The sequence below is a fragment of the Anguilla anguilla genome, chromosome 5 (genome assembly GCF_013347855.1).
Source record: "Anguilla anguilla isolate fAngAng1 chromosome 5, fAngAng1.pri, whole genome shotgun sequence".
NCBI classification, from domain to species: Eukaryota; Metazoa; Chordata; class Actinopteri; order Anguilliformes; family Anguillidae; genus Anguilla; species Anguilla anguilla.
In genome coordinates, this window is record NC_049205.1 from 65,505,833 (window position 1) to 65,647,040 (window position 141,208).

General features: G+C 45.1%; 10 protein-coding genes across 23 annotated transcripts; 8 read left to right on the top strand and 2 right to left on the bottom strand.

Moving 5' to 3' along the window:
• Positions 1-5,987: 5,987 nt before the first annotated feature.
• si:ch73-109d9.2 (uncharacterized protein LOC565042 homolog) lies at positions 5,988-10,122 on the top strand. Its single transcript, XM_035418916.1, has 4 exons — positions 5,988-6,750; positions 7,283-7,440; positions 8,297-8,402; positions 8,701-10,122. The coding sequence occupies exons 1-4, from the start codon at positions 6,471-6,473 to the stop codon at positions 9,726-9,728; spliced, it is 1,572 nt and encodes a 523-aa protein (XP_035274807.1). The 5' UTR covers positions 5,988-6,470; the 3' UTR covers positions 9,729-10,122.
• An 895-nt stretch (positions 10,123-11,017) lies between these two features.
• LOC118227890 (zinc finger protein 696-like) lies at positions 11,018-15,302 on the top strand. The gene is made up of 5 exons (XM_035418907.1): positions 11,018-11,150; positions 12,484-12,814; positions 13,196-13,350; positions 13,539-13,668; positions 13,875-15,302. Exons 1-5 carry the CDS (start codon positions 11,130-11,132, stop codon positions 15,047-15,049), a joined length of 1,812 nt encoding a protein of 603 aa, XP_035274798.1. The 5' UTR covers positions 11,018-11,129; the 3' UTR covers positions 15,050-15,302.
• On the top strand, positions 11,150-37,004 carry si:ch73-109d9.1. Of its 10 annotated transcripts, none has more exons than XM_035418909.1 (10): positions 16,292-16,447; positions 17,794-18,091; positions 18,155-18,191; positions 29,301-29,578; positions 29,888-30,582; positions 33,218-33,295; positions 33,457-33,546; positions 34,681-34,785; positions 36,147-36,213; positions 36,602-37,004. In XM_035418909.1, coding segments are annotated over exons 3-10 (1,449 nt in total). In that variant the 5' UTR covers positions 16,292-16,447; positions 17,794-18,091; positions 18,155-18,189; the 3' UTR covers positions 36,736-37,004. The 10 variants fall into 10 exon arrangements, 7 of the variants coding, with proteins under 7 accessions (XP_035274800.1, XP_035274801.1, XP_035274803.1 ...); XM_035418910.1 differs by having other exon boundaries at positions 17,794-18,049; XM_035418912.1 differs by having other exon boundaries at positions 17,794-18,191; positions 36,400-37,004.
• Positions 37,005-37,485: 481 nt separating this feature from the next.
• LOC118227893 (zinc finger protein 628-like) lies at positions 37,486-42,995 on the top strand. 2 transcript variants are annotated; one of them, XM_035418917.1, is made up of 3 exons: positions 37,486-37,556; positions 38,609-39,018; positions 40,055-42,995. In XM_035418917.1, the coding sequence occupies exons 2-3, from the start codon at positions 38,739-38,741 to the stop codon at positions 41,119-41,121; spliced, it is 1,347 nt and encodes a 448-aa protein (XP_035274808.1). In that variant the 5' UTR covers positions 37,486-37,556; positions 38,609-38,738; the 3' UTR covers positions 41,122-42,995. The 2 variants fall into 2 exon arrangements, with proteins under 2 accessions (XP_035274808.1, XP_035274809.1); XM_035418918.1 differs by lacking the exon at positions 37,486-37,556 and adding an exon at positions 37,573-37,899.
• A 5,052-nt stretch (positions 42,996-48,047) lies between these two features.
• On the bottom strand, positions 48,048-50,172 carry LOC118228230 (G-protein coupled receptor 15-like). The gene is made up of 3 exons (XM_035419578.1): positions 50,014-50,172; positions 49,822-49,892; positions 48,048-49,603 (listed from the first exon to the last, which is right to left on the bottom strand). The coding sequence occupies exons 1-3, from the start codon at positions 50,170-50,172 to the stop codon at positions 48,862-48,864; spliced, it is 972 nt and encodes a 323-aa protein (XP_035275469.1). The 3' UTR covers positions 48,048-48,861.
• An 8,721-nt stretch (positions 50,173-58,893) lies between these two features.
• Positions 58,894-64,635, top strand: LOC118228395 (docking protein 1-like). The gene is made up of 5 exons (XM_035419882.1): positions 58,894-59,184; positions 61,003-61,287; positions 61,630-61,699; positions 62,778-62,950; positions 63,536-64,635. The coding sequence occupies exons 1-5, from the start codon at positions 59,128-59,130 to the stop codon at positions 64,130-64,132; spliced, it is 1,182 nt and encodes a 393-aa protein (XP_035275773.1). The 5' UTR covers positions 58,894-59,127; the 3' UTR covers positions 64,133-64,635.
• Positions 64,636-65,370: 735 nt separating this feature from the next.
• On the top strand, positions 65,371-83,210 carry LOC118228394 (semaphorin-4F-like). 2 transcript variants are annotated; one of them, XM_035419880.1, is made up of 15 exons: positions 65,371-65,583; positions 65,834-65,943; positions 69,899-70,038; positions 70,317-70,376; positions 70,842-70,940; positions 76,465-76,576; positions 76,946-77,059; positions 77,383-77,534; positions 78,574-78,755; positions 79,516-79,648; positions 79,974-80,187; positions 80,299-80,402; positions 80,511-80,656; positions 82,177-82,232; positions 82,338-83,210. In XM_035419880.1, the coding sequence occupies exons 2-15, from the start codon at positions 65,850-65,852 to the stop codon at positions 82,763-82,765; spliced, it is 2,034 nt and encodes a 677-aa protein (XP_035275771.1). In that variant the 5' UTR covers positions 65,371-65,583; positions 65,834-65,849; the 3' UTR covers positions 82,766-83,210. The 2 variants fall into 2 exon arrangements, with proteins under 2 accessions (XP_035275771.1, XP_035275772.1); XM_035419881.1 differs by lacking the exon at positions 69,899-70,038.
• A 20,792-nt stretch (positions 83,211-104,002) lies between these two features.
• On the top strand, positions 104,003-116,857 carry LOC118227092 (E3 ubiquitin-protein ligase TRIM39-like). Of its 2 annotated transcripts, XM_035417220.1 has the most exons (8): positions 104,003-104,115; positions 107,263-108,397; positions 109,381-109,476; positions 110,294-110,527; positions 111,641-111,788; positions 114,968-115,012; positions 115,208-115,234; positions 115,761-116,857. In XM_035417220.1, exons 2-8 carry the CDS (start codon positions 107,273-107,275, stop codon positions 116,303-116,305), a joined length of 2,220 nt encoding a protein of 739 aa, XP_035273111.1. In that variant the 5' UTR covers positions 104,003-104,115; positions 107,263-107,272; the 3' UTR covers positions 116,306-116,857. The 2 variants fall into 2 exon arrangements, with proteins under 2 accessions (XP_035273111.1, XP_035273110.1); XM_035417219.1 differs by lacking the exon at positions 104,003-104,115 and having other exon boundaries at positions 107,092-108,397.
• A 2,297-nt stretch (positions 116,858-119,154) lies between these two features.
• Positions 119,155-126,824, top strand: tex261 (testis expressed 261). 2 transcript variants are annotated; one of them, XM_035419877.1, is made up of 6 exons: positions 119,155-119,351; positions 120,357-120,436; positions 120,681-120,834; positions 122,143-122,210; positions 124,541-124,643; positions 125,438-126,824. In XM_035419877.1, the coding sequence occupies exons 1-6, from the start codon at positions 119,282-119,284 to the stop codon at positions 125,551-125,553; spliced, it is 591 nt and encodes a 196-aa protein (XP_035275768.1). In that variant the 5' UTR covers positions 119,155-119,281; the 3' UTR covers positions 125,554-126,824. The 2 variants fall into 2 exon arrangements, with proteins under 2 accessions (XP_035275768.1, XP_035275766.1); XM_035419875.1 differs by lacking the exon at positions 119,155-119,351 and adding an exon at positions 120,023-120,166.
• A 6,670-nt stretch (positions 126,825-133,494) lies between these two features.
• Positions 133,495-136,794, bottom strand: LOC118228393. Its single transcript, XM_035419879.1, has 2 exons — positions 134,419-136,794; positions 133,495-134,195 (listed from the first exon to the last, which is right to left on the bottom strand). The coding sequence occupies exon 1, from the start codon at positions 136,785-136,787 to the stop codon at positions 134,424-134,426; it is 2,364 nt and encodes a 787-aa protein (XP_035275770.1). The 5' UTR covers positions 136,788-136,794; the 3' UTR covers positions 133,495-134,195; positions 134,419-134,423.
• Between the last annotated feature and the right edge of the window lie 4,414 nt (positions 136,795-141,208).

Consider the following 141,208-nt stretch of genomic DNA (forward strand, 5'->3'; position numbering starts at 1 on the left):
GTCTTTTAAATTCAGAAAAGGGATTTTTAAAATAAACTACAACTACTACGAGAATCTTCAGGTTGAGTTCTGTTCGTAGAACGAGGGGACATAAATGGAAAGTAGCAGAAGGTAAATTTCGCAGAGACATCAGGAAGCATTTTTTCATGCAGAGCATAATCACTGTGTGGAATAGCCTGCCATGCCATGTAGTAGTGGCCTTATATGGTTTTAGGTACTATCTAGCCTGTAGGTAATCAGAGCACTGGGCACAAATTAGTCAGGAAAATGGTGAGCATTGTTGGGCTGAATGGCCTATTCCATCATTATGTTATGCTATGTTACTGTGTTACAACACCGTCTGTGACACAGTGGTTATATTTGTTCGTACTGTGATGTGTGTGGTTATATTTGTCCGTACTCTGATGTGTATGGTAGTTTTTGTGTGTGGTAGTTTTTGTGTGTACTGTGATGTGTGTGGTTGTATTTGTCTGTAGTCTGATGTGTGTGGTAGTCTTTGTGTGTACTGTGATGTGTGGTAGTTTTTGTGTGTACTGTGATGTGTGTGGTAGTTTTTGTGTGTACTGTGATGTGTGTGGTAGTTTTTGAGTGTACTGTGATGTGTGTGGTAGTTTTTGTGTGTACTGTGATGTGTGTGGTAGTTTTTGTGTGTACTGTGATGTGTGTGGTAGTTTTTGTGTGCACTGTGATGTGTGTGGTAGTTTTTGTGTGTACTGTGATGTGTGTGGTAGTTTTTGTATGTACTCTGATGTGTGTGGTAGTTTTTGTGTGTACTCTGATGTGTGTGGTAGTTTTTGTGTGTACTGTGATGTGTGTGGTAGTTTTTGTGTGCACTGTGATGTGTGTGGTAGTTTTTGTGTGTACTGTGATGTGTGTGGTAGTCTTTGTGTGTACTGTGATGTGTGTGGTAGTTTTTGTGTGTACTGTGATGTGTGTGGTAGTTTTTGTGTGCACTGTGATGTGTGTGGTAGTTTTTGTGTGTACTGTGATGTGTGTGGTAGTCTTTGTGTGTACTGTGATGTGTGGTAGTTTTTGTGTGTACTCTGATGTGTGTGGTAGTTTTTGTGTGTACTGTGATGTGTGTGGTAGTTTTTGTGTGTACTGTGATGTGTGTGGTAGTTTTTGTGTGTACTGTGATGTGTGTGGTAGTTTTTGTGTGTACTGTGATGTGTGTGGTAGTTTTTGTGTGTACTGTGATGTGTGTGGTAGTTTTTGTGTGTACTGTGATATATTTCAGCCGAGCAACAACTTGCGGTGCCAAAGGACCCAGTGCACAGAGAGGAGAGTATCAGTCGCCCACATTTGCTCTGAGCCTGATTTTATAATGAGGGTACGGTACGGGATGACTACTCAGGAACATTGATGTTAAGTCAGTTTTAATACCATTGAAAGCATCTGCTTTCTAAAAATAAAGTACTGCATTAACCCGCTTTCAAAAGCATCTCTCATCCTGAAAACAAGCCCCCCCCCCCCCACATCTCTCTCTCTTTATCCCCCCCCCCCCACCTTTGCATATCATGTGTATATGCTTTCTCTGTCCCAGTGTTCTATCTCTTTCTTTTTATTTGATATTCAGGAGTGATGTATGACATTATATTAATAGAACACTGTCAAAACCATATTATCAAATCACAGTTTTTTGTATTCTGTATTAAAGACATTGTATTTCAGTGATAAATATCAATATTACAGTGGCCTTTTATACCATATTGAGCAGTGTCATACCTAAATGTGCACTATTATCCCATAATGGTCAGTATTATACTCTAATGTACAGTGTTATACCCTAATGTCTAGTGTTATACCCTAATGGGCAGTATTATACTCTAATGTACAGTGTTATACTCTAATGTACAGTATTATACTCTAATGTACAGTGTTATACTCTAATGTACAGTATTATACTCTAATGTACAGTGTTATACCCTAATGTATAGTGTTATACTCTAATGTACAGTGTTATACCCTAACGGGCAGTATTATACTCTAATGGCCAGTATTATACTCTAATGTACAGTGTTATACTCTAATGTACAGTATTATACTCTAATGTATAGTGTTATACTCTAATGTACAGTGTTATACCCTAACGGGCAGTATTATACTCTAATGTCTAGTGTTATACTCTAATGTACAGTATTATACTCTAATGTACAGTGTTATACCCTAACGGTCAGTATTATACTCTAATGTCTAGTGTTATACTCTAATGTACAGTATTATACTCTAATGTACAGTGTTATACCCTAACGGGCAGTATTATACTCTAATGTACAGTATTATACTCTAATGTATAGTGTTATACCCTAATGTACGGTATTATACTCTAATGTACAGTATTATACTCTAATGTACAGTGTTATACTCTAATGTATAGTGTTATACTCTAATGTACAGTGTTATACTCTAATGTACAGTGTTATACCCTAACGGGCAGTATTATACTCTAACGTACAGTACGGCTCCATGTTTACATCCATGTCACCCAACTCCCTCTGCCAGATGGGCAGAAGATTAACCAGCTGAACGAGTGAAGGAATAAAACAGAGAGCAGATGAGCGTGTTTAAGTTTGAAAGGATGGAGATGATGACAGAGAGATTGAGCTGTAAGAGGAGAGAGAAAGTCAGAAGTACTCAAATAGAAACCTGCCTTAGCTGCTGACAGATCATTTCTCTCCAAAAAATACACTTCCAGACATCATGTTCATCTGCAGATTTGACCCTAAGACCTAAATCATCATTGTCACCCCATGTGTACCCTTTTGGATGCTGGTGTCTCATTCAGCCACAAACATTCTAATATTTACTGTCATTTCATATTTTATCCAAATTTTTCTTCGCTAGTGCTGGGTCAGATTTGTACTTGATGCAATTTTCTTGCTGCTAGTAAAATTTTAAAGCACTTCTGAAGATTGATGATAATTTTCAATGAAACACTTTAACCAAAATATCCAATTATATGCTAGAGCTTTGATTACTTTCTGAACATTAGTGAATACAGATGTTTCTGTAAAATTGTCTGTAACCTGCAGGAATGACACTTGTGTCTAAAGGGTTGTTGTAGCAGATAATGGATCTGACCCAGGAGTACTCTTCATACAACCAAGCAATTTAACCACTGGACCACGTTTCAGTGTTTTATTTTTATGTCAGTCATTAGTGACCCTGAACACACTCTCTGTAACACCCCCCCCCCCCCCCCCCACCTTGCCCCCCACTCAGAACATGAACTAACAACACCCCAATACTCCAGCCTTGTGAGGGCCGTATGAGTCTGGCAGTCTTGTGAGGGCTGTATGAGTCTGGCAGTCTTGTGAGGGCCGTATGAGTCTGGCAGTCTTGTGAGGGCCGTATGAGTCTGGCAGCCTTGTGAGGGCCGTATGAGTCTGGCAGTCTTGTGAGGGCCGTATGAGTCTGGCAGTCTTGTGAGGGCCGTATGAGTCTGGCAGTCTTGTGAGGGCCGTATGAGTCTGGCAGTCTTGTGAGGGCCGTATGAGTCTGGTCACCAGCCTTGTGAGGGCCGTATGAGTCTGGCAGTCTTGTGAGGGCCGTATGAGTCTGGTCACCAGCCTTGTGAGGGCCGTATGAGTCTGGCAGTCTTGTGAGGGCCGTATGAGTCTGGCAGCCTTGTGAGGGCCGTATGAGTCTGGCCACCAGCCTTGTGAGGGCCGTATGAGTCTGGTCACCAGCCTTGTGAGGGCCGTATGAGTCTGGCAGTCTTGTGAGGGCCGTATGAGTCTGGCAGTCTTGTGAGGGCCGTATGAGTCTGGCAGTCTTGTGAGGGCCGTATGAGTCTGGCAGTCTTGTGAGGGCTGTATGAGTCTGGCAGTCTTGTGAGGGCCGTATGAGTCTGGTCACCAGCCTTGTGAGGGCTGTATGAGCCTGGCAGCCTTGTGAGGGCTGTATGAGTCTGGCAGTCTTGTGAGGGCCGTATGAGTCTGGTCACCAGTCTTGTGAGGGCTGTATGAGTCTGGCAGCCTTGTGAGGGCTGTATGAGTCTGGTCACCAGTCTTGTGAGGGCTGTATGAGCCTGGCAGCCTTGTGAGGGCCGTATGAGTCTGGCAGTCTTGTGAGGGCCGTATGAGTCTGGCAGTCTTGTGTTGTGAATGTAACGTCACACTCAGCTCAGAACATTCCAGCACAACCTTTCTTATTACTTAATCTTTCCTTCATGTGTTCATGCATCATGTACATTAAAGTAATATACCACATTTCTAATGCATAAAGGGCCTGCTAATTGGTTGGGCTGCTCAATAAATAGAAACCATTTAAAAAATAAACACCCTACATACCCCCTCTCCACCCCACCCCCCACCCCATTCTAACTAACACCCCTTCCCTTACATTTTGCCCCCGGCCCAGTTTCCCGGGCGACCCTGGATGCTGGTGGGCTGGTTAATCCCCTCAACGTGAGAGAATTGGGCAGCTACATCAGGTCGGGATCTGACAGGGATTAGAGCTTTTTCTGCTTCTTTAGTCTTTAATATTCGCAAAATTACAACCTCAACACTAATCCTGCGTGCTACTGCCTCGACCATACCTCACTGAGAGAGAGAGAGAGAGAGAGAGGGCACAGCAGAGTGAACAGTAACATTGAATTTCGAGGGGTGGAGGGGGGTAAAATTGTACAGCAGGGAGACTCAGATTGGGTCGTAGAGGCCAGTAGTGCTGCTGGTTCTCATTCTTCCTCTCTAATCAGGGACTGGTTTACACATAAGACACCAGGTGAGTGGAGTGTCTGGCCAAAACGGTAATCAATCACTCAATTAGCCCTGGTCCTGGAGAGCCAGGTGGCTGCTTTTTATTTTCACCCTAAAGTCAGCAACCAATCCAGACCCAGGAAACCGGGAGAGGTGAGTTGCCTGTGTAATTATCTGCTTTGATCAAATAACTGCTTTGTAAGAAAAACTCCAAGCAGACCCAGCAGCTTCCTCTGTAGTATATCATTTTTGCTGTGAAGACTGGTGGTGCTCTGTCACCCCCTTGTGGAAAAATAGAGAACTACAGGCCTTGAGCACCACATGCAAGCACTCTATGCAAGCACCCCAGTACTGTGCCAATCACAGATAATTTAGGTTTATGCATGGAATTTACCAGTTGCCCTGAATGATTAAGGACAGTTTCTTACGAACTGATGCATATCGTGTGTGAACCACACAATACCATGGACAGAGACATGGCGATGCATTGTGGCATTAAGTAAAATTGTGCTAAAAATTAACTCGTGTTCAGTTTGCCTCCAGGTTCTCAATCAGACAACAATTAAATTTCGTATTTTTATTTATGTAGTCATGTGAACCTGACATGGATGAGTGGAGACATGAATTGTAACTCAGATTATCTTTGGAAAATTGTGTGAAAAAAGCTGTGTCAGGTGTGTGGAAGGGGATGTAAAACACGTGACATCGATCCTGTAATACTCCTGATAAATTATTCATATAAAATTTGTGGACAAACTTGACAGCAGACTGGGGGAGAAGACCCCACGCTGAGCAAAGGGGAGGACTCTGTGAGGTATGAATATCCCAACAGGCTCTCTACCGACTGCTTGGCCCTCTGATATTCCCCAATATGGCAATGTGTAGATATACCTCAGCTACCTATTCAGAGTTGTGAGTGGCAGTACAGATCAAAATAATGCAGTGCAATAATAATGCATTAAATAAACGTGGGGTATGTATTTAAAATAGGCTATCTAGGCTCTCATAAGTGACTGCAGGAATTTAACTACAACATTGCCTATGTAGACATTATTCATTTATAAGTGCAATGCAAATTTACACTGAATCCTTAACTTCAACCCACATCGGCCAGGATATCAATATCATGGAAAGCCCTTTATTTAATTCTTATTTCATCTACACCTTTCTTTGTAATGCTTTGTAATGGGTCCGTGTTCTTAATAGCACATTTGGTGAAATGGAAAAACAGCCACCCTGTCCCTGCCGTTCCGTTTGTCCTTTATGGGCATCTGTAGCTAGTCAGTCTGGAAGTTCGAAGGTGAGTTCCTGCAGAACTGCTTTTGTGTTTACGGTAGCACTCGCTGTCTGTTGGTGTTTTGATGGAAAATTCCGCTTTCGGTCGTCGTAGACAAGTCACAACGCTCCACAAACTGTTCCGTTTCAAGGGTACCTAAAATGATTTTATTTCCGGTAATACTCACATTATACTCAGTTGAATCGTCGGCAGATCTGTGATCTACCCCGGAAGAAAGCTTGGTCTCTGCCACACATCTGTTTTGCTTGGGTTTTTTTCAGACCTCCAGTTAGACATACCGGTATGTTGAGCGTTTCTGTCACTGATCAAACGTTATCCAGCAGCGCTTGGGATGGTCCCTTATTTTTAGGAACTTGCTGAACACAAACATATCAGACCATTTAGCAAGTTACGTGCTGATCATTGACTCCTTTGGAGTAAACAGGAGTGCCGTCAGAACACACGGTGGAGCCTTTGCCCAAAAAGATCACGAGATGTCGGACGCAATCCGTACTTTTCAGTCCCAGCTGTCCGGTGTCATGGAGACCGTGTTCAAAGCAGCCATGTATGAGATCACCCGGCTGGTGGAGGACAGCTTCCTGGAGGAGGTATCGCGGAGCAGAGAGCAAGTAGAGTCGCTGAAGCAGCGGCTGCAGTGGTCGGAGAACCGGCGCAGAGAGCGAGAGAGCGGCGGGCGGACGAGGTGCGTCGACTGCGGCAGATTCGGGGTTTCCAGCGAGGAGACAGAGGTCCGACCCTCAGGAACACTGTCCGGTTAGAAACGTCCTTCTTATTTGCATAAACTGGCTGTTTCAGCATTAACCCGTGCAGCTGCATCACCTGTTGCTGTCTCGGTAGAACAATCACACGCTGCGCTGCCGATCATTTGTAGGATTGAAAAACGCACGGGCGTGTGACCCGTTTCTGGAAGTGTACCCGACAAACTGCGTGGTAATAAAAGGTATTAAATTGTGCAAAAATGGCAGGTGAACTCAACCCTGACCTGAAATTGGAATGAGTCTGTACTAGTTGATTTGTTTAAGGAAGACTGTTCGGTCTTTTTGTGAAAATGAAGGGTGTTGCATGTTCTGTCCCAGTTATTATGCCATTTGTACAGACAAAGTTTACTTTTAGATGATTCGATATGATGAAATAAACCAACGTGCTTTATGGCAATCTCGCGAGAGAGTGTCCGACTTGGCTTTTTAGCGCGGAATCGGCTAATTGGGCTGAAAGGCCAAGGCTGGCCGTGGCTGCGCTGCGCGCCCTGACGGTCTCGTTCTGTGCTGTCATTCTGTCCATCCAGATGTTGACGAGGGGCGTGGTCTGAAGCAGGAGAAGGTTCCGGAAGGGAGCTGGAGCAGCTGTCCGGGGGAAGGGTCGAACCCTGGACCTCCACATGCCCAGGAGGCGGTGGCCACGCCCAGCCCCATCGCAGCACCATCAGGGTGCACCCCAACGGCGGTAACCATCGGTTACGATCATGCTTATTCTCAGGGCGGCAATTGATTGGCCATAACGCCACCCAGGGATGGACAGATTTTACCTGGAGTGCCTCCATCACTCCCAGCCATTCCCACTGGCTCGCTGATCTCTGACTCAGTGCTTATGATCTCTGACTCAGTGCTCATTGTCTCTGACTCAGTGCTTATGATCTCTGACTCAGTGCTCATTGTCTGTGACTCAGTGCTTATTGTTTCTGACTCAGTGCTTATGATCCCTGACTCAGTGCGTATGATCTCTGACTCAGTGCTCATTGTCTCTGACTCAATGTGTATGATCTCTGACTCAGTGCTCATTGTCTCTGACTCAGTGCTCATTGTCTCTGACTCAGTGCTCATGATCTCTGACTCAGTGCTCATTGTCTCTGACTCAGTGCTTATGATCTCTGACTCAGTGCTCATGATCTCTGACTCAGTGCTTATGATCTCTGACTCAGTGCTCATTGTCTCTGACTCAGTGCTTATGATCTCTGACTCAGTGCTCATGATCTCTGACTCAGTGTGCATTCTCTCTGACTCAGTGTGTGTGTTCACTGACTCTATGTGTGTTCTCTGTGTCAGTGTATGTGTTCTGTTACTGTGTGTGTGTTATTTGACTTTGTGTGTGTTCTGACTCGGTGTTTACCTGGTGGTGCTGAGTGGAGAAACATCAGGTCACATCCTGTGTGTGCTTACCTGCACTCTCACTCTGACTCTCACTCTGTAATTAGAGTTTTCTGAAAGGTAGATTTCCTGTTTGCGTGTGCTAGCCAGTGAGCTTTACCAGTGTGGCTGAGAGGGCACTGAGGGAACTGGCTCTCTGCTCTCTCTGGTGGCAGAGCGATTTGGACGGAGACGGGCTGGACGCCATGCTGAAGGAGGAGGCCCTGCAGACAGCGCCCCCTGCTGGTGGCCTGCAGGAGAGATGGGCGGTGTGCTTGGAGGGTGAGTGTGCAGTCTCGGGTGATTTAAAGCAGCAGGCTGCGCTCTAAGAGCTGCGTTTAGCCGAGCTGTGTGCTGTGTTTTATATCTCTCGACAGAACGGCCTGAGAGGGTTACACTGAGCATGTTACACTGAACGAGTTACATTGAGTCTGTCCCATTTGTGTCTCCCTGTTCTGTGAGGGACAGTGCATGTAGCCCCTGGACTGAGCCCAAACTCTGTCCTGTTTGTGTCTCACAGCCCAAACTCTGTCCTGTTTGTGTCTCACAACCCAAACTCTGTCCCGTTTGTGTCTCACAGGGCAGGAGGGCCCCGAGGGGGGTGAGCAGGACGGGGATTTTGGGGCGCAGCGGCTGCATATGTGCGAGGAGGAGTGGGGATCGGAGGCGGGGCCGGAAGCGGGGCCTGGGCGCGAGGGAGGCGGGGAGGAGCTAGCCCACGCGTACGAGGCCCGGTACGGCATGGAGGAGGAGCTGGGCGTGGCGCTGGAGGCGGAGTCTAAGGGAGAGTACATGGCGGCGATGCTGGGTGACCGTGGCCTGGAGGACACGTTGGCCTTCCCCCCCGAGCTGGATCCCGCTAACGGCCCCGCCCACCCCCTCGTGCCGCGGGCGAGGAGGGCGGGGTTCCCCCTGCCGGTGGACGGCGACGCGGGCGAGCTGGACTGCCTCCTCATTAACGAGGACGGCTTCCTGCAGGACGCGGACAGGCGCCAGCGCGGAGCCAGGCGGGGGCGGGGCAGGAGCCGGGCGGAGCTGCCTGTGCCGGACATCGCCCAAGACCGCCACCGGGGGGAGCCCTTCGCCCTGCTGCCCCCCGCAGGGGCTGAGAGGCCGCACGGCTGCTCGCTCTGCCCAATGAGCTTCCCCGAGCCGGCGGCGCTGAAGGCGCACCTGCAGGCCCACGGGGGGGCGCCCTACACCTGCACGCAGTGTGGAAAGGGCTTCACGCAGGCCTGCAACCTGAAGGTGCACCAGCGCGTCCACTCCGGCCAGGGCCTGCACCTGTGCAGCCACTGCGGCAAGGCCTTCGGCTCCTTCGCCGACCTCAAGCGCCACAAGTGCAGCCACGGCAGCGAGAAGCCGTACTGCTGCAGCCTGTGCGGGAACCGCTTCAGCCGCCTGTGGAACCTGAAGCTGCACCGGCGCATCCACACGCAGGAGAAACCACACCGCTGCGCGCAGTGCGGCAAGAGCTTCACCCGCGCCGACATCCTCAAAGTGCACCAGCGCACTCACACGGGAGAGAGACCGTACTGCTGCGCCGTCTGCGGGCTGAGCTTCAAGCGCCTGGACCACCTGAAGTCTCACCAGCGCAAGCACAGCTAGCAGCTTTAGCCTTCCTGCTGGTCCCTCACCCGCACCAGCTCACAGAAAAGTGTTTTATCAGTGAAGAGCAATGGTGCCCGTATTGAGTACTGACTCAAAACTTACCTTTTTATTTTACTGTTATACCACAAGGAATGAGTGTTGATATACTTTATCATGACATTTGTGTTTTTTCTCTTAAATGCCAACATGCTTTTCCTTTGCTCTCATCTTAGAAGTACTGTTTACTCTTCCTTTTATATAAAACAATAACTGTTACTTTTCAATAAAACAGTAGTTTCATAATTGTTTTTTTTCCCCCAGGTGCATTCTTCTTACTTTAATATTTAATGGGATATTCATGAAATTTGCGTTCCATTAGTCTCCTGATTAAAAAACATTGTCTTCAACCTGAGTGTGAACTTTCTGAGGTATTCCTTATGCCTTTATTGAGTTCTTTTAAAATGGAAAAGTAGGAAATGTTATAACGGTTAAACAGCGTGATTGACTTGTGTAGCAGGCAAATTAATCCAGTCTGTTTACCTGGGCTAGTGGGGTACAGTAGATATTTAATCCCCTGCTCAGGTTATTACTGTTACTACTGCAAAATGTACTTATTCAGCTGAGCCATCTTGAGCCATCTGTTTTGATAAAACTGTCAGTATACCCAGCTGTGTGACTAGAGTTGGCTGCAGGTAAAGATGTAATCTGTGTGAGGTACTCTGGGTGTGTCTGCCCGCTAAATTTTATTTCTTTATTTATCCTTTATTATACCAGATGAGTCGGTCTGAGATTTTCATTTCTTTTTAGAGGGAGTCCTGTGTAAGAGAAGCAACAAGCAGTCAGTTTACATATAAAACATGGAAATGAAAGGAACATCAGTAAAAGGCCAGATTATGCATTATACGTGCAGAAGTGTAATGCAGTGAAACGGTTCTGAGCCGTTAACGGTCGTCCTAGCGACACGCGCAGCAGGAATCTCTGAAAAGCCACCGGTGTCTGCCTCAGCGAAGCAGACACCTGTATGGCTGCAGGGACTCACCTGCCTTCTCCTTTATAACTGCATTTGGGTTAAACTATAACCCAAAACTTTAACTAACCAAATGTAACTATATTTTAATTTGACCGTATAGCGCAGCAAAACGAGAAATGATCAGTGGGAGGACGAAACCGTTCTGAAGGCACGATTTATGAATCAGCCCATGGGAGCCCCGACCGGTTAGTTTTTTCCGAACGCTTTTTCTTTCTCGGGTGTTTAGAACCTATGAGGCCACCGTGATGTGTTCCTGAAATCTCCTGTTGTCCGAGCTAGCATGCTTAGCTAGCGCTAACTAATTTGGGTGACTTTGGCCACAATATTGGGGAAAGGCTCATGGATCTCATATAGTGTAGCTATTTTTTTTTAACCGGTACTCTGGACGAATGTCCCGTCAACACTTAAAGGTAATAGGTAGCAAGCACGCGTGATATAAACACAGCTTGTCCTCTGAACAGCCGTATTGGGGATTACTGTAAACTGTTAGCAGTGTGCACAGTTGGCTAAGGTTAGCTTGTTTTGTTTAGCTAGTCTGACTGGTTTTTACAGAAATTACCGTTAGCCTCTAAAACCTTACTTGATCAGCTTTGCCTATTCAGCAATCCGACCAGCAATCCGACCAGTGACCACTTCAAATACTAACTATTAGCAAGCTGTCGCAGCTAGCTAAGCTTATTGTGACAGAAAATTTATGGGACTCTTCCAGCAGGAAAAATGGCAGATACGAAATGACGAATAACCAGCTAAACTGAACATGGCCGAAGAGCTGACGGGTCAATCGGGTGGGCTATAAACACTGTGTTTTGTGCGAGATTACGCTAGCCAGTCAGGCAATGTATGATGGGGAGATAGCTAAAGAAATTATCTAGCTAATTTACTAGCCAAATGTCACGCTCATCTCTGTGAAGGGTCGAGGTTGTGCTAGTCTACAGCTTTGCGTCCGAAGTCCATTGACGGGCAGTATACCTTTTAAAAACCTTTAAAAACCTATGTTTATTTTCTATATTACATTACATTACATATATTTGGCTGACGCTTTTATCCAAAGCGACGTGCAATAAGTGCATATCAAAGGTCATTGGAACAACTACAAACACAGGTCCGATAAGGTACAAATAAACGTTTTGACCTTAATTTATAAATTAAGATCAAAATATTCATCGTACATAGCTTGCTTAACTGTTGAAGCGAGTTTGTTGCTTGACGACGTGAACGGGTTAGGGTAAGCAATGACGGATGATGACTGATCTAAAGCGTTACAGTGCAGGATAGAATCGTGCGCAGTGCACTTCACTGTGTTATAAATAAAAAAATGAATCTCACGTTATGATTTCCGATACACCCCGCACCAATGAAAGCGCGGGCGTTGGCTACATTATTTCAAGAATACAATAATTTCCTGACGTCGTTTTAAATTCATACAAATTCCTGTTCTAGCTAAACTCGGACAGGGCTGGATGAACTAGAATATTATTTACTTCAAAACATACTCCAGATCAAAGCACTAACATTTCCCCATGGAAACTACCGGAATGTCACCTCAGTACACCTTCAGTATCCTGTAGAAGATTAAATGCATTCCTGATACTTGGTGGTTTTTGGCACTGGGCTAATGGTGTGTGGCCCATGATAGTTTTTTCTTCCTTGGGCTCATAGGGTTGAATGTGTTGTAGCTCTGTGTACTCAGCAGGTAGTTTGCGGTTGGTTGAGTGATACATCTATATCACTCTATATTGCTAGGCCGAAACACTGCAGAGAGGAAGTAGAGACGGCGCTCAAACGCTTGCCAACATGTCGGACGCCATCCTCACTTTCCAAGTCCAGCTCTCTGCTGTCATGGAAACGGTGCTCAAGTCGGCCATGTATGAGATCACCCGGCTGGTGGAGGACAGCTTCCTGGAGGAAGTGGCTCGGAGCAAACAGGAAGTGGAGGCCCTGAGGCAGCGGCTGCAGTGGTCGGAGAGTCGGCACAGAGAGCGAGAGAGCGGTGGGCGAGCGAGGTGCCTGGACTGCGGCAGAGTCGGAGTTTCCAGCGAGGAGTCAGAGGACCCACCCTCAGGAACACTGTCCGGTTAGAAACCCCCTTCTCATTCTGAAACCCATCATTCTGTTACTTCAGAGTGTGAAAACCCATTGTTTTATGTGTGTGTGTTTGTGGATGTGTGTGTGTGTATTATTATGTGTGTGTGTGTGTGTGTGTGTGTGTGAGGATCGACCCTCAGGAACACTGTCTGGTGAGCAGGTCTTATGTGTGCTGCTATTTTTTGTGCTCATCATACATGGATATATGCAGTAAGACAGATTATGATAGATTGTGTACTCTGATGTATGTAGAGATTCATACAGGTGTACAGACAGTGTATCACAGTTCATGCAATGTGAAAGAAGTGCAAATGGCATTCTCACTATATCTGTTACCTGTTTACCTTTTGCTTTCATTCTCTCCATTCAGGTGTTGAGGAGGGGCGTGGTCTGAAGCAGGAGAAGGCTCTGGAAGGGAGCTGGAGCAGCTGCTCGGTGGGAGGGTCGAACCCTGGACCCCTGAGTGCCCTGGAAGAGGAGGCCACACCCAGCCCCGTCCGAGAGCTGGACACAAGTAGTACAGCGGTAAATTCACTGTGTCACTGCATCTCACTGCATCACTGCATCTCACTGTGTCACTGGAGCTCACTGCATCTCACTGTGTCACTGGAGCTGACTGCATCACTGCATCTCACTGTGTCACTGGACACGGAGATTCAGAGACATGGAGGGGTTTTTATTTGTTTGAAATGTGAGATGTTCTTCTGTCACAGCCCTCAGATTTGGACAGAGACCGGCCAGACTCCCTCCTGAAGGAGGAGGTGGAGGAGCTGCATGACATAACAGGCGGGGATGATATCCAGGGAACATGGCTGCCGTGTGCCGAGGGAGAGGGCCTTTTAGGTAGGTGGAACATGGCTGCTGTGTTTGGTAGGTGGAACATGGCTGCTGTGTTAGGTAGGTGTAAACTGCTTGCATTACTCTGTCCCCTTGCTTTGGATTCTGTGGGTACTCTGTGTGTGAGTGACATGCACAGGATCACCCGTCCTGTTTGATGTTATTTCTCTGAGATGCCCGAGCTCTGCTCTTGTGTGTCTGTGTTGATGCAGGAGCTGAAGCAGACCCTCCTCCTCCTCTCAGTAAGGGCTGTGCTGAGCCGGAGTGGAGCCCCGCTGTGGGACAGGACACAGCGCCCTCTTCAGGCAGCCTCCTGCCAGAGCGGCAGAGCAGCAGGCCGCGCGGCGGGGAGGCCTGCGGGGCGTACGAGTCGGAGGCGGGACAGGAAGCCGCCGCCCGCAGACTCGGTCTGGCTGGGCCTCAGCGCTGCGGGCCACGCCGCAGTGACCCCGACTCGCAGCGCGTCACCTGGACCACCTTTAAATTAGGGGACAGCCACGCTGAGGCGGAGGGGCGGGGACTGTGTGAGAGAGTCCTCCAGGCGGGGGCTGATTTCCCTCAGGAGAAGAGCCAATCGGATGCTCTGGCCAATCACACGCTGCAGCCTGCCAATGATGGCCCGCCCACCGCCAGGTCCCTCAGCGCCCAACCCCCGAGCGCATTTTCGGACGCCGCGCCTGTGAAGCAGGAGGTGGAGGCGCAGCCTGGGTGGGGCGAGCGGGCGGGGGGGGGCATTTACCCGCAGCCCAGGCGACAGGGAGCGGAATCGCGGGCCCAAACAGGCAGAGACCCGCCCACCCTCCAGAACAGGGTGCGCCACCATGAGCAGTTCCCTCAGACTGTGACATCACAGCCCAAACCTCAGGGGTGTGGCCCGTCAGGAAGACACACCCAGACCAGAGTGACTGACAGGACAGCAGCTGTCACTCACAGTTCTGCTGCTGCAGACAGAGGCGTGTGCAGCTCGTACAGCAAGGCTTTCGTGGCCTCTAAGAACGCGCAGACGCACGCGAGGACCTTCGCGGGGGAACGGAGGCTGGGGCCCGTACATTTTGGGAAGAGCGGCAGTCCGCTCATCGGTGTGCGGTCCCACCTGAGGCCCAACATGGAGAGGACAGTGCACAGCTGCACGCAGTGTGGGAAGACCTTCTCCCATTTCTCTCACCTGAAGGCACACCAGCAGACTCACACGGGCGAGCGGCCATTTTGCTGCACGCTGTGTGGGCGGAGCTTCACCAAGCTGAGCAACCTGAAAGCACACCGCAGGGTTCACACCGGAGAGAGGCCCTATAACTGCACGGACTGCGGGAAAAGGTTCACACAGAAGTGCAACCTGAAACGGCACCAGAGAATTCACACTGCTGAGAGGCTGTTCAGCTGCAAGTAGCAGCTTCTGTCTCACCACACACGTGCAGTCGGGCACGTTAGGGTACTTCTCAGAAATTCTGTAATCCTTCTTCTAAATAGCATTTGGACTCATATTTCTGTCTCTGAGAAATGTATTGCAAGGTTGTATTTCTCTGATATTTTCAAAGGCAGCAAATCAGTCCAATGATTCAAGTGTTAATTGTGTTGAGACTAGATTTTCCTTCCTCAGGCAAAAGAAAAGATACACGTGAATAAAAATATCAAAAACTAAATGGCTAACTTGAGCTTTTTAATAATGTCACAGTCCTGACTATATGGTAATGCAGGTCATTCTTCAAAATGGTTTGTTTTGCAGGTAAATCCACTTTAAATGGTTTTAAATGGTTGCTCCTTTCCTAATGTTGGCAGTAATTTTATTGTTATTAATTGCATCATCAGTGATGTTAACATCGCATTTGACAAATGTATTGTGGCCTTGGGTTCTAAAACTGAAAGTTTTATTCCAGTTTGTGGTTCAACACTAGATAAACTTGGTTTAAACTTGGTGTTTTTTTCATTTCATGGGATGGCCAAAAAATGGTGAATTAAATTAATTAAAACCTTTGTAGGACTTATCTGTGTAGACCTATTGCACAGTCTGAACACCGCTTTGAGAAGGAAAACTGCAGAAAACTGAGAAAATAAGACTTGTGCATATTTATATTTTCACTAGTTTGAGTACCAGCTTTAAGAAACAGTTTAACTGTAAAAACACATACCTTGGACACCATGTCTAAATCAGTTCCCTCTTCCATTGAGGTGCACCACACAGATTTCATGTATCCAAAAACCAGAAGTAGGCTTCTTGCTGAAACTATTGATTTGAGGTTTTACAATGTTTTCAAATATAACTGCAAGCTAAATTTATCTATAGGAGACCCATTTAGACCCACAGAATTGAATGTGAATGTTAAAAAACTGAACAAATTACAATATACATGTTACAGAGTAACCTTTTTGGTGTGGCCAAATGTGCTTAAACGAAAAACCCTGTACAGTATTTCACAACAGAAATTGCATTTGCATTTGTCTTCTGCTTTGAAATGTTCTCAGCATGTGCAGAGTGATGATTTTGTTTACACAATTTGCATTTGATTAAATATCTTTTGTAAGCGTTTATAAGCGTTTATAAACATGAATGCCATCCGTCACAACATTAAGACGTTCCACTCTATTTGCTGCGTTGCCCTGTGAGACCTCCCAGCCAGAAGATGGCGCGATTTCGTGATAGTGCATGTCCTGTGATCTAATCCTCCTAGACTACAACAACAACTCCACAGGGCACAGGGTGTTTACAGGGTTCTTAGTTTCTCTTTATCTGCAAATTGGCAGAAAACGGCAGGAAATCAGAAGATTGTAGTGAAAATACACCACAGTGGTGAGTCTTGCAAACATGTTCTTAGAGATTGCGAGACGATTCCACGTCAAGAAAGGCCGAGATGCGGTGCATAGATGTAGTGCAGATCCAGCCAGCTATACATTCTGTACAGCAAGTTATTCAACAGCCTTTGATTACAATTTCTTTATTTGATGCTCGGTATTTAAATAGCTGTGTGTATTTGAGCGTATCTGATAACTTAAAATAAAAAAGCGTCTGCCAAATAACTGAGCAATAACCGTAAAAATACATTGGGCAACTTTTTTCGCCTGAAATGAATTTGGAGGCCTAACTAAATGATTATACAATGGTTGCATAAATGAATATATCACGAATTTAGACGTATATCTTATAACTTGCGTAAAATAAGATAAAACCATCATAATGAGAAAGCACGTACGAAGGCAGACGTCTCCTTTCGTGGCAGTGTTATCGTACATAACGCAGTTATAGCAGCTAAATTTCCTTCTCCTATCGTCTTCATCGGGTCCTGTGTCTGACACTTCCTCAGTAGCTCAATGCATTTCTATCGCGCTTCAGATAACGTTGCTAGACGTATGTGCCTTTGCCTTGCGTATGAGATCGAAAACCCCATGTCCACACTTCGGTTGGTGGGTGGTACAGAAATTAAAGCCTGGTTATGTAATCATGCCTCATGTTGATTGTAGATACGTATTTTAATTTTAAGAAATAAATCCAAACAATCATTATAGGCTCAACGTGTATAAGGGCGAATTAAATTAGCAAAGTGATACAGAATGTTTTGCATAGGGAGTCCGGAGACTCTGGAGCATCCTTTACGCACTGAGTGGGACACGATAACACCAGGCGCGTGGTTAGGGTTCTGATGTAAAATGCCAGGCTTCCAAGTTGAAGTAATGACGTGCATCACTTTAAAATACAAGGGGCGACATAGCTCAGGAGGTAAGACCGATTGTCTGGCAGTCGGAGGGTTGCCGGTTCAAACCCCGCCCTGGGCATGTCGAAGTGTCCTTGAGCAAGACGCCTAACCCCTAACCCCTAACTGCTCTGGCGAATGAGAGGCATCAATTGTAAAGCGCTTTGGATGAAAGCGCTATATAAATGCAGTCCATTTACCATTTACCATTTAAAATCCATGCAGGCCATTATGCAAATTAATTCAAAAGTAATCATAATTTGTAGTTTTCTTCTTCTAGTCCGAAGACTTAATTTCTGTTTGAAAGGCTGCTGTTAGCATTTGTTTTGAATAATAATAATAATAATAATAATAGACATTAAAAAATCCAGAACATGCATCTTTTGTAAAAAAATGTTTCAAAGATTGGAGACTGTCCTGAAGGAATACTTGTCCCGTTTCGTTTTAGGTAACCCAAGAAGCCGTTAAATACAAGTGGAATACTCCGTTTAGCCAGGCTGAGGGGGACAAGAAGGGAGACGCCACCTTAACGAGGATACGGTTAAGTGGAAGTAGAGACACTGAACCAGGAAGTAAAGACACTGAACCAGGAAGTAAAGATATTGAACCAGGAAGTAGAGACCCTGAACCAGAAAGTAGAGACACTGAACCAGGAAGTTGAGACCCTGAACCTGGAAGTAGAGACACTGAACCAGGAAGTAGAGGCCCTGAACCTGGAAGTAGAGACACTGAACCAGGAAGTAGAGGCCCTGAACCAGGAAGTTGAGACCCTGAACCTGGAAGTAGAGACACTGAACCAGGAAGTAGAGGCCCTGGGACATAACGTGCTCAAACGCTCGCCAACATGTCAGACGCCATCCTCACTTTCCAAGTCCAGCTCTCTGCTGTCATGGAAACGGTGCTCAAGTCAGCCATGTATGAGATCACCCGGCTGGTGGAGGACAGCTTCTTAGAGGAAGTGGCTCAGAGCAAACAGGAAGTGGAGGCCCTGAGGCAGCGGCTGCAGTGGTCGGAGAACCGGCGCAGAGAGCGAGAGAGCGGCAGGCGAGCGAGGTGCCTGGACTGCGGCAGAGTCGGAGTTTCCAGCGAGGAGTCAGAGGACCCACCCTCAGGAACACTGTCCGGTTAGAAACCACCTTTTCATTCTGAAACCCATCAAGTGTGTATGATGTGTGTGTATTATGACGTGTGTGTGTATGTATAAGTGTGTGTGTGTATGTGTAAGTGTGTATGTGTGTGTATATTATGACGTGTGTGTGTATGTGTAAGTGTGTATGATGTGTGTATATTATGAAGTGTGTATGTGTGTGTGTGTGCTATGGCGTGTGTAGCAGCTGTTGAAAGGGGCGTTTGTGTGTCTGTGTTGATGCAGGAGCTGAAGCAGACCCTCCTCCTCCTCTCAGTAAGGGCTGTGCTGAGCCGGAGTGGAGCCCCGCTGTGGGACAGGACACAGCGCCCTCTTCAGGCAGCCTCCTGCCAGAGCGGCAGAGCAGCAGGCCGCGCGGCGGGGAGGCCTGCGGGGCGTACGAGTCGGAGGCGGGACAGGAAGCCGCCGCCCGCAGACTCGGTCTGGCTGGGCCTCAGCGCTGCGGGCCACGCCGCAGTGACCCCGACTCGCAGCGCGTCACCTGGACCACCTTTAAATTAGGGGACAGCCACGCTGAGGCGGAGGGGCTGGACCCCCCGTACGCTGCAGCGGCAGAGCCAGCCAGTCCGCAGGCTCACAGGGACCCGCAGCCCCGCCCCGCTGAGGAGGGGGCGGGGAACAGCGCCTCCCCTCTGCAGTACCTTAATGTGAAATCGGAGGCGCTGCTCATTAAAGAGGAGGCGGAGGTGCAGCCCGTGTGCAGTGAGGAGCTCAGATGGGACGTAGCTCACAGGGAGTCCTGGGACAGAGGAGACCTGCAGGTAGAGCACACGGCCCACTCGCCCCCCCCACAGGGCGCAGTGACATCACTGCAGTGCTTTCCAGAGAAGCTGGAGAGCCTGGCTCTGCACTTCCCTCCCCAGCAGCAGGAGGCAGCAGAAACCAGCTCTGAAGTGGATCTGAGACAGATCAGCGCACAGGTGCATTTAGAGGCTGTAGACAGGAGCAGAGGTGCATCATGGGATTGTGACTCATTAATGGTGTCAAAAAATATTCAAGGCCGTCAGAGGGGTTTCACGGGGGATAAAGCATTCAGTTGTGTTGAGTGTGGGAAGAGTTTCACCCAGTTAAAGAACCTCCAAGCTCACCTGAAATACCATGCAGGAGAGAGACCGCACAGATGCAGCCAGTGTGGGAAAAGCTTCCTCTATCAGAGTCGGCTTAAGGTTCATCTGCTGAGCCACACTGGGGAGAGGCCATTTAGCTGCACTTACTGTGAAAAAAGCTTCCTGTCTCTCTATGACCTCAAAGTGCATCAGCGCAACCACACGGGAGAGAAACCGTACCGCTGCTCGCAGTGTGGGAAAGGTTTCACGCGGCTGAGCATCCTTAAGGAACACGGGATCATTCACTCCAAAGAGAAATCGTTCGGCTGCACGCTGTGTGGGAAGAGGTTCACTCGGCCCAGTAATCTTAAGGCTCACTTGAGACGCCACGTAGTGGAGAAACAGCACAGCTGCACACTGTGCGGAAAGAGCTTTCTCTATTTGTGCCGCCTTAAAAAGCACCTTAAAAAAGTCCACTGGACAGACACTACTACTAGCATGTAGTGTGGTAAGAGATTCATGCAGTAATTTTGGCTGTTCTACAGTTATTATATCTATGCTGGTAATCAAGTTAAAACTTAAATTCAGCCAGTGGTGCCTCTTGACTGATATGAGTACTGTAGGCAGCAGTTTTTTGGATGCGTCGTCATAATTGTCCGTTTTGACAATATGGCTGAAACTTATTCATTGCTTATTTTTTAAGCCTGCAGTTGTACATGGCGAGGGCGTTTTTGTAAGTGAACATTTACAGGTGTATATATTTTCACAATCTAAGTCCTCTGTCTTCAGCAGAAAAATAGGCCTCATCCATAGCTTTGTGCTTTTGAGTTGTATTTATCTGACTGGGTGAAACAAGGCTTTCAGAAACCGGGAATTGTGGGCCGTTTTTCAGTTTCTGTGCAGTAAATACCCCAGATAGTGTTCAGTGTTAGCTGATTTGAGTCAGTGGGAATATGAAGTACAGAGGACCGCTTTCATGCAGATTGGTTTGACTTAATATCATAAGAAACACATAATAGCATAAATAGACATACATTTAAACATAAATATGTAGCAACATAAATGTATAATCAGTTAAATATTAGTATTGTTGAAGGTTGTGAGTGCACACCAGCAGTAGTGTGAGCCAAACACTTCAGGAAACACCACTCCTGCATTCAGTGTGTGAGCAGTGTTCTGTGGGTGTGTGAGCAGTGTTCAGCGAGTGTGTGAGCAGTGTTCAGTGGGTGTGTGAGCAGTGTTCAGTGAGTGTGTGAGCAGTGTTCAGTGAGTGTATGTGCAGTGTTCAGTGAGTGTGTGTGTGAGTAGTGTTCAATGAGTGAATGTGTGAGCAGTGTTCAGTGAGTGGGTGTGTGAGCAGTGTACAGTGAGTGTGTGAGCAGTGTTCAGTGAGTGTGTGAGCAGTGTTCAGTGAGTTAGTGAGCAGTGTTCAGTGAGTGTGTGAGCAGTGTTCAGTGAGTGGGTGTGTGAGCGGTGTTCAGTGAGTGTGTGAGCAGTGTTCCGTGAGTGAGTGAGTGGGTGTGTGAGCAGTGTTCAGTGAATGAGTGTGTGAGCAGTGTTCAGTGAGTGTGTGAGCAGTGTTCAGTGACTGGGTGTGTGAGCAATGTTCAGTGAGTGTGTGTGCAGTGTTCAGTGAGTGTATGTACAGTGTTCATTGAGTGAGTGTGTGAGCAGTGTTCAGTGAGAGTGTGTGAGCAGTGTACAGTGAGTGTATGTACAGTGTTCAGTGAGTGAGTGTGTGAGCAGTGTTCAGTGAGTGGATGTGTGAGCAGTGTTCAGTGAGTGTGTGTGCAGTGTTCAGTGAGTGTGTGAGCAGTGTTCAGTGAGTGGATGTGTGAGCAGTGTTCAGTGAGTGTGTGTGCAGTGTTCAGTGAGTGTGTGAGCAGTGTTCAGTGAGTGTATGTGCAGTGTTCAGTGAGTGTGTGTGTGAGCAGTGTTCAGTGAGTAATTTGTGTGAGCAGTGTACAGTGAGTGTGTGTGTGAGCAGTGTTCAGTGAGTGAGTGTGTGAGCAGTGTTCAGTGAGTGTGTGTGCAGTGTTCAGTGAGTGTGTGAGCAGTGTTCAGTGAGTGTATGTGCAGTGTTCAGTGAGTGTGTGTGTGAGCAGTGTTCAGTGAGTGAGTGAGTGGGTGTGTGAGCAGTGTTCAGTGAGTGAGTGAGTGAGTGTGTGAGCAGTGTTCAGTGAGTGTGTGTGCAGTGTACAGTGAGTGTATGTGCAGTGTTCAGTGAGTGTGTGTGTGAGCAGTGTTCAGTGAGTGAGTGAGTGGGTGTGTGAGCAGTGTTCAGTGAGTGGGTGTGTGAGCAGTGTTCAGTGAGTGAGTGAGTGAGTGTGTGAGCAGTGTTCAGTGAGTGAGTGAGTGAGTGTGTGAGCAGTGTTCAGTGAGTGAGTGAGTGGGTGTGTGAGCAGTGTTCAGTGAGTGGGTGTGTGAGTAGTGTTCAGTGAGTGAGTGAGTGAGTGTGTGAGCAGTGTTCAGTGAGTGAGTGAGTGGGTGTGTGAGCAGTGTTCAGTGAGTGGGTGTGTGAGCAGTGTTCAGTGAGTGAGTGAGTGAGTGTGTGAGCAGTGTTCAGTGAGTGAGTGAGTGAGTGTGTGAGCGGTGTTCAGTCAGGCTGTACTGCATGTGCAGTGGTCCTGTACAGCACAGCTGCTCTGTGGTCCCGTGTCCCCTTTCCTCAGTGTTATCACGAGTGTTTTCTGTGGTGTTTGGGGGCAGATCTGCAGCAGCTGCACTGTTAGCGAAGCAGAGCTGTCAGTCGGGTGCTTCTGATGTCTGTAATGAGCATGCTACTAACACGTGTGTGGAAAAGTGAATTCACTCTGAGAATGTGACCCTAAGATGCTTTCCATTTGTCATTAATTAAAGTGACTAAAATCTCAAGTGTTCAGTAACGTGCTTCTTGGAGTGTTTATTTGGCCCCATAAAAACAGAACATGGGGAGGACATTTTTAGGGGTCTCGCTGAGGGTCAATACGGGGAGGTCATCGGCTTTTAGAAGTTTGTGCATGGGACAGCATACACAAATTGTGTATGTTGTCCATGTCATTGTCATGTGACTCTACTCACAATGAAGAGCAGCTTGTAATTTATCAGTGTGCTCAAACACTCAAACTTCTCATTGCGTGCCGGTGGTTGCCTTTATGAAAGGTTTGTGCAAATACATGGTTATTTTCCCAGGGAACTTTTGGGAAACGGCCAGTTTCCTTAAAGATCTTTCGCGTGCCATTACAGGACGTCACTAACTACAGACGGCAGAATCGCAGATCTGTCCTCTCACACCAGACGCCCAGCAGAAATCCTGCTTCTGTCAGTTCCCATCAGAGGGATTTGGCTGAAGCAGCAGCAGCTGTGTGCACATCACTCCTTTGACTCAATCAGCTGTGAAAAAAATTGTATCTTTTCAAACACAGTTGGGTCATTCGGTTTAAAAACCCACAACCTGGCAACATCAAAATCTGGCAACCACATTGTCCAGACCGCACACTCATCCCAGTTTGTATGACTTTATTAAGCCTTCCCAAATCCACCTCAGTGGGGAGTCTCAAGCACCAGGCCTTCAGGAGGTCTTATTACCATGACAACAAAAGAACCCTGCATGTGTGTGGAGTCTGAATGAGGTGTGAGTAACAGCTAGAACTTCTGTTATCATCACATACAGTCCCTAACAGCCACTCAGGCTTCACAAACTCTACAACCAATCATATAACTTCACACTCAACAAAATAAGCACTATGATTAGTTCAGGTCACTCAGTCAGTCATGAAATGTGCTAGCTTTGTCCATCTGGGGGGGTTTGTGATGGCCTGCTGTCCTGTCACTCGCTGACTGACAGACAGGTGGCGCTGTGTAGTGAATCCCCTTTTTATCCTTTGCAGGTGCATCAGTTAACAGCCACAAACTTACGAGCAAAAAGAGGAAAAACCAAGTCGACGGACGGGCAGAGAGAGTTCAGTGTAAGCCTCCGCAAATCGTGCTCTTGTGATTATAAAACATCACATTGCCATTAACTGTTCTTGTGTGTATACATTTATATATAGTGTATAGTGTTCAGTAATGCCTGTAATATACCGTATGACCATTCATTTAAACGTGTCTTATGTGTCTCTCTTTAGAATGTGGCCAGAAAGGTACTTACACAGTTCCAGGTTTGGCAGAACCCCTGCTACAGCAAAAATATTGACTGGAACCCACTAACAGCCAAGGTACAACTGCACTGTTCCTTCCATAGCAGTAATGGAGTGAGATCTGTGTTGAACACTGGGGCACACTCCGTGCTGTGACAATGGATGACAGGTGATGAATGAATAAGCATGCAGTTTCAATCTCATTATGGAGACATTGCTTTACCTTGCCAGTGGTGTCCACCCAATGTATGATCTTTATCGTATCAAGCGCTATGACCTTTAAACACACAGGGCCTCTAGTGTATGGATCTCTCCCCAGATCATTTCTGCGTTACCCCAGCTACGCGGTCGGGAAACGGAGGTGGTCGACCGCTGCACCAAGATGCTTAAGAACCGCAGGGAATATCTGCGCAGGACTGGCCAGGTACCAAACATCAAAAACCAATCAATCAATCAATCAATCAGTTAATCAGTCACTCAATCAATCAGTCAATCAATCATGCTGCAAACCATTTGTCCTCACCAAATTTGGTATGTAAGTGCAGTATTTAATTCTGAGCATGCATGAGATCTTTGGCACCTCCCTGCCAATAGATGGCACTATACCTAGCACATAATTTTAAAATGGTCAACTCTTCAACTCTTCAACCGTTTGATCAATCAAGTTGAAATCTGGTGTCCTCCATCTTCGTGCAGTTCTCCAACAGTGAGTCCAAAGACCAAAAGACATCTTAAAAAACATGGCTGCCATCATCCAATCGGATATCAGCAGCCATTCGACAGGCTTAGCCATGGCCAATGATCATGAAACTTGGTGAATATGTTGAACTCTCGACTTATTACTACCATGTAAATTTTTGGATCAGTTGGCCTTCAGGGGGCTTTATAGAAAATGTGCATCTTTACAAAGAATGCATCTTTGGCAATGGTAAATGGAAAATCATATAATTTGCATCAGTAGATCTTACTCCTTGAGCTAAACAACTTTGCCTCAAGACACACCATTAGTAACCATTTTGATTTTCCACCATTTAGAATTTTTTTAAAGGATAATTTTATTTAAAGGATATTTTTTGTCTTCTACACAGTTGATCCAATCTTTGCCCAATTTGACATGCCTGGTGTAACCAGAAAAAATGTACCACTTTTTTGATGTGCAAACCATTTGTCTGTGACATGTCAATCAGTTATTGTGGGTGTAGCCATTTTTACTAAAACAGCTGTAACTGACGAACACTATGTCCAATCCTCACCAAATTTGGTAACCAATCGCAGTACATGATTCTGAGGATGCACACACGTTTGTACGCCTCTCGACCAATAGGTGGCGCTATAACAAATAAGTATAAATGCCTACAACTCTTCAACTGTTTGAAGAATCTGGTTATAAATTGGTATCTTCCATCTCTCTGTAAGTTCCCAATGGGGGGTCCAAATCTAAAAAGATTTCTTTAAAATATGGCCGCCATCAGCCAATCAGATATCAACAGACATACAACAAGCTTAGCACTGACCAATCCTCATGAAACTTGGTGAATAAGTTGACAAGTTGATGTCTTCACTTGGTACTATGATGTAAATTTTTAGATCATTTGGCCTGGAAGCGTGCTATAGTTAATGTCCAGATTGATTTTCCACCATTTTGAATTTCTGACAAGACCTACTTTTGCAAACTAGTCCAAGGCCATTTGGCTTCCTGTTACCAAATTAGGCTTGAAAGAATCTGTGGAGTCTGTAATTGAATATTCATCAAAAATGTTGGAAGTTTCAAATCAGTATGTCTGTAGCATGCAAATCAATTATTATGGGCATGGCTGTTGTGACTGAAACAGCTGTAACTTGTGAATGCTTTGTCTGATCATCATGAAACTTGGCATACATATGCAATGGTTGTCTCTGATGCAGGTAATTTTGTGGCCTTTTGGCAAGAGGTGATGCTGGAATAAGAAAATACATAAAAATGCCTATCTTAAAAATTCATAATTACTCCATTCTGCTTGGACCCTATTAATTACCGCTTGCGGTTATATTTATTATTTGTTACTGCTAGCTCGCTAGCCAGCGATATATCTCTCTCTCAGTAGCCAGCAAGCTGCCTAGCAATCTCTCTATCTGTCCGTTATCTAGCCAGCAATCCCTCACTCTCTCTCTCTCTCTCTCTCTCTATATATATATATATATATATATATATATATATATATATATATCACTAGTTACCTAGCTAGCTCGCAATCTCTCAACATCTCTCTCACAAGCTCGCTAGCTATCTCTGAATAGCTAACATTATCTAGCTAGTGAGAGAGATAGAAATAGCCATGGGCAACTTTTCTCTGGCAACTTTTGTCGTTCAGTTCCAGACTTCTGTCTACTTTGCTGACCGAATCACTTGCTGTGTGGGTGACATTTGTGAGTTTGAGTTTGAATGAGAGGAATTTCCTGCGTGAGACTGACCCTCTTCTTCCTGCTTCTCAGGTCACCCCTCCGAAACACCTAATCGCTGGAGCCCCGCCTCCAAAAGCAGCCCCCAATCACATGCTGAGTTCACGGTGAGAGATACCAAGACCATCTGTCCTTCAGTGTGGCTAGTAAAAATGTTTCAGTATGTTTACATAGAATGTAATGTGTTATTCCCCATGAAAACAATGACAGTATTATTCTACAAATGCCAAAAGTATAGTTCAATATATAAACTTATTGTATTGTAAATATTGGTTAATATTTAATTTACTGTTTAATTTAATATTCAGATATTCCCAGTACGTGGTATTTTTCCCAGTATTCCCAGTGACCACATTGACCACAGAACCCAATGCATGCAAAAAGCATGCTATATTTCTGGCCATAATAGCTTCTGTGTGTGGATGGGCCCCACGGTCTGGTATCTGTTAAGGCTCTGTTCCAGTGTGTGGATGGGCCCCATGGTCTGGTATCTGTTAAGGCTCTGTTCCAGTGTGTGGATGGGCCCCACGGTCTGGTATCTGTTAAGGCTCTGTTCCAGTGTGTGGATGGGCCCCATGGTCTGGTATCTGTTAAGGCTCTGTTCCAGTGTGTGGATGGGCCCCATGGTCTGGTATCTGTTAAGGCTCTGTTCCAGTGTGCGTATTAGCCGAACCTAACACATTTATGACAGTAAGGACTGATTGTGTACATAGTTTCATGGCACATCTGAGCAAACACAAAATGTTCTCACAATGTTCCTGGAATGTTTTGTCATCACACTTGCTATGTCATGGCAGCAGCATTGTGAGAAGGTTTTGCATGAGCTGGGATCATAAGTATCTGAATAAGAGGTCAGATACGTTTAGGAGAGTCTGCCGCATGTCCTCCTTGTAACCATGGGCCGACTGATTTTGCAGGACCCGGTGATGGGAGGGAGGGGGGCAGTGCTGTCCCTGTTCTGCAGAACGAACCGAAGTGCCCCTGCCAGGGACTCGACTTTTAGACCCTTCATGTCTGAGACGCCTGAGAGCCGGAGCAACTCAGGGTGATGAGAAGACTCGCTATCGACACCAGACAGGAAAATGTCTTTGTGTTAACATTACGTCTTTTTATACCCAGTAATAAATCATTGTGCTACATGATATTGGCCGACTGGGTTATTGGCAGCTACACTACACCTTTGTCTCAGTGCGCTAACACAAACAGGTCTAAACAGGGTTAAAGAGTCTATTTCACACACACACACACACACACACAGGTCATATGTACAGGTAAAACAGAAACATGGAAAGGCCAGTTTAAAGTCATGAATACGGGACTGAGCCACTACCATGGCACAGAGTCGCTCAGAGTATGGAATCCTGCAGGAGGAACACAATACCACTGTTCCGCAAAAAACACAATCCACTCACGCTTAGCTGACGCAAGTGTAAAACACGAGGTGACATTGCAGAATATATATCATAGATGCTGGATGAGGTTCTGATCTGGTCACTGATGCCATGACACTTGGCTGACATCAGTGTAATTCCACTCAAACCACTGGGTGGCGCTCCTGCTCTGTGGATGGTGGGGCTGTAATGTTAACATTATGTAAAATATATAAAACCCAAGGTGCGTGTGTGTGGCATTGGAATGGCAGGTGTTTCTCCAGGCTGGCATGTCGCTTTCCTATACAGTGCCGAGAGCTGCTGCTTTATTCTCTTCCAGAGCTGTGCAGCTCCACATTTAAACAACTCGCCTGTTTTCTCCATTCTCCATATATATATATATATATACAACAATTGCAGAAGCAATTCCAGCCTTGCTCTTTTAATCTCATTTTCAAAAGTTGTTTTTAACAGCCTTTTCTCAATGAAATGTTCTCTCATTCACCGTGCCGCAAATTCAGTATGATGTACATACGAAATAATAATCCCCAAGTTGAGCTAAAATACAATTTACTTATCATTTCCGCTCGAGGCCAGTTGGGGATAATTATGACTAAAATAGTTTCGATGTGAATAGGTAGTTTTTCCAACGCTTTATTTTCAGGTATGGTCCTCTGAGGCCACCGTAGTCGTCGTTAATGGAGAACTACATGTACAGCTTTGTGTGACTACAAACGTGAAATGTACACATACTACAACACTGGAATAACTTCACGTCGCCACTGGTATTAAAAATAACTCAAATATAATTTTCCGCTTACTAGTAAAGAGCATTCCCCAGTGACGCATAGCTACCGCTGATAGCCAGCTAGCTGACCAGTGCTACCTCGCTATTGTTGACATATAGCTAGCTGGCTAAGTAGCTAGCTGCCTATGCAAAAACTGTAGTAGCATGATATAACGTTTCCTAATTATGCTCAATAATGCTATTGTTTGCTTGTTTTTTTCTTCTAGCGTTTAAAAGCATAAATTAAGTTTTTCATGTTCGGTTAACACGCTATCTTCATTATCTTGCAAACTATCAATATGGTAGCCCCGGTGTTGATTACAGTGTGCTAAAAGCTTAGCCACCCAACACATTAGCCCCAGCGTAAATTTAATTATCGAACTGTGAGTTTTTGCAACAAAACAAGACACCATATCACTGTCATCGGCTCTGGGTTTTCAGCTGAGTGGTCTGAACTTATTTGACACTGACTTATATTTTAAACCAAAGCCAACTGGTATTTTGACATGTCCCATTCTGAAACAATGTCGACATAAATTTACAAAAATAAAGACGTTTATGTTTGCAAAGGTACGGCCGATTCGTTCCTGAGCAGATAAAGCTCTCCTTGTTTCTTGATGGTGATTGAGAAACCATTTGTTAACTAGTTTTGTCTGTTTTCTTGGCTTGGTTGAGTTTTTGAAGACTGTGATAAATTTGCATCCTTTGGCAGACAGATTATACCTTTATGGTCAGCCCGGCAACCCTGGCTACTGGTGCGCTCAGATTGTAGTAGCAGGGAATTAAGAAATTTAAAGTGCTCAGGAAGTTTGAATTTGCCCAATATTTCAACAGTTCACCAGTGTCTGTGAGCACAAGTCTGGTTCAGTTTCAGGGTAATTTGTGGTGAATCTTTTTCATTCTTGGGCACTAAGGTAAGAAGAGGGCACAAGAAACTGGGGGTCAGTGGAGGGACCGGACTGCTACGGAGAGGAAGTGGAGACCTTGGGACAGGAAGTAGAGACCCTGGGACGTGCCGTGGAGTCGGCGCTCAAACGCTCGCCAACATGTCAGACGCCATCCTCACTTTCCAAGTCCAGCTCTCCACTGTTATGGAAACGGTGCTCAAGTCGGCCATGTATGAGATCACCCGGCTGGTGGAGGACAGCTTCCTGGAGGAAGTGGCTCGGAGCAAACAGGAAGTGGAGGCCCTGAGGCAGCGGCTGCAGTGGTCAGAGAGCCGGCGCAGAGAGCGAGAGAGCGGTGGGCGAGCGAGGTGCCTGGACTGCGGCAGAGTCGGAGTTTCCAGCGAGGAGTCAGAGGACCCACCCTCAGAAACACTGTCCGGTTAGAAACCACCTTCTCATTCTGAAACCCATCAAGTGTGTATGATGTGTGTGTATTATGACGTGTGTGTATGTATAAGTGTGTATGTATGTGTATATTATGACGTGTGTGTGTATGTGTAAGTGTGTATGTGTATGTATAAGTGTGTATGATGTGTGTGTATTATGACGTGTGTGTGTATGTGTAAGTGTGTATGATGTGTGTGTATTATGACGTGTGTGTGTATGTGTAGTGTGTATGATGTGTGTGTGTGTTATGGCGTGTGTAGCAGCTGTTGAAAGGGGCGTTTGTGTGTCTGTGTTGATGCAGGAGCTGAAGCAGACCCTCCTCCTCCTCTCAGTAAGGGCTGTGCTGAGCCGGAGTGGAGCCCCGCTGTGGGACAGGACACAGCGCCCTCTTCAGGCAGCCTCCTGCCAGAGCGGCAGAGCAGCAGGCCGCGCGGCGGGGAGGCCTGCGGGGCGTACGAGTCGGAGGCGGGACAGGAAGCCGCCGCCCGCAGACTCGGTCTGGCTGGGCCTCAGCGCTGCGGGCCACGCCGCAGTGACCCCGACTCGCAGCGCGTCACCTGGACCACCTTTAAATTAGGGGACAGCCACGCTGAGGCGGAGGGGCTGGACCCCCCGTACGCTGCAGCGGCAGAGCCAGCCAGTCCGCAGGCTCACAGGGACCCGCAGCCCCGCCCCGCTGAGGAGGGGGCGGGGAACAGCGCCTCCCCTCTGCAGTACCTTAATGTGAAATCGGAGGCGCTGCTCATTAAAGAGGAGGCGGAGGTGCAGCCCGTGTGCAGTGAGGAGCTCAGATGGGACGTAGCTCACAGGGAGTCCTGGGACAGAGGAGACCTGCAGGTAGAGCACACGGCCCACTCGCCCCCCCCACAGGGCGCAGTGACATCACTGCAGTGCTTTCCAGAGAAGCTGGAGAGCCTGGCTCTGCGCTTCCCTCCCCAGCAGCAGGGGGCAGCAAAGACCAGCTCTGAAGTGGATCTGAGACAGACCAGAGCACAGGTGCATTTAGAGTCTGTAGACAGGAGCAGAGGTGCATCATGGGATTGTGACTCATTAATGGTGTCAATAAATATTCAAGGCCGTCAGAGGGGCTTCACGGGGGATAAAGCATTCAGTTGTGTTGAGTGTGGGAAGAGTTTCACCCAGTTAAAGAACCTCCAAGCTCACCTGAAATACCATGCAGGAGAGAGACCGCACAGATGCAGCCAGTGTGGGAAAAGCTTCCTCTATCAGAGTCGGCTTAAGGTTCATCTGCTGAGCCACACTGGGGAGAGGCCGTTCTATGACCTCAAAGTGCATCAGCGCAACCACACGGGAGAGAAACCGTACCGCTGCTCGCAGTGTGGGAAAGGTTTCACGCGGCTGAGCATCCTTAAGGAACACGGGATCATTCACTCCAAAGAGAAATCGTTCGGCTGCACGCTGTGTGGGAAGAGGTTCACTCGGCCCAGTAATCTTAAGGCTCACTTGAGACGCCACGTAGTGGAGAAACAGCACAGCTGCACACTGTGCGGAAAGAGCTTTCTCTATTTGTGCCGCCTTAAAAAGCACCTTAAAAAAGTCCACTGGACAGACACTACTGCTAGCATGTAGTGTGGTAAGAGATTCATGCAGTAATTTTGGCTGTTCTACAGTTATTATATCTATGCTGGTAATCAAGTTAAAACTTAAATTCAGCCAGTGATGCCTCTTGACTGATATGAGAACTGTAGGCAGCACTTTCTTGGACGTTGGTTCAGTGAGCATGTGAACAGTGTTCAGTGAGTGGGTGTGTGAGCAGTGTTCAGTGAGTGGATGTGTGAGCAGTGTTCAGTGAGTGGATGTGTGAGCAGTGTACACTGAGTGTGTGTGTGAGCAGTGTTCAGTGAATGAGTGTGTGAGCAGTGTACACTGAGTGTGTGTGAGCAGTGTTCAGTGAGTGGGTGTGTGAGCAGTGTTCAGTGAGTGGGTGTGTGAGCAGTGTTCAGTGAGTGGATGTGTGAGCAGTGTTCAGTGAGTGTGTGTGTGAGCAGTGTTCAGTGAGTGGATGTGTGAGCAGTGTTCAGTGAGTGGGTGTGTGAGCAGTGTTCAGTGAGTGAGTGAGTGAGTGGGTGTATAAGCAGTGTTCAGTGAATGAGTGTGTGAGCAGTGTTCAGTGAGTGTGTGAGCAGTGTTCAGTGAGTGGGTGTGTGAGCAGTGTTCAGTGAGTGAGTGAGTGAGTGTGTGAGCAGTGTTCCGTGAATGTGTGAGCAGTGTTCAGTGAGTGGGTGTGTGAGCAGTGTTCAGTGAGTGAGTGAGTGGGTGTGTTCAGTGAGTGTGTGAGCAGTGTTCAATGAGTGGGTGTGTGAGCAGTGTTCAGTGAGTGAGTGAGTGAGTGTGTGAGCAGTGTTCCGTGAATGTGTGAGCAGTGTTCAGTGAGTGGGTGTGTGAGCAGTGTTCAGTGAGTGAGTGAGTGGGTGTGTGAGCAGTGTTCAGTGAATGAGTGTGTGAGCAGTGTTCAGTGAGTGTGTGAGCAGTGTTCAGTGACTGGGTGTGTGAGCAGTGTTCAGTGAGTGGGTGTGTGAGCAGTGTTCAGTGAGTGAGTGAGTGGGTGTGTGAGCAGTGTTCAGTGAGTGAGTGAGTGAGTGGGTGTGTGAGCAGTGTTCAGTGAGTGAGTGAGTGAGCGGTGTTCAGTGAGTGTGTGAACAGTGTTCAGTGAGTGAGTGAGTGGGTGTGTGAGCAGTGTTCAGTGAATGAGTGTGTGAGCAGTGTTCAGTGAGTGTGTGAGCAGTGTTCAGTGACTGGGTGTGTGAGCAGTGTTCAGTGACTGGGTGTGTGAGCAGTGTTCAGTGAGTGGGTGTGTGAGCAGTGTTCAGTGAGTGAGTGAGTGGGTGTGTGAGCAGTGTTCAGTGAGTGAGTGAGTGAGTGAGTGTGTGAGCAGTGTTCAGTCAGGCTGTACTGCATGTGCAGTGGTCCTGTACAGCACAGCTGCTCTGTGGTCCCGTGTCCCCGTTCCTCAGTGTGATCACGAGTGTTTTCTGTGGTGTTTGGGGGCAGATCTGCAGCAGCTGCACTGTTAGCGAAGCAGAGCTGTCAGTCGGGTGCTTCTGATGTCTGTAATTTCCATTTGTCATTAATTAAAGTGACTAAAATCTAGTTCAGTATCGTGCTTCTTGGCATATTTATTTGGCCCCATAAAAACAGGACATGCGGAGGACATTTTTAGGGGTCTCGCTGAGGGTCAGTATGGGGAGGTCATCGGCTTTTAGAGGACCAGACCGCAGACTGATCCCAGTTTGTATGACTTTATTAAGCCTTCCCAAATCCACCTCAGTGGGGAGTCTCAAGCACCAGGCCTTCAGGAGGTCTTATTACCATGACAACAAAAGAACCCTGCATGTGTGTGGAGTCTGAATGAGGTGTGAGTAACAGCTAGAACTTCTGTTATCATCACATACAGTCCCTAACAGCCACTCAGGCTTCACAAACTCTACAACCAATCATATAACTTCACACTCAACAAAATAAGCACTATGATTAGTTCAGGTCACTCAGTCAGTCATGAAATGTGCTAGCTCCACCCATTTGGGGGGTTTGTGATGGCCTGCTGTCCTGTCACTCGCTGACTGACAGACAGGTGGCGCTGTGTAGTGAATACCCTTTTTATCCTTTGCAGGTGCATCAGTTAACAGCCACAAACTTACGAGCAAAAAGAGGAAAAACCAAGTCGACGGACGGGCAGAGAGAGTTCAGTGTAAGCCTCCGCAAATCGTGCTCTTGTGATTATAAAACATCACATTGCCATTAACTGTTCTTGTGTGTATACATTTATATATAGTGTATAGTGTTCAGTAATGCCTGTAATATACCTTATGACCATTCATTTAAACATGTGTCTTATGTGTCTCTCTTTAGAATGTGGCCAGACAGGTACTTACACAGTTCCAGGTTTGGCAGAACGCCTGCTACAGCAAAAATATTGACTGGAACCCAGTAACAGCCAAGGTACAACTGCACTGTTCCTTCCATAGCAGTAATGCAGTGAGATCTGTGTTGAACACTGCCTATGTTCCCGCCTCACTAAATGCTAATTTTGTACTATGGCCAAAGAAATAGTTTCATGAGGCACACTCCGTGCTGTGACAATGGATGACGGATGGCAGGAACATGAATAATCGTGAAATTTCACTCTCATGGAGACATTGCTTTACCTTGCCAATGGTGTCCACACAATGTATGCTCTTTATCATATCAAGCGCTATGACATTTAAACACAGGGCCTCTAGCGTATGGAGCACTATGGCTCGCTGGTGGAATGACCTCCCTGTGGCGGTCAGAACAGCAGAGAATCTGACTACCTTCAAACGCAGACTAAAGACTCATCTCTTCAGGCTGCACCTGTCCCCACCCCTCCCTAGCCTATAGTTTAGCTCAATGTACCTAGGTAGGCTAATACGATCACGTTAGTTTTTATTTGGCAGGATTGTTTTTGTCTGATTCTGATTAGGCAAATGTGATTTCACTGCTAGTTTGTACTTGGCAGGATTGTTTGTTTGTTTGCTGAACAGGTTACCCTACAGGGTTGGAGTCCTGATCTATGTGGTCACTTCTGGCACTACGATCTTTACTACACTCTAGTGTGTTTCTTTTGCACCTCTGCACCTTGAACTAATGCACTTGTTGTACGTCGCTCTGGATAAGAGCGTCTGCTAAATGCCTGTAATGTAATGTAATGTAATGGCATTTAAACACACAGGGCCTCTAGTGTATGGAGCGCTATGAGCACTATGGCCTTTAAACACACAGGGCCTCTAGTGTATGGAGCACTATGACCTTTAAACACACTGGGCCTCTAGTGTATGGAGCACTATGACCTTTAAACACACAGGGCCTCTAGTGTATGGAGCACTATGAGCACTATGGCCTTTAAACACACAGGGCCTCTAGTGTATGGAGCACTATGACCTTTAAACACACGGGGCCTCTAGTGTATGGAGCACTATGAGCACTATGGCCTTTAAACACACAGGGCCTCTAGTGTATGGAGCACTATGACCTTTAAACACACAGGGCCTCTAGTTTATGGAGCGCTATGACCTTTAAACACACAGGGCCTCTAGTGTATGGATCTCTCCCCAGATCATTTCTGCGTTACCCCAGCTACGCGGTCGGGAAACGGAGGTGGTCGACCGCTGCACCAAGATGCTTCAGAACCGCAGGGAATATCTGCGCAGGACTGGCCAGGTACCAAACATCAAAAACCAATCAATCAATCAATCAATCAGTCAATCAATCAAACAAACAGTCAACAAATCAGTCAATCAATTATTCATTCAAACAATCAATCAACCAAAGAATTTAATAATCAGCCAACTACTCAGACAACAAAGAAATCATTCAAACCAAACAGTCAACCAATGTATCTATCAACCAACCTATCGGTCAATCAGTCAATTGATCTCTCATTCATAAAAACAACATAAATCGATCAATAAATTCAATTCAATTCAATTCAATTCACTTTCTTTGTCCCCGAGGGGCAATTGGAGAGGCACATAGAGTAGTACGATTAACAAGTAACACAATACAGGAGAAAAATAAAAAATAAAAAACACACATAACATACAGTGCAACAATGCTGATTTTGAGGCAAAATAGATAAAAAAAATTGGGCAATCACTCAGTTAACCAAAGACTCGTTCAGTCTCACAGGCATTTTTGAGTGTGAGTGTGAATGAGAGTGTGTGTGTGTGTGTGTGAGTGTGATTGAGAGTGAGAGTGTGTGTGTGTGTGTGTGAGTGTGAGTGTGAATGAGAGTGAGAGAATGTGTGTGTGAGTGTGAATGAGAGTGAGAGAATGTGTGTGTGAGTGTGAATGAGAGAGAGAGAATATGTGTGTGAGTGTGAGTGAGAGAATGTGTGTGTGAGTGTGAATGAGAGAGAGAGAATATGTGTGTGAGTGTGAATGAGAGTGTGAGTGTGAGTGTGAATGAGAGTGTGAGTGTGAGTGTGAATGAGAGTGTGAGTGTGAGTGTGAATGAGAGTGTGAGTGTGAGTGTGAATGAGAGTGTGAGTGTGAATGAGAGTGTGAGTGTGAGTGTGAATGAGAGTGTGAGTGTGAGTGTGAATGAGAGTGTGAGTGTGAGTGTGAATGAGAGTGTGAGTGTGAGTGTGATTGAGAGTGAGAGTGTGTGTGTGTGTGTGTGTGTGAGTGTGAGTGTGAATGAGAGTGAGAGAATGTGTGTGTGAGTGTGAATGAGAGAGAGAGAATATGTGTGTGAGTGTGAATGAGAGTGTGAGTGTGAGTGTGAATGAGAGTGTGAGTGAGTGTGAATGAGAGAGAGAGAGTATGTGTGTGAGTGTGAATGAGAGTGTGAGTGTGAGTGTGAATGAGAGTGTGAGTGTGAGTGTGAATGAGAGTGTGAGTGTGAGTGTGAATGAGAGTGTGAGTGTGAGTGTGAATGAGAGTGTGAGTGTGAGTGTGAGTGTGAATGAGAGTGTGAGTGTGAATGAGAGTGTGAGTGTGAGTGTGAATGAGAGTGTGAGTGTGAGTTTGAATGAGAGGAATTTCCTGTGTGAGACTGATCCTCTTCTTCCTGCTTTCAGGTCACCCCTCCGAAATACCTCATCTCTGGAGCCCCACCTCCAGAAACAGTCCCCAATCACATGCTGAGTTGAGAGACAGACTCCAAGAGCATCAGCCTTTCACTATGGCCATTAATTTTCCTAAGATTTTATAGATTTTCTGTGTATTCAGTATGTTTACATGGAATGTAATGTTGTGTTTTCCTCCATGAAAATAATGACGGTATTATTCTACAAATACAAAAAGGTTTTTTTTTGTTTGTTTTTTTGCTAGAACACCATTACAGAACCAACAAAACCCTTCAGTGCTAGAACAGCATTACAGAACCACCAGAACCTTTAGTGCTAGAACACCATTACAGAACCAACAGAACCCTTCGGTGCTAGAACAGCATTACAGAACCAACAGAACCCTTCAGTGCTAGAACAGCATTACAGAACCAACAGAACCCTTCTCTCTTGGAACACCATTACAGGACCACCAGAACCCTTCAGTGCTACAGGAGTAAGAGATGACTGCAGCACAACTAGGAATGCTCAGGCTGGTCTGCCCAAGGCCCCGCCCATCCATCTACAAGAGGCCCCGCCCACCTGCCCTCCAATGAACTGAGATCGAAAGGCAGTACATATCTAAATAAAGTATGGATATAAAAATGTGACATTTTTCTAAAATATTGTCCTTTGCGGGTGCATTTTGTTCTAAAAATATGCATTCTCTTGCTGAGCAAATAACAGGCTGAGGGGATGTGGGATGAAGTGAGCAAGATTAAAAATGTACATTTTGCTAGGAAACCAGGAACTGATGTACGATTACATTCCAATACTCTACTCCATCGGACCGTTTAAATAACATTTCAAATAAAATATATAAAACCCAAAGTGCATGTGTGTGGCATTGGAATGGCAGGTGTTTCTCCAGGCTGGCATATAGCTTTCCTATACAGTGCCGAGAGCTCTTTTCAGTGCAGCTCTACATTTAAACAACTTGCTTGTTTTTTCCAGGCTTTGCTGTAGCAGCAGTAGCTTTAGATCAGAGCTAAAATAACCAAGCTCGGTGAGGGGGAGGGGGCAGTGGAACGCAGGCAAAATATACATACAATAATGCCAGAAGCAATTCTAGCCTTGCTCTCTTAATCTCATTTCCAAACCTTATTTTTTAACAGATTTTTCTCAATTAAATGTTCTCTCATTCACCCTGCCACAAAGTAAATATGAATGTATATATGTGGCAAGATCATCCAAACGTTGAGCTAAAATATAATTTCCCTATTATTGAAGTTCGAGGCCAAATTTGGGATAATTATGATAAAAATATTTTTTTCTTTATGAATCGGTTGGTGACGTTTTACAAACGCTTTATTTTCACGTGTTTCGGTCCTCTGAGGCCACCGTAAGGATTGCTGAAATATCCTTAATGGAGAACTATATCCGGTGAGTACACCTACAGCATTGTCTGACTACAAACGTGAAATGTACACGTACTACAATACTTGAATAACTTCACCTCATCGTTGAAAACAAAACAAAAATAATAATTCAAATATCTTTGTTTGCTTACTCGTAAAGTCCATTCCCCAGTGATTCTTAGCTATCACTGATAGCTGGCTAGCGTGTGCTACCTCGGTATTGTTGACGTTTAGCTAGCTAAGTAGCTAGCTGTAGCTACATGCAAAACTATTACTAGGAACCTGATGTAACATTACCTAATTCATTGCTTGTTTTTCATAGCGCTTAAAGGTTGTCTAAAATAAGTTTTACAAGTTCGTTTGACAAGGTAACTTAATTAGCTTTCTAACTATCATCGTCCGTGTGTTCATTCGTATGTGCTAACACAAATTTAGCCACCCAACTAACCTTAAATTTAAATCCCTGCGAATCCTAAGCACGTGATGAATTGCGAGTTTTTATCAAAGACAAATTACAAAACAAGACTGCACGCACCATATCACTTTAATCAGCTGTGGCTTTCAGATGAGCATACTATAATTATTTTACACCGACGACTTCTGCTTTCAACTAAAACCAACTGGTATTTAGACATTTCCCGCTCTGAAATTGTCTCCGCATTGTAAAAATACAAACGTTGGTTTTAAAAGGCGCAGATGATTCATTCCTGAGTAGATACACCTCTTTTTGAGTGAAACCTTTTGATAGTTTGGTCAATTTTCTTGGTTTGGTTGTTTTTGAAGACACTGCTCTGCATTTGGCTGTGTTCTGTGATGGTTTTGGGTCCTCTGACAGACAGATTATACCTTTGTGGTTTGAGATGTAGAAATGAGTTTGCCAACCCTCTGCCCTGGCTACTGGTGCACTCATATTGGCGTAGAAGGGAATTAAGGATCTTAAAGTGCTCAGGAAGTGTGAAGTAGCCCAATATTTCAACAGGACACAAGTACAGGATACCCTTATTTTGTTATTTTGCTTTACTTGTACAAAAAACATTATTTAATTTGTGGTGAATCTTTTCATTCTTGGGCACCAAGGTAAGAAGAGGGCACGAAGTTGGGGGTCAGTGGAGGGACCGGACTGCTACGGAGAGGAAGTGGAGACCTTGGGACAGGAAGTAGAGACCCTGGAGTGTGCCGTGGGGTCGGCGCTCAAACGCTCGCCAACATGTCAGACGCCATCCTCACTTTCCAAGTCCAGCTCTCTGCTGTCATGGAAACGGTGCTCAAGTCGGCCATGTATGAGATCACCCGGCTGGTGGAGGACAGCTTCCTGGAGGAAGTGGCTCGGAGCAAACAGGAAGTGGAGGCCCTGAGGCAGCGGCTGCAGTGGTCGGAGAGCCGGCGCAGAGAGCGAGAGAGCGGTGGGCGAGCGAGGTGCCTGGACTGCGGCAGAGTCGGAGTTTCCAGCGAGGAGTCAGAGGACCCACCCTCAGGAACACTGTCCGGTTAGAAACCACCTTCTCATTCTGAAACCCATCATTCTGTTACTTTAGAGTGTGAAAACCCATTGTTTTATGTGTGTGTTTGTGGATGTGTGTGTGTGTGTATTATGACGTGTGTATGTGTATAACTCTGTATGATGTGTGTATATCATGACGTGTGTGTGTGTATGTATGATGTGTGTATATTATGATGTGTGTGTATGTATATGTGTGTGTGATTTGTGTATATTATGACGTGTGTGTGTATGTATAAGTGTGTATGTGTGTATAAGTGTGTATTATGTGTGTATATTATAACGTGTGTGTGTAAGTGTGTATGATGTGTGTGTATTATGACGTGTGTGTGTATGTGTAAGTGTGTATGATGTGTGTGTGTTATGACGTGTGTGTGTGTGTAAGTGTGTATGTGTGTGTATATTATGACGTGTGTGTGTATGTATAAGTGTGTATGTGTGTATAAGTGTGTATTATGTGTGTATATTATAACGTGTGTGTGTAAGTGTGTATGATGTGTGTGTATTATGACGTGTGTGTGTATGTGTAAGTGTGTATGATGTGTGTGTGTTGACGTGTGTGTGTGTGTAAGTGTGTATGTGTGTGTATATTATGACGTGTGTGTGTATGTATAAGTGTGTATGTGTGTATAAGTGTGTATTATGTGTGTATATTATAATGTGTGTGTGTAAGTGTGTATGATGTGTGTGTATGTATGTGTAAGTGTGTATGTGTGTGTATATTATGACGTGTGTGTGTATGTGTAAGTGTGTATGATGTGTGTGTGTTATGACGTGTGTGTATATGTGTAAGTGTGTATGTGTGTGTATATTATGACGTGTGTGTATGTGTAAGTGTGTATGTGTGTGTATATTATGACGTGTGTGTATGTATGTGTAAGTGTGTATGATGTGTGTGTATTATGATGTGTGTGTGTATATTATGACGTGTGTGTGTATGTGTAAGTGTGTATGATGTGTGTGTTTGTGTTATGGCGTGTGTAGCAGCTGTTGAAAGGGGCGTTTGTGTGTCTGTGTTGATGCAGGAGCTGAAGCAGACCCTCCTCCTCCTCTCAGTAAGGGCTGTGCTGAGCCGGAGTGGAGCCCCGCTGTGGGACAGGACACAGCGCCCTCTTCAGGCAGCCTCCTGCCAGAGCGGCAGAGCAGCAGGCCGCGCGGCGGGGAGGCCTGCGGGGCGTACGAGTCGGAGGCGGGACAGGAAGCCGCCGCCCGCAGACTCGGTCTGGCTGGGCCTCAGCGCTGCGGGCCACGCCGCAGTGACCCCGACTCGCAGCGCGTCACCTGGACCACCTTTAAATTAGGGGACAGCCACGCTGAGGCGGAGGGGCTGGACCCCCCGTACGCTGCAGCGGCAGAGCCAGCCAGTCCGCAGGCTCACAGGGACCCGCAGCCCCGCCCCGCTGAGGAGGGGGCGGGGAACAGCGCCTCCCCTCTGCAGTACCTTAATGTGAAATCGGAGGCGCTGCTCATTAAAGAGGAGGCGGAGGTGCAGCCCGTGTGCAGTGAGGAGCTCAGATGGGACGTAGCTCACAGGGAGTCCTGGGACAGAGGAGACCTGCAGGTAGAGCACACGGCCCACTCGCCCCCCCCACAGGGCGCAGTGACATCACTGCAGTGCTTTCCAGAGAAGCTGGAGAGCCTGGCTCTGCGCTTCCCTCCCCAGCAGCAGGGGCTGGTCCTCCCTCAGTCTCTCAGAGCCGCCCCGAGCAGCACGGGGGTGCGGGCGGACCCCCCCGACACGGCTGGCTGCACCGTACACCTCAGGGGTTTCACTCAGTCAAAAACCACCCAGCTGCACCACAGAGATCCCGCGGTAGAGAGACCGTTCTGTTGCACGCGTTGTGGGAAGAGCTTTTCCCGCTTGCCGTACCTTAAAGAGCACCTGAAAACACACACGGGGGAAAAACCGTTCAGCTGCATTCAGTGTGGGAGGGGTTTCACCAAGCTGAGCAACCTGAAAGCTCACCGCAGGGTTCACACAGGAGAGAGACCCTACATTTGTACCAACTGTGGGAAGAGGTTTACTCTGAAAAGCAACTTGAAACGGCACCAGAGAATTCACACGGGGGACAGATTGTTCAGCTGTAAATAGCAGCTTCCCATTGCTAAGTTCAGTGTAGGGAACAGTTTTCTGCTTTTTGAAAAATTCTTTGAACCTTTGATAATCTAATTAAGATATTGTTCTTCTTAACCCTTAATGTATTTCTTCATTGCCTTATGTGCTCGGTATTTATTTATTTAAAAACCCTTTTGGTCTGCTACAAATAGGAAAAACATGCCCTTGTGTAACAGGGGAAGTGATATTTTTTTACATAAGTTTTACACCTTTTAATGAAGTTACCAGACCCCTCTGTATTAGAACACCTGATTCTCTTTGTACCTGCGCCCCAGTCCTTGATCTAACCACAGTTGGTTTTATCCTTTTGAATTAGTAACACGTTTTATTAATATTACTTTTCAAGTGGCCAGTGATATCAGTGAAAATGATTACATGTGAGAAATGAAAAGGTTAAAAAAATCTTATTTCAGGTGCATTGCAGTTATGGTTGAATCTGCGCCTGAGTGTGTGAATATTAAGTTGTCTCTTGAAGACAGAATACTTTGCAGAGGACTCCTCACTCTGCACAAGTAAGCTAAATTGGTCAGGAGAGAGAAACCTGGCAGTTGGTTTAACAGAAGTTATTTGGTTAAAGAGGAATTCCACCACAAAACAACATTTAGCTCATTTAACTGATCAAGACGTAATTAATTAACTCTGTGTGGCTGGCCAAAGCAGTCTCTGTGCAGAGATGTCTTGGTGGAGTTATACGTCACAGTGACTGTACTGCAGCACATTAGCAGGGCAGGCCAGAGACTGCGGTCAAAAAAAGGCAGCCAAACCCAGCCCTAGACACATCAACACTACAAAATAAAAATACATTTCTCCCTGCCTGGCTTAACTCCTCCATCTCCTCTCCCCCATTCTCTCCCACCACCGGTATTTTATAATAAAATATGCCGGATACGTTATAACAACCAAATATTGCACAAGTCGTGACTGTGTCTGAAATAGCTTGTTATGAGTCAGCTGCATAAATAATTTATTCATATTGTAGTAACGTTAAATCCATGCAGTTTGGCCGACTGAATTGCCATTTTCTTTTTAATACAACTTAACCCTAATGCTAACTTAAGCAGTAAAGTGAACTGAAGACATTTTCTTTCCAGATTTTGTTTCTGCGGTGGCTAGCCTGCTAGCGTGTAGCGCTACCCTCTCTCCAGCCCAGTCGTAATGCCCAGCCCCTGCGTTTGTGCTCATTTGGAGTGGCAACCTGTGACTGGCATTGCCTGATGCCCGCCCATGGCCTGTGAGTGCCCGCTCTGTGGCCTGTGAGTGCCCGCTCCATGGCCTGTGAGTGCCCGCTCCGTGGCCTGTGAGTGCCCGCTCCGTGGCCTGTGAGTGCCCGCTCCATGGCCTGTGAGTGCCCGCTCCATGGCCTGTGAGTGCCCGCCCATGGCCTGTGAGTGCTCGCTCTGTGGTGGTCCACAGTAAAGCAGGTACCTGGAGCATGCGCTGTAGTTTGGGGCTGTGTCTGCACTCACTCCTGTTCTGCTTGAGAGCGCAGTTTAATCAGGACAGCTGCTCTTCTACAGGGAAGCGTTCATTTTGTGGTGGAATTCCCCTTCGAGAGAGAAACCAGGCAGTTGGGTGTAAACAGACGCTGGTTGCTTGGCAGCTGAGCAGCGTTTGGGGTCTGCTGGAGGTTCGTTTCAGGGGTTGGCCATGACCCTGTCTGTCAGGCAGTGTGCACAGCTGGTCTGGGGGTCAGCTCCAGTCCTCCTTACATGCTCTTGTCTACATGGTCATACTCACACTAATGGGGTGTTTGCCCAGTACCAGCGTATATACGTATATAAAACACAGAAAAATGTTCAAAACCTGTATTTTAAGTTGAAATGAAAATAAAAAAAATTGAGTCAAAAATATCCAAATGTGTCAGGATCTCTGTTTGCAGTGCTACACCACCGTGTCGTTAGCGGCATTAGCGCTAACGGTGTTATCGGCCTCTCACCCCAGGTCAAAGCGGTAGAGCGCCCCACCGTGTAACTAGACACAACCGGCAGATTGTTAGGCTTCCTGCAGGAGGACTGTTCAATCGGTGCAATGCAATTTCCTCCTCTATATTAGAGGAGAAAAACTTTATCGACTGGACCTTAATGTCATTTTCAGACAGTATCTCTGACTGTAGAATGGTTGCAAAGTAGAGGGAAGTGTAGAATTTATATATGCTTTTATACCCATATGTGGGAGTCTTCACAAATAATGGTGTGTTGCTACTGAGAGGCTAAATGCTGCTGTATCAGTCTAATAATGATGATGTCAGAGAGTGAAGGCTGCTGTATCAGTCTAATGTTGATGTCAGAGACTGAAGGCTGCTGTAGTTTAGAGTGCTACAGTTTGTAGTCCTAAAACCGGGAAGTAAGGTTTGCGTTTCGAGCCATGGGTTCCCTCGTCTGAATTCCAATGCTGTTTTCCCTGTAGGGATTTTGTTTTCCGCCGGAAATCAGGTCTTCGGTTAAAGTATGCCTGAGAGAGTTTCACGTTTTGATCTACGAGACAAGTTACACCCATTGATATCTCAGCCGTAGATTTCAAAGCTGTTAAGTGCTTTTATAAAGTAAGTTGCTAACAGGTTGCTGTGTTGAAACGACAATGGCTGTTGCGTGCAGGTGGGCTAGCATGGAAACTTGAGCGGTGGTTTCCTGAAATCCGACTGTTGTTGTAGTTTCAATATTGCAAATTGTTGAGTAACTGACCCCAGCTGCTGGTACAGACATTTCCAATATTATTATTTTTTTCTTTCTGTGTTGCAGGTGGAGGGTTTGGTCCGGATGGGGCTGCAGGGGGGTGGGCCCAGGAAGAGCCACGCGCAGAGACAGCGGGAGTACCGCGCGCGGGTGAAACAGGACCCCAGCAGGTACCTGGAGCGGCGGGCGTCGGAGACGATGCGGGTCAGAATGTTCCGGCAGCGGCGCAGCATGGAGGCGGTGGCGCGCGACCGAGAGATGGCCCGGCTCAGGATGAGGGAGTACCGCTGGAGGAAGAAGCAGACCAGGGGTGTGGCCTCAGAGGACACCGCCAGGGGGGGCGTGGCCATGGGGGCGTGGCCACGGGTCAAGGCCGGGGGGGGTGTGGGGGGGCTGGTCACAGAGGGGCTGAACCATGGGGGTGTGGTCACTGAGGTGTGGTCACGGGGGCATGACCAGGGGGTGTGGCCATGGGGGGCAGGGTCAGCGGGTGTGGTCGTGGGGGGCGTGGCCACAGGAGGCAGGGATATTGCGGTTGCTAAATAAGGCAGTAACCCTGCCCTGTGGTCAGCCCAGCTGCTTCTATCAACACCTCGACCCCATCGCCATGGTAACCTTGCCCCACCCCCAGTATCAGTCTGGCCTGGTGGTTAACCTTCCTCTAAGTACCTACCACAAGATAAGCCTGCTCTCAGACATCTGTCATTCTAATTATTATTCATGAAACTGAGCAGGGGATTTGACTCTTTTCATTCCTTTCTGTTTTTTTAACCCAACAAGCTGTGATTAAGCGCAAATGACAGGGTTTCTCGTATGAAAAGAGAAACTTCTCATCACAGACATGAAGAGACAAGGCCTCATTATCACTACAGACTTAAAATACTCAGGTTTTCATAGATGGACTTAAGTCAGAATTCTGTAATGAAATGCTGGGAAATGCTGGGCAGGAAATGCAGTATGTGTGACTAGTGTGAGCAGGAAATGCAGTAAATGTGATTCTAGTGTGAGCACAAAGTGCAGTAAGTGACTGGAGTGCAAACAGGAAGTGCAGTGTATGTGACTTTATTGTGAGGAGGAAGTGCAGTAAGTGTGATTAGTATGAGCAGGAAGTGCAGTAAGTGTGACTAGTGTGAGAACTAAGTGCAGTAAATGTGACTCTAGTGTGAGCAAGAAGTGCAGTAAGTGTGACTAGTCGTGTGAGAACTAAGTGCAGTAAGTGTGACTAGTGTGAGCAAGAAGAGCAGTAAGTGTGATTAGTGTGAGAACTAAGTGCAGTAAGTGTGACTTTAGTGTGAACAGGAAGTGCAGTATGTATGAGTGTAGTGTGAGCAGGAAGTACAGTAAATGTGATTCTAGTGTGAGCAGGAACTGCAGTAAGTGACTGGAGTGCAAACAGGAAGTGCAGCGGTGTGTGTGAAGTGCAGAAAGTGTGACTAATCTGAGCAGAAAGTGCAGTAAGTGTGACTAGTGTGAGCAAGAAGTGCAGTAAGTATGACTAGTGTAAGCAGGAAGCGCAGTAAATGTGACTAGTGTGAGAACTAAGTGCAGTAAGTGTGACTAGTGTGAACAGGAAGTGCAGTAAGTGTGCTTTGAGTGTGAGCAGGAAGTGCAGTAAGTGTGACTAGTGTGAACAGCAAGTGCCGTAAATGATTTGAGTGTGAACAGGAAGTGCAGTATGTGGCAGTGAATCAGGGACATAGAGTGTACATAGGAAATGGAGTGGGTAGGAAGTACCAGGCGGTGAAGCCTAGGAAGTAACGGGAAACAGCCTGTACTGCACATGCTTGAGGGCAAATTAACTTGCTGCCCAGTTGAATTCAATGTAGAAATTCAAAGTGATTTAACAACTGAAGAAAACCTCATTGGTCCATTTTTTAAAATCATAAATTTTATTATGTGCAGCAGTTTCTGAAACAATGGTTGTTTTGGTCCAGAAGTCTTGGGAAAATATTTATCAAAACGTCCATACTTTATTTCATAAAGCATATTTTTCAATGTGCTTTTCATATGAACGGTCGTCAGTCGAGTTTCAAAATACCAGCGAGGACATTTTGTTTTGCCTTCAAAAGTCTGATATTCCCCATTCATTTTAATGGGAGCTCCAGTGTTTTGCCCTCACATGCACAGTACAGGCTTACTTCCGGGACTTCACAAGCTTAAGTTGGCTGAGGGCGTGCTCACCTGCCTAGTTAAAGATGCCTGTCTATGATCAGGGAGGACAACGGCTTCTGTGCTCTGTGAGAATCAGGCCTGAGACTGACTGTATTTTTGATTATTCAAATTCACGGGTGTTAAATAAATATTTATTCTACTTAAATGCCTGAGACTCTTGGTTCATGTGCACTTTAAATGTGAGTTCAGGTGCAGTGAGCACAGCAACAGTTCTACATTAAAACACACTGTCATTGGGGAGGGTCTCACTTCTATTATGTACATTTTCAGAAGGGGAGTCTGTTCGCACAACAGATGTGTGCCCACAGCCCTACAGAGGGGCAGTCCGTCTGAGTATTTATAGCATTTACCTTTAGCACTAGCATATCATCACTTGTCACATGAACTGGTCCCCTAAACAAGGTCAATAAGGATAGATTGATTACTTCTGAGAGGAAGCTTGGGCAGAACACCCCCACCCCCGGTCCAGGCCCTCTCCCATCTGAACTACAGAGTTATTCATTATCACTGCATAATATTGATTTTTATACTATCTGACCCCTACACTACAGCTACCATGCCCTTCAACACAACAACAGATGTCTCCACTGACACCAGATAACCCCCTTCACCCAGTGCCTTCCTGCTGCCCCTTACCTCCCTGGAACCCTAACCCTAACCCTAACCCCCTACCCCCAGTGACTTCCTGCTGCCCCTTACCTCCCTGGAACCCTAACCCTAACCCTAACCCCCTATCCCCAGTGACTTCCTGCTACCCCTTACCTCCCTGGAACCCTAACCCTAACCCCAACCCCCTATCCCCAGTGACTTCCTGCTGCCCCTTACCTCCCTGGAACCAGACACCTGCACCAGGGCCCCCCCGTGACTGTGGGTGAACCCCACGCCCCACCGCCTGCCCTCCCCCCCACAGCAGCCAGGTGGCGCCCCCACCGTGGGACCGTGAGACTCAAACAGGAAGTCAGGTGCTGATCATCTCATTGGGTGCTGACAGTGAAGACCTGGGTCATGTGAAAAACAGAAAAGGGACATATTAATCACTGATCATGAGATGCTTCTTTTAAAAAATGAATGACAGATTTTTATGATCCCTCTCCCACAGACCTTGTTTTGCCAGTGCATTTATAAGTGCATCTTATATATTAAAATATTATTTATACCACTAGTGTCTATGAAGCCACTCGTGGGGGTCATACTGACCCATGCAGGTCCTGCAGATGTTTCAGTGGCACATTCATGCTGCAAACCTCTTGTTCCACCTCATCCCAAAGGTGCTTTGTGGGGATCTGCGGACGATGCAGGCCACTGGAGTAAACTGGAGCAGCTCGTAGGGGATGTGATGTCACTGCTTGTGGAAGCAGCTCATGAGGGATGTGATGTCGCTGCTTGTGGATGCAGCTCATAGGGGATGTGATGTCGCTGCTTGTGGAAGCAGCTTGTAAGGGATGTGCTGTCGTTGCTTGTGGAAGCAGCTCGTAGGGGCTGTGATGTCGCTGCTTGTGGAAGCAGCTCATAGGGGATGTGATGTCGCTGCTTGTGGAAGCAGCTCGTAGGGGCTGTGATGTCAGCAGTGTTGGCACGCACACAGTGTCATAACAAGAGAGCGAGCGCAGGCAGGATGTGGTGCAGACGCTGATTCTGTGGTTGATGTTGTGTGAGATTAAGATGCCAGGCAGCCAGGCAGCTCTTCAGTGGTACGGCTCCACCTGGCAGAGACTCAAAGTGAAACCAGGCTGGCATGACCCGCTTATTCACCCACCCACTCACCGTTAACCCCTCACCCACTCCCTCACCTCAGTCTGAGTTGTTATGTTCCCTGTCCAAAATAAATGCTGTGCCTACAAAACACCAAGCCAGTTGAGGCAGGTAGTGGGGGAGGTTACAGTAATGAGAAATAATGGGTCATATTTTGATAATGCTCTGCTGAGGTCATGACTCCTTATGGAACCCATAACATCCCACCACCACTCTCTCCGAAGAGTCAGGTTTATATTAAATCATACTGGATCACTGAGTTAACTTTCATTTATTAACTAGTAGGAACACAGACATTAGGACAAAGAAACAAAGAAAAAAACAAAATCAGCTGTCTTAACAGTATTCATTAGATAAAGGAATGAAACACACAAAATATTCACAGAAAATATAATCACATAAAATAACAAACAACTGGACCAGACACCAAGAGCTCTCTGAACTCATCTAATGGAGAATGTAGAACTAATGTCTCTGTCTGACATTTGTGTTTAAAAAATGAATGCCCAATGTAATGCAATAGATTTGTTTCAATATTTATGAAAATGTCAGTGTTATGGGACATTATTAATTCCCTTCATGTCTCAAAGCTGCATTATCTGCTGATACCAACAACAAAATAAAATGAGACCGGTTGGCAAACTGACTTAACTGAGATAGAGAAGGAGTGAGAGAGCGAGGGAGCGGAGAGATGGGAGGAGGGGGTGAAAAGAACACCTGAATTCAATCACCATTTGCTCTTGACTTTGACAAAAAAATACAAGTGATGATTTTTCCCCTTTGAGAAACAGTTTTTGATTTCAGTTCATTTGGAGAGATGCTGAACTGGCATTTCTTTAGCGAGTCAGAGTTCAGAGCCCACACAGACACACAGAGCTGAACTCTGCACAGGCATGGCTTTGACTGGCGGCTGCTCGTCTCCGACAGAGAGGGGTGAACTCTGCACAGGCATGGCTTTGACTGGCGGCTGCTCGTCTCCGACAGAGAGGGGTGAACTCTGCACAGGTGTGGCTTTGACTGGCGGCTGTACCCTTTCTTACACTCCCCTTTGTCTATTGTCCTTCCTCCTCCTCTTATTTCCATCCTTCCTGTTTTCTTCATCCTTCTCTTCACTCCTCCTTCACCTCTGTCTCCCATCTCTCCCTGCGCTCTCCCTATCTCCGCCCCCCTCCCCCCAGCTTGTGGTCAGAGAGCTGGCCCCTCCCCTGGCTCCGCCCATGGGGCCATCCTTCCTGCAGCAGCAGGGCCAGGGCGCCCCCTGCTGGATGCGGCGCCGCAGCGAGCGGTCGGCGGCAGCGTAGGCCAGCGGGTTCAGGCAGCTGTGGGCGAACCCCAGGGGGGCGGCCCAGTCAATGCCGGTTCGGGCCAGGCGGCGCAGGGCGCAGCGAGTGGGCGGGGCCAGGCAGAGCAGGCCGCAGTGAGGGGGCGGGGCCAGGCAGCGCTCCAACAGTCCCAGCAGCTTGAAGCTGTTGAAGGGCAGCCAGCAGAGCAGGAAGGCTCCGGCCACCAGCAGCACCATGCGCAGGGCGCGGTGCAGAGAGGCGGGGCTGCCGGAGGCCAAGCCCACTGCCCCGCCCCGCACGTGTCGGCGCAGCGCCCGCGCCAGTGAACAGTAGCAGGAGAGGATGAGGAGCAGCGGGAGGAAGAAGGTGAGGAGGTGCAGCGTGAGGGCGAGCTCGGGGGGGTAGGGTGGCTCCTCGCTCTCCCCGCAGCGCGGAGCCCCGCCCCGCTGCAGCTCTCGCACCCGCAGCACCGGCAGGGCCAGCAGGGCGGAGCCAAGCCATGACATCACGCAGCTGCCCGTCGCCCAGCACTGCTTCCTCACCCGCCGATACACTCCAGGGCGCACCACCGCCATGTACCTGCAGGGGGAGACAGAGTTCAATCCTACATTCTATAGGTTACACACATGCACACACGCACATACACACACACTCACAACTGCACACACACACATGCACACACACATACACATCTACACACACACACACACACACACACACATTCACAGCTGCACATACACACATGCACACACACCTACATATCTACACACACACATACACACACACTCTTAGCTTACCTGTCAATGCTCATAACAGTCAGCAGTAACACTCCAACATGCATGGTCAAAGCCGTTACATAGGGGGCCAGCTGCAGGGCACACAATATCACACACTTCAGACCTCCGTCAGCCTCTATCTCTATCCCTCTCCCCCCCCCCCCCCCCCCACCGCTCCCCCACTCCCCCTTCCCCCCCGCCTCTCTCGCTCACCTTGCAGGTGGTCTCTCCTCCAGCCCACGCTCCTGCGTTTGCTTCGCTGTGGATCCACAGTGGCAGAGCCCCCAGGAACAGCAGGTCAGAGACGGCCAGGTTTGTCGCCAGGATCTCGCTGGTCCTCCAGCTCCGCCTCCTCCTTGGCCCCGCCCCCATGCCGGTACCCCACCCCCACAGCACCCTCAGCAGGGTGATGTTCCCGGCCACGCCCACCACCAGCACTGTACAGTACAGCACTGCCTTCAAGATACCAAACCCCCCCCACCCCGTTCCCACCCCCACACACTTCTCCCCAGCATGGTCTGACACGTTGTAGTCGTAGTCATAGTCATAGTAACCGCTGCCCCAGTCCTGGCTGAGGTTCAGGTCCAGGCCCGAGGCAGTGTGCCTCGCTCCAGCTGATCCAAACTCACGTCCTGGCTCCATTCCTGACCCTGCCGTGGCGCTCAAACCTGGGGGGGGGGGTTAGCTGATCAGCTGATTGCTGTTCCCAGATCATCAGCTGTTCAAAAAGAGAATGTGCTGTTCTCATTAGGTGCTTTGCTCTTTAAAATGACATTCATGATCTGCTTGGTTTTGTGAAAAAGTGCAAAATAGCACAATCACGTCACCACAACCCAGACAATGATTGATGGATACTTCCTGGCTTAATTCTGAGAGGCATATTTTTCATCAAAGGACTGTAGCCAGAAGGTATCTACCAATTACCACTTGATTTGTTCATCTTTTTAACCAACATAGTTGATTGGCATAGAGAGCTCTTTGGATTTTAAGAGGAAAGTGATGATGCCAACATCTTGTCCTATTTTATTATCCCCAAGTGCAGAGGCCATAATGTATTAAATTATTTATTTTGTGAGACTGCTTTCATTAATAACTTTGAATTCACTTCACTTCAGCCAAAATATAGGCTACTGTAAAACTGCAGAAATATCTGGGTATTACATTTCCTACCAATGACATTTCATGAATCACAAGGTAACTGTCCGCAGTTGTGAACAATCATACGGAGAAACAGCGAATCAATTTTCTGATGTATTCAGTTTCTTAAGTTTCTCAAATTGACGCATTATAATAAATTCTAATTAATTATTTTTTACAGCGCCAGAGATGCTGAGAAATCAATCACCCGGGTTCACACTGACCGTATTTTTTTAAAACACACGTTGCATATAGTCACTTGTCTTGTGAGACCGTCACCCGCATATTTTCTGCATGACACAGACAATGAAATGCCTGGAAATTTATAAAAACACCTACGGCTTTTCACCTTACGGTGACCTTCACAAATGCGTCGTTCGCACGGTTCATAGAAAAACTACGTAAAAATACATTTCGCACGCACATCAGACGAGTGGATAATACAGGTTCTTTTACAATTAAATGATGTAGGCTACTGTGAGCTCAGGAAAGACGAAGGTAATTAGCTTTTATATTATATTATATTATATTATATTATATTATATTATATTATATTATATTATATTATATTATATTATATATTTTCGCGATTGGGCTTATTAAATGTAACTGTTAAATAGATATTGCTAATTAATTGTTAGAATTTTGATATTACTGCCATTTCTGTTAAATTATATATTTATCGTTCTGTCGGTATAACTACTGAACGCCCCTTAGGATTTATTTCCACCACCAAGTTAGTGGTTATTACACTGCGCATTGTATATTGAAATCACGGTTGCATAGGCTACACGTACGTTGCGCGATTTGTTGCCTATGTATTCTGTATTCGTCTTTACACTGAAATGACACTATAGTTTATTCGGGAGCCAGTAGTTTATAAATAAAATTTACTCCTATAAACAAAAGCCAGTAAACCATACGTTCGTGCGGTTTCTTTTCACAATATACATAGATTAAACTTCCAACTGTTGTATTCTGTTCATTTGTTTTATGATGGCCTTTATTCAGATCTGTCACTAGCATAATTTGCCAATGGATTGCAAGAACAATTATTATAGTCTATAATTGTAATATTTCATTTCAGCTCGTGCTTGGGGTCAAAAGTTTACCATGCACATTATTCGTATTATCACGGGGTATGGAAAGATTAGTCAGAAACTGAGTGCTACACGCCCCGGCTGTCTGCTTTTTGCTCATTACTGACTGCGAGAGCTCTGATTCATGAGAATTTATATCTTCATATGCTGATAAATTCCTGGGCCACAACTTCAACGTTTGATCCTATCTGAAAACTAGCCGTTTAAGCTACAATTCAATACAATACAATGAAGATACAATTCATAAATTAGAACAATAACTGAAAAACAATTATCATTAAATAAACATTATGGTAAACTATACTTGTGAAATCTGATCTTGTTGTAATCTGTGCATTACAATTCGTCTAATTTCAGATCTGCCAATATTCTGGAGAATGCACAGGCCTCCCGCGCATTACTTTACGGAAATATTCTGATAAATTGTGTTTCAGATTATAGGGTGTAGGTTATGCATTAAAATGGTTGCGTTCAAAAAGTATAAATACAGTTAAATCGATGTTAACACATGTATGGTTATGGATTATTTTTAAAATCTCGATTATAGCTGTAGTTAAAGAAGCAAGAACGAGAGTATTTTCATTATTATTATTATTATTATTATTATTATTATTATTAGTAGTAGTAGTAGTAGTAAAGCAGCAATACAATTTGCAATTTGACCTGTCGTAACAACAATGAAAGGGATCACACTGACACCTTAACACAAAGATAAATCATCACAAACTGTACTGTAGGTTATGCATTAAAATGGATGCGTTCAAAAAGTATAAATACAGTTAAATCGATGTTAACACATGTATGGTTATGGATTATTTTTAAAATCTCGATTGTAGCTGAAGTTAAAGAAGCAAGAACGAGAGTATTTTCATTATTATTATTATTATTATTATTATTATTATTATTATTAGTAGTAGTAGTAGTAAAGCAGCAATACGATTTGCAATTTGACCTGTCGTAACAACAATGAAAGGGATCACACTGACACCTTAACACAAAGATAAATCATCACAAACTGTACATTTTCAATTGTATGATACTTCAGAAATAAACGAAAATAAAGAATTAGTGATGATGGTTAAATATATGATTGAAAGACCTACCGTACAGTTTCCCCCCAAAATTTCTTTTCTCAAAGATTATACGAATTTTTATTCTTTTTTCCCGCTCCTATAACGTTGGTTTGACTCCTGTGCCAGTGCTTGCGCCCGCGGGTGAACGAGTGTGTGGTTTGCGCGCGGTGCCTAAAAGATGTTCATACAACAGCATGTTGATATATTTTTTTTCAGCAGTCTCAGAAAACGCTGAGGCACCGTTTAAATTGCATGTAACTGGATCCCCCAAAATCCAATATGATTAGAAAATTATCAGGTCTCAGTCAGCATGTAACCTATTTTTAAAAGCAGTATTAGGGCTGTCAAGTTTACGCGTTAAGGCAAACTATTAGGAAAAATTGATGAAGGCGTTAAAAATTAACGCACATTCACGCATTTATCGTGCAACCCAGATTCTGCCATAAGGCTGTTTTCACAGGCAGGTCCCATTATACAGGAAAAAAGATCGTCATGGTCATTTGAAAATGTCAATGAACTAGACTGTCTCTGTCTAAGCGGCGTGGAGTGATACAGAAGAGAGGTAATTACTTGAAGGTTGTGTTTTCAGTTGCCCAATGTCTCACTGAAATACCTGCCTACAAAACCACTGTGAAACAAACGACATTTCATAGGTTTCCTCTCATTTCTATCAAAAAGAGGCCTTTCAGTTAAAGATGGTTAGATGGTTTCCGTGGGTTACATTTCCATACTACTCTTTACAGGTTAATTCTGAGCTTTTTTGGAGTCATGGTCTCGCAGTTCAATCCTGTTCATGAAGTAATTAGATTTTATAAAATGAATCATTTGACACCACTAGTACACACACCACATTGCTGCATAGTCCACTGCAAATAAATAGATTAAAAACTGTAATTTAATAAAATAAACAATACTAATAGTTGCTTCTTGCATTGGCTTAAGAACAATATGTAATTAAAAAAAAAATGTTGGTATAATATTATTGGGTTGGCACTGTAAAAATGATAACTAGGTTTTATTCAGTTTATTGATATTTCTAAGACAATAAAACATTGAAACATGACTTTCTTTATCTTCATTAATGACAAATGTTAGACCAGCAAATTTCCTTCTTAATTCCTTGAACAACACTTCATACTAGCCAACTAGCTGAGCTACACCAGCTACACTTGGTCAGCTGAGCAAGAATAGGCTGCTTAAGAATATGAGCATTTGGTGAACAAATGTGAGTTGTCTTAACCAGCAGATTGTAGTTGAACTTCAAAGGAGCAGAGCAAACTCAGAAAACCTCTCGCAGCATGTTGTCATGATAGCTTGAGTTCACAGTTTTTTGCTTTTTACAGTGAGTTCAGTAATGGTAAAGTTTACTCACCGATATCTTGGTCCAGGTCTTATATGTAATGAAAGTTTCTACTTTAGATGAAGTGCACTGTAAAAATCCACAGCCCTCTTCAGTCACGCCCACCTGCTTATTCTCTTTAACGTAATGTCACATGACACATTTTATTATATCAAATTTGAACTCAAAATCACTCATTGAATTGACTATATGAAAATTTTCAATAGTCAATGTCCATTCAACTCAATTTTGTGAGTAATCTGCTAAATCCAGAGTGTGGACTGCCCAGTGTTCCACAGTTCTCTGCGATGCAGGAAGCGTGAGATTGAGATAGCAAATAAATACAGCAAATAAATGCTGAATTACACTTAGTTGTGTTACAGTAGTGCCTCGTGTTTAGCAGTAGCCTTCATGTACATAGTTATTCAGCTATGTGTGAATGGGCACCATGGGAGAGTTTGCTATGTGTGGAAATGACCCCCCCCCCCCCCCCCCCCCCCCCACCCTTGCCATTGAACTTCATAAAGGTACTGCTTTTTAAAGACACTGCTTTTGTTCAGGGCTGGGCAACCCTCTAGGAACGTCAAGGTCTACCAAAAGACGTCAGTGGACCTGGTCACTCTCAAGACGCTGTTTTGGCGGACATGAGTAAAAAATATTCCTGGCACTCTGTGACTGGATCAGCCTTCCGTTCCTGTTTTTTTTCTTTTTCCTTGTGGTCTCATGGGAGGGTGGATTGGTGTTCATGATTTGGAGTATAGACCCATTCTGAAGTTCTTATGGAGTCTACTAAGGAAATTTAAAAAAGATATAATGATATATAATAATCCAGACGGGGGCAGTATAAATCATAGGAGGGTATACTGATCTGATGTTGTCTGTCAGATCACAGAACGTCACTTCTGAGCACCACACAGCAAGCGTTACAGAAATGATAGAGAAGGGCAACTAAATGTGTTCATAGCATGTGCAAATCGCACAACTTACGTTTTTCTCTTATGGGTAGTGTAAAGAGATTAGGGGACGATTTCACTGATTTTTTAATTCATTTGTTAAATTTATTAAAACAAGAGGGGATTTACAAAAAGGTGGGAGAGTTGCATGTTCTCCCAGAGCTGTCAGTGTGTGTAGCGTGGTCCTGTAGAAGCAGAGACTGGATAAGACCCAAAGTCACACACAGTGTGCAAATGCATGCACTGCTCTGTCCTCTGGGACTGAACTCACAACTGCTGCATCATTAGCCAAATGCTCTATGGGGCTGTAGGGGGGGCTGTGGGGCTCTATGGCTGGGCGGGGCAGTGGGCGGACTGTGAGGCTCTATCGCTGGGCGGGGCAGTGGGCGGGGCTGTGGGCGGGGCAGGGCGGAGTGCTTCTCTCCACCTGGCCGGGGTGCAGCTGCGTGGCTTTGTCGAACCGCGCCGGGCGAACTTGTGTGGTTTTATCCACACGACCTGAGAGCACCTGCACCAATGCCCTGCTGTGCTCCGCCCCCTCCGCCCAAACCGTCTGGGGCAGGGCCACCTTCACCCCTCGAGGGCGGGGCTTCACAGGCTTCTTTTTCAGATTGGGGCGGGCCCTGTGTAACAAAGGGGGGGGGGGGGGGGGGGGGGGGGGGGGGGGGGGGGGGGGGGGGGGGGGGGACATCAAACATCCCACCCCAGAGTGTGAGTATTACTCACTCCATTACTGTGACTCACTTCACTGCAGCATAACTCTCATGCACTTGCACAGTGAGGAGACCAGATCTGCTGCTCGTATGTGACCAGAGACAGTATGTAACACATAAAGTAACAGGCAGAGTGTCACAGGCAGAGTGTCACAGACAGAGGCGATGTGTGGCAGATGGGAGGAGGGCGTGGAACGCGCTGTACCCGCTGGGCGAAGGGCGAGGGCGCGGGCACCAGCTGTGGCAGGGGAGGAATCATGGGCGAGGCGGAGCTCTGAGCCCTCAGGCGGCTGGGTTGCCGTGGTCGCGGGGTCTGCTCCTCAGGGCTCCTGTAGTCCCAGGTGTAGGTGGTCAGATACTCACCTGCACACCTGGGCCCCGGGGCCTGGGGACACACACAACACTGCAGAGGTCAACCTCACCCTCGCCTAAATGGGCGTAGTCAGTCCGGCTGGACTTCTCTGCTCCAAACATGGCACACATACACAGATATGCTCTGCCTTACATGTTTCACATGCCCCGGTGTACTTACACACACACACACACACTGTAAACACTGTGAAGGTGCAATCTAGTAACATTTGATCAATTAATTATTATTATTTAATAATATGATTAATGGTCAATCCTGACTGGCTTGCTCATCAGAAGAGCAAGCCAGAATCTAAAAGAAACAAATGCGTAAGAGCCACTAAACAGCACAGATTATCAGGTTAAAAATAGGTTGGTGGTTTTGATTAATAAACAGGTCGCAGCTGTTTTATGTTTTGTGGAAAACTGAGGTTTCCCTTATTTTGTCCACACCCCTGTATGCTCTTGTATTGATAGGGATGAGTCACGATAATTGGATTTTTATGCTAAAGAATTGTTTATTGATGCTGTAAAACTAATAATGAAAGTACTGTTTCAAGATTACGGCTTAGTTAGTGGTGCAGTGAACGGTGCTGTTGCCTCACAGCCGGAGGTAGTATGTTCAGATCCCTGCCCTTAATTTTTTATGCACAAAGCACTTACCCCTTGTGGTTCTGACATCAATATTCTCCTGTCCGTGGATCTTGTTTTTATTCAGCCTGGCAATGTATTGAATCAGTGGTTTTCACGGAGATGGTCCAAGTGTACGAAGCGGTTTTTCGTGCATGTCGTTTTAAATCGGGAATGACTGCTACATTTCGCGATCTTCCCTGACATAAAGGGATGTTCGGTGGGTCGGGGGTACTGAGTCCACTTGTGACGCCACACAGCCAATGGCGTCACAAAGCTTCTCTCAAAAGCCCGTTCTATTCGGGTCCGTTTTAAAAATGCACGATTCGTGGTCAATAAATATTTTGGTGAATATCGAAAGTCTCCGCAGCCGGAGAGTGAGGTACCTGAGGACTATTTTATATGTCCGCTCTGTCCGCGAATTTCCAATAAGCTATGTAGGCTGCTGAACTCTCGACTTTAGTCCCCTTTATCATTTATTAGCGTGCCCAGATGTCACATTGTAATTATGACTTGTCAAAGTGCATTTGTAGATATCTAAAATGTAATCATGGTTAGTCAAGCGAAACTATTAAATGTTAAAAGGGCTTGCTATAATTTTGACAAGTTAAAACAGAATTACATCTCCAATGATCATTCGTAAGTGTGACGAGTCGAATGACGAAATCTATGACAACATTATTAATCAACATAAAATATTTTTTAACGAGTCAAAATGTATTTGCAGATATCTTTAATTGTCATTCTTCCTAGTGAAAATACATTTGTAGATGTATAATGTAATTACGGATCGTCTAGTGAAAATATTAAATGTTAAAAGGGCCTTCAATCGTTTCTTCACAAATAAGATTCGTTTGTTGAAGGTCGAACTGTTCGTTCCTCTGGCGTACAGGCACCCCTGAGACGAGTTGCGTCGTGACCGGGCAAACTCCTCCACAGACCTGCTTGCCTTGTAGTTGCACAGAGAGCTTCTTTCAGTCAGACTGATGTGCATCTCGTCGGATGAGTGTTTTAAGGGGTGAAATTATCGTGAACATACTGACGGAATGCGTGTGCCACCTCAACATTAGTGCATCTAGGAAAGCAACACCAACGGAAATACAACTGTAAACCTGCTGCTGTTTCTGATAAAGGATTATCCGATGTTCTTGTTTAAACTTCATACGTTCCTCCTATCCACGTCTGTTGTGTCCACACATCCAAACGATGAGAATAACCCATAAGAGTGAGCCGCACGCCCGAAGTCCAAAGTCCGGTTCTCTAACCTCTTCCCACTTCACCAGCTTACACCCGTGTTTCATTCAAACTCTTAGAGAATGATCGCATCCTCTTAGCGCACACGGGACTTCAACTATTATCTAAAAATAAGTGAGACCTAGAGAGAGAGAGAGAGATGTATTAATTCAATTTACGTATTAATCATCAATATGCCTACTTGTTTAAGTTAATTTAACTTTTTTATTTTTATTTTTATTTATGTTGCAAATGAATGCTTTGATAGTATACTAGTGTGTGGTCATAGGCTACTGGTAAAGCACCTTATTTTTTTTAATAGAGGAGAGGGGGGTACAGAGAAAGAGAGACTGGGAGGCCAGAACGTTTAAAAATGTATAACATATGTTATATTTTCATTGACATCTGTGGCAGAAGGACGAAACAAGTTAAAAAAGAATTATCAATGAAAGAGCGAAAAGGAGGAGGAGACAGGAGAGAGAGAGAGATGAGGAGAGAGAGAGAGAGAGAGAGAGAGAGAGAGAGTATGTTCGTAAAGTGCATGTCACACGCTGTGGAGAGGGGTATTGGCGTCAGACATATAGCCAAACTCCTGGGTGAACAAACCTTCGAGGAGGTTGCTTCTATGGTGATTCACTGACCGCGAAATCGGAAATTAAGAGCTGAGAGTTTTCTAGAAAACTTTTCACGTGCCGCTAATCTTTGTCTATAGGGAATTAGATAAAGAATTCCTGCCTGCAGCTAAAAAGGCTTCACCTAGTTTTGAATGCGGGGATATCAGTTCGCGTAACAGCAGAGATGGACGGGCGTATTAAAGAAGGCCAGCTGTACGTGCAACAACACAAGATCGTCAAGGTAAAAAAATGTACCTTTACGTTCAATTTGAGCGGTGAGCATACTCGTGTTCTGTGTAGAATATTTTGCGTTGCCCCATAGGAGTGTACGTGTGAGTGTGTGTGTATGTGCATGTACGTGTGTGTGCATGTCAGTGTGCCTGTGTATGTGCATGTATGTGTGTGCATGTGAGTGTGTGTGTGCATGCGAGCGTGTCGGTGCATTAGAGTGTGTGAGTGTGCATGTGAGTGTGTGTGTGTGAGTGTGTGTATATATTTGTGTGTGTGTGCGAGTGTGAGTGTGTGTGCATGTGCATGTGTGTATGAGCGTGTGTGTGTGCGTGTGTGAGCATGTGTGTGTGTGAGTGCTTGTGTGTGCGTGTGTCTGTGTGTGTGTGTGTGAGCGTGTGTGAGCGTGTGTGTGTGTGTGTGTGCGTGTGCAAGTGTGAGTGTGTGTGTGTGTGTGTGTGTGTGTGTGTGTGAGCGTGTGTGTGTGTGTGTGTGTGTATCTGCTGCAGGCCAGTGTTTGTCACATTCCACTCTCAGAGGTGTGTCAGTGAGGTGTGTATCTGGGGCAGGTTCAGGCCTGGGTCTGAACGCTCGCATTCCTGCCCGATGAAGCTGTGCTGACACAGTGAGCTGTCAGTACTGCACACACACCAGAGACTCTTCATTATGTCAGTACTGCACACACACCAGAGACTCTTCATTATGTCAGTACTGCACACACACCATAGACTCTTCATTATGTCAGTACTGCACACACACCAGAGACTCTTCATAATGTCAGTACTGCACACGCACCAGAACCTCTTCATTATGTCAGTACTGCACACACACCAGTGAATCTTCATTATGTCAATACTGCAGACACACCAGTGAATCTCCATTATGTCAGTACTACACACACACCAGTGAATCTTCATTATGTCAGTATTGCACACACACCAGAGACTCTTCGTTATGTCAGTACTGTACACACACCAGTGACTCTTCATTAAGTCAGTACTGCACACTCACCAGTGAATCTTCATTATGTCCGTACTGCACACGCACCAGAACCTCTTCATTATGTCAGTACTGCACACACACCAGAGACTCTTCATTAAGTCAGTACTGCACACACACCAGAGACTCTTCATTATGTCAGTACTGCACACGCACCAGAACCTCTTCATTATGTCAGTACTGCACACACACCAGAACCTCTTCATTATGTCAGTACTGCACACACACCAGTGAATCTTCATTATGTCAGTACTGCAGACACACCAGTGAATCTTCATTATGTCAGTATTGCACACACACCAGAGACTCTTCATTATGTCAGTACTGTACACACACCAGTGACTCTTCATTATGTCCGTACTGCACACTCACCAGTGAATCTTCATTATGTCAGTACTGCACACACACCAGTGAATCTTCATTATGTCAGTACTGCACACAAACCAGCGAATCTTCATTATGTCAGTACTGCACACACACCAGTAATTTTCTGATAGTTAGATTCATTGCTTGTTATTGGTATGATATCTCAGATTTAACATGTTTTTTATTCAGCCCTCTTGGCTCAGTCTGCCTTGTGAATTAAATTCCTTTTCACAGTGGGACTTCCTGGTAACATAAAGGCTAAAATACGAACAGATCACTCTTTAGGAATGAACCACAGAAATCATGAATCTAATACTGTTTGAGCTGTTTGGTTTAACTTTGGACATCCCCTCTCTATCTGCCCTCCCTCTCTTCTCTCACCCCCTCTCTCCCCTCTCTCCCCACTCTCCCTCTCTCTCTCACCCCCGCTCCCCTCTCTCCCCCCCCCCCCCCCCCCCCCCCTCAGAAGTGGAAGAGGAGTTGGGGAGTTCTGTTTCTCGACGGCCCTCACGGTGTCGCTCGGTTGGAGGTGTTTGAGGGGGAGAGGCCAAGCAGTGGTGACTGGCGGTCGGAACGGAAGGTAATCCGCCTGTCGGAATGTGTCACGGTCCTGGCCACACCCACAGAGCCCGGCCCAAACGAGGACACGACCTCTTTCTGCGTGCGCACGGTGGACCACGCCTACGTCTTTGCCGCTGACGCGCAGGACTGCACACGCTGGGTAGACGCCATCTGTCAAATTGCTTTTCAGGTGAGGGGTAGTTCTGTGCCGAAACTCTGACCCACACTTTCAGCCCCACCCCAACCCTGTAGCCCCACCCCTGCCATCGGTAGCCCCGCCCCAAATTACTGTAGCCCCGCCTGTCTCCCATGTGACCTCGGCCCTTTGCGTTCAGCCAGTCCTCAGAACACCCTTTTTGCAGGGTCAGTGTGATGGGGGAACGCCTCCTATGAACCTGTCTGTCTGTCTGTTGGTCTGCCTGTCTGTCTGTTTGTTTGTCTGCCTGTTTGTTGGTCTGCCTGTCTGTGTCTGTCTGTCTGTCTGTCTGTCTGTTTGTCTGCCTGTCTGCCTGTGTCTGTCTGCGTGGCACAGGGCGGCAGGGGGACAGGCTCCCAGCAACTCAAGATGGAGGAGAATCTGATCTATGAGTCACGAGAGGAGGGTAAGATTACAGTGTAATTACAATGTTATTACAGCTGTGTTCTGTGTCAGTCAGAAAGGAGGGTGAGAGTGATGTGGTTGTGATGCAGTTTTGATGTGATTGTGATGTGGTTGTGATGCAGTTGTGACACAGTTATGATGCGCTTGTGGTGTGGTTGTGATGTGATTGTAATGTGATTGTTATGCGGTTGTGATGTGGTTGCGATGCGGTTGTGACATGGTTGTGATGCGGTTGTGGTGTGGTTGTAATGTGATTGTAATGCGGTTGTGATGTGGTTGTGATGCGGTTGTGATGTGGTTGTGATGCGGTTGTGACACGGTTGTAATGCGATTGTAATGCGGTTGTGATGTGGTTGTGATGTGGTTGTAATGCGGTTGTGATGTGGTTGTGATGCGGTTGTAATGTGGTTGTGACACGGTTGTGATGCGGTTGTGACACGGTTGTGATGTGGTTGTGATGCGGTTGTGATGCGGTTGTGACACGGTTGTGATGTGGTTGTGATGCGGTTGTGATGCGGTTGTAATGCGGTTGTGATGTGGTTGTGATGCGGTTGTGATGTGGTTGTGATGCGGTTGTGACACAGTTGTAATGCGATTGTAATGCGGTTGTGATGTGGTTGTGATGTGGTTGTAATGCGGTTGTGATGTGGTTGTGATGCGGTTGTAATGTGGTTGTGATGCGGTTGTGATGCGGTTGTGACACGGTTGTGATGCGGTTGTGACACGGTTGTGGTGTGGTTGTGATGCGGTTGTGATGCGGTTGTAATGCGGTTGTGATGTGGTTGTGATGCGGTTGTGACACGGTTGTAATGCGGTTGTAATGCGGTTGTGATGTGGTTGTGATGTGGTTGTAATGCGGTTGTGATGTGGTTGTGATGTGGTTGTGATGTGGTTGTAATGCGGTTGTGATGTGGTTGTGATGTGGTTGTGATGTGGTTGTAATGCGGTTGTGATGTGGTTGTGATGTGGTTGTGATGTGGTTGTAATGCGGTTGTAATGTGGTTGTGACACGGTTGTAATGCAGTTGTAATGCGGTTGTGATGCGGTTGTGACACGGTTCTCCCTGTTGGTTCCCTCAGGTCGGCGGTTCTGGGTGAGCGTGCAGCAGACGGAAGCGTCAGAGCGTTGTGGCCTGCAGGGGGCGTACTGGCTGAGTGTGGACGACCATTCGCTCATCCTGACTGAGAACCACACCCAGAAGATCCTGCTGGCCTGGCCCTACAGGCTTCTGCGTCGTTATGGACACGACAAGGTCAGAGGTCACAGGGTCACCAAGGTTTTGGAGCGTGTGACAGAAGAATGTGCCATCTGAAAATAACCACAGCTAAAGCTCTGATTCTATACACACATGACTAACTGTTACATAATCAGTATTGTACCTTATCGGACCTATGTTTTGTAGTTGTTCCAATGACCTTCAGTATGCACTTATTGTATGAACGCTTTGGATAAAAGCGTCAGCCAAATAATGAATGTAATGTAATGTAGTGTAGTGTAATGTAATGCAATGTAATGTAGTGTAGTGTAATGTAATGCAATGTAGTGTAATGTAATGTAAGATAATGTAATGTAGTGTAATATAATGTAAGATAATGTAATGTAAGATAATGAAATGTAATGTAAGGTAGTGTTGTCTGTAGTGTAATGTAATGTAAGATAATGTAATGTAGTGTAATGCAATGTAATGTACGGTAGTGTAGTGTGTAGCGTAATGCAATGTAATGTAAGGTAGTGTAGTGTGTAGTGTAATGTAATGTAGTGTAATGTAGTGTAATGTAATGTAAGGTAGTGTAGTGTAATGTAGTGTAATGTAATCTAATGTAATGGTCTGTTTCAGGGCATGTTTTCGATGGAGGCCGGGCGGCGTTGTGAGTCTGGTCCGGGGGCCTTCACCTTTAACACCGCACACGGTGACCAGGTCTTTGCCTGCGTGGAGGCAGCCATCCGGGAGCAAAGGATCCTGGCGGAGGAGGGGCCTGGCAGTGGCTCCTCCCCCTGTGAGCCAGGGGGGAGGAGCCCTAGGCCACTGAGTGGTGCCGCCCTGCTGGATGACCCCAGCAGTGTGTACTCTCTACCGCTGGACTGTGTGTGTGAGCCTGCAGATGCCCCCGAGCCAGTTTACTCTGCCCCCCTGGATCACATTGACGCCCTGCCCAGGCCTCACCATGGCAACGTGCCTGACCAGTACTCTGAGCTGAATGACCAGGCTGGGTTGGGGCTGGAGGGGACTGTCTGCTGCAGACCAGAGAGGCAGGGGGCGCTGCGGGGGACCCCCAAATCCTTGCGGACCAGGGCGACCCCTGACCCCAGTGACCCCCACGACCCTGATGACCCCAACACCCTGTACAGCCAGGTCTCCAAACATGCCTCTCCAAACATCACCTGGGACCCGGACTCTGATGACATAATCTACGACAACCTGGGAGTCATTTAACCTTTTACCTTTAACCCCATCCACTGGTCAGCATTCTGGGCAAAGACAAAGCTCCAGGCCTGATCGTGCACTGCGTTTACCGCACTCTGTCTGTCTGTCTGTCCGTCTGACTGTCTGTCTGTAGGAGTGTGGTACCTCAGAGTTACAGCACTCTGTCTGTCTGTCTGTCCGTCTGTAGGAGTGTGGTACCTCAGAAGCAGGCAGACACAGAAGCAGAGCTGCACATGTATCAGCCCCCTCTCCACCAGTGCCACGCTGTAGATTGCCACTCTTAAAGGTCAAAACGCAACCTATGGTGGCCTGTCCTGGACAAAATTACACTCTGTGCAGCAGGGAAAACCCATGGAAATGAGCAAAGGTATTGCTGTGTGATTACTAAGATCAACTGAGGTGTGAGATTTTAGTTCTGTTGTACACAAACTAACTTATGAACAAAACTGTACTGTCAATGTATTAAAATGTTTTGTTTTAAAAAAATGAATAATGATGAATACCATGTTAAAATGCCATCCAAATGACAAGTGGTTGTTATTTATAATAATCTGTAAAGTGGGTTTAATGTACCAGGAGTTGAAATGAGGACAAACCATCTAGTATTACATATGCTCACCTACACTTAGTGAAATTAATGCTTAGTGAGTTGAATACACCAAGCCAAACACAGACACACACACACACACACACACACATACACAGACGCACACGCATGCACACAGACACGCACGCATACATGCACGCACACACACAGATACACTCACTCACAGGTACACTCACACACGTGTGCACACAGACACGCATGCACACACATACACACGCGCACTACAAAAAGTTCAGTTTGTTCGTGCTCTTTGTTTAAGTATACTTTTTAAATGTAAAAGGTTATTACTGTTTGGTTTAACAGCACAGTCACAACCTCATCATCTCAAGATTGCAACAGCACAGAAATCTAACACCATAAATGCTGCAATAGGATCATAGCACTTCAAATCAATAGCAAGACCATAATCTATGCAGTCGTTCAAAGAACTCATCGCAGTAATTTCACTGTCTTCATGAGTTATTACCTTCTTTTTTTTTTACCACCGAGAGGCCACGTGCCGTTGCAACGGTCTTATTAGGGAGGGAGGGAGGGTGGTAACATAGGCTATTACAAGAAGGAAAAGTATGCAACTGGCCACAGCATTAAGTATGAAGGCTGCACGCAATCGCAATCCCAGCATCGTAGGCGTAAATGAATACACCTGTCCGTTTCTGTGGGCGGAGCTGAGAGTATACTCTCGCAAACTTCAGGTGCAGAACAAAACGGGTTTCTTTATTTACACATTTAAAAGGCTGGAATTTATTCAGGGAAGAACGAGAACATTAAAAATGTCGGGGAAATGGCACGTTCATATTGAAGTATAACGTGTGCTCGGCTGTGTCTTCCTGAATGATAAGACATGATTTAAAGAGTGAGTTACGTTTTGTTACAAGTACCGTCTTTTAATTTAAATATCGACGATTATACCGTCGCTCTCTTCCAGTCTGGCTGCAAGCCATTCAGTTGTGTTTTCTTTATACTGGACGATTGGAATAAGAGAATCCTTTAAATTAATCGCGCCTTTTCAAGTGCAGCTTGAGTTCCTGCAGTTCCGTGTATAACGACATCTAAGATTTACCTACGCAAAACTGACAGGTCAAAAACGTTGATCATGTTTCCAGTTTTGTTCCCCGGAAGATGAAGACGCCCGTGACAACGGTAGCCGGCGTGTTTCTGGAGTTCTGCATCATCGCCTGCAGCCGGACTGCCAGTCTAGATGGCAAAACTGGAGGTAAACTGGGTTGGGTAAATCCAGTGGGGGGAATGAGAGTTCACCTTTCTTACACATTTAAAAGTGAGCGGATGGAAGCAGCGAGTGTCTGCGGTGGGCTAAAGTCTGTCTGTACATCAGTCATTGTAGAGTCCTAACGCGCGAGCGCGCTATAGGCTAGAATAGTTACATGTTTTGAATATTAGAGCCTGATTTATACTGCGTCCGCACGACCCTCTCGACATGCGTCGCATGACACAATTACCTAATTTTAACTCCAAAAAGTGTCGCGTGCCAGTGGAATGTAGTTATGCCCGACAACGTTGTAGCTACTTTGTCGCGCAGTGTTAATTTGACAGTCGACCGAATTCATTGTCATGGATGCGTTTTTTCCCCCTTCACTTCATTTTTGGCTGGACCTCAACAGCGGGGCCAGCCCTACAAACGCGAATGTCTGTGACTGAATGAGTGAGTGAGTGATGAAGTTACACCATTGGTCGGCCGGTCCAGCCATATGCTAGGTTTTGACCTGGTCTTGTTTGGTTTTGACCCATGTGATAAACATGGAGGGTATAAGAGGAAAAACTTGTAGGGATGGATACGGTTAAGTCATTTAACCGGTTAGCCGACATCCTAAAATAGTTGAAATGCCTTCATCCAGCGTGTAACTCATCTGCGTAACTAGGCTCGAACATATTTGCATTGTTTTCCACCCGTTTCGTTTATGTGACTGACAGAGCGGCTTTTTTCTGTTCACTTTTTTTAAAAAAAAACGACTTTTCTTCCTCTTTTGCTCAATAATTTCACCGGGCGCCGCCATGTTTTCATGAAGGTAAACATCAACCGTTTGGCGTCTCGCTACCATAGGGACAACAGAACCCTCCCCGCGAGACTTCCCCCAAGTATAAATGTGAAATGTCCTGCGGCACTTTTTTGTGACGTGACACTCGTCAAAAAGGTCGTTTGACGAAGTATACATCAGGCTTACACCGACTACCTTCCCGGGTTTCTCATGCTCCTGCAGCACGTTCCTCAAAGGAAGTTGAGCTGTGTTATAAAAGCGTGTAACAGCATCATGTGAGATGTATGGTCAGAACATTAAGGTATCCATGTATAGTTAATATTTGAAAGGGAGTGAGGGCAGCACCTTGACAGACTGTGGTGTGGTTCTGTCTTTTATTTTTTTGGAGAGGAGTGTGGGCGTGTGAGCTGTTCTGTGCTAAGCTCTCTGCTGAACTCTGCTCTGTGTTAAGCTCTGTGCTGAACTTGCTCTGTGCTAAACTCTTTGCTCTGTGCTAAGCTGTGTGCTGAACTCTGCTTGTTCTGCTCTGTGCTGTGCTGAGCTCTGCTCTGTGCTCTGTGCTAAGCTCTGTGCTGTGCTGAGCTCTGTGCTGAACTTTGCTCTGTGCTAAGCTCTGCTCTGTGCTGAGCTCTGTGCTGAACTCTGCTCTGTGTTAAGCTTGTGCTGTGCTGAACTCTGCTCTGTGTTAAGCTTGTGTTGTGCTGAACTCTGCTCTGTGCTAAACTCTGTGCTGAACTCTGCTCTGTGTTAAGCTTGTGCTGTGCTGAACTGTGCTCTGTGCTCTGTGCTAATCTCTGTGCTCTGCTGAGCTCTGCTCTGTGCTGAACTCTGTTTGTGTTAAACTTTTGCTATGCTGAACTCTGCTCTGTGCTCTGTGCTAAGCTCTGTGCTGAACTCTGTGCTAAGCTCTGTGCTGTGCTGGCCGCTCTGCTTTGTGCTCTGTGCTGTGCTGTGCTGAACTTTGCACTTTGCCAAAGTGGAGCTGGCTGTGTGCCACAGGCACTCAAGCACAACACCCATTTACTTAAACAGGTACAACCCTCAGGACAAACCTGTTCAGCCTGCTGAAAGAGGGGGGAGGGGGGGGGAGAGGGGGAAAATAAGTGTATCTGCTTGTCTTGGCTTACATAACACCCACACCTTATTTCAGTGTAGCGCAGGCTGTGTGTGTGTGTGTGTGTGAGAGTGTGTGTGTGTGTGTGTGTGTGTGTGTGTGTGTTTGGTTTATCAATATGAGCTTTCATTAATTTCATAACTGAGTGTTCTCTGGTCTGAAGATCAGGTATCTGAAGTAAGGATCTAGTGAAAAAACCGTGTCTGTTCACTCTGTGTGAGTGGCCCTGTGACACAGCAAATAACATTGACTCACCCACTCACTCACACAAATAACACTGACTGACTCACTCACTCACTCACTCCCTCACACAAATAACACTGACCCACTCACTCACACAAATAACACTGACTCACCCACTCGCTCACACAAATAACACTGACCCACTCACTCACTCACACAAACAACACTGACCCACTCATTCACTCACATAAATAACACTGACTGACTCACTCACTCCCTCACACAAATAACACTGACCCACTCACTCACACAAATAACACTGACTCACCCACTCGCTCACACAAATAACACTGACCCACTCATTCGCTCACACAAATAACACTGACCCACTCACTCACACAAATAACACTGACTCACCCACTCGCTCACACAAATAACACTGACCCACTCACTCACTCACACAAACAACACTGACCCACTCATTCACTCACATAAATAACACTGACCCACTCACTCACTCACTCACACAACTAACACTGACCCACTCACTCACTCACTCACACAAATAACACTGACTCACTCACACAAATAACACTGACCCACTCACTCACCCACTCACTCACTCACACAAATAACACTGACCCACTCATTCACTCACATAAATAACACTGACCCACTCACTCACTCACTCACACAACTAACACTGACCCACTCACTCACACAAATAACACTGACTCACTCACACAAATAACAGTGACCCACTCACTCACTCACACAAATAACACTGACCCACTCATTCGCTCACACAAATAACACTGACCCACTCACTCACTCACACAAACAACACTGACCCACTCATTCACTCACATAAATAACACTGACCCACTCACTCACACAAATAACACTGACTCACTCACACAAATAACACTGACCCACTCACTCACTCACACAAATAACACTGACCCACTCACTCACTCACACAAACAACACTGACCCACTCATTCACTCACATAAATAACACTGACCCACTCACTCACACAAATAACACTGACCCACTCACTCACTCACCCACTCACTCACACACACAAATAACACTAACCCACTCACCCACTCACTCACAGAAATAACACTGACCCACCCACTCACACCTTCAAGGACAAATAACAATGACTCTCTCAAACATGCTTCCGGTGAGATTATGGTAAATGGTAAATGGACTGCATTTATATAGCGCTTTTATCCAAAGCGCTTTACAATTGATGCCTCTCATTCGCCAGAGCAGTTAGGGGTTAGGTGTCTTGCTCAAGGACACTTCGACATGCCCAGGGCGCGGTTTGAACCAGCAACCCTCCGACTGCCAGACAATCGGTCTTACCTCCTGAGCTATGTTGGTTCTGATACTTATGTGCTTTTTCTGTTTGTTTTTAAATTGAGTTGAGTCTGAATTGTAACTGATCTACCTGATAATGTACTGTAGATTTGCATTTTACCAGGAGAGAAATCTCTGCTCAAATTCCCCTTCAGATCAAATGCCCCTTCAACTCAAATTTCCCCCACTCAAAACGCGAAGCATATGCTATTTCTGTTTCCTTTTCAAAATTCAAAATGACAGGAAATCCATTGTTCAGTATTAACAAAGCATCCACCAAACTCTTTCAAGGCCATACATGCCATCTCCCCCTCTCTCCCCCCTCTCCCTCCCTCACCCTCTCTCTCCCCCTTCTCTCTTTCTCTTTCTCTCCCTTGCCCTCTCTCTCTCCCTCCTTCTCTCTTTCTCTCTCTCCCCCTCGTCCCTCTCTCTCCTCCCGTCCCTCTCTCCCCCCGCCCCCTCTCTCTCCCTCTCCCTCCCCCTCCCCCTCTCCCTCCCTCTCTCTCAGTACTGGGTCCAGTGCCATTCTCTGGTGTTTCTAACATCTCCTCCCTCCTGTTGGATGAAGCTTCTGGAATTTTGTACCTGGGAGCTCGTGACACCATCCTGGCTTTGAATGCCTCCACCCTCACGAGCACACACACACAGGTCAGTGTGTATGCACACCTACACACACACACACTCACCCAGAGTTCACACACATGCACATAAATACACACACCCACTTCTCAGAGTACACACACACAATCGCATACATTTGAGTGTAGCTTTTGATCTTTTTTGGTCAAGTGTGTGTGTGCATGAGAGAGAAGAGTGAGCGTGTGTGTGCGTGTGCCTCAGAAACTTTTAATGTGCTCATCAGCAGTAATGACAGTCACTGGTACCAGACAATAACGGTCTGTCTGTGTCTGTGTCTGTGTCTGTAGATCACGTGGAATGTTCCAGAGGAACAGAGGAAGATCTGTGAGACGAAGGGAAAGAGTGAGGTGGGCATGGCTCTGGGGTCTGGCTAGGGCTGGGCTGCAGAGAATTAACTGTGCTAAAGCAGTTCCTTTCACTTGCATTACCCAGAATCCTTTTCATCTTTCACAAATCACTCACAGTACCCAGAATCCTTTTCGTCCTTCGCAAATCACTCACGTTACCCAGAATCTTTTATCATCTTTCACAAATCACTCACATTACCCAGAATCCTTTTCATCAGCCGCTAATCACTCACATTACCCAGCATCCTTTTCATCAGCCGCTAATCACTCACATTACCCAGCATCCTTTTCATCAGCTGCTAATCACTCCCATTTCCCAGAATACTTTTCTGGGTTTCTGGGCGGTCCAGGCGCCCTGTGCTCTTCTTCACTCATTTTGTACAGCCTTCAGTATGAGCTCTTTCCTGTGAACATGGGGTGCTGTGAGGACACAGGCCGTGGTTTGCTCTCTTTCGCCCTCTACAGGCTGACTGCCGCAACTACATCCTGGTGCTGGAGTTTGTGAGTGAGGGTCAGATCTATGCGTGTGGCACCTATGCCTTCGATCCGCAGTGCACCTTCATCGTGAGTAACAGTGTCAGCTTTAAGGTCTTTGTCCCCCTTACGGTGGCGGGGGGGTGGGGGGAAGTGTGGGTGGGTTAGAGAGATAAAGGTATGATGGACAGATGTAACACACATGGAGTGAAAAAGCAGAAATTAGGATGGACAGAGAGAAGATTGAAATCAGCATGTGATATAGAAACAGAATGATGTTATAAAAGGAATGTATGCCACTCTGTCTCATAGTGAGTTATCACACACACACATACTCGCACACACACAATCTCACACACACATACGTACTGTAAGGAAAAAAGGACGTCTCTCGAACGTGATGAAAAAGTATAAAGTTTATTTCCAATACCGGCAGTGACAAAGCGCACGAATGACACCTTGGATTCAGCAGAGTCAGAATGAACCACGAACCTTTCCAGAGGCTGCTTCTTATTTGTTTTCGAAGCTTTGATCAGTAGTGTTGAATACACATACCAAGACAGATGTAGTCGGTCCTTGTAACACCTATCAATTAGGCCATAGTGTATTGGCCGTCCTGTTGTGATTGAATTAGCACGTCTGTTGACTTGAATGGTTCCCAATCTCTCACTCCTGGTCGCTATTCTACCATTGTACCAACTGTATTGTGATAATGATAAGATCAAGGGAATGTGTGGCCAGCAGACATATTGGCATCAGAGACAGACTTCTTACAGTCCCCCGTTTGATGCTTATTTGCAATAAAGCATCACATGCACATAGTCTTCATCAGTGGCGGTGCTGTCCTGCCTTAGGTTGCTCTCCTATCACGCGGAGAACCTTACCCGTCATTGGAGCAACACCTCATTCCACTGGTCTTACTCTGAGCGCTGCCTGCTATTGCCTCTGCTTTCCCTGTGGATGTTATCACCACCACAACCTGGGTGCCATGCTGATAAATAATAAACTATAACAAATAGTCAGCGGCCGAGATATTTGAGACTGGGTACTACCCAAGCCAAGGGGACTGCTTTACAAAATATAAGTCTTTGTCGGTTTAGGACAGAACACATACAACAAATCATAACACCTTGAATCAAAATCAGTATCAAACAGATGCATACAGCGGCTTTAAATGTCAAGTTCAAAATCAAATTCTGGGATTTCTTCTACAAATCCTAACTCATCCTCAAGCCTAGTAGACAAAATGTGACGTGTGGTATTTACATATGGAAAATGGTAGGGCCCAATGGACCACGCTGTAGGACCTGAGTGGCAATCAACTCCTTCAGTTTTAGGTTCATTCTTTTTCATTTGTAGGGTATCCATCCAATTTGAAACACCTAATCCGGTTCCCGTAGCTCCTAGAACACCATCCAGGAACCCAAGCAGTTTTTGTCTGGTAGGTGTGGGGGTTGGGCTGTCGCTCTGGAAGTTGGCAGCCACCATGTCATGGTATTTCAGGAATGCTGTTGTCATGAGGTCCTTGTACTGGGTCACGCTCTCCCCCTTGCAGTGCTCGTTCAGATCTGGAGACCATGCTGTCAAGTTCACCAGGACTGGAATATGGACCCATTGGACATTGTTGTTCAGGGCGCCCTGATGTGGTCTTGCAATTATCCCAGACAGAGGTGCTGGGCGCTGCTCTGGGCACTCTTGTGTCATCGCCATCACCGGTAGCATTACAGTCAAGAGGATCTCCCACATATTTATGCTGGTTTTCTGAAATAAAGAGAAGAGAAACAAAAATAGTTATAACCCCCCCCCCCCCCCCCCCCCCTTTTTTTTTTTTTTTTTTTTTTTTTTGTAATATGCTAATACTTCTGGTGTTGAAGCTACTACTGGAGCACAGGTAGGGGTGCATTTATTAAGTTCTCTGTAATCAACACAAAGCCTCCAGGAATTGTCTGGTTTCCGGGTCTGGTTTTCTGGCCATATGGGAGACATTGCTGGTGAAAGACAGGGTTGTATGACGTCCTGTTGCAAAAGAGACTCAATTGTAGATTGAATATAAGGGTTTGCTTCCTCTGGGTACTTATATTGGTGGAGTGATGGAGGATCACGGCCTTGTATATTCACCTCCATGACTTCACAATCTATTCGCCCACAATCATGTTTACTATTAGCGAAAACACCTCTATGTTTTTCTAACCCTTCCTCCAAACCTGCATCGTTAACTCTCAACAATGTATGCAAGTCATATTCTTCCGACTTCTTTATGGCATGCACTGCATGAACATCGGAAATTTCCACAAACTCATCTTTAGACTCAGTATTGCGCCAAATGCAATTGTTGCCATAATCTATAATGTAACCACGCCTTTTCATGATGTCTGAACCTAAAATGTTGCGACCATCTCCTGTTGCACTAAGCCAAGCTTTGTCTTTAAACCTGTCTTTGCCAATTTCAAAGGTAAGGTTATCTGATTGGGAAGCCAGAGACATAGTACCATCAAAGCCTTCTATTGTGATAGTCCTATCACTGTGACTAGGGGTTTCATTAGAATGAATTATGGACAAAGAAGCACCACTATCTACTAACCAATTATCGCATCGGCCTCCAACAGCGATCTGTGTAATTGGTCTACCCCATCTATCACGTGACAAAGGTGCCACGTGCAGCACGGAGGCCTGACACCCCTATGCTGAGTGTGAAGTGGTATTGCTCTTCATCTTAGAAATAGCTGCCTGCAAATCAACATTCTCCGCACTGAGTTTTGTTATTGCTGACTGTATACTACTGAGTGTCTGGCTCAAACTTGAGTGATCAGGACCCTTACTGTGAAAAGATTTGCATTCCTTAGCTATGTGTCCTTCCTTTCCACATGTATAACAAACAAACTTTCCATCCAAATTATAGGGTAATGGCTTCTCCCCTCTTTGCTGCTTAATGTCATCTGGCACATATCCTTCATTTCTCCATGACACAGACCTATGTGAACTATTATTATGAGGCCTTCCTCCAACTGCAGCTACTGGATATCTCTTCTTATTCACCAACCTGCTGTTTTTGGAGTTGTAAAGTTGAGTCATTTTTGTAACTATTTCTGTGTATGGGGTATGGGAGTCTATGTGAAGTGTTAAGGCATCTCGGGTGTATGTGTCACTCTGTGAAATCAATGTAGACTTGAAAATAGGGTCTTGTTGGGTTAAATGTGGCATACCACTATAGTCAGAGAAAGCTTCCCATAATCTAGAAGCATATGCTGCTGGGTGTTCTCCCTGTTGCATTTCTACTTCCTTAATTCTTTCCCAATCTATCTCTCGAGTTCCCAGGACCTCTAGTAGTGCCTTCTTCCTGCTAGCTTTGTCTGCATTTTTGTTCTGTATATCAGTAGAAAGCGCTCTAGCTAAGGCGTGTGGAAGGCATGCAATTAGTGTGACACAAGCATCAGCATCAGTAAGTCTGTGTAGATCTACCGCACGTTCTAGTGATGCAATGAATTCGAGCGGGTCTCTCTTATAAGGCTCAAAGTAACCAATGTTCTTGATTAGGGATTCAATGTCACCAGGTGAGAGAGGCCTAAGTGTAGTGGTTGTACTTGTGCGTTCCCTCTGCCCCCCCTCCCCAGGCTGAATAGTAGTGGTTGAATGTACAGGGGCCATAGGAAACTTAACTGTGTAATCCGAATAGCTATCCCAATTACCCCATGCAGGTTTCCCCCCAAAATTGTTGGTTTTATCATCCTCATTATCTAATTCAGCCACTAATCCCTCAGGAAGGGGTACCCCTACCGCTGCTATGTGTCCTTGCATGATATCTACTGCTCTCTTGTATTTTCCTACACGGTCTGAATTGCTAGTGTGAGTTCTGGGAGTCAGATTGGTACATTTACTAATCAAGTAATCATACGCCGCTTGTGCACGATTCAAGTCATTGGCTGTTTTTTCTAGTGACGACATAAGATTCTGATTATTGTTTTCTAGCTGTGCAACCTCCTGCCTCAGCTTTATTTGAATCTCCATGTTAAGCGTGGCATTCACTTTATAGCTTTTAAGAGTGACTGCATTCTCTGCTACTTGCTGTTGAAGAGTATGGTTTTCTATCTCTACAACGTCTAATCTCTTTTTAGTCATTTTGTAAGATGCCAGAATCGCTTGCAATGCTGTAGCAATCTTCCCTTTCTTATTTTTAGGTAATTTCGAATAGTTTTCAAACTGAGACAATGCCCACTCGTAAGGCGCGTCTTGGTTTTCTATCCCTTCAAGCACACTGCTTTTGCCATGTTTAGAAATGTACCTAACCACAAGGTCTTCCATCCTCTAATTTATAGTTAGCTATCACACAATACACGAACAATATTGCCAAACTAGCGTTAATGCGCAATCTAGTCACGTGAATTAGTAAGTGATAAGTTACAGAGTACACCCAATTTAAGAATCTATGTTCCAGTGCTTCGGAACCAATAAATTCTACAGACCAGTTACTTTAGGTCTATGTTCTAACCGTTGCGTTATCTAGTTGCTTTAAGATAAACAACAGCTACCCTGTTCCTGTACTTCGGACACAGGTCGAGGATTCCAGTTACTTTAGGAATACTATTTTAGCATAAAGGTCCCGGTGCTTCGGGCACAATTGATTCTGAAGACCAGTTACTTTAGGCCTACTTGTATCTACAAGTTACAACAGTGCCACACTCCGTCGGGCACGATCCAGTTACTCTTAATTCCAGTGCTTCGGAATTAAAACTCTTACTGCCAGTATGATGGTGAAAACAAACAAACTGTCCCAGTCCTTAAAACTTCTTTCTAGGTTTTTTTTAAACGAGGGGGTTCCCTAAAATACAAACCAGCAGCATAAAAGAAGAAACCGCGTTTCTTACCTTAGTGTCCCCAGTTTTTTTTTTTTTCGGAATTCCTCGCTGGGTGGCTCGCCAGTTGTAAGGAAAAAAGGACGTCTCTCGAACGTGATGAAAAAGTACAAAGTTTATTTCCAATACCGGCAGTGACAAAGCGCACGAATGACACCTTGGATTCAGCAGAGTCAGAATGAACCACAAACCTTTCCAGAGGCTGCTTCTTATTTGTTTTCGAAGCTTTGATCAGTAGTGTTGAATACACATACCAAGACAGATGTAGTCGGTCCTTGTAACACCTATCAATTAGGCCATAGTGTATTGGCCGTCCTGTTGTGATTGAATTAGCACGTCTGTTGACTTGAATGGTTCCCAATCTCTCACTCCTGGTCGCTATTCTACCATTGTACCAACTGTATTGTGATAATGATAAGATCAAGGGAATGTGTGGCCAGCAGACATATTGGCATCAGAGACAGACTTCTTACAGTACATACACGCACACGCACTCACACGCACACGCACAGACACACACGCATACATGCACGCACACGCACACATACACGCACACACACAATCTCGCACACACGCACACACACGTACACACACTCACACACACGCACACAATCTCACACATACACACACACACTCACACACACACACTACACACACAAAATCACACACATATTCACGCACACGCACACGCACCGCACATGCACACACACACACACACACACACACACACACTCACTCTCTCTCATTTCTCTCTCTCTCTGTAGAGAACAGCAGATTTCTCTCTGGAGATGGAGGATGATGGCTCCGTGAGGGTGGAGACAGGGAAGGGGAAGTGTCCGTTTGACCCCAAGTACACACACACTACTGTAACAGCAGGTACAGCAGAACCACACACACACACACACACACATACACACTACTGTAACAGCAGGTACAGCAGAACCACACACACACACTACTGTAACAGCAGGTATAGCACAACCACACACACACACACATACACACACATACACACACTACTGTAACAGCAGGTACAGCACAACCACATACACACACTACTGTAACAGCAGGTACAGCTGAACCACACACACACACACGCACACACACACTACTGTAACAGCAGGTACAGCAGAACCACACACACACACACACACACACACACACACACACACTACTATAACAGCAGGTACAGCAGAACCACACACACACACAGTAGTGCTGTGGTCTCTCTCTTTGTCTGTGCAGATGGGACTCTTTACAGCGCCACCACCAGTAACTTCATGGGTACCACACCCATCATCTCCCGGGCAACGGGCAGGGAGCGGGTCCGTACCGAAGAGTCTCTCAGCTGGCTGAGCGGTGAGACTTCCTGTTTGCTGCAGGGGGTTATGGGATAGCTTTTAGAAGCAAGAGTACTGTATGTGCAGCGTGCTGTGGAAGGGTAAATAATTTATTTTATAGTATATTTATGATTAATATGAATCATAATCATAATCATATTTGGGGGGGGGGGGGCAATTGTTACGTTTCCCAAAGTTGAGGGAGATGTGTCCCTCCTGCCCCCCCCCCCCCCCACATTACATTACAGTGATGAGAATAATATAGTGGTAAGGAACATTGTCCAACAATGTTGAGATTGGTTAGACATGAATGAAATAGACTGTGTGTATGTGTGTGTGCAGCTCCTGAGTTTGTGAGCTCTGCAGTAGTGCAGTTAAGTCAGGACAGCTCTGCTGGAGACGATGATGAGATCTTCTTCTTCTTCACGGAAGTCGCAGAGGAGTACAACTTCTACAGCAAGATCAAAGTGCCCAGAGTGGCACGTGTGTGCAAGGTGCCTGTCTCTCTGTCAGTCTGTCTGCCTGTCTCTCTGGCTACATGTCTATCTGTCTGCCTGTCTGTTTGTCTGTCTGTCTGTTTGCATGTCTGTCTCTCTGTCTGCCTGCCTGTCTGCTTGTCTGTCTATCTGTTTGCCTGTCTGTTTGCCTGTCTGTCTGTCAGTCTGTCTGTTTGCATGTTTGTCTCTCTGTCTGTCTATCTGTCTAAATGTCTGTCTGCCTGTTTGTCTGCCATCCATCTTTCTGTATGTGGTGCTCTCTCTCCCTCACTCCCTCTCTCACTTTCTCTGTCTCAGTTCAATTGAAAGAGCTTAATTTGCGTGAGAAATGTAAACACTTGTATTGATAAGGCATCGGTTAAAAGAAATATAGATTAAATAAAAACATTAAGTGAATGCTGATAAAAAAACTTGGCTAATTTATGCTAAAATATCTCATCAAAATACATAGTTGATAAATGAAAAAAAAACAGTAGTTTATTATGTCATTTTTTAACTTAGTATTTGTATAGTGCACAGTATAACTGGTTTATACTGTATACTCACATATTAGGTTATGTATATTCACAGCACATATATATCCACAGATATGAATTCATATTAGTTCAGCAACCTATCACACAGTACACTGAGCAGGTGTTTGATCTCACCTAGCTCAGAAGGAGGGGCAGGTGGGACAGGGGCCATTGTGAGGGCTGCAGCGTAGCTGGGCTGGTGTTGGTGGGGGTGTGCTCTGGGGGGCGGGGGCCTTATGGGGGGCTGCGGGGTGCTGGGTGGGCGCAGGGTTTTGGAGTGATGACCGCTGCTGTCAGGCTGATGTGGGGCCCGAGGACGGTGACCGACGGCGTGGGGGGGCTGATGCCTGAGATGGGGCCTGTTGATGGTGGAGGGGGGCTGGATGGATTGCGTCCCAGTGCCACGTCTTTTAGCGTTTTAGCAAAAACTCTCTCTCTCTCGGTCTCTCTCTCTCTCATTCTCTGTCTCTCTGTCTCTCTGTCTCTCTGTCTCTCTCTGTCTTCATGTGTCTCTCCCTCAGGGGGATGTAGGAGGTATGAAGACGCTGCAGAAGCGTTGGACGTCCTTCCTGAAGGCGGGACTTGTGTGTGAGGACAGAGAGAGAGGCGAGCGCTACAACATCCTGCGTGCCGTCCACACCCTCGAGCACCAGCCCGGAAAGCCACACAGCACACACTTCTACAGCATACACAGCTCAACATGGTACAGCGCTTATACACTACACACACACACACACACACCCAACAGCACCAGCCCGGAGAGCCACACAGCACACACTTCTACAGCATACACAGCTCAACATGGTACAGCGCTTATACACTACACACACACACACACACCCAACAGCACCAGCCCGGAGAGCCACACAGCACACACTTCTACAGCATACACAGCTCAACATGGTACAGCGCTTATACACTACACACACACACACACACACACACACCCAGCAGCACCAGCCCAGAGAGCCACACAGCACACACTTCTACAGCATACACAGCTCAACATGGTACAGCGCTTATACACTACACACACACACACACCCTACACACACACACACACAAACACACACACACCCAGCAGCACCAGCCCAGAGAGCCACACAGCACACGCTTCTACAGCATACACAGCTCAACATGGTACAGCGCTTATACACTGCACACACACACACACCCTATACACACACACTACACACACACACGTGCACGCGCACACACACACACCACACATGCGCGTGCGCACACACACACACACACTGTACACATGCACACACACACACACACACACTGTACACATGCACACACACACACACACACACACGCACACAAAAACACATTTTCCATACACATGCAGTATAAAGTTTATCTTGGTTTGCAGGGACTCAGTGTGTGTTTGCAGGGACTCTGTATCCGCAGTGTGTGTGTTTGCAGGGACTCTGTATCCGCAGTGTGTGTGTTTGCAGGGACTCTGTATCTGCAGTGTGTGTGTACAGCCTGGCTGATATTCTGGAGGTCTTGAAGGGCCCATTTAAACAAAAGAAGAGCTGCGAGAGCTCATCCAATCCAGAGACTCTCCTCAGGCCCCGCCCTGGACAGGTATGCCCCGCCCACATAATACAGTTCTCCTTATTGTACCTTACCCTGTAGCTGTTCCTTTCCATGTAACTGCTCTCTGTAGCTGTTCTTTACACTGCAGGTTTTCCCTGCAGTGTAGCTGTTCCTTACAGTACATTGCAGCTGTTGCTTATCATGTAGCTGCTCCTTATCATTTAGCTGTTCCTTATTCCATAGCTGTTGCTTATTCTGTAGCTGTTCCTTGTCTTGTAGCTGCTCTCTGTAGCTGTTCTTCACCATGTAGTTGTTCCTTACCCTGTAGCTGTTCCCTGTAGCTCCTCCTGCTGATCTCCCTGTTGCTCCACAGTGCATCAGCGCGGCCCTGAAGGCTGAAGGGTTTGAGTCCTCTCTCAGTCTGCCTGATGACGTGCTGTTCTTCCTGAGGGACCACCCCTTGATGGAGAACAGTGTGGTAGCAGTGCCCCTCATGGTCCGGAGGGGAATTACATACACCAAGATTGCTGCTACTTTGATGTCTGTATCCAATGATAACCCTGCTGCCATTCTACACCTGGGCACAGGTGAGAGGAGCACAAGAGGTGAACAAAGCAGGAAGTGATTCTAAGAAATGTGTAATATGTGTTCATGCATATGTGTGTGTGTGTGTGTGTGGGTGTGTGTGTTTCTCACAGATACAGGGGAACTGCACAGAGTCTCAGTGGGGGGTCAGTCTGCCACTCTGCTCCAGGAGATCCCACTGTTCCACACACCCGTGAACAACATCTTATTACACCAGGTACTGTACACACACACACGCACACAGGGCACACATTCACACACACACACACACACACACATGCACACACTCTCTCTGACTGTGTCTCTTTGTGTCTTTGTGTTTCAGGACCAGGTGATAGTGAGCTCAGGTGTGTCAGTAGCTTGTCTTCCTGCAGGGGGCTGTGGCCTGTACCCCAGCTGTGAGCTGTGTGCCCTCACCAAGAGACATGGTTGTGTGTGGAGAGAGGGGGTCTGTACCCCCATCACATCCAGGTCAGCTTTCGCACACCTACATCACATCCCTATATCACATGCCTACCTCACATCGCTACGTCACATCCCTGTATAAAATCCCTATAGCACAGTGGTGTCAAACTCGTGCCATGGAGGGCCGTGTGTATGCAGGTTTTCATTCCAGCCTCAGATCTTGATTATATAATTAGTTAAATTATTTGCTGAATTAGGGATGCAGGTTTGTGCACAATGGTGACCCGACGTCTATGGTGACCCGCATTGTCTAAATAAAAATTTTCTTATATTCTGTGCTTCAATGCAGTTAAACGCATATGGCTGAATGAGTAATTGGACTCAATTAAGGCAGCATTAATTGGTTGGAATGAAAACCTGCATACACACGGCCCTCCATGGCACGAGTTTGACACCACTGCTATAGCACATCTCTATAATCACACACCTACATCACATCCCTACTGTATATCACATCCCTACATCACATCCCTATATCAAATCCCTATATCACATTATATCACACACCTACATCACATCGCTACATCACATCTCTATATCAACACCTACATCACATCCCTACTGTCTATCACATCTCTATATCACACACCTATATCACACACCTATATCACAGACCTACATCACATCTGTATATCACACTCATGCATCACATCCCTATATCACAAACCTACATCACGTCTATATCACACACCTACATCACACATCTACACCACACACATACATCACATCCCCATATCACATCTCTATATCTCATCTCTATATCACACACCTATATCTACATCACATCCCTATATCACATCTCTATATCATGCACCTACATCACACACATACATCACATCCCTATTTCACATCTCTATATCACACTGTGGTGTGGGGATGGTTGGTTTAAGCAGCCTCACCTGCCCTGTGTCAAGCTAATTAGACCTGGCCAATTGGATAATTGGTTAAGAATTAGATAATTGGCCAGGCTAATTGGACCCAGGAACAGGAGTGGCTGCACCTGTGCGTAGTGAGGTAATCACTGCGCACAGGTTAAATCTGCCATCCCCACCCACACAGGGGAGCCTCTCTGTCATGACAGTTTTAACATCTGCTCCTTGGCAGCAACATCTTGCCAACCCTTGTAAATAAATCTTGACTGCTTGAACATCATCTCCCTGTGTCTCTGTGCTGGAGGGCCCCAAGGAAAGCCACTTTGGTGGCCTGTGGCAGGCGTGTTTGCCACACACACCCCTACATCACACGCTATATTACATGCCTATATCACATCTGTATATCACGTCCCTATATCACATTCCTATATCACATGCTATATCATATCCCTATGTCACATCTCTGTATCACATTCTATATAACATCTCTATTTCACGCTCATACAGATATGGGTCTCTGACTATGTTGGTCTCTGTGTTTTAGGGGCCCTGTGCTGTTCTCTGTGTTTTAGGGGCCCTGTGCTGTTGTCTGTGTTTTAGGGGCCCTGTGCTGTTCTATGTGTTTTACGGACCCTGTGCTGTTCTGTGTTTTAGGGGCCCAGAGGCTGAAGGGCCTGAGGAGCCACAGTGGGTGTGTGAGAGTGCTGAAGGTGAGTCTTAACAGCACCCCCTGCTCGTATCTTATATTGCCTTGTATCCCAAGCAGACTTTAGACAGGACTGACTCCCCCACCCCTCCTCTCCTCCCCCTCTCAGCACGCTGTTCCCCAGATGTGCAGGTGCTCCAGGTGAGGGCGGGGCTGCAGATCCTCCTGCCCTGCGTACAGGTGTCACCCCGCCCCTGCTTCTGGACACACCCCCCCGGGCGCAGCACACGTCTGCAGCACTGGGACCTGGTGGTCATGGTAACCACAGAAACAGTGGGCTCGTACTCCTGCTACTGCCAGGAGGACCGGGCGGGGCAGGAGGGGCGGGCCCAGTGTCTGCGGGCAGCCTATCAGCTGGTCCTGGAGGACCCCAGCACGGGCAGCAGCGTGGGCACCCCCCAGCCCCGGAGGTTCGTAGGGCTGTACCTGGCCTGCCTGTTCCTGGGACTCCTGTTTGTGGCCTTCCTATTCGCCAGGCTCCGAGCGCAGAGCCCCGCCCCTCGCCACCTCACGCAGAAGGAGGGCAGGGCTTCCTGAGGGCCTGCTGAATTCCATCTCAGTTCAGCCGAAATCAACAGAAACTCCGTTCCTGAATGAAAAGCAGTTCATTTCTTGCACTCACTGACTGAGCGGAAGGGGAAGTGACATCAGTGCTCTGGGATGGCTTTGGTGACACCAGCACTTCATTAGCATTTTACTCCAATTTCTTCTTATTTCTGTAGAGAAGCACGCCAGCACCAGAGGCGCTCCCTTTTCCTTTCAGACGTTACTGACGCTGGTCGGCTCACTAACCCCCTAAAGCAGGGAAGCACTGTGTGCACTGGGACTGCAGACGCCTTTAGGGCTCAAATCTTTATGCCAATGTGTTTCTTTTCAGTGTAAATATCCAAAAATCAAGAGTGTTTTTTAGATGTGCTGACCACACATAAACTGGTGTTAATGATGTTGTCGAATCATCATAATAAAGCATTCCATCACCATACCTGCCTGGTAAACACATGGAAATAAAAAAACCATGAGGGGCATTACTTGCAACTGCAAATATGATTTTATTTTATTAATTTTTAGCATTTATTTATTTAGCATCAATTGTGTTATTAGCTGTAGGAGAAGTAGCTGTTTATAAATAGATTCCTATGTTGCAGATGGATAGAAAGGTAGATGCATCAGATGTGTGGATGGACACAACATAACTCAATATTTTTACTTTAGTAATTTTGCCTCCCGGCAGCACAGCTCAGACTTTCTAATTTGATGCATGTACGTAAAATTCATTAAAGAGTCACATGACCAAGTACAGGTGGCTCTGTACTGTCGTACAGCATCAGAACTTGTTATTCAACCAGAACTTCTGTAGTTAAGAAGCAAGGAAGAAAGAGTACAGGAGCTGAGTATCTGGTGCCACTGTGGATCTGTAGGGTAAATGTGTTTTGTATGATCTGTGGGGTAAATGTATTTAGTATCCCCTGTGGGGTAAATGCATTTTGTATGATCTGTGGGGTAAATGTGTTTAGTATCCCCTGTGGGGTAAATGTGTTTAGTATGTATACAGAGTACCAGGGTGGGACGTGCTGTGGTAACAGCAGAGAGCCTGTGGGGGGTGCTGTGTCACTGAACCCCTTCAGATCAGCCAGTGTGCTTCCCTTCCTGTCAACAGGTCCCTGTACCTCTCCGAACTCTGCTGTGCTGGCGGTCAGTTTGGACACAGAGCAGGCTGATTGGAGGGCGTTTGGACTCAGAGCAGGCTGATTGGAGGGCGTTTGGACACAGAGCAGGCTGATTGGAGGGCGTTTGGACACAGAGCAGGCTGATTGGAGGGCGTTTGGACACAGAGCAGGCTGATTGGAGGGCGTTTGGACACAGAGCAGGCTGATTGGAGGGCGTTTGGACACAGAGCAGGCTGATTGGAGGGCGTTGGACACAGAGCAGGCTGATTGGAGGGCGTTTGGACACAGAGCAGGCTGATTGGAGGGCGTTTGGACACAGAGCAGGCTGATTGGAGGGCGTTTGGACACAGAGCAGGCTGATTGGAGGGCGTTTGGACACAGAGCAGGCTGATTGGAGGGCGTTTGGACACAGAGCAGGCTGATTGGAGGGCGTTTGGACACAGAGCAGGCTGATTGGAGGGCGTTTGGACACAGAGCAGGCTGATTGGAGGGCGTTTGGACACAGAGCAGGCTGATTGGAAGGCGTTTGGACACAGAGCAGGCTGATTGGAGGGCGTTTGGACACAGAGCAGGCTGATTGGAGGGCGTTTGGACACAGAGCAGGCTGATTGGAGGGCGTTTGGACACAGAGCAGGCTGATTGGAAGGCGTTTGGACACAGAGCAGGCTGATTGGGAGGGCGTTTGGACACAGAGCAGGCTGATTGGAGGGCGTTTGGACACAGAGCCAGGCTGAATTGGAGGGCGTTTGGACACAGAGCAGGCTGATTGGAGGGCGTTTGGACACAGAGCAGGCTGATTGGAGGGCGTTTGGCACAGAGCAGGCTGATTGGAAGGGCGTTTGGACACAGAGCAGGCTGATTGGAGGGCGTTTGGACACAGAGCAGGCTGATTGGAGGGCGTTTGGACTCAGAGCAGGCTGATTGGAGGGCGTTTGGACTCAGAGCAGGCTGATTCCAAGTTGAACTATGGGGCGACATAGCTCAGGAGGTAAGACCACTTGTCTGGCAGTCGGAGGGTTTGCGGTTCAAAACCCCGCCCTGGGCATGTCGAAGTGTCCTTGAGCAAGACACCTAACCCCTAACCCCCAACTGCTCTGGCGAATGAGAGGCATCAATTGTAAAGCGCTTTGGATAAAAGCGCTATATAAATGCAGTCCATTTATCATTTACCATTTACTATGCGGTTGTTCCCTGCACTTGGACTGGTACTTCTCTCTAGGGTTTTCGTCATACTTGTTCCTGGTTATGGTTATACACTTTGTTGTACGTCACTCTGGATAAGAGCGTCTGCCAAATGCCTGTAATGTAATGTAATGTGTAATGATTGGAGGGAGTTTGGGCACACAGCCACCTGATTGGAGGGAGTTTGGACACAGAGCAGGCTGATTGGAGGGTTGAGGACAGAGGTGGGAGCAGGGAGAGAGAGAACATTTCAATGGCAGAGAAAGAAAGGAAGTAGAAAAGAAAAAGAACCTGGTCAACTCTTTCATTATGGAGTCTTAGAGGGGGATGGACTACAGACTCTGGAGCTGCAGGAAGCAGTTCTCAGAAAAGCCATGTTTGGAGAGGAGAGAGACGCACAAACAGGGCAAGAGAGAGGGAGGGACAGAGAGAGGGAGCGAGGGACAGAGAGAGAGAGAGGGAGGGACAAAGAGAGGGAGGGAGGGATAGAGAGAGAGAGGGAGGGACAGAGAGAGAGAGGGAGGGACAGAGAGAGAGGGCACTCACAGAACAGGTGATCGGGGTCAGCAGAGTGTGAGAAGATGCCTCATCATTCTGGAGATCCTTGAGTGTGATTACAGTGGATTACATGGCATTCTATAGAACAAAACACAGATCCTAGAACTGTCTTTCGCTGGAGTTCTCTTTGTGTGGTTTAGGGTTTACCTGTGTCTGGTTCTGAAAATGGCACAACTGGTGACCCAAAGATATTTCTCGCCACTCTGTTTTACTGCTCAGAATGTTCCTCTTGGACCAGTCATTCCCCAAAATGTCCTCAGGTACCCCAGCCGGATCCAGGCATTCAATTTGTTCTACCTCAAGCATACCTGACCAAACTAATAAAGGGCCTCAATCGTATCAGGTGTGCTTGAGTTGGAAAACTTTAAATACCTGAATCTGGCTGTGGTCTCTCTACAGCATGGCTATCCAAGCCTATTCCAGGAGATCTACCAACCTGTTGGTTTTCAATTCAACCCTAATTTTGGCATGCCTGATTTTGCTAATTAGCAGCTCAACAAGAACTGTTGAATGAGGTGTGGTTTGTTTGGGTTGGAGTGAAAATGTACAGGACTGTAGATCTCCAGGAACAGGGTTGGGCAGCCCTGCTCTAGCTGTTGAATGAGGTGTGCTTTGTTTGGGTTGGAGTGAAAATGTACAGGACTGTAGATCTCCAGGAACAGGGTTGGGCAGCTCTGCTCTAGACTGCTCCAGTCAGACTGTTTCCCTTAGAGTGTCCTCCTCAGACTATTAAATGCATTAGCAATTGTTTAAAATGAATAAAGATTTCACAGAAATAATCAATGGTCTTTGCTCACCGGAAATGCTTTTTGTGCTTTGGTGAAGTCAGCTGCTGTGTATTAGCTGAACAGGGGATGAGTTAAAAATGAATAAGCAAACCAAAAGCGATAAAAGAGGGAAGAGTGGAAAGGGAGGAGAAAAGAGGAGGGGAAGGAGGAGGAGCTAAAGGACTCCGCTGTAAAGACAGACTCGTCATTGCTCTGGCGCGGCCCAGTGTGCAGAGGAAGGGCCAATGAGGATGCAGATGTGTGTGATTGACAGGTGGAGTGGCGCCTGCCTCCTGCTGACCGGCTGGCCTCCACCTGTTGGCGGTTAAGCTCTGAAGGCCACGACAGCGCGGATCATTTACCCACTATGCCTGCTCTCAGCACGGGACATTCATAAATAACTAACACCCACTAAAACTGCCCGACCTTCTCTAAACCACTAACACCCGCTAAAACTGCCCAACCTCCTCTAAATCACTAACACCCGCTAAAACTGTTTGACCTCCTCTAAATCACTAACACCTGCTAAAACTGTTTGACCTTCTCTAAACACTAACCACCCGCTAAAACTAGCTTGACCCTCTTCTAAATCACTATACACCCGCTAAAACTGCTTGACCTTCTCTAAATCACTAACCACGCTAAAAACTGCCCAACCTCTTCTAAATCACTAACACCCACTAAAACTGCCCGACCTTCTCTAAATCACTAACACCCGCTAAAACTGCCCAACCTCTTCTAAATCACTAATACCCGCTAAAACTGCCCGACCTTCTCTAAATCACTAACACCCGCTAAAACTGCCCGACCTTCTCTAAACCACTAACACCCGCTAAAACTGCCCGACCTTCTCTAAATCACTAACACCCGCTAAAACTGTTTGACCTCCTCTAAATCACTAACACCTGCTAAAACTGTTTGACCTTCTCTAAATCACTAACACCCGCTAAAACTGCTTGACCTCTTCTAAATCACTAACACCCGCTAAAACTGCTTGACCTTCTCTAAATCACTAACACCCGCTAAAACTGCCCAACCTCTTCTAAATCACTAACACCCACTAAAACTGCCCGACCTTCTCTAAATCACTAACACCCGCTAAAACTGCCCAACCTCTTCTAAATCACTAATACCCGCTAAAACTGCCCGACCTTCTCTAAATCACTAACACCCGCTAAAACTGCCCGACCTTCTCTAAACCACTAACACCCGCTAAAACTGCCCGACCTTCTCTAAATCACTAACACCCGCTAAAACTGCCCACCCTCCTCTAAATCACTAACACCCGCTAAAACTGCCCGACCTTCTCTAAATCACTAACACCCGCTAAAACTGCTTGACCTCTTCTAAATCACTAACACCCGCTAAAACTGCTTGACCTTCTCTGTCTGTAGCGCTTGTATGTGTGTGTAGAGCTGTGTGTGTGTAGGTGTTGTGTGTGTGTGTAGCGCTGTATGTGTGTGTAGCGCTGTGTGTGTCTGTAGCGCATATGCGTGTGTGTAGCGCTGTGTGTGTGTGTAGGTGTTGTGTGTGTGTAGCACTGTGTGTGTCTGTAGCGCTTGTGTGTGTGTGTAGCGCTGTGCATGTGTAGCGCTTGTATTTGCATTCTGAAAGCATTCTGCACATAGATGACTGCTTTGTAATTTGAGCACAGAGTGGATGGACAGTTCATTAATGACAGAGCAGATGTGTGGGCACAATACACCAGCAGAGGGCGCCATCCAGACATTTGAAGAGGCCAGGTGAAAGGTAAGCATGTGTGAAAGTTACTGTGCTGTTACCCCTGTGCTACAGTGTATTTATGGCTGTGCTGCTACCTGTGCTACAGTGTATTTATGGCTGTGCTGTTGTCTGTGCTACAGTGTATTTATGGCTGTGCTGCTGTCTGTGCTACAGTGTATTTATGGCTGTGCTGCTGTCTGTGCTACAGTGTATTTATGGCTGTGCTGCTGTCTGTGCTACAGTGTATTTATGGCTGTGCCGCTATCTGCTACAGTGTATTTATGGCTCTGCTGCTACCTGTGCTACAGTGTATTTATGGCTGTGCTGTTACCTGTGCTGTGTTATGCAGGACAGTGGAAGCGCAGGGTGGATAGGCCCACTACCGGGGCCGGTGTTGAAGAAGGCTCGCTCCAAGCCCCTGTTCCCTACCAGATGCCCCCATTCAACCCCAACTGCCCCATTGGGCCTGAGATCCCAGAAATACCCCAGCACAGTGCAATACAAGACACACACACACACACACACACACACACCACTGACTCAGACCTACAACTGCACTGGTGCTGAACATGCGCACACACACACCGCACACACCACACGCATGCATGCACGCACGCACACACGCAGACGCGCTTGTGCACACACTTGTGCATGCGCTCTAAGGCCCCAAACATACCCTACATGAGTACGTGAATGCAGATGCTTTCTGCTATGCAAAGTCGATTTCACGTAAAGTTACATTCTGAAATATTTCACCTGAAATTCTTAACGCAACGCAAACCCAAGCTGCAGTTTCAAGCTTCGCAGCAAAGGGCATTATAGCAGGTAACAACAAGATGAAGTCGTCTTCTTTTATTTGTGCTTTTTTCTGCTTAGTCTTTCGCAACTGTCCTGGATCGTCCACCTCGCACGTTGAGTATGCACAACCAGGATGAGCATTTGCTGTGCGTCGGCTTGGCGTTGTCATTTGTGTTCACATACTTGTGTAGGGTATGTTTCTGGCCTAACACTGGCGATGCATGCATGCTTGCACGTATGGTCTTGCTCTGACTGTCCTATGTGCTGTGACAGGGATGGACTTCCTGGTTCCAAAGAGAGGGTTCTTCTGCCAGCTCTCCTCCATGTTTTACAGTGGAGGTGAGGTCACCAATAAAGTCCACTGCAGCAGCCTCAAACACTACAAAAATATGGAGGTTGTGAGGGTGTGTGTATATAATCCTCATTGTTATGGTGTGTGTGTAATATCCTCGTTGTGAAGGTGTGTGTGTAATGTCCTCATTGTGGTGGTGTGTGTGTAATGTCCTTGTTGTGAGGGTGTGTGTATATAATCCTCATTGTTATGGTGTGTGTGTAATATCCTCGTTGTGAAGGTGTGTGTGTAATGTCCTCGTTGTGATGGTGTGTCATGTCTTTACTGTGGATCCACAGAAAGCAAAGCAGCGAACGCCTAATTCTGCAGTGAGGAGACTCTGCCTGAGTCAGCTTCTGTATACGAGTACAACAGCAGTAGCTAATGCAATAAAGCAATTTCATTACAGAACGGCATTAGGTCTGTCTGTACTGCTTCATCTGTGTCCGTGAATTTGTGTGTGTGTTTGTGTGTGTGTATGTGCGTGTACATACGTGTGTACGCTTGTTGTGTGTGTGTGTGTACGTGCGTGTACATGTGTGTACGCTTGTGTGTGTGTGTACGTGCGTGTACATGCGTGTGTACGCTTGTTGTGTGTGTGTTTGTGTGTGTGTACGTGCGTGTACATACGTGTGTACGCTTGTTGTGTGTGTGTGTACGTGCGTGTACATACGTGTGTATGCTTGTTGTGTGTGTGTGTGTGTACGTGCGTGTACATACGTGTGTACGCTTTGTGTGTGTGTGTGTGTGTGTGTGTACGTGCGTGTACATACGTGTGTACGCTTGTGTGTGTGTGTGTGTACCTGCGTGTACATATGTGTGTACGCTTGTTGTGTGTGTGTGTGTGTGTGTGTGTACGTGCGTGTACATACATGTGTACGCTTGTTGTGTGTGTGTTTGTGTGTGTGTACGTGTGTGTGTACATACGTGTGTACGCTTGTTGTGTGTGTATGTGTGTGTGTGTACGTGCGTGTACATACGTGTGTACGCTTGTTGTGTGTGTGTGTGTGTGTGTACGTGCGTGTACATACATGTGTACGCTTGTTGTGTGTGTGTGTGTACGTGCGTGTACATACGTGTGTACGCTTGTTGTGTGTGTGTGTGTGTGTGTGTGTGTATGTGCGTGTACATACGTGTGTACGCTTGTGTGTGTGTGTGTACGTGCGTGTACATACGTGTGTACGCTTGTTGTGTGCGTGTGTGTGTGTGTGTGCGTACTTGCGTGTACATACGTGTGTACGTTTGTTGTGTGTGTGTGTGTACGTGCATGTACATACGTGTGTACGCTTGATGTGTGTGTGTACGTGCGTGTACATACGTGTGTACGCTTGTTGTGTGTGTGTGTGTGTGTACTTGCGTGTACATACGTGTGTACGCTTGTTGTGTGTGTGTGTGTGTGTGCACGCCCTGTGCATGTCTGTGTGTGCACTGGCATGTTTAATTTAAAGGTGGGAGTGTTTGATCGTTGCTACGCTTGATGTGGATGTGCCATTCACTCCAACCTGCGCTCTACAGGTGGGTGCTACACACATTGTTACCTACAGCATGTGAACATACGGTTGCACATAAAACGCTTTATGCACATCTTCCTGATAAATCTCTGTTTTATATGTTGTGTGCTTCGCTGCGCTAGCTTCGTGGCGTAAGCCAAGTATTACTACTGTATTTCTTCATCAACTTAAAATTGAATATCTTTACAAGATTATTAGTTAATGGCAACTTCGTTCAACAAAAATCTTCCATTCATCCGTACTGACTACACGAGCAGACTTTCAGGGCTTCCACTTGTGCTTGCTTTTTGTGCAGTTTCTGATTCATCTTTTATTTGCATAGTATTTGGTTTGACTTTCTAAATACCATCTGACAAATTAAGCTGGGCAGAGTGATATTACAGAGTAGTAAAATCGTAAGGAGACAACAAAAATTAATGAAACAACTTGAAGCACAACAAACTGTCCAGAGAGGAAAAAGTGTAATGGTCCTTTCCTCACATCCCCTGAATCATGAGATCTTTGGCATCAGGAAAAAGACCGAGGTCTCTATCCTGTAAAACTGGGAGAGCACTCCGAAGCTTTGGGCCAACATCTGTTCACCTCAACAATCACACAGCACACCTTCATTTTAATGTGTAATTTTCTGATTTAGCATAGTCTGAAATCTCCTGATTTTAAGTCATTTATATAAGTCCAATGTAAATTCTATACTGAATTTATTGGGTTACAATTTTATTAATTATTTTTTTTAATTATTTATTTCTAATTTGTAATAATAGTAATGCAATTTTGGAATCTTAAAAAAAAAATTACTTTAATGATAATTTTGTAATGTAAATGTAATTTATGAAAATGATTTAATTTCATGTACGCTAGCATTTCACCAAGTTCCCCTTGGGAAAATGTTGTTCTATTCTGTTCTCGGTAAAGATTCTAAATTACTCTGGCTAACCCTTTCACTCAAGGTCTATAAAATGCTTTAATTCATCACCTCCCTCTGCTCACCTTCAGTCAGTTGATTTCTGTGTCTAACAGAAATTTATGTCACAGTATGTACATAAGGGTGCTTGGGAGGATTTGCAGTTGGAGATGAATAGCTGCTTTAGCAAATTCAATATTTGGGTGGGTGTCTCGGGTCAGTGTCTCGGTTCGGTGTCTCGGGTCAGTGTCTCGGGTGGGTGCCTCGGGTCAGTGTCTCGGGTGGGTTCCTCGGGTCAGTGTCTCGGGTCAGTGTCTTGGGTCAGTGTCTCGGGTGGGTGCCTCGGGTCAGTGTCTCGGGTGGATGTCTCGGGTCAGTGTCTCGGGTCAGTGCCTTGAGTCGGTGTCTCGGGTGGGTGCCTCGGGTCAGTGTCTCGGGTCGGTGTCTTGGGTCAGTGTCTCGGGTCGGTGTCTTGGGTCAGTGTCTCGGGTGGGTGCCTTGGGTCAGTGTCTCGGGTCAGTGTCTCGGGTGGGTGCCTCAGGTCAGTGTCTCGGGTGGGTGTCTTGGGTCAGTGTCTCGGGTCAGTGTCTCGGGTGGGTGCCTCGGGTCAGTGTCTCGGGTGGGTGCCTTGGGTCAGTGTCTCGGTCAGTGTCTCGGGTGGGTGCCTCGGGTCAGTGTCTCGGTAGTTCTCGGGTGGGTGCCTCGGGTCAGTGTCTCGGGTGGGTGCCTTGGGTCAGTGTCTCGGGTCAGTGTCTCGGGTGGGTGCCTCGGGTCAGTGTCTCGGGTGGGTGCCTCGGGTCAGTGTCTCGGGTGGGTGTCTCGGGTCAGTGTCTCGGGTCAGTGCCTTGGGTGGGTGTCTCGGGTCAGTGCCTCGGGTCAGTGTCTCGGGTCAGCATCTCGGGTGGGTGCCTCGGGTCAGTGTCTCGGGTGGGTGTCTCGGGTCAGTGTCTCGGGTCAGTGCCTTGGGTGGGTGTCTCGGGTCAGTGCCTCGGGTCAGTGTCTCGGGTCAGCATCTCGGGTGGGTGCCTCGGGTCAGTGTCTCGGGTCAGCATCCCGGGTGGTTGTCTCAAGTCAGTGTCTCCAGTCGGTGTCTCGGGTCAGACTTGCGCACAGATGAACAGCCTCCACCAGCTTTGCTCACCCCATGCCCAGGACAGCTCCGGGCAGAAGGAGGCCTTTGCTACCATTATCCTCACATCATGGCTCGATGGCCAGCCAACAGCTGGGCTCTGTGATTGAGCAGGTGTGTGGTGAGTGGAGGCAAAGTACGACACCTGTGTCATTCTTTCCTGACATTGATATGCAAAGCACTAATGATGGTACATGGCCATTGTACTGTGTAGTGGAAAATGAACTCTGCAAGGTGGAGCTTTGTCAGGATCACATATTTCTGCATGATCGCACTGTGGCCCTCATATCCTGCAGAACCAACAGGCTGCCACTCAAACAGCAGAAACACTTCAGTCCAGGTCTGTACAGTGCTTTTATCCCTCCTTCTCTGTCCCGTCATTTCATCTGTTCATTTATCTGGTTTTTCAACCATACAATCTGTCTTTATCCACCATCTCTGTCTTTATGCCATTTGAATCTGTAATGGGAAAGGAAATCTGAGAGTTAAACATTGCAGCTGTGATTGTGGTTGGGTTTTAGATTTGGGTATGTACTGTATGTGGATGAGAACTGGCCTGTGCTTTCACTGCCTCAGAATTAACTCATCCTGACAGCTTTTTATTTCATACAAAAAATATGCATTTAGCATAATTACTGATTTATTTGACTTTGCAGTAATAGGTTTTTTGTATATAAACATGTCTAGAGTTTGCTTGCTTTAATATGTCCTATGAATGTAATTTTCCTCTGTTTTCTTGTCAAATATTTAGCTATATTGAAACTTTAATATTTTTATCATTTATGTGGCTGAATGATTTCCTTAAATACCTTCATACAGACGGATCGTGTAATTTATTACTATTATTACTACGGCAAAATCCAAACTGCTAAATTGACATTTTGGCCATAAGATTATTGATGTCTCTTCATCAGTGTTGATTTTAAATTTTAAATTTAAGAATCTTCCCTCTTAATAACTGCTGCATGGGGAGGGAGGGAGGTCAGTAGATACTGGCGGGCATTAATATACGCATTTTATTATTATTATTATTATTATTATTATTATTATTAATAAACACATTGGGTAAAATTGGGTAAAATCTTGGCCATCAGAAAAAGGAAAATGTTTTAAGTGTCTTTGGAGTGGTATTTTGCAAAGACTGGGATATTTGGGCTTTTGTTGTAGGCCTCCTCAGTCTACGCCTGACCAAAGGACAACTGAAACCTCAGCCTGGCACCTGAGCACACGCCTGCCACCTGAGCACACGCCTGCCACCTCAGCACACGCCTGCCACCTGAGCACACGCCTGTCACCTGAGCACACGCCTCACACCTGAGCACACGCCTGCCACCTGAGCACACGCCTGCCACCTGAGCACACGCCTGCCACCTGAGCACACGCCTGCCACCTCAGCACACGCCTGCCACCTGAGCACACGCCTGCCACCTGAGCACACGCCTCCCACCTGAGCACACGCCTGGCCGAAGGATGAGCAACTCCTCCGGAAGCGGAAACAGCTCCGTTGCCACGGAGAACGGCTTCATGGCCTGGAGGCCAGAGACCTTCGACGTGTTCCTTTGTGCCACAGGCGGCAACATCCTGGTGGGCTTCCCAACCAACAGCTGGGTTCTGTGGTTGATCGTGAGAGGGCCGAGAGAGGCACTGTTCTCAGAAATTTTCACCTTAAACCTGGCTGCGTTAGAAGTGGCCTATTGCCTGCAGAGTCCTCTAATTATTGTAAGTCATTTAGCCTGGAAACAGAGGCTTAGTAAGTATTTATTTTTCTTCAGTGGCCTCATCATCTTTGGCCGTCCCCTGTTCCAAGGTTGCATCTGTGTGGAGCGCTACCTGGCGGTGGTCCACCCCATCACCTTCCTCAGATATAGGCCTGAGAGATACAGGTTGGGGTGCCTGGCTGTGGTCTGGTTCCTTACGTTTGTGGGGTGCTCATGCTGTGTGCTCGTGAGCTTCTCCGTCCTGAATAAGATGCTCCTGCTGTTCATGCTGGTCCTCCTCACACTGAAGTCCTTCTGCTGCCTGGCCGTGCTGCAGGCACTGAGACGTCCCGGGCCGGGGGGGCCGGGGACAGGGGCGGGGGGGCTGCAGCACGGTAAGCAGAGGGCTTTCCGGATCATCGTGGTCAACCTGGTTTTTACCTTTGCTAACTACCTCCCAGTGATGGTGGCGATCACACTGCAAGATCTCCTCTCTGTGACGCAGTTTAACACCGTCTACGCCCTCTGCTTCTCCGTCTCTGTGCTCTGGGCCTTCGTCCAGCCCATCCACTTCCTCTTACGGGCGGGGAAGCTGCAGTGCATCGTGGGATGCTGAAGGTGCAGGGAAATGCCGGCTCACTGCAAGCTGCCCATTTTGCCCTGCACCTGTACGCACCTGGGGTTGGATGAGCACACAAACCAGCTTTTCTTTTTAATGTGAAATGCCCACAGCTCCCTAAGTAATATTCCACCATGTTATCTTCCAAAATGTCAAGAGTACCTCCAAATGAGCCTGACGCGTCACTATATTTTCTGTGACCTGTGACCTGATTTCTCAAAAGGGACTTTCCAAAAATTCAGACTCTTCAGGACTCTTCACCCGTGGTTTTTACGAAGACCTTGTTAGAAACAAATTCAGTTATTATATGCACATATACTTCGGTTAGTTCCTGAATTTATCTTTTTTTCAATTATTACCTACAATAACACAAAAAGACAAGTATAACTTAAAAAATATTAGACACAATTTTCCTCAAATTGGCCTCCTTTGGCTTTAATTACAATTAAATAAATTTTTGGAAGTCTATCCAATGATTTAGGAAGGTTGGAGGTGGAAGGGTGGGAGGGGCGTGGAGGGGTAATTTATTTCAGTAAAGCACAGGTAGCCTATAATACCTTTAGAAAGTATGCAAATTAACTCATGGCTTCACCAAGTAACAAACCAGAAGCTCAGTACTTTCTGTGGGAAAGAGTTGCCATAGTAACACTTGGTGATTTATGTTCTTTTCAAATTTCCTGAGAAAATAACATATGCTGCACAGTCTCAGCTTTTACATTACTTATTCTGTACTGGTTCAAGAGGCCCGGACGTGAGTGGGACAGGCTGTGGGGTAGGAGGGTGTGAGTGGGACAGGCTGTGGGGTATGAGGGTGTGAGTGGGACAGGCTGTGGGGTAGGAGGGTGTGAGAGGGACAGGCTGTGGGGTATGAGGGTGTGAGTGGGACAGGCTGTGGGGTATGAGGGTGTGAGTGGGACAGGCTGTGGGGTATGAGGGTGTGAGTGGGACAGGCTGTGGGGTAGGAGGGTGTGAGTGGGACAGGCTGTGGGGTAGGAGGGTGTGAGTGGGACAGGCTGTGGGGTATGAGGGTGTGAGTGGGACAGGCTGTGGGGTATGAGGGTGTGAGTGGGACAGGCTGTGGGGTATGAGGGTGTGAGTGGGACAGGCTGTGGGGTATGAGGGTGTGAGTGGGACAGGCTGTGGGGTAGGAGGGTGTGAGTGGGACAGGCTGTGGGGTATGAGGGTGTGTGTGGGACAGGCTGTGGGGTAGGAGGGTGTGAGTGGGACAGGCTGTGGGGTATGAGGTTGTGAGTGGGTCAGGCTGTGGGGTATGAGGGTGTGAGTGGGACAGGCTGTGGGGTATGAGGGTGTGAGTGGGACAGGCTGTGGGGTATGAGGTTGTGAGTGGGTCAGGCTGTGGGGTATGAGGGAGTGCTGAGTCATTGGACATTGGGCATGAGGAGATTAAGTCTGATGTGGAAATACATTTACATACACTGTAGGATTCTGCCTTATTTTCACATCTGCCTGATCTGTCACAGGTTGCAAAAAAAAAAACTGTACTGAGAGCTTCATTTCTTCAATGAACTAAATTAAGAATTTAGGATTCTGAGGTCAAAGTGAGGTCTGAGGTCAATTGTTATTCACTACTGATCATTTTTTAAATTTATTGCATATCTTTTATGTCTGTTATTGAATAGGTTTTGTATTTATTGTGTTGCCTTCTTGGCCAGGTCTGTTTTTAAAATATATTCTTTATCTCAGTGGTATTTTCCAGTTAAATAATATAAAAAGATTACGCAAAAAATAAAAAATATTATTATACAATAATTTATGTGATTTGTTTGCACCTCACATATTTCCAAGTACGAATATCTAACAAATCATCCAAGGGCATTAAATAATACTATTTTTAAAATAAAACATATATATACATATAAATAGTTATTGTAACTATTTATATGTATATTAACTTACTCTTCCTAGTTACTGAGCTGCTTGAACCCCACCACCAGCTCTGAGGGACACTTAAGTCAATTATAAAATGGAGAAATGATTTTATACTTCAAAATGATTCCTCATCTTCATTAGGAAGTACTGTATGCTAATGAAACTGTGCACCTAATTCTTTTTTTTTTTTTAACTACAGAATGTAAGGCGTGTTTTGTTGTTTTTTGCATCACTTTACCTGTTTGTTTGATTTGCATTAGCTTCGATAAATTAAATAAAACACTGAAAAGCTTACCTGGGTGGAATACATTATGCTCTTACACAAATTTGTCCAAGTCCTATTTTGTGCAGACAAGCTCCTGCACATCAGCTGGCAGCGGCGTCAGATTTATCCAACATTGCAATGAAGTGAAGGCGTAAGGACACAACTCAGTTTGAGTTGCAAAGCCTGCTATGGACCTCTTTTTAGATGAGTGAAATAAAAAGCTGAAAGAATGTCAGCGTTTGCACTTCTAAATTACAGTGGTTTTGTGATGTACGCTACAGGGAACTGTATCAAGGCTTATTACAGAAACACTAAAATGTCCATGATGGAACACAAAATGGAAATGGAAAGTTATTTCGTCAGGCATAACAAATTCAGCACATATTTCCCTCCCTTCTCCTTGGAGTGCTCCTTTACATGGCCTACGCACTGTCTTTCTCTTCTTATCAATTCCACAGAGAACACACAACTTTGGTGGTTTGCTGGGACCGCACACACACAAATTGGTTACATTTCACACAGTAGCCATGTATGGAAGACTAAATGTCCCAAAATGAAATAAAAAATAAATGTGAAATTATAGAAATAAAAAATACATCATGAAATAGATGAATAATTAAATTTAATTTAATTTCGAAATAATTAAATAATTCCCTGTTCATGTTTGTCCTTTTCACAATAACGTGATTAAATTGAATTGAATTTTTATTTAATAATTACATGAAATATTTCCATGACACTTTCGAATGATGTATTTCCAAATGGTGTTTTTATTTCCAAACTTCCTTTTTCATTTCATAAAGAGACTTTTCAAAATAGTAAGCCCTCCTGTCAATCAACACGAGTGGGGTGGGGTCATTCATGGTCATTGGTTCCTCAGACATTCAGGCCAAAGCAGAAGCACAGAAAGTGTAGATTAACATTATACTGGAGGGCAACTCTCAGACAACTAGCCGTCAAATTAAGCAGATGAGGAGAGGCTTAAAGGAGACTGAGGTGTGGCCCGGGCGGGCATCATCCCCTTATTGTTACCAAGGGTTTTCAAGGCTGCACCCAGTGCTCAAGTAAGTATTTCATTCATACTTGGCAAAGAAAAACAAGCATAATTTACCCATGAAAACCTTTGTTCTAAACAAACAGAAGGTGTGGCCAGTCATTTGGGAAGAGGATGATGCAGAATGCTCTCTAGAAGACAAATGCAGAGTGGCAGCATACCTTAGGTGTTTCATTGAAAATGGTAATCAATTTAGTGCTTATGCTGGAAGCTACAGAGGACCTGGTTGAATATTGTGCTGAAAAGGGGTGAACATTACATTACAGGCATTTAGCAGACGCTCTTATCCAGAGCGACTTACACAACTTTTTACATAGCATTTTACATTGTATCCATTTATACAGCTGGATATATACTGAAGCAATGCAGGTTAAGTACCTTGCTCAAGGGTACAACGGCAGTGTCCTTACCCGGGAATTGAACCTGCGACCTTTCGGTTACAAGCCCAGTTCCTTACCCACTGTGCTACACTCCGTCAATGCACATTGTGTGTGAACAATGTGTGCGTATTAAATGATGCGTGTCCACAAATCTGTATCTTCTCTAGGCACAATGTATCTTTAACATTACATTACAGGCATTTAGCAGATGCTCTTATCCAGAGCAACTTACACAACTTTTTACATGGCACTTACATTGCATCCATTTATACAGCTGGATATATACTGAAGCAATGCAGGTTAAGCACCTTGCTCAATGATACAACAGCAGTGTCCCAACTGGGAATCGAATCGATCCTATGACCATTTTTTAGGTTACAAGACCAGTTCCTTACCCATTAGCTACCTTTTTTCTTAAACAAACTGTTGTCAAAATGTGCTAAATGTTGATTATGAACAATCATTCACACTGGAATTGATCTGAGCCCCAAAGATGTCACAGTGGTCTTGTTTTATTGTAATACATAAAACATTACAAACACTTCTGTTTTAGCCATTTGTGTTCTCACAAATTAGAAAATTACATATAGAATCTAATTTCAAATCATGGTAATTTCTAAAAAGAAATAAATGTCAAAAATGGCACCTTCCATCATCTGAGTAGATATTCTGGTTCTATTTGTGTCCATGTTGACTTGCATTATAAAAGTATTATCCCAGCAAAAGTCAGTTCCAAAGAAAGGTTAAATGCCCCTTTATAGGGTGCCAAGGAATCAGTCATGACCTTTGGTCTTCCAGGTCCTGCCCTAAGCTATTTGATCCGGCATTACGCTGGTATGAGGCATGGTTTCAGTGTAAACTGCCAAAGTCTGACAGGATCAGGCATTAGGGTTTGGCAGTGCAGCAAGGTCTGGTTCATTCAAAGGGCGTGAGAGCTTCAGGAACGGAGACACCCGCTGCGTGGTGATTGTGCGGTCCTGCCCAGTCCACAGTCTTGATCAATCTGAAATATACAGAAGTTTGCATAATCTCATAATTTGTGCCCAATTTGAAAAAAAATCATCATGGTGAATCAAGTTACTATGTCTTTTGAATGAGATGCTTTTGCTAGAAGATATTAACATGTGCTTTAAAGTAATTTTCTGTACTTCAGCCAGGATATATCAAGAAAAATGTTACAAGAATGTTGGTATGATCATGTAGCTCCGAAAGAAAATAACCTCTCAGAAGGAAAAATGAATTTCTTCATATGTACCTGTGAGGAGGCTCGCCCCTCTTTATGCTGATGACGCTAACGCTAACCCACGGGCCTCATGCTGATTCCATGCCTGTTTGAAACTCTGCAGGTCATGTTGGGTTAGGGTTTGCACCTGGGTAAAAGCACCTGTCCTCTATTGTCTGGGTTGTGAACAAAATGACAGGAACTACTAATAATTTAATTGAGGTAATTTTTAAGTCCCTAAAGCTCTGGTCTATTTAGTGTTATGGGAAACTCTCCCTCTGTGTCTCTCTGCAGGTGTGTGTTTGCTTAATTGAGAAACTTGGTGCTGACTCCTGGGCGAATTGCATCAAAGAGACAGGAAAAAGGGTTTGAATCTGAATAATATTGGGCATAGTCGGGAGGAGAGAAGGCAGAACCCGAGTGTTGCCCAGTGTGGTATTCGTATTTGGCTCCATCCCTATGGGCCTGCAACAGGTTTTAGTGCCCTGGCTTCTTTTTTCCCAGCTGTGTCTGATGGCATCAGGCAGGAAATGGCAGGAAAAGGGGGTTTTCGGCTGTTTTACGGCTGCAGTCCTACCCTGATAATCACACGCATGCATGCTCAGACAGAAAAGCACTCTCTCAGCCAACCCGAGCTGTGAAACACCCAGAATGACGGCTGTGCCATTTTGAAACTCGATTCATGATCATGATGTTCCATTTGAAAAACAGATTGTGAAAATATGTTTAAATTTTTGAGGCAAATAGTACAGTACAGTAAATAAATAATTTATATGTCCTTACATACCTTTGCACTTAAAATGCTATTTTTGTCTGGGTTCATAACTTCATAACTTTGTGGCAACATATAGCAGAGACATGAATTATGGCATTGGTTGAAGGGCAAAAATGTGAAGTCAAGACTATGTATGAAATCCTAAGAAATATGTGAGGGATTAATCATGGTATACATGCAATGTACATTAAAATGGAATTCTACTGTTTATTTCACACAATATACCTCAACATCAAGCAAAATTACTATACACACTCTCCAACATGTTTCCCACCATTGAAACACAAATTGTGCAGACAACTAAAAGCAATTCAATCCTGCAATGGTTTTTCCAAGATGTCCCAAGACCTCTCCGCACAGATAATGTTTTGAACAAGTTATATATGCCAAAAAACAAGTTTTATTTTTTCTAAATTACATATTTTGAATGGAGGAAAAACAATTCTAACATTTCTGAGTCTCAATATCTTACAAGAATTAACATTATGTTGAATGTTGAAATACATGCTTGCTTGCAGGAATTACCACAGAAAACTAATATTGGATCAGGCTGAACTCTACATTGCTACTGTTAACATTACCCTGCCAGAGATTTTGTCTGTTGGAAGCTTCGCAAAAGAGAGAGAGATGGCCTGTATCTGTGGCAGCTGCAGTGACCAATTGTGATGTCAGCTGCAAGTGTGTTGTTCAAATTCTGAACATTTCATCAGTGTTATTCAATGAGAAATTTTTTCCAGATAAAATCATAAATATCTAAAAAAAAATTTGCTCTATTGACACAATAAGTATGAAAACTAGGTTAAGCTACTAGCCAAATGTGATAGGTCCTGCTGAAAAGGAGGAGTAGCGTAAGAAGATGAAAAATTAGCCTTTTCAGTAAATTTACAATCCCACCAGTTGCTAGAGCCTCCTCTTCAAGTGAGTCTCAGCTTTTTCAAAGTCTGATTCAAAATGCTTTTTAAAGCTCTTCAGTTACTCCTGTCACAGTATAAAACTTTTGACTCCAAACCACCAATAAAATATATTATAAATTAGAATATATTTTATAGCACAATATTAAGTTGTTTTGAGAACTAGCTCACTTCAGTCTGTGTGCACTCCCTGCTTATCAGCAATCTACATTATGCAAAGGGTGGGGAGGGATATGCACTAAGATTACACCTGAATGGCTGGACGCAAGGACACCAATGAAGGCTCATTTGAAAAGCTACAGTTATATTTCAGTTGTCCTATTGCTTGATTGACTTAACAGTAAATCTATCACCGTTCAGAGCATTACATTTGTGCTGACTAAAGGAGTCCTGTATGTATAAGTGCATCAGGTGGTCTGATGTGCCGGCCATGATCTAAGTGGAAACTTGTTGGATTAAGTTGAAAATGGTTTCTGACCTAGCAAACAGCTTTAGCTGGAATACGCGTGCTGGAATTTTTGAACCATAAAGTTGCGAGTTCTGGATAGACTGAAAGTGGGTGCAATGTAAGTACAATACATATGGACATTTACAGCTGTTCTGAATTATTTATTCTGGGATATGAGTGTGAATTTCCAGCATGTTTGTTGGCCACTTTTAATAAACTATGGATTCAATTTATCCCCATTCTGGTATGAGACTGTCCATACCACTAGGAGGCAGGAGGGATAGGGCTACTTCACAAAGTAATCAATACTATCAGAGATTGCCCGTTCTTCTTAATTAGGCTATTTAGGCTAGTGAAATTTTTTTAGCATTACGAAATTTTACACATTTTAACAACATTATTTAAAATTATGGATACGTGGACTTTTTTTCTCCACACCCAAACTTGGTGAATAGGTTATTCGTGAAAAAAATCTGCAAAGTCCACATATTGTAAGTTGAAGTAGCTTGAAGTGCAGATTTTGTTCAATAGCCTAAAATGCAGGTTGTGTTTAAAGGGGCAGTTTCACACAAAAATGAAATTAAGGTGTTTCCACTGACTCAAAGTACTATCTATTCATCCACATAGTTTTGCTGTGATTTGATGAGATTTCTAGATATATGCTGCAGCTCATCCTGATCCTCAGTACCTCAGTGCGTCTGTAGCTTTTGTGGTGCACAAAGCACCAAAAGTTTACATTAAAAAACTCAATAATGTCTCTTATGACATGATGCAACAGTTACTCACGAATATCTGCAGAGCTTAATTGGTCCACAGTTTCATCTAAAACTATTTACTACAGAGTATGTAAACTGTGTTTGTCCACCTAAGGTCTTAACCAAAGCACGCCAGAATTATGTGTCAACTCAAGCATACTAGCTAGACTAGCAATTAATTCTTATGAAAATATTGGGTGTGACAAGAATAGCGTGGTTAACGGTGTGTGTTTGAGTAAAGAATAATGTGGTTAACAGTGTGTTTGAGTAAAGAATAATGTGGTTAACATTGTGTTTGAGTAAAGAATAGTGTGGTTAACATTGTGTTTGAGTAAAGAATAGTGTGGTTAACATTGTGTTTGAGTAAAGAATAGTGTGGTTAACAGTGTGTGTTTGAGTAAAGAATAGTGTGGTTAACAGTGTGTGTTTGAGTAAAGAATAGTGTGGTTAACAGTGTGTGTTTGAGTAAAGAATAGTGTGGTTAACAGTGTGTGTTTGAGTAAAGAATAGTGTGGTTAACAGTGTGTTTGAGTAAAGAATAGTGTGGTTAACATTGTGTTTGAGTAAAGAATAGTGTGGTTAACAGTGTGTGTTTGAGTAAAGAATAGTGTGGTTAACATTGTGTTTGAGTAAAGAATAGTGTGGTTAACATTGTGTTTGAGTAAAGAATAGTGTGGTTAACAGTGTGTTTGAGTAAAGAGGGGTGTGGTACCTGTGTGTGTTTGAGTAAAACAGTAGGAGAAAGATGTTCAGCAAATATGTGTGCTGATGCTCAGCGTCCTCCCTCCCACAATCCAAACACACCCGTGTGGGCTGCGCCACAGGTGTAGACCAGGATGACGAGAAACCCTTCACTGTCACCTGTTGGGGGGTTGAAGTTTTACTGCAACAGCACGTATGAAACATAACTCACCAAAATGAGTGATTTGATGACCACAAAGGGCCAATATTCCTTGATGCTCTTCAGTGTTAAGCTGTGGTGTGTGGGTGATGCAGCGCAGTGAGCGGGATGTGTGGAGAAGGCAGGAACAGCGGCAGGCCTGACACAGAGGCTGAGGCGCTGGTCTGACCAGTTTGTGCTGAAAAGCAGAGAGGAGGTGCCAAGGACACCAATGACAAGGCTGAAGTATGCGGCCCCGCCCTGCCTGGCCCCGCCCTCTCTGGCACAGCCAGCAAACGCTGCACACTCCACCGACACGGCAGGACAGGAGAAGGACCGGGAACCTGGAGAGCACATCCGCACAGAACCGCCACATCGCGCTCCAGCCCTACAAACCCCCAGCAGGAGGACCAACTGTCAATCAGGTACCACAGAATCCAGCAGAACATTCTGGATAGATTGGCAGCTGGAGATAGAGATCCAGCATACGGCACCTCAGCTATCTGCTCAGAGTTTGCTTGCATGGTGCTCAGCTGAATCAGGGGACTACCAGGTTCAGGTTCAGACAGCGTAACTCAGCACAGCAACCAGACTCTCGGGGGTTGCAGGTTTGTTCCCAAGACAGGGATATAGAGTGGATGTAGGTTAGTGCCCCAGATGGGGATAAAGGGTTATGTAGTGATTGGAGTTTCATTCTTGTTCTGTTAAAGAGCAACTGGTGTTGAGAAAAAGAAAAGTAACCTGGCATGTGAACAGAACTCTTGTTTGAGTAAGATATGCAAAGACGTGTGTGTGTGTGTGTGTGTGTGTGTATACGTGTGCGTGTGTGTATAATAGAGAGAGATAATATTATTGTGTGTGAGTGTGAGTGAGTGTGTGTGTGTGTGTGTGTGTGAGTGTGCGTGTGAGAGAGAGTGCGTTATTACCTCTGCCCTCACTGAAGGGTTGTGTGTGTGTGTCTGTCAGTCCTTTGATAATACTGTATGGGAAATGGTCTCTCTGCTCTTGGGTGCTCTGTGTTTAAAAGCTTCACGTACACACATATTTTCTAATCTGTGTTGGTTGTGGCTCTGAGCTGCCTGGCCGCTGATTGCTGGTGATAGCCGGCTGAGGACACAGCTGATTTTCTGGAATAACTAGTGAGGGCAGGTAAACAGCCTCCTGCAGCCTGGTCTTCCAGTTTTGCTAAAGCTTACCTGGTTTTAGAAAATGACTGCAAATACCAAGTTTTCCCTGGTCTGTACAAGGACCCCCCCCCCCCCCCGGCACCCCCCGGCACCACTTGGTGTTTGGGTCAACCGCCCCAACGATGGCTCAGCACAGAACATACTTACTGCCTCTATGTTATGTTATGCTAAACTGTCTCAGACCCATGGAGATATCTTTCCTGTTATTTAAAATATTCTGAATTCTTTTGTAAAGGAGTCTTTTCATTCCTGTTGAAGAGAAAATCTGAAAGAGACAGTGAAAGATTTGAATTACTCGGTGAAACAGTTGAATGAAACAGTGAAAGATTTGAATGAAACAATGAATGTTTTTTTTCATTCATGTTGAACTACAGAGAAAATCTGAGAGACAATGAAAGATCTAAATGACACAGTGAAAGATGTGAATGACAGTGAAAGATTTGAATAACACAGTGAAAGATCTGAATGACAGTGAAAAATCTAAATGAGACAGTAAAAGATTTGAATAAGATTTTAATGGCACAGCGAGAGAATTAAATGATGGTGAAAGATCTATATGACACAATGAAAAGTTTGAATAACAATGAAAGATCGGAGTGACAGTGAAAGATGTGAATGGCACCATTGCCATAATAAACATGTTTCAGACCAAAAAATAAAGAAAATAACCATATCTCCTAACCACAAAAACAGAACCACTGACACTGACAGTTGAATGTTTACCACATGCTGCGTAGCGACTCACCAAGGAAAAGAGGTGGTAAAAATGCAAAACATCTCCAGCACTGAAAAATACCCAGGCAACATCTATAAAGTGTTTGCTACCTTAACTGTATCTATGTAAGATCTCTAATTTAGCTGAACTGTATCTATGTAAGATCTCTAATTTATCACTAATGAACATGAATTCCCTAGTGGCAGTTAGCTAAGAGAAAATGTTTGTGTGTGAATGTGAGTGTGTGAATGTGTGTGTGTGTGTGTGTTTATGAGTTGTGTGTGTATGTGTGTGTGATTGTATGAGTGAGTGTGTGTGTATGTGTGTGGGTGAGAGATAGTGTTGTGCATGTGTGTACGGTGTGAAACATTGCTTCAGGTATTCCTGCTGAGGTGAGCTTGTTCAATGGCAGAGGCTGTGTTGCACCGCCTCAAAGTCTAGCTGGTCAAACCTCATTCCAGCATTGAGAGAGAGAGAGGGAGAGAGGTAAGAGCGAGGGGGGGAGAGAGAGAGAGAGAGAGAGGGTGAGAGAGGGTGAGAGGGAGAGAGAGAGAGGGTGAGAGAGAGAGGAGAGAGAGGTAAGAGCAAGGGGGGTGGTGAGAGGGAGAGGGTGGGAGTGAGAGAGGGTGAGAGGGAGAGAGAGAGAGGGTGAGGGAGAGAGAGAGAGAGAGGGTGAGAGAGAGGAGAGAGAGGTAAGAGCGAGGGGGGGTGGTGAGAGAGAGAGGGTGGGAGTGAGGGGAGGGGGGGTGAGAGAGAGAGAGGGTGAGAGAGGTGAGAGGGAGAGAGGGTGAGGGAGAGAGAGAGAGAGGTAAGAGCGAGGGGGGGTAGTGGTGAGAGAGAAAGAGAGAGAGAGAGGGAGAGGGGGGACAGAGAAAGTGATTGCTACCAGAACTGGGCCCTAGCAATTAACATGACTGAAAAATATAACATGACTGCCCAGGTGTCAGGGAAACTCTTATCACTTCACCATAAATCATGCAGCACTTGAAAACGGTGTTTTAGTGTGTTTAATTTTCGTCTCTCTCTTTCTCTCTCCCTCTCTCTCTCTTTCTCTCTCCCTCTCTCTCTCTTTCTCTCTCTCTCCCTCTCTCTCTCTCTCTCTCTCGCTTTCTCTCTCACTCTCTGTTGTTCTCTTTCCTTCTGTCTCTCCCTCCAAATCTCTTTCTATAAATTTCAATTTCCATTTAAAGGTACTTCATTGGCATGCCAATGAAGTGTTACTAAAGCAAATGTGACAAAGAAATAACAATGACAAAAGATAGAATATTTAGACCACTAAAGTCTGTACAGGTATGTCAGTCAGGAAAGCTCATTCAATTGAATATTTTAATGAATTAAACTGTAATTGTTGTTGCTTTGGCGCTGACTAGACTGGCTTTAGGTGCTAACCTATCAAACAGGGAGTACAATGCAAACCTCTCCTAAACGGGGAAACCCCCCCCCCCCCCCCCAGGTGAAATGGTCATGGAAGGTGGGCACAGTTCTGAATGCATGCAAAGAGCAGCCCTGCACAGGCGCTCCATCAGTGATGTGTGTCTGTGATTGGTTGAGTATGAGAATATGTGGTTGCTGAAGATGTACAATGGTCGGCTGCTGCAGGAGTTTCCTGACCAAACTTGCTCTGAGCATTTAATGCACGCAGCTCACACTTTCTCTGTGCGCCCTGGCAGTGCCGTCGCCATGGCGTCATCTCGAAGCTTCCTGTCGGAGGAGCAGTTTCTCTGCTCGATCTGCTTGGATGTGTTCAGTAACCCGGTGTCCACGCCCTGCGGGCACAGCTTCTGCAAGACCTGCATCGGGGGGTACTGGGACGCGCAGAGCAAGCTGTGGCAATGCCCGCTCTGCAAGGAGAGCTTCCGGAAGCGTCCTGAGCTGCACATCAACCGCACCTTGCGTGAGATCACCGAGCAGTTCAAGCGCATGTCCGGGGGCGGGACTGCAGTGGGTGGAGCCCCAGTTGGCAGTCTTCCAGTGGGCGGGACTGCAGTGGGTGGAGCCCCAGTTGGCAGTCTTCCAGTGGGATGGGTCCCAGTGGGTGGAGCCCCAGTTGGCAGTCTTCCAGTAGGCGGGATCCCAGTGGGTGGGGTCCCAGTGGGCGGGGTCCCAGGGGGTGGGGTCTCGGTGGGCGGAGCCTCTGAGGAGCGGCCGCATAGACCTGGTGAGCTGCCGGGAAACCTCTTCGCAGAGATGAGGAAGCGGTTCCTCAGGCCCTCATCCAGTGAACCACAGGCTCCACCCCCTGCACCCTCCAGCTCTGCCCCCAGCTCAGCCCCTCCCACTGAAACTACCTCTCTCCCAGCACTGGCTCTCAGGCGCTACACCCTGAGTGACATTCGCTCACATAACCCCGTCCTCTCACAAAGCTCCACCCAATCCCATAGCCCAACCCCCTACCAAAGCCCCATCCCCACCCATAACCCCGTCCCCTCACAAAGCTCCACCCAATCTGATAGCCCAACCCCCTACCAAAGCCCCACCCCTTCCCATTTCTCCTCCCCCTCACAATGCTCCACCCACTCCCATAGCCCATCCCCCTCCCAAATCCTTGCTTGCTACTCAAACCCCGCCCCCTCTCACAGCCCTGCCCCTGAGGCCCCTCCCCCCGGCTCAGGGCTGGGTCCGCGGCGCTACACTCTGAGTGGTCCTGCCGACTCCCTGGACACGCCCCTCTGCCCGCGGCATGGCCAGCGCCTCGAGCTCTTCTGCCGGGCGGAGCAGGAGTGTGTGTGTGCCGCCTGCATGGAGACCATGGAGCACCACGGGCACACTGCCGTCCCCGCCAAGAGGGAGTGGCTTATCAAAAAGGTGAGACTACGCCCAGCTCAATGCACAGGAAAACACATACACATTTATGCATACTGACTGTTACCCAGTGTGAGTGAAGATCAGGCTCCGGGTTGATCTCTCTGCACTGTTTCCCAGTGTGAGTGATGATCAGGCTCTGGGTTGATCTCTCTGCACTGTTTCCCAGTGTGAGTGATGATCAGGCTCTGTGTTGATCTCTGCACTGTTTCCAAGTGTGAGTGATGATCAGGCTTTGGGTTGATCTCTCTGCACTGTTTCCCAGTGTGAGTGATGATCAGGCTCTGGGTTGATCTCTGCACTGTTTCCCAGTGTGAGTGGTGATCAGGCTCTGGGTTGATCTCTCTGCACTGTGTCCCAGTGTGAGTGATGATCAGGCTCTGGGTTGATCTCTCTGCACTGGTTCCCAGTGTGAGTGAAGATCAGGCTCTGGGTCGATCTCTGCACTGTTTCCCAGTGTGAGTGATGATCAGGCTCTGGGTTGATCTCTCTACACTGTTTCCCAGTGTGAGTGATGATCAGGCTCTGGGTTGATCTCTCTGCACTGGTTCCCAGTGTGAGTGATGATCAGGCTCTGGGTTGATCTCTCTGCACTGTTTCCCAGTGTGAGTGATGATCAGGCTCTGGGTTGATCTCTCTGCACTGTTACCCAGTGTGAGTGATGATCAGGCTCTGGGTTGATCTCTCTGCACTGTTTCCCAGTGTGAGTGATGATCAGGCTCTGGGTTGATCTCTCTGCACTGTTTCCCAGTGTGAGTGATGATCAGGCTCTGGGTTGATCTCTCTGCACTGGTTCCCAGTGTGAGTGATGATCAGGCTCTGGGTTGATCTCCCTGCACTGTTTCCTAGTGTGAGTGATGATCAGGCTCTGGGTTGATCTCTCTGCATTGGTTCCCAGTGTGAGTGATGATCAGGCTCTGGGTTGATCTCTCTGCACTGTTACCCAGTGTGAGTGGTGATCAGGCTCTGGGTTGATCTCTTTGCAGTCTCAGCTCAGTATCTCAGAGGCGGAGCTGCAGGACCTCATCCGGGACAGGGAGCGGAAGGTGGAGGAGATCAGAGCTTCTATAATGAATATGAAAGTGAGTCCAAACCCACTGACTAAACCCTGCCACTTTACGTCTGTGTGCTGCGCAAGTGACCAATCACCTGCCACTTTACAGATATGTGCTCTCCCACTGACCAATCCCATGCCACTTTACATCTGTGTTCTCCCCCACTGATCAAACCCATGCCTCTTTACATCTGTGTGCTCACCCATTAACCAGTCCCATGCCACTTTACATCTGCGTTCTCCCCCACTGACCAATCTCCTGCCTCTTTACATCTGTGTGCTGCCCCAGTGAACAATCTCCTGCAAATTAACACCTACACATTTCACCTGATGCATAAAAATAACTTTTGATCAGAAATTGGATCAGAATAAAATCTCCAGAGATGTTTTCCATGACATTGTTGCGGTTGACTTTGGTCATGGGGGGGGTGGGGGGGTGACATTAGTCGCTCACAAATAAAGCTGAAAGGAACAGAATTTTCCCACTTTGCTTTTCTTGAGGTTCAGTCATCTTCTGAACCTGGGGATAAGGCCGGAACAACTCTGCAGGCAGTGCAGGTGCACATACTACACCTGTAACCTGTATTACACCTGTGGAAGGTGCTCTGTTCCACACCTGTGGGAGGTGCTCTGTTCTACACCTGTGAGAGGTGCTCAGTTCCACATCTGTGGGAGGTGCTCTGTTCTACACCTGTGGGAGGTGCTCTGTTCTACGCCTGTGAGAGGTGCTCAGTTCCACACCTGTGAGAGGTGCTCAGTTCTACACCTGTGGGAGGTCCTCAGTTCTACACTTGTGGGAGCTGCTCTCTTGTACACCTGTGAGACTGCTTCCCTGTGTGTGCCAGACGTGGGCGGAGCGTGAGACGGAGGGCAGCGTGCGTGCGTTCTCTGCGCTGGTGAGCAGTGTGGAGCGCTGTCAGGCGGAGCTGCTGGAGGTGATAGAGATGAACCGGCGCGTGGCGGAGCGGCAGGCCGAGGGGGTGATTCAGGAGCTGGAGCAGGAGATCGGCGAGCTGAAGAAGAGATGTGCAGCGCTGACACACCTGGTGCAGTCCGAGGACCACATGCTTTTCCTCAGGGTGAGTGCTCAGTGCAAACACCCTCGCCATCACACCCATGACTCCACCCACACAATGACCATTAAAAAAATACTTAAGGCCACGCCTACACATTGCTGGCTCTGTGTGATGTCACAGCTGCAATCTCTATGTGATGTCTCGCATCAAATTTAAGACCTTGGTGCTTGCATACCAGGCAGCTAAGGGGTCAGCACCAGGGTACATTCAGAGGATCATCAGACCCTACACACCAGCCAGACCTCTCCGTTCTGCCACCTCTGGACGCTTGGCACCTCCCCCTCTTCGCGTCTGTACTTCCCGCTCCCGTCTGCTGTCTGTCCTGGCCCCTCGCTGGTGGAATGACCTCCCCGTGACGGTCAGAACAGCAGAGAATCTCACCACTTTCAAACGCAGACTGAAGACTCATCTCTTCAGGCTGCACCTCTCCCCAGCCCTCCCTAGCCTATAGTTCAGCTCACTGTACCTAGTTAGGATAATGATTATGTTAGTGTATCTGGCAGGATTGTTTTTTGTTTGATTAGGTGTGATTCCAGTGCTAGTTTGTACTTGGTAGGAGTCTTGCTTGCTGAACAAGCTTACTCTACAGGGTTGGAGTCCTGATCGATGTGGTCACTTCTGGCACTACGATCCTTACTTCACTCTAGTGTTTCTTTTGCACCTCTACATCATGAACCTATGCACTTGTTGTACGTCGCTCTGGATAAGAGCGTCTGCTAAATGCCTATAATGTAATGTAATGTAATGATGTCACAGCTGCAGTCTCTGTGTGATGACACAGCTACAGTCTCTGTGTGATGTCGCAGCTGAGATCTGTCTCAAGATCATTTCTAAGTGGGTCTTATTTAAGCTGGTGTTGACTGCACAACCTTAAACATTGTTAAGACTACAAGTCACACCTGTGAATCTCTGCAAAGATTGTCTTCAGTCAAAATCTATAATATTTTCTATAACTGGAAAAATAAATTCTTAGAAATGACTTACCAAAAGTAAACCATGGTAATGAGACTGTGGTATGTATATATTAATAAGCTGTGTAAGAAGTATAAATGAACTGAAACTGATAGTCCTGCTGTGTGTCTGTCTCCAACTCCTGCCACCTCTTCTTTTTCACAGAACTTCCCAACACTGTGCATTCCTCCTCACACCAAGGACTGGTCCCAAGTCTCTGTGACCTCTGACCTTATGGAGGGGAGCATGCTCAGAACACTTTCCCAGCTGGTTGAGAGATGCCAGGAGGAGCTGAGGAAGCTGCCTGAGCTCAGTAAGCTTTAATTAATATAATGTTAATTACTAATGTAAATATCATCATCACTGAGACCAACCTTTACTAATATTATTCTGTTATTTACTGAGAAAAAATGTACTGAGCAGCGGGTTTATATTGTGTACGCACAACGTGGTCTGTACTGAGCAGTGGGTTTATATTGTGTACGCACAACGTGGTCTGTACTGAGCAGTGGGTTTATATTGTGTACGCACAACGTGGTCTGTACTGAGCAGTGAGCGTAGATTGTGTACAGAGCGTGGTCTGTACTGAGCAGTGAGCGTAGATCGTGTACAGAGTGTGGTCTGTACTGAGCAGTGAGCGTAGATTGTGTACACAGAGTGTGGTCTGTACTGAACAGTGAGCGTAGATTGTGTACACAGAGTGTGGTCTGTACTGAACAGTGAGCATAGATTGTGTACACAGAAACCCCTTTCACACGTGTCATGTGTGAACAACAGAATGTGTCGATTTTCCATCTAAAGGCTTCAGCATGCTGAAAATGAACTGGTTTGTATGGCGCTTTGGCCGACCAGGTCAGACTACCTTTTTTAAAGTTGTAAACTCAAAGGTGAGCCAAAAAGCTGTCTGTCACAGAGGGGGTGTGGGATTGTAATAGCAAGTAGTCATAGGTACAAGAAAGGTTCTGTTTGCTGTTGAATTAAATTAGTGAATGAAACATTGCATTTGTATAGTGCTTTTCCAGATGCTTTAGAATGATCAGGGGAAACTCACCTCAGCCACCGCCAATGTGTAGCACCCACCTCGGTGATGCATGGCAGACTTTTTGCTGCAGAACACTCACCACACATCAGCTGAGGTGGAGAGGAAAAGACTAATTTTTAGCCAATTAAATCAAGGGATGATTAGAAGGCTGTTTTTATTGGAATACTGCTGGTATCACATGCAAGCAGAGGCTTTTATTTGGAGGTTTAACATGTGGCTACAAACCTGGTGTGGGAAAGAGGGGTACAGGCTTATGGAGCACGGGGATTCCTTCTGGGACAGGGGTGACCTGTACAAGTGTGACAGGCTCCACCTGAACCGGAAGGGTACTGCTGCCCTGGGCCAGCGTATGCTTAAGGTAGCACATGATTATTTAAACTAGGGAATTGGGGGGCAGGGAGGTCCAAGAGTGAAAGGGGTAGGGAGGTGTCTGGGTGGAAGTGGTCAAGGCTTTCTGTAACAGTGTAAACACAAATGAGATCTTTTTCAAGCAAAGTTGTAGTAAGGGTATCTTGGGACGGCAGGGGATGAGGGATTGGGAGAGCATGTGAAGAAGTAATGAGCTGAAAGCTCTTTGTTTAAATGCTAGAAGTATAACAAATACATTTTTGGAACTTGAGGCTGCTATGAATAGTGGGGGCTATGACATAGTTGGGATTACATAGACATGGCTTGGGGAGGAGGATGGGGATGAATATAATATAGAGGGGTACAAACTCATTAGAAAGAATAAATTCAGTAAGAGAGTTGGGGGTGTAGCTCTATATGTTAATGAAAATTTTAATGTTCAGAAATTGACCAGCTCATGCCTATTGAGGATATTCAGATTAAGCTCATAGGGGAACATGAGAAGGGCCTTACGGTAGGCATGTGTTACCAATCGTCAGCTTCAGACAGTATTGTGAACTCTAGTAAGTGCTCTTTGGAAGCATAAAACAAGTTTGTCAGAAAAGTGAGACAATTATTATGGGTGACTTCAATTACCCTGCTGTTAATCGGGAATTGATGACAGAAAATGAAAAAGTGAGGAAGAATTTTTAGATGTTATAAATGACATTTTTTGGCACTGTATGTCAATCAGCCTACAAGAGGGAAATCAATTCTGGATCTGGTGCTATGTAATGATCCTGACAGAAGTTGTAGCATAGAGGCGATTGAGCCTCTTTGGACTAGCAATCATTCTGCAGTTAGTATTGATGTATTATGGCAAATTAACAAGGCCTCCTCTACAGCCAGAATTTTTTATTTTAGATTAGCCAATTTCTAAAAGATACCAGAAAATTTAAGTAATATTGACTGGGTGCAACTTCTTAACTACAAGACTATGAATGAAAAGAGGGACAAGTTCAAAAGAGTTACTACTGGCTGTACAACCCAAACTTGAACCACTACAAAATACTTACAACAGGGGTTTCTTTGCCAATCATATTTTTTGTGTTTGATATTTGTATTGTTTATTGGTCATAATTGGTTGCATTGCGAGATTCAAAGAGAAAGGATTCATTTGAATAAAAAGTTTTTGAAGAAAACAATATGTTACGCTCTAGTTGCTCAGCATGAGTAAATTAAAACAAAAATCTCTCCTAGGTTTTTTTATTATTATTAGAAATTTTGGCAAAAATCCACTTTGATTAGAATGGCAAAGCATGTGAAGCTTATGTCATCCTGTTTCTGTTACAAGTGGCATAACATGTTCATGCGTGAACAGACTCAACATTGAATTTTTCCTTATATGTGATCTATGTATGAACTAGAAAAATGAATACCTTGCCTGGATAGCTGAACCTGCCAATATTGTGTGTTCATGTGTGAAAGGGGCTTGAGCAGGGGTGTCCAATCTTATCCGAAAAGGGCCGGTGTGGGTGCAGGTTTTTGTTCTTGCCGAGCACTATGACACCTGATTCTACTTATCAAGGTCTTGATTGAAGACCATGATTAGTTAACTAGTTTAATCAGGTGTCGTAATGCTGGGCTGAAGGAAACACCTGCACCAACACAGCCCCTTTTCCCTTTTTGGATAAGATTGGACACCCCTGGGCTGGAGTGTGGTCTGCACAGAGGAGTGGGTTTTGATTTACCATTGTTAATGGTACCACACAGCAAGTTTTTCAAATGTGGTTAAGCCAGTCTCACACACATCTCATGCACTGTACTGAGACAGCACTAATTAGGGTGATTAATGATCCCCTACTCACACAGTGTTAACTGGTATTATTCTTAAATATCTTAAAATCATCTGTTGTAAATGGATTAATCTGGTCCACAAGCTGAATATGTGTGAAAGTCACTATAAAACAGTTTAATCTGTGGTGGAGAAATACAGATATTAGCGCATAATTAGATGTGATTTTACAGTAGCTGTGTGCCTTTGATAGATTTGATTTTATTTAAGCTGTAAACGTGGTGGACGTGATTTTATAGTTGCTTTTTTTGATCTGCTTTTTGAACAGGTCTGCGGCCTCCCGCGGAACATTCCCTCCTAAGACACCAGCCGAGTATGTCCCTCCAGCTCTACCTGCTCATAAACCCAGGCCCTGTTCATCATTTATAAAAAATCGTATTGGATTTAAATCTATGATTGAATTCAAATTAGAATTCAAATTAGATTATGTCATATTAGATTTAAATACATTACTTCAGAGCTTCAGAAATAAGACCTTCCTTAAATTATCTTTTTTTTCTCATTGTAGAGGTGAAAAGGATGCAAGAATATGCAGGTATGTGTATCACATCCATACACTAAATGCTACTTATTATTATGAATTTCATTGCATTTAGAGAGTTCCATAAGATTGTCCATAAGTCGTAAAACAGAGAGAAACAATCCAGTCATTTTCCTCCAGTTATGAGCAATATTAAAGTATTGCTGCCTACAACTTGGTATTTTGTTTGTCACAGAAACAGCTGCATTGCTTCTGGCACTATTTTTGCAGCACAATCAAAGGGTAAACTGCTGAAATTTAAGATATTGTTGTGATCTTGCTTGTAAATATTCTCTTTCACTCCAGAGTCTTTAGGAGACTCTTTCACACTGGCAGTGCTGCAGGGCTGTGATGTGATGTGATGAAACTGAGGCTAACAGACAGGTCCAATCGGAGTATAGCAGCCTGCCAACAGATCTCATATTTTTTCCCAGACTTTGAGCTGTAGAGACTCAAGAATGTAACTCAGACTGAGAGAACGCAGACTGTTTTAAACTTCATTTTCATGTCCCACCCTCCCCTCTCCTCCCCTTTTCCGCAGTGGATGTGACGCTGGACCCCAGTACAGCGCACCCCCGCCTCATCCTGTCAGACGACAGGAAGCAGGTGAAGTGTGGGGAGCGGCATCAGCCTGTCCCAGACTGCCCAGAGCGCTTCGACCGTGTAGTGTGCGTTTTGGGCCAGCAAGGCTTCACTGGTGGGAGGCACTACTGGGAGGTGGAAGTGGGGGGGAAGACGGACTGGGATCTGGGCGTGGCCAGCCACTCCGTCAACCGCAAGGGCAAGATCACTGTGAGCCCCGCCCATGGGTACTGGTTCCTGAGTCTGCGGGACAAGAGCGAGTACGCCTTCCGCACCGACCCGTCCACCAGCCTGGGCCTGGCGCAGAAGCCCCGCCGCATCGGCATCTACCTGGACTACCAGAAGGGCCAAGTGTCCTTCTACAACGTGGACGCCAGGCTGCACATCTACACCTTCATCGACTCCTTCACTGACACCATTCACCCCTTCTTTAGCCCCTGCACCAATAAGTCTGGCAAGAACGAGGCTCCACTCATAATCTCCCCTATTGCACACTCGGACTGAGCCCCCCCCCCCCCCCCCCCCCCCCATAAAGAGCAAACTGCCCCTCACGATGCAGCATCTGAACTGCTTTTACTCCTTTTGTACCAGTTAAGACGTTCCTGCTGAGTAAAGAAATAAAAGAACACATGCTTTCATTCTCACTAACATTCAGGGCACTTCTGTCATGTGATCCCTAGTTTTGGATTTCTAACACGTTTCTCACTGAATATTCTCTGGGTCCCGCAGAGCATTTTCAAAGAATGCCAAATAATTATTTGGCCCAGGTCTAAATTTTAACACACGTTCCTAATTATGCGAGAAGCATCAATGTCCGCTCTTTTAAAACTACTCAATTTGGCAAAGTCCTGCACAATTATGATGTTTAATTTATTTCTGGATTACATTGTTGTTTGTAAATAATCAATAATCAAATAATCAAGTATCTTTAATTTGACTAATTTGGCAGGTTTGTTGATATGTTTTTGAATCATCTTGTTATTGGCACAATCTATTCTGTATTTTTGTCATTTATAATCTAGCTCAATGGGTAGCTCTACCCTTGTATTTAACAGTTTATTGTAACACAAGTTTATTGTGATTTGTATGTTTTGTTGCCTTTCTTAATCCTATCAAATAAAATATTTATCCATGTCCTTTTCGTCACATGGGTATGAATGGAAGCTCCTCAGCTTCTCATGGTTTTGGCTGACACTTATACCCCACAAAGCTACTGCAATGTCCTCCTCCTTTCCACATTATATTTATTTACTCTCAGGTGTTCATTCATTTAACTGTGGGGTCTCTTGAGATTAATGATCTTTCTATAGCTTTTGTATGAACCTTTTTGTTTAGATAAGGATGTCTCTCTTAAATGCCTAGATGTAATTACAAATAAAAACAGGAGAGCAGTCAGTAGACATATGGCCCCATCACAAACTCTTTACCACTCCTTTACTTTCTCTCTGTCTTTCTCTCTACTGTGTCTATTTGTCTGTCTCACACCCCCCCTTCTCTCTCCCTCTCTATTCAAATACTTTATTGCCATGACATATTTCAAATTACATATTGCCAGAGCGTAATTATAACAACGATCAATCATAGTAACAATAAGAAAATGCAAATAGCAACAACAATAGCAGCATAAATAAAAATAGTGATATAACACTTATTAACTATTAAATATTCAATTCTATTAATTCTAATATTTATAATGTATAATGATCCTTCATTGTTAGATGTTTACTCACTGTCCTTCAGGCTGGGGCAGGCTGAGGCATATTGAGTTGTGAGGGAGGTTGTTGTCTATAGTTAAGGCATTTACCATTGGAATCAATAAGGATGGCCATTTTAGGGTGCTGTCAACATTGTGTTGGTCTCTGTTCATCTGTAGCTGGCTGTGTACTGGCCAGAAGAGGGGTTGTGTGGAGTACAGTACAGACTATAGTGCAGTACAGACTGTGTGGAGTGCAGTACAGACTATAGTGCAGTACAGACTGTGTAGAGTGCAGTACAGACTATGTGTAGAGCAGTAAAGGCTGTGTGGAGTACAGTACAGACTACAGTGCAGTACATACTCTGTGGAGTGCAGTACAGGCTGTGTGCAGTGTAGTACTGACTGTGTGTAGAGCAGTACAGACTGTGTGGAGTACAGTACAGACTGTCTGTAATGCAATACAGACTGTGTGTAGAGCAGTACAGACTGTGTGGAGTACAGTACAGACTGTCTGTAGTGCAGTAAAGATGGTGTGTAGAGCAGTACAGGCTGTGTGTGGAGCAGTACAGACTGTGGAGTGCAGTACAGACTGTGTGGAGTACAGTACAGACTGTCTATAGTGTAGTACAGACTGTGTGGATTACAGCAGAGACTATGAGTAGAGCAGTACAGACGGTGTGTAGTGCAGGACAGACTGTGTGTGGAGCAGTACAGACTGTGGAGTGCAGTACAGACGGTGTGGAGTACAGTACAGACTGTCTGTAGTGCAGTACAGACTGTGTGTAGAGCAGTACAGGCTGTGTGTAGAGCAGTACAGACTGTGTGTAGAGCAGTACAGATTGTGTGGAGTGCAGTACAGGCTGCACTACAAACATTTTATTTTTAAATAAAATCGGTTATTATTTAAAGCAAGCTTCTGCTTCATTTGTTTTTTGTAATTCCACTTTATGAGTATCTTTATGTATCTCCCCTTTAATGATAGCGATGTAGTTGAATGCCCCCTTGTGGCCACACTATAATAATCGACAAACTGTCCTCACAAACAATTTGATTGTTTCTACATTTTATGAACTTGCATAGCAGTTGACAGTTCATGCTGTCAAACACATAATGTGAATGCCATTATTGGATTGGATCTGTCCATCTGCTGGTGTCAGTTAAAGCCTTTCCTATTATTTCACCAATGCGGCAACATTATATTACACCAATTTCACGAATAGAGATAGAATTGTGCACAACGATATTCCACCAGAAACACACTGCTGGAGTAGCCTCAATAAACCCAGAGCTAATGGAAAGAACTTCCCCTTAGCCTCCACCAACTGACATTTTTTTCTCAATTTGGCTTACATAAATAATTCAAATGTGGTTAAAGTTCAGCGTCTCAGTTTTTATTAAAGGGTATACATTCTGGTTTTACCATGTGGAAACTCCAGTTTTTGTACATAGCGCTTAGTGCTGGGCTAAAACAAAAAACTTGCACCCACACCGGTCCTTTTCCGAGGAGACAGAGCACCCCTGCATTGTACTGTAGAAGAAAAGGTAAATCACCGATCCTGTCGATACCGTACTTCGTTAGGTTATATGGCTTATGATTCCTCCTCTCCAGGAGTGGCGCTACTATAGTTTCAAGACCGTTGTTTCTTGCTGCAGCATTCGCTTTACTTTTCTTTCCACTTCGTCTAAAGAATAGAGTGGGAGGAAGTTTGACCAAAATATTACTGAAGCGTTGCAAAATATTGGCTGAATTGTATATTCATAATCGGTTTTATTTAAGAAAAGCGATGTGGTTTATTTATCTACTCAGCTGGCTGTCTCTGGTGATTCAGATCTCCTTTGTGACTCTCGCAATCGGTAAGTTAGTAGCACAGCTAATGCTAACCATGTTGCCACGGCCAGCTCAGAATTACTGAAGGGGTCTGCCCGACTGATTTTGGCTGTGAGACAAACTTGCTACCTGTGACCTACATGAAAAAAATACAAATACGCTGTCTAGCAAGCAAGTGATTAAGTAACCAACGCAATACGATAAATAAATACCATACGAATATGACTTTTATGGTAAGTTAACTTTGGCTGGCTAACTTTGATTCGCTAGACTAGACTAAGTTAGCGAATTAGGGTTTTTAAAATGGGTAGCTTGTCAGCGCAAAGATGCTTGAGATTTGACGTTAATTATGAACATAATATGTAGCATGTATAATAATGCATAATATAATTATTGATATATAACGCTGTGTCATCGAGATAGACCTTTTGTAGCATGCTAGCCGACCTGTTTACCATGAGCATATGAAATGCTTTATTTTTGTGGACGAGGTTCGGTTGAGGGGTACACAGCGTGAGCTACCATCTGTGTACCCCAAGCCAAAGGTGAATTCTGGAGAGTGATCGTGTTACACAAACAGGGCAGGTGTAAACCGACGTGTGTAGCACTGAGCGTTTAGGTCCACGTAGGCGAGGCTAATCCAAGTGAGTCCGGAGGAGATAAAAATCCGTGACATATGACTGGCGTGTCGTGGTCGTGTTTCCTATGCTCCACTTTTCTGTTTGGCGGGATGAACGTTGCTGGTATAATCACAAACAGCACGGGGACGTCGCCGTAGGCGTGTGCACTCGTACTGGGAGCTTTGAAGATCAAATGGAATTGTGTATTAGTACAAAATTAGGTATTCGAATATATACTCTAATTATTTTATAAATGTTATAACAGAATCAATAGTTGTAATTCTCACTAGTGAAACTATTTGTGTGTGTGTTTGTTTGTTTTCTGTTGCAGTTATGTTACATGCCATCTGTTTGTCTTTTGTGGAAGATGTTGGTACATATTAGCTTTGATTGATTTTTTTTTGTCTCCAGCTGCAGGTCTTTATTATCTGGCTGAATTAATAGAGGAATACACAGTTGCGACTAGTCGAATTATAAAGTATATGATATTGGTAAGTGAATTATACAGTATATGATTCTGATGTGTGAATTATGCTGTATATATACTGATGTGTGAATTATGTATGTGGTACTAATGAGTGAATTATGCCGTGTTTGATGCCAGTAACTGAATTATAGGCCTACAGTGTATGATACTGGTAAACTTGGTTCAGAGGGTCATAGTTTATCCCTCTACTCTTGTGTGGTTTTTGCTTTTGGATTGTCTTCATTCAACATTTGTTTCTCATTTGACAGTTTTCCACAGTGGTGCTGGTGTGTCTGTATGTGTTTGAGGGTTTCCCTGTTCTGATGGTGGCCGTTGGCCTCTTCACAAACCTGGTTTACTTCGGACTGCTGCAGAGCTTCCCCTACATCCTGCTGACCTCACCCAACTTCATCTTGTCCTGCGGTGAGCCACGCCTCCCACACTACGTCCTGATTACACACTACAACTATGCCCCGATTACACACTAAGCCCTGATTACACACTACACGCTGATTACACACTACTCTCTGACTACACACTAAGCCCTGATTACACACTACACCCTGATTACACACTACTCCCTGATTACACATTATGCCCTGATTACACACATCCCTACATCACATGCCGATTACACACTAAGCCCTGATTACACACTATACCCTGATTACACACTACGCCCTGATTACACACTACACGCTGATTACACACTACTCTCTGACTACACACCAAGCCCTGCTTACACACTATGTGCTGATTACACATTATGCCCTGATTACACACATCCCTACATCACATGCCGATTACACACTACGCCCTGATTACACACTATGTGCTGATGACACAACACATGCTGATTACACACTACACCCTGATTACACACTACGCCCTGATTACACACTATGTGCTGATGACACAACACATGCTGATTACACACTACACCCTGATTACACATTATGCCCGGATTACACACATCCCAACATCACATGCCAATTACACACTACACCCTGATGACACAATACACGCTGAATACACACTACACCCTGATTACACACTACGCGCTGATGACACAACACACACTGATTACACACTACATCGTGATTACACACTACGCCCCGATTACACATTATGCCCGGATTACACACATCCCTACATCACCTGCCAATTACACACTACACCCTGATGACACACTACGCACTGATGACACACTACACCCTGATTACACACTACGCGCTGATGACACAACACACTCTGATTACACGCTACACCCTGATTACACAGTACACCCCGATTACACATTATGCCCGGATTACACACATCCCTACATCACATGCTAATTACACACTACACCCTGATTACACACTACGCGCTGATGACACAACACACGCTGATTACGCCTGTATATTTTCTGGTTTTTATGCAATTTTCTGGCCATAATTACTGAATTAGCTGTAACATTTACTCCATCTGGCATTTATATACATTTATTGATTAGAGCATGACTGACAGCTGAAGGCTGTTCTTTCATTGGTAGATATGAAATATTTTACTGCAATCTAATCTACGAGCGAACCAGTGTTGGTGTATACAGCCAATCATCTCATTTAGCTAGGGTAATTGGTGGAAACAAAAACCTGCATACACTGTGGTCCTCCAGGACCGGAATTGCCCACGCCTTCCTTACACCAATGTGAGGTCTCAGGTTTAACTGGTGCTTTCTCCTTTGTCCAGCGCTTGTGGTGGTAAACCACTACATGGCATTCCAGTACTTTGCAGAAGAGTATTATCCCTTCTCTGAGGTAAGGATGCACATGATTATTTATTTTAGAAAAATCTTCTGCGGGCAGGAAAATGGATTCCTGTCTGGCATTAAAATAGCATTTATGTTTGTGTTCTCACAGCCCCCGCAGAACATGTTAACTGCATTTTATTGATTTGGGCTGGCTGGATGTAATTAGGCCATTTCAGCTGGTGAGAGATTCAGGAGGTGCTACTCACACTCTGGCCACCAGGAGTTTCATATATTAATTTGGGAAACTGCAGTCATCTGAGTGACCAGCAGATGTCGTTAGAGAAAGTTGAGATGTAGATCCCAGCCTGTCATGTGTGACCCTGCTGGGCTAACGGCCACAGTCAGGACTGGATCCTGGGCTGTGGGGCTCATCTGTAAACCAGAATGGTGCCTTAACAGGATGACCCTCCCAGCAGCCCCTGAGCCGTACAAGCAGCCCCTGTACGATTTGTTCATTAGCTGGTTAGTTAGCCTGCTACGTATGTACCTATTTAAGCAGCCAAAGTCAATGTATTATGCTAGCTGTTTTTACTACTTGTATAGGTTTATCATTACAACTGCACATGGCAGTGTGCTCAAATTGGCTGTTGTTAATTTTTGTGACTGAGTATAAGAGAACTGCAGGCGTAGCAATGGGTAATTGGTTGGCAAGCTAGAGGTCTGGTTTGCCTATTGGAAGCCTACCTGTCTGATTAGCTGCAGGCAGTAAATTCTGCTTGCTGTGGTTGCTATGTAGCCTGTCTCGCATGTCAGGCTCGATTGCACATCTGAAAATCAAGACCGTTATCCAGATATGTATGTAATTAAACCTGACTAAAGCAATCTATGTTGAAAGCAACTATTGCTGATTTCCCCAGGTATGGGTATTTAAGTAATATCCAAGGGCTACAGGGATGTGTTGATCAATTAATGTTACCTAGTTAGCTAATGCCTCATAATAGGCCTCTAATTACAGTAGTTGTTGGGCAAGACAAAGCCGAAATTTAATAGAGCACCAAGAACAAATCAAAAGGCAGTAAGGCCAAAATCAAATTCAGCCCGAGGGCATCAAGTTCAATGAGCATGTTGTAAAAGCACTTTTCAGACTCAACAACCAAGTCAGAAAAGAAAGGAACATGTAGCTGTCAAATTATTTTCAACCAAAACTGCTTATTTAAACCATGGAAATTATGTAAATGCTTAGTTTGTTTGCATGGTTGTATCCCTAGGTATACAATACTGGTCAAAAGTTTTAGTACACCCATAATTTTCAAGCAGTCGGAGATAAACACATTTTATTTTACGTAAAAAATATCTGGATCTTAGATTAATAAAAAGTCACAACATATTTCTGTCATTTTTCCTACAAGGGCAGTCGTAACGTTCTGAAAGTTCACACCAACACTGCTTTAGAAGTTTCCACAGATTTGCTGAAACTTGTGGCTTGCTTCTCCTTGACATTTCTGTCCATTTCATCCCAAACTAGCTTGATTTTACTTAATTTGTTGAAAAATGTAAATAATTTGTTCACCTGTTTATTTAGCAAAATATGTTTTTTTTATTAACTCCAAAGTGTAGGTCACTGTCTTGTGAAATAAAAGATTCTTTAACTTCAGACTGTTCACTATGTACAGAGTACTGAAATGGCAGCACTAAAACTTTTTGACCAGTAGTGCATTTATTCTGTATGTATCAAGTATACATATTGATAAATAAAAATGATTTTAACATTACACTCTTGTTCAGTGAAACTTATTATGAATGTTAATTGGCTTGTTAGCCAATTTACGGAGTCACATTAGTTTCTGTCTTTGAATGAAACTGGGATGGCTAACATTGTCAGCCCTTTTTTTCATTTGGCACCCAACTTGGGGCTGACTAAATTCAACTCCAACCCCAGCTCTGAATGGCCAATAATGCAACCACATTCGCCTTTATTCTGCACACCCCACTGCCAATTCAGGATTGTGTAGGCATCCATGATTCTCCTCCAAAACACATGGCATTGCTAGATGCTTCTTTTCACACCACAGACTACAGCTAAGCTGGCTGTAGAGTCAGAGGAAGACCTTTCATATGCAGCTTTGACATGCAGTCCACGGTGCCCAATCAACCAGCGGAGTTAATCTGACTGAACCCTCCCACTGCCATTTGCACGTTGCACTATGGAGATGCCATCCAGCAGTCCCTAATATTTTCAGATTTAATTATTTTGGTGCAAGGTATTTCCAGCATATGTAACTTGCTCTTTCATTTTAAAGTTAATATTTAGCTGGCCGCCTGTTTGAATACAACACTATCTGACTCAAAACTGTGGTAGGTCAAGCATCCAATCTTTAATTTGTTCTTCCTCTTCAGGTTCTGGCATATTTCACCATCTGCCTGTGGATCATCCCCTTTTCATTTTTTGTGTCCCTCTCTGCTGGCGAGAATGTTCTCCCATCCACCATGCAGCAAGGAGGTGAGTGGCCCTCACCCCTGACCTCTCACCCCTTGGCCACCCTCCCTCTTCTTTTCAATGCTGGAGACAGCCACAGACTCTTTAGACCAGTGGTAACCAACCCTGTTCCTGGAGCTGTACCATCCTGTAGGTTCATTTCTACCCTAATTTGGCACACCTGAATCTACTAATGATGAGCTCAACAAAGATCTCTAGCTGTTGAATGAGGTGTGCTTTGTTGGAATTGGAGTGAAAACCCTAACAAAGCACACCTCAACCAGCTAGAGATTTTTATTGAGCTGCTAATAGAAGCAGCTCAATGAAGCTAATGGTCAATCTGCAGGAACAGGACTGGTTACCACTGCTTTAGACCACACACACCTGCTAAGCTCCAGTGCTGTAGGGTTGCAGCATATGCTGGCTTTTGGTGTTTCAACACCAGTGATTCATTTAAGTCAGTGATTGGCTAAAGAGTCCACACGTTGTTCTCAAGGATTTAACTCGTTGGTGATTGAAAGGAAACCACAAATATGTGCAAACACTGCAACCCTCCAGGACTGGAGTTTGACACCCCATGCCTTTGATACAGCAGGTACCACATACATGGGTTATCAATTTTAGTGATCATAGCACAGGGCAGTCAGGTGTCTTACCCAGTTTAAATGGAATGTTTCCTCAAGCCCCACCTTCTTACGCTAGTGTGTGGTGCTTTATGCACACCCCGCCCCCCCTTAACTACAGACCGCTTCTTTTGTTAATGTGCGGTTTCTCCTGTCCTACTGCCCCCCCCCCCCCCAACCCGCCTCTCTTTCCAGATGATGTGGTATCAAACTACTTCACCAAAGGGAAAAGGGGCAAGCGCTCTGGGATTCTGAATGTGTTCTCCTTCCTGAAAGAGGCGGTGCTTCCAAGCCGACAGAAGATGTACTGAGGGGTTGGGCCAGTGGAAAGGGGGCGGGGCAAGGGAAGGGGACTGAAAACAAGCATCGCCTGAAAATATGGGGCTGTGCATGGGGTTGGGGCAGGCCAAATAGCAGCCAGATGTGTGGTACATTGCTCAACAGTGTGTCCTGAGGGGCAGAAACCCCAGATCAAAGCCCCGCCCATAAGCCCCGCCTTCACCCATGTAAGATCTTTGTCTTTATTGTGTTTGATTTTGTAGTAAATCTGAGTGAACCATGTCCGAGTGACATGACAAAATGTACAGACCAGGGACCTGTGTTTACAGCTGCCGCTCACACCTGGGACTCTGCGTGTGTGTGTGTGTGTGTGTGTGTGCGCGCCCATGTGCATGTGTGCACAATGTGTGTGTGTATGTGTGTGCGCGTGCATGCAATGAGTGTGTGTGTGTGTGTGACTGTGTGCACGTATGTGCAATGAGTGTCTCTCTATCTTTGTACTGCGACTGTGTGTTTCTGTGCGCAAAGTGTATGTGTGTGTGAGTGTGTATGTGTCTGCAATGAGTGAGTGTGTGTGGCTGTGTAACGACTGTGTGTTGGAGTGTGTCAGTGTGTGTTGTCTGAGTGCATTCGGTCATGCCTGCATCTTTGTGTATGCAGACGTGTGTGCCTGTGCATTTGTCTCTTAAGTTTGCGTTTGTGTTTGTCTTAAGTATGTGTGTATGTGTACATCTGTGGCTGTGTGCCTTGTGTGTGCACACGTATGTGTGTATATTTGTGTGTGCACATATATGTGTGTATATATGTGTGTGCACAAGTCCATGTGTCTGCGTGTATAAGATGTTTATGCGCTAATTGACATACATGATTATGCTTTGATCATGAAATGTGTGAATCTGCCTGCCACTATGTGATTAGGAGGGGACGTGGAATCACAGACAGTAACACTTTTTATATCATGTTTTGGATGTCTGATTGAATTTGAATAAATACCGTAATGTCTAATGTACAAGTAGCTCTGCTGTATTTGAGAGATGCTGATACCATCAGCAGCTTTATTAAGGGGATGCATACTGCAGGTTTTACAATAGGAGCCTGATGTCCCTGATTTCCAACAACAGATTGTGCACTACATGACAAGATGGCAAGTTTGCAAGTCAATTCAGAATGGTCTTTGCAAGGTTGTCTGTAGTCAGACTGTAATCCATCGTGGAACTTGCTGGATATGAATCATCAATCTTAATATGTGAATATTTCTATAAATACTGAACCCGCACTTGCAATAAACAACATTATGACATTGCAAATGAGTCGGCCAGTGGATTTGTCGGTAAGAAATTGTGAAGGAATATGTTCATTAAGTTGTCCAATCTAGCAGCATCCCAAACACCTATCACTGATTGTGTCACCTTTCATTTTCAGCACAATGTGGGTCATCCCCTTGTCATTTTACCACTTCATTAATGAAAGATTAAACAATATTTGATTAGACTTGATTACTCTATGGAAAAAAAATACTTGTGCAAAGGTTGTAAATGTACCTCTTTGCCTTGCATTCATTTCAGAATACTACTTCCTCTATGAATTTGGAGAGTTCACAAGAATCAGACCCACTCGGCTTCTCTAGTACACTGCACTGAGGAAGGAACTCTCGTTTAACATCCCCCTTGATCATAGACTCCCTTGCTAACCAGACCAGCCAGCACGCCCTCAGCTAGTCTAAGCTATGAAGCCCTGGAAGTAAGCCTGTACTGTGCATGTCTGTGCTGTTGAGGGCGAAACACTGGAGCTCTCATGAAAGTGAATGGGGAACATCAGACTTTTGAAGACAAAATAAAAGTTTCCTGATGGTATTTTGAAACTCGGTGAATGAGTGTTACGTTTGATATGAAAAACAGACTGAAAATGTTTATCTTTGGCAAATCTGCAGTAAATAATTTGGCCCATATAAAGTATATGGAGTACCAAAGCCAAGAAATGGCACTTCCCACGATGGCCAATCGTATCGTTGGCCTGAACCAATCAGCTGAGGTGCTGGCTGGCTACAACTGCAAAAAAATATCCCCCTTTGGACCTTATTTCACTGCACTACGTAGTTGTGTGACAGAGAAGGGAGATAAATCTTGCCAGCTATCAGCTGTTTCCTGTTTACCAACAATGGAGAGTGCCTGCACTGCTCGGGGGCAGAGACTATTTAAACAGGATGAACTTGGGTGTTTGAACCTCTACCTCTTCTGCATCATTATGACTGTTAAATGGAATAAATGATTTGTATAAAGCCAGAGTTCTGTTTTTCTTGAAGGAAGAGAAAATCAAAGATATGACACCAATTACAGGTACCCCTATGAATGTTTAAATCAACATTTGGCTTTAAATAAGGGATACCATTATTTCTCAAACTCAATAAACATCCAGATTGTGTAGCACCAAATGCAATTGCTTAGCAAATTCAAGAGACACTGGAATTTTGTTTTTTGCCAGAAATTCTGAATATGTGACCTAAACGTCAATTTTTATGAAACAATTGTGTTACCAATGTAACTTTAACCCAACTATCAAATCACATTTTTTTATGCTTATAATATTTTATTGATTTTTGTTCCAGATTAAGTATCTTAGAGAGGAAAAGTGCTAATAGATGATAAACCAGGATAACACGCTTGTGGGAAATTGGTGTCGCCAACTGCAGTTAACCACATTTATATCCAGCGTTACTACTTACTTACCCATCTTTTATTTGGCTACCTTACTCTCCAAACTATTTATCCCTCAAACCCCCCCCCCCCCCCCAAAAAAAAAAAAACGAAGGTTTCAAACGAAGCCTACGCCACTGTCTGTAGGTACATTGCCATGGTCTGCCAAGTGCCGGTCTGATATTCACCCTGGCAGGAAAAGTTAAAGCGCAGTTTAGTCGAACGTAAAATGTCTTTGTAAAATCTGATATGTGAGAAAAATAATTAAAAATAAACAAGCAGAATGATGGCCAATTGAGGACAGACTGCAAATAACTGGACACACGGCGAAAACAAATCATTACTAAGACAGGAAAGGGAATATTTCAAACAACATTGATGGTAGCCTATAGTCCGTGAATGTTTCCAAGCAAGCACACGCCATAATGACAATACTGTCAGAAGGTTGGACGTGTTTAAGTGGCCTCAGCAAGGTTGTAATCACATTTCTACTAACGTTAGTCTAGTAAAAACAAAAAAAAACTTGTCACAAAGTAGGTTTACAACCAGCTAAGCACTATCCAAAAATTCCAAAGTTGCTTAGGTGGCTACCTAGTTACCTTAACACAACCTCCGCGACCGAAGGTTTAATACCAACGGAGCAGTAACGACTGTTATTTAGCTGACAAGCTCGTTTCTATTTCGAAACACTGTGCTTCAGCTTTGTTGTAAGTATCTCGCTTATTTAACGTAGCAGCTAGCTAGTCATATATTATGTTTGAACTGTTTTATAATAAGGTCGAGCTTACGTTATTAACCAGCTAGCTTAGTCTCTACATTTTTAAATATTCTAGCTAGCCAGCTAGCTAAGAAAGTTTGTTTCATTGGGCTGTGGTTAGCGAACGTTAGCTAACTTTAGTCACGGTAATTTATTATGACTACTTTTAGTCTGATGTAGCGAGCTATCATTGAGATTTGCGGACTATAACGTCATACAGTTCGTCCCTGTGTCATACATCAAGAATTTTAAATCAGAAGGACTTTGACAAAAGAAGAAACATCTCACGCTCTGGAAAAAACATCCCCTGAGGCACAACGTTTTGCTACAAAGCCATTTTAAAGCTTGCAGGTAAGATGTAGCGATCACTTCATGTGTAGATAACCATGAATTTTGGTATATATAAAGATTTCAACGAGATGCTAAACTTCCAATATCTGAAATAGCTGTGTTAATGCTCTCTTTCGTAGTTCTTTGGAGGTGTGATTTCTCAGCCCAATTTCCTTAATATTTTCCCTGTAAATTTCCTTATTATTTCCCTAAAAGCACGATGCTCATAACCAGAGATGGGCAGTATTTCTGTTACTTGTATTTGAAATACGTATTTCAATTACTTTTGAGTATTTTGTAAATTGTATTTGACAGGGCTGAAAAAATTCAAATGTAATTTGTAACAAGGTACTTTAGAGTTGAGTAATTTTGTATTTTCAAAATACTCAAAATACTTTCTCCGTGATTCCTAAAAAAAATCATGCAAATACATCTTAAAATGAAGAACAATACACTTAGACACACTCAGGCATGGTGATTTTGTAAGCCCACAATACTCAAAGTATTTCTGTAATCAAGTTCATCTTCTGTGAAGTTCGCTCCCCCCCCCCCCCCCCCCCCATGCTTCCTCCTGCCTCAACCAGTGCAGTGCACTGTCTGTCAAGGTCAACATTTTATCTGAACTGTAGTAACTATATAAAATATATCTTACTTTTTAGAATGTACACGTTGAAAGCCATAGTTAAAGGCTAAAGATAAAAAACAATCGATACATTTGTGGCTAAAGAAATGAGTGAGCCAGCTAGCCAGCGAGCTAGCTAGCTAGGGATACTGGCAGCAGCTGAGCTGTCTGTGGGAGGGCAAGACAGTGTAAACAAACTTGTCACGGCAGACAGACCTGTCAGATCTATGCTGATCTGCGCAGCGTTGGGTGAGCAGTATAAACTGTGAATGTAGCTGTGTTATGATCCACATTTTGCGATAAAAATAAATTATGCAGTCCTTCAAGCAAAGCAGAGTTCCTGAATTTTGTGTAGATACATTTTGCTGATTGTAGTGACACAAATGAGCTGCAATTTTTTGGGTGCACCTAAATTATGTGCTGGTGCAAATGAAAAAAAAGTTAGGTGCACCAGTGCCACCAATGTAAAAAGTTAGTCTGGAGCCCTGTAGGCTGGTGCATAGCTAGTGGTTAGCAAGTTAGCTGTCAGTTGGGTGGCTCATGGGAAGAGGGAGATTGGGAGCTTGTACACATTTTATGTTTATGATAACTTTACCATGTAACAGTACTTTTTCTTAAGTACCGTTTTTGTTTACCACCACTGGTGATTTGTGCATATCCTTTTTACCCACAGGTTTTATACTGTGCATGTTAGATTGCTAAATGACAGAAGATTAATTAAAAAATGAAGCAGGCAGTTAGTAAAAAAGCTCTGTTGAAGCATTTAATCCAAGTATTTGAGCACAGCCTCTTGTTATTTCTAGTGATTTCTTCATTTCAAATCCAAGAAGAAAGGTTGAACAGTAAAGTGAAATCTGTCTGGCATTTTGGGGATGTACTGTGTGAAAATGGTGTGAGTGTTCTCGTGTGCACACGTGGATATGTGTGCAAGTGTGTTTATGCCTGCGTAAAATATGTACATACACAGTACAGGCATATGCATATACAGTAGCATTCTACTTTCTGTGCTTCCTTCCTGTATGGTTCAAACTCTCACCAGAGCCTTGTGTACATTATAAAAATCTGAATGTTCTGCCATTTTTAACAGATTCAGAATACCCAATGTTACAAATATATTTTCCTGTATTTTAAAAATACAAAATAGCCTACATGTATTTTATCTTGATACATTTTCTGGCTCCAGTATTTTGTATTTTATTTTGATACATTTAGTTGAGGGGTATTTTGTATTTTGTAACAAGATACATTTTGATGTATCTTTGCCCATCTCTGCTCATAACCACTTTTGTTCAATTTCTCTCTTGAGCCCTATCTCCCTTTTACAAGCAAATTACAGCCTTTGCTAACACGCAAGGAAGACCGCAAAACCATCAAATCATATAGCCTAACGCAACCTATTTAAGGTGGACCGGAATTTTCGAATCGGGAGCCAACTTCAGCACCGTCGATTACAGGGTGGACACTCCATATTAATGCCCATAATTTTGAATGAGATGTTCGATATCAGATGTCCGCACACATTTGGGCATATATCGGCATACATATTTCCTACATCGGCTGTTATCGGCAAATCGTTCTTCCTGTACTTTAAGATAACGGAATCGGTCAAATTCACATCGGTCGACCTCTAGTGCAAACAGTGGATGGTGCCATAGCCTTAGAAAGAGCTCAGTCATTTTATTCTCTAAATATCTCAGGTGGTAAATTATTTGACCACTCTGTTAGGCCTGTAAAAGTTAATAAATCGTACTGCTTTACTTTAAGTACATTTCTCAGTTTACTTCCATGTATAATTCAGGACTGTGTTGGGTCACAGCTTCATGTACAAGAAAAAATCTGGGTCTTGAAGCAAAACCAGTTGAGAGCCACTGTTGAATTCCAGTGTCTGGATGTGACTTGGTCTGCTTTTTGCTAAGGCATTATGACAGGGGTCGGCATCTAATTTAGCTTTGGGTCATGAACGTTCCACAAAGTTTCACAAATATTTTACGTAAATTACAAATAGAATTATTGGTTCACAAAGAAATGTAGCTGATATACAAATAAATGTGGCTGGTTTACAAATAAATGTAACTGCTTTACAAATAAAAATAATCTATCTATGAACCAAAGCCGGAGTGTAATTGGCTTATGCAGCAAGACAGTGATCCAAAACACAAAAGCAAGTCTGCATCTGAATGGCTGAAAAGTTATGTCTTGGAGTGTCCTAGTCAAAATCCTGACTTGAACACAATCGAGATCCTGTGGCAGAACCTGAATGAATTTGACCCTAGTTTGTTTGAATGAAAGTATTTCACTCCTGACTCCTCATAATTTTTGGAAAGACCGGAGACTAGTGCTGACAGAAAAGAATTTGGGGTGGAAGCACTCTCTTGATTTCACCGGTCCTCACTTTCTCACCAAATGGCCAAAGGGCGCAGACAGTGGTTCACATTCCAACTTGTGTACGTTGGCCTGTATTCTCTCCTCAATTAATTCCAAAGGCTACTGAAATACTCCAAATCTCAAAAAGCTACATAGGCAAGTGCTTTCTTACAGTAAGCATATCAATGCACAGTGTGCATTGTATTTATTTATAGGTCTGTGATGTGGACTGCTTTTTATTAATGCATATGTTCTGAAAAGACAAGCAAGACAAAATATCTTTTGATGAAGTTTAATATAATAATGAAAACAGGAAATCAGAGAAAGAAAAATACATCCCTTTCACCAGTATTTAATTCTACAGTGAGATTCTATGCCGGCTTTTATATGATTCATCTCTGGGAGAGGCTATCTTGCAAGTTATAAGCAACTATTAAACAAACTATTTTTTCTTGTTTTAGAAGAATATTCATGTTATAGACCCAAATAAAAACATCCCCTATATAAATTTATCAGAATAAGGAAAAGAAAGTTTCAACTTTTAAAAAAAGGACAGTACAGAAAAAGCCTTTCAGACTGTGCGCTGCTCATTATCCTGAAATTCATGATAATTGGAAAGCTAATTTCCTGTATTTTATTTGCTGTAGACTCTGAGTTGTGTATTGAGCTGTGCTGGTAAAGCACCCATAAGAAGTAAATGCAATTTAAAATGGATGTTGCAGTGATTTAATCTACTTCACCTTCAGATTAGTTTAGGGTTTGTGCTACATTCTGTACTGATCATTGTAAACAGTGTGCACGCTCCCACATAGATCAGAGAAATTCAGAAGTGGGCGGGCTCTGCCATGTTGAGAGCTCACACATGGGGGCGGAGTCAGGGGTCGCTGGCACAGCTTGGAGTTGGTATTTCATGGAATAAAAGATGTTCTGAGGGCAGTGCAAAGTTCATTGGTCTTGGTTGCTTTTGATTGGTCACACGGTCAAGATGCAAGGCTCATGAAAACTTGTTCTCATGAAGACAATGATATGTTAACTAGCATATATGCAAGCAGGGAACTGTCTGATAAATGATTAGAATATGTTTGATTAGCATTATGGAATCACATATAATTTGGTGCAGAGTGCAGTATTAAGCCATATATATCTAGCTAAATCTAGCTAAATGGCTAATGATCAGGCCTAAAATGTAATTCTAGTTACCAAATAGCTTGAATGTTGAGCATTATCTGTTAAATAGCATTAGTGAGAAAAAGTGAATTATAAACCCTTGACCATTATCAAGCACGCAACCTTTATCAAAATGGTAGGTAAGCTATTTCAACTTGAAAGACTGGTCTTAAAATTATGTTTTAGTAAACTAGCCAATAACCACTAAATTAGTAAGCTAACCAAGAGCAGCAAAAATAGGAAACTGCTTAACCTAAAATATAAGCCTAGCCAACAAATGTTAATGTTAGACTCTGTGAAAGTCAGCAGTGTTAATATGTCATGAATTCCCATATACATGAGCCGAATGGTATACAGTTTATATCTGAGAGTAGATCATGAACAATTCTGCTGAAGTTAGCTGGCTAGGCAGTTCTAGTTTACTAGTAATTTATCATTCGCTAACAGAGCACACACACAAGAGGTATTATAATTTCAGCTAGCCATTTTGATAATGTTGACCTGTTACTAATTAATGTTCATTACTCTCAGGAATTCAAAATACATTTAACCTGCAATGGCTTGTACAGCTTAGCAGTTAGTCAGCATTATGCATACAAGAATACAGCATTCATGGACTATGCATCCTATTCCTTACATCAAATCCAATCAAAAACCTCTTCCTGTAGAGCCACTCATCTGCAATTCATCTGGCCTTTAACACCCTCTGGTCAGTCCCCCGCTCATGTGTGGCCACTCCCACTGCAGAAAAAGCACAAATCAGTGAACATGAGCCACATATCAAGCACTTCACCAGCTCATTCTGCTTAAAGAACTGCTTGCATGTAGACAGAAAATGTGGAGTTAATTTTTATGTCTTCACATGACAATAGAAATGATCGTTTGTGTAAATGTTTTGGTAAAACTTCTTTTGGAAAAAATATGGCTTTTTATCCAAATATTTCTGTGAGATTTTGGACGTTACCTTTTTTACACGGATCTGGTGACTTGTTTCCTGTGGGGATCATTTGGATCAAGGTATCTTTTAGTGTTGATCCAGTGTAGAAGGTTTTGTTGAGTGTCTGGTTTTATTATATCTGTTTTCTTTTCCAGGAGTTTGAACCATGCGTTTACGAATGTTGTTGCATGCTTTGGAAAAGTGTATTTAAAAGTTTCCAATCTGGTCAGACTAATGTCTTCATCCTGAAAATTTTTTCGCAGCATAAATGTTGGCATTGCACTTAGGATCGTCAGTTTGAAGGTGCCCTCAGCATCATCCCTGCTCATGGTTTGAGCCAATAACTTCTTGAGCTCTGGAGATCCTGCAGTTGGGAACTTATTATATCGCTCATATGGTGCGTAAACAACTGGAAGTTGACATTTTGCATGTTTCGATAAGTCTGTTGCGACCTCAAACATTGCATTAGTTAATTTGCTCCCTGAATAAAAATTTTCTGCTACCAGTACAGTGTTCTTTGGTGGTTGACTATCTCCATTAATGATTATTCCAGTTGGTATTGCGTCTTTTCCAGGAGATAGCCACTCTTTGTTGATTACCGCAGTCTCACTTGTTTGCTTCATCATATTCATAATTTTTTCTTTTATGGTTACTTTGTCGTCTAATGCTGAAACTCCCTCTGATATGAACCAGGACCCTATTATGAGTTCTTCAATCCATTCTTCACGTTGGATAAAAACCTCCCAAAGTTTTGGGTCTTCCTCAAGGGCCTCAGCTTCTTTAGATCTCAGGTCACCTGCTGCATCAGCAATGTCTTTCTCACTGGCGCCTGGATTCATGCCATGTGCCATAGCGTGATACAGGTCGCCTTTTTCTACACTCACTGTCTTGCCATCGATGACCACATCATAATGTCCATCTGGGTGTTCATCACTTTTGGGTCTATAGACAAGTGTCACAGTTTGACTGGCATCTTCATTTTTGGGGTCCAGCTCCTGCATTTTGGTCAGCTTTCCATCTTTTCCCTCTGTTAAGATCACAACTTTAGTACCAGTGACGTCTGAGAGGATATTGATATCAGCAGTACTACCATTTGCCTCTGAATCCTTGACCTTTTCTGCATGCAACTTTGCTTGTTCTGCTTGCACATCTCCTGGCATGTGTTTACCATATGTACCCTCCTGTGAAGCTGCAATTAGTTTCTCAGTGTCCTCGGTTTTTAAGCCTGAGCTCAAATGATTTGAAATAACATCATTTACTTTGCCTTGAGCAATAGAAACCATATGACTGGAGAACTTCTGGTGAAACAAGTCAACTAAAGCTTTTGCCAGTAAAGTGCCGATGCTGTCAATTATTTCCTCCCTGAAGCCATTCAGCGTCTTATTCTCTGAATCGGATAGATCACTTGCCTTCACTTTCTGTTGTAAACCTTTTTTCTTATGAAACCCTTCCAGCCCTTCACACAGACCTGTGAAGTATTTGCCTGAGAGGGTGACCACTGCTTGTACAGCATCTGCTGCCAGTGCTCCCATATGGGCCACTTGGATAGCAGTCAGAATGGCTTTTGTTTTTCCTCCAGTGTCTTCCTTTACAGCATCAAGCACATTGTAGATGGATGAGCTAAGCTGGTTCTGCCAACTAAGGTCTTCAGAATATGGTGCTAATGCAGTGGTGCTTAGCTCTGTGAAAATGGACAATAATTGATTCTTCATTATGTTGTCTGTGAAAAGGTCATTAAATTCCTGTTTATTGTCAATGTGAGAGAGTATAACTGAATCTGTTATTGCACGCAGGGGATCCTTTTCCATATTGGACTTCACTTCGTCATTGATTCCCTTTTTCACTGCCTTTTCTATTTCCTCCAGTATTTTGCTAATTATTTCATTCTCTGCCCTCTCAATTCCATAGGCGGCTGTTTCCTCAACAATTTTTTTAGCAGTGACTTTTACTGCATTCTTCATATTGGTCTTCATAGCAACACTAAAGCCCTCTTTAGCCTGACTGGCAAAGAACTTCGGCATTGCCTTTAGCTGTTTGCCAAATCCCTTCATTAATGTTTTAGCAGCTTTGAAGCCCTTTGAAACCAGCTTTCCAATTCCAAACCCAATGAGAGAGACGCCAATAGAAATGGCTTTATCTATTGCCCATGATTGCCAGCTGAATTCTCCTGTTATCATAGACTCTACGCCAGTGATACAGTCTGAGATTCCTTCAGCGATGAGCCCCATACCAACTTGAGCTAGTGTCCCAAATGTAAATGCAGTGAGCAGTGCCCCTGCTACAATCTGTGCAAGTCCAAGAAAGAACACCACCAGAGCTTCCCATGGGAAACGAGGCTCCTCTTCCACAGTAAAGATGTATTTCAGACCTCGATCGTAGAGATTGAAGGTTTCCATTTGGAGCTCTTCTTCATCATCTGACACCAGAGTAAAAACTGGAGCTTTCTTTGCAAGAGCATCTCTCCCCTTTCCTTTAATTTCTTCCAATTTCTTGATGGCATCATTCATGTTTTTATCAAGATAACTGAGCATGTTACACTTGGTGGAGTACTGTTTTTCAAGGCTGCTTTTCTCACTCTTTGCAGATTTGGGAGCTGACATTTTTATAAAGTTCAGACCTGTCATGCATTCCTCACTAAGGTACTTCAGAGACTCTTTTGCCTTCTTCAGATCATTTGTGGCTTGAGTGAGATAATCACCTGATTGCTTCTTTATAATGCAGTATGAGTGGTTGTAAAATGCTATAGCTGCCCAACTCTCATCTAGTGCTGTGGCTTTTTTAAAGAGTCTGGCACTGACATCCCATTTTTTGTCCTTCATTGCAATATTCCCAAACTTGACGTAGTGATAAATACTAGAAGAGGGGGAATTCTGACTTTCAGTCTGCTTTTTTGCAAATGCCAAATCAGCTCTCAAGCTCTTCTGCAGTTCATGTCTCTTCAACTGTTCAATTTCTTTGGAGTGTGTTTGTAGCCAAATCCCCCAATACTCATTCATGATGGAGACAATAGCCTTCTGTTCATCTTCTTCTGTGCTGTTATAAATCACTTTAAGTGTTTCGCAGTATTCAGAAAACAAGTCTTCTCGCAGTTTCATTTCATCAATGTCCTTCTGCATGTCCTGAACCTTCTCTACTGCAAGACTATTCCGAATGTTCTTAGCTTCCTCCATAGAATATACTGTCCTGTAACACTCTTGTAGATGATCAGTAGACATGATTATCTGAGCCGATCCAGGGTTACCTTTGCGTGCGGTTCGCCCAAAGGCCTGGCGTTCCACTCTTTCATTCTCAGAAAGGAAGGAAAGGATCACAAATAATCCTCCATTTTTATTCACGTCTTTGGTGACTTTTATATTTGTCCCACGCCCTGCAAGGTTTGTGGCAAGCACTACATCACCTGGATTCAGTTTTTTACGTATTTTATTCAAACTGTCCGAGTCACTGCGTGAGTATTGTATGATTTCACCTGGGATGCTGTCTTTTAGCTCATCATATAGATCACTAACTCTATTGATAGTTTCACAGATAACCAGGGCTGCTCTTCCTCCTCTTTGGGAATTTGAAGTAATTTCATCCAAAAGCACCCGTTTCATTTCTGATTTCCATTCTTTAGTTGAGGACTTGAGAATACCTTTAACCTCAAATAACTTTTTCCTGCTGAATGATGGCATTTTGCAGGCAGAGAGACTTGGATATTGGTTATTCAAAAACATCATGTCTGATCTGCTCCCAAGTGTGCCTGTCAATCCATATATTTTTCCATTGTACTTTTCAAAAAATGAAACATTGGAAACATAGTTTGTCACTGCAGTCATTGTGCTTATTTTAATTTGGTGTTTAATCTCAACAAATTGTTGCAGACCTTCACCCCATTTCTTATTCAGTTCTATAGTACCTGTAGCTTTGAAATCCACCGGATAGATATGGTCATCTTCCACAACATATTCCTGCCCTTTTTTCAGCCTCATGGCTAGAAAGGCATTTTGAACCCATGTTTCTGCTTTATGTTCTACCAGACCTTTTAAAAATCCAGGGATATTGATTTTCTTTTGATTGTTTTCGCATGGAGTGTAGTCCAGTTGACCACAGATTAGTTCTGCAATGGGATTGACGAGAACGTCTTCTGAATCATAGAGAGGACAACACAAGCCATCGCGTATAACAAGAAATTTCAGGTTTTGAATGACTTGCTTGTTCTGGCTAGACTTCCTAAGGCTAAGTGATCCATTGTCATCTAAAAGGTAGACTGTAAACCCATAGGGGACGTATTCCTCAATTTCACTGAAGAAATTTATCTGAGCTTCCACACTCACATTTTTCAGTTTTTCAAGAATTCCATCTTTTTCAGATTTGTAGATTTCCTCTGTAAATCCTTTTGGGACAATGCCGCATTCTTCAGCAATCTGCAAAATGTCCATTGGGTCATCGATTTCAGTTCCCTCTGTGTCCATTGAGTCAAATATGGCCTTGTAGAATGAAGCGGGGGGACCACCTATGAGTGTCTCGTATCCTGCTGACAGGAGACTATACTGGCATACATGGCCCCAGATCATGGTCAGAATAATGTTGAGGTGCTGCATGGAGACCATGGAACTGGACAGGTAGGTCACCTGTATTCCCTGGTCCAGAAGCAGCAAGTCCACTTCATCAATGATGATGCACTTATAGCCGCGATCGGGTCTCACATCCTTCATCTCAAATGTCTGGCGGAGGTGATCTGCAGCATAGGTCTCCACAGTTCCATAGATTATATCCTTCTGGTAGCATTGCTTTCGATCTTTATCTTTAGTTTTATTAGTGTTTGTGTCCACTGTGAGGGCAAAATAGCTGAAAAACTCAGTACATTCTTCTGCATCCCTTTGACATAACACTGGAGAGCTGGACAGCACATCTACCTTTTCACCCCTAAGGGCACGCAGTGCTGCAAACATAGCTACAACAACAGACTTCCCTTCTCCGGTGCCCATCTGTAGGAGCTTTCCATTGTTAGCCAAGGCTAAAAAGCACCAGCTTGCCATTTGAGTGCCTCTTGGCCACCAATAGCCCTCAGCTATACGATGGTGTACAGCATTGCATAAGACAGCCAGGATCTCTTGAAGGTCTTCAGTTTTCATGCTATGGCTCAGACTCCGAGCTTGGTTTGCATCTGCATGGTTTTTAATGTCACCAGTTTTAATCAGTTCCTGTACATGCTTTACTATGGTATATGATTTCTCCAGTGTTTCTTCATCGAGGTCTTTCATGGCCCTTATTTCATAAAAGAGGGCCTCAAGACTTTTTTTCTCTCCTTTGAAGCTATTTTGCAAGTGCGTAATTAGATCCTGGGTTCCTGATGAATCTAAGAGCTGAAGGAGAGATTGGTTGTTATCATCTTTCCACTCTGAAGATAATTGATATGTTGTCATCAAATGTAAAATCTTCGTGATTGAAATAAAGCCTTCATCCTGATGGTGGGCAGTTAATGATCCAAGGAGTTTTAAGGTCTCTTTTGGTGGCCAAAGGCCCTGAGCTACAAGATTTGAGACAATCTGCAGAATTTCTTTTGCTGTACTTGAAGCTTGGAATTTCATTGCACTAGCAAGTAAACTCTCAAAACACCATTTGACTATGGGAGAATCACTGTTTTTTTGTTTTTCTGCTTTGCCAACAGCTTTCGTCATAGCCTCAAGAAAGGTAAGAACAAAGGCATCTGTTGATGGCAATTTCTTTCCTGTAAGTGTTTGTGAGAGGTTCATAACTTTCATGTCTACATTGTCCTTTAGGTCAGTATGGAGCACATTGAATATTTCCATAATAAATCTGTTCCTCAATTCGTTTCCTTCATTGGAAAGTTTACCCATGAGACTTTTCAATACCTTTGCCACAGAGCCCAGGGTCTTATTCTCCTTGAGCTTTGAAAATGTCAGATTATGGCCAGCACTGAGACATCCATTTTCTATGATAAATCCACGAATATGCTGAGGGCATCTTCCTTCCATCACCTCTAAGCTGTATTGAAAGTAATCAGTGATAAAGTCTTCAATGCCACCATACACAATGTCTGCTTCATAAATATCACCATATGAATCATTAGTTTTCCTCCTGTTTGTGTTGAGTGAAATTCCCAGATGCTTGTAGAAGTCGGACCACTCCTTGGTTTCCTGCTCTGAAAGAGCCCCAGAGCTCAGCACAATATCCAGTTTGTTTCCCATGCAGATTTGCATGGCTGCTATCATGGCTGTAACACATGCATCTTCTTCAAACCCAACCATCTTTGGTGGTTGACTTTTCTCAGCGAACACTATTGCACACCAGCTTAACATTTGACTCCGGGATGGCCACCAGCCTTTTGTGCGGAAAACTGCTTTGCACAGCTGAGTCAGGATTTCTTGGATATGGTCATCACCAATGTTCTCAATTTTGTAGTCTCGTTTTAAAACTTGTCCATCTGTTGGGTCATTTTGTGAATGCTGAAGGGTGTTCGAAGTCAGGTTTGTGATGTTCAGTACCCTCTTTATCACAGATTCATCCAAATTCCAGTACTCTATTAATCCTGCTAAAGCTTCATAATTGTCCAAATCTTGGTTTTCAAGGGTCTCCTGGAAAATTGTATAAAAATCTTCAGGACCAGACAAGTCAATAGCTTCAATGAGAGATCTTTCGCAGTTATCTTTCCACACTGGAGATACATCATACACTTGCAGTAAAGTCAGGATTTTTGTTATTGAAGCATCCTCTGTATATTTCTCTGACAATAATTTGAGGAGAGTCAGTACCTCTGTGGGGTTCCATCCATTTGTTTGCATAAGACTGAGGTGCATTTCAGTGACTTCTTTGT

Coding starts and splice junctions, on each gene's coding strand:
- si:ch73-109d9.2 (XM_035418916.1), top strand. CDS start 6,471: ATGTCGGACGCAATCCGTACTTTTCAGTCCCAGCTGTCCGGTGTCATG. Junction 6,751..7,282: donor ACCCTCAGGAACACTGTCCG/GTTAGAAACGTC, acceptor CTGTCCATCCAG/ATGTTGACGAGGGGCGTGGT. Junction 7,441..8,296: donor CAGGGTGCACCCCAACGGCG/GTAACCATCGGT, acceptor CTCTGGTGGCAG/AGCGATTTGGACGGAGACGG.
- LOC118227890 (XM_035418907.1), top strand. CDS start 11,130: ATGTCCCGTCAACACTTAAAG. Junction 12,815..13,195: donor ACCCTCAGGAACACTGTCCG/GTTAGAAACCCC, acceptor CTCTCCATTCAG/GTGTTGAGGAGGGGCGTGGT. Junction 13,669..13,874: donor CGAGGGAGAGGGCCTTTTAG/GTAGGTGGAACA, acceptor GTGTTGATGCAG/GAGCTGAAGCAGACCCTCCT.
- si:ch73-109d9.1 (XM_035418908.1), top strand. Junction 34,786..36,146: donor ATCTGCGCAGGACTGGCCAG/GTACCAAACATC, acceptor TCCTGCTTTCAG/GTCACCCCTCCGAAATACCT. Junction 36,214..36,601: donor AGTCCCCAATCACATGCTGA/GTTGAGAGACAG, acceptor ACACCATTACAG/GACCACCAGAACCCTTCAGT.
- LOC118227893 (XM_035418917.1), top strand. CDS start 38,739: ATGTCAGACGCCATCCTCACTTTCCAAGTCCAGCTCTCTGCTGTCATG. Junction 39,019..40,054: donor ACCCTCAGGAACACTGTCCG/GTTAGAAACCAC, acceptor GTGTTGATGCAG/GAGCTGAAGCAGACCCTCCT.
- LOC118228230 (XM_035419578.1), bottom strand. CDS start 50,172: ATGGGGGCGGGGCCAAGGAGGAGGCGGAGCTGGAGGACCAGCGAGATC. Junction 49,893..50,013: donor GAGGAGAGACCACCTGCAAG/GTGAGCGAGAGA, acceptor TGTGCCCTGCAG/CTGGCCCCCTATGTAACGGC. Junction 49,604..49,821: donor ACTGTTATGAGCATTGACAG/GTAAGCTAAGAG, acceptor CTCCCCCTGCAG/GTACATGGCGGTGGTGCGCC.
- LOC118228395 (XM_035419882.1), top strand. CDS start 59,128: ATGGACGGGCGTATTAAAGAAGGCCAGCTGTACGTGCAACAACACAAG. Junction 61,288..61,629: donor TCTGTCAAATTGCTTTTCAG/GTGAGGGGTAGT, acceptor TGCGTGGCACAG/GGCGGCAGGGGGACAGGCTC. Junction 61,700..62,777: donor CTATGAGTCACGAGAGGAGG/GTAAGATTACAG, acceptor TGGTTCCCTCAG/GTCGGCGGTTCTGGGTGAGC.
- LOC118228394 (XM_035419880.1), top strand. CDS start 65,850: ATGAAGACGCCCGTGACAACGGTAGCCGGCGTGTTTCTGGAGTTCTGC. Junction 70,039..70,316: donor TCACGAGCACACACACACAG/GTCAGTGTGTAT, acceptor CTGTGTCTGTAG/ATCACGTGGAATGTTCCAGA. Junction 82,233..82,337: donor GGTGTGTGAGAGTGCTGAAG/GTGAGTCTTAAC, acceptor TCCCCCTCTCAG/CACGCTGTTCCCCAGATGTG.
- LOC118227092 (XM_035417219.1), top strand. CDS start 107,153: ATGTGGTTGCTGAAGATGTACAATGGTCGGCTGCTGCAGGAGTTTCCT. Junction 108,398..109,380: donor GGGAGTGGCTTATCAAAAAG/GTGAGACTACGC, acceptor ATCTCTTTGCAG/TCTCAGCTCAGTATCTCAGA. Junction 115,013..115,207: donor CCTCCTAAGACACCAGCCGA/GTATGTCCCTCC, acceptor TTCTCATTGTAG/AGGTGAAAAGGATGCAAGAA.
- tex261 (XM_035419875.1), top strand. CDS start 120,031: ATGCTCCACTTTTCTGTTTGGCGGGATGAACGTTGCTGGTATAATCAC. Junction 122,211..124,540: donor AGTATTATCCCTTCTCTGAG/GTAAGGATGCAC, acceptor CTTCCTCTTCAG/GTTCTGGCATATTTCACCAT. Junction 124,644..125,437: donor ATCCACCATGCAGCAAGGAG/GTGAGTGGCCCT, acceptor CTCTCTTTCCAG/ATGATGTGGTATCAAACTAC.
- LOC118228393 (XM_035419879.1), bottom strand. CDS start 136,787: ATGGAAACCTTCAATCTCTACGATCGAGGTCTGAAATACATCTTTACT.